At 48.0% G+C, this 144,179-nt stretch overlaps 1 protein-coding gene and 2 long non-coding RNA genes across 4 annotated transcripts; 1 reads left to right on the forward strand and 2 right to left on the reverse strand.

Annotated features, from left to right (window-relative positions):
- Positions 1–34,104: 34,104 nt before the first annotated feature.
- Positions 34,105–39,151, reverse strand: LOC131502480 (uncharacterized). Its single transcript, XR_009257064.1, has 2 exons — positions 34,946–39,151; positions 34,105–34,719 (listed from the first exon to the last, which is right to left on the reverse strand). It is a non-coding gene; the product is annotated as an uncharacterized LOC131502480 (long non-coding RNA).
- A 6,062-nt stretch (positions 39,152–45,213) lies between these two features.
- PRKX (protein kinase cAMP-dependent X-linked catalytic subunit) lies at positions 45,214–120,554 on the reverse strand. Of its 2 annotated transcripts, none has more exons than XM_058714338.1 (9): positions 120,230–120,554; positions 91,179–91,347; positions 76,007–76,270; positions 68,017–68,136; positions 62,189–62,284; positions 59,648–59,705; positions 54,068–54,145; positions 51,435–51,589; positions 45,214–49,640 (listed from the first exon to the last, which is right to left on the reverse strand). In XM_058714338.1, the coding sequence occupies exons 1-8, from the start codon at positions 120,405–120,407 to the stop codon at positions 51,464–51,466; spliced, it is 1,089 nt and encodes a 362-aa protein (XP_058570321.1). In that variant the 5' UTR covers positions 120,408–120,554; the 3' UTR covers positions 45,214–49,640; positions 51,435–51,463. The 2 variants fall into 2 exon arrangements, with proteins under 2 accessions (XP_058570321.1, XP_058570320.1); XM_058714337.1 differs by having other exon boundaries at positions 45,214–49,628; positions 51,429–51,589.
- Positions 62,983–63,384, forward strand: LOC131503022 (uncharacterized). The gene is made up of 2 exons (XR_009257291.1): positions 62,983–63,086; positions 63,192–63,384. It is a non-coding gene; the product is annotated as an uncharacterized LOC131503022 (long non-coding RNA).
- Positions 120,555–144,179: the final 23,625 nt, after the last annotated feature.

Below are 144,179 nucleotides of genomic sequence, written 5' to 3' on the forward strand. Positions count from 1 at the left end.
ACTAGAACCCGTGGGCCCAATATGGCCCATCATCTGTTTTTCCAAATAAAGTTTTATTGGCACAAAGCCACACCCACTCATATATTTTCTATGGTTGCTTTTGTGATACTGTGGCACAGTTGGGTGGGTCCTACGGAAAACATCACCTGCAAAGCTGAAGATAGTTACTACCTCACCAATTACCAAAAAAGGGAGTGGGGTACGGGGTCAACTTGAGCTCTGAAGGACAAAGACTCACTACATAGGATTTCATTGAAGAGAATGATACACTCCCATTTACGGTTTTATAACTGCCCAAACAATACTAAACGGGTTGGCCCGGAGGGAATTAACAGATGGGGTCACATCTCAAACACACACGTGCATGTGGGATAGATGGGGGGGGGGGGTAGCACATGGTCCAGAGAGCCTTAAATTTGCATCAAGACATAGATGGTAAGTCCATCTGCTGAGAAAGAAAATGGCGGGCGAGACGTAGTCCTGAAACCCGTCTGTGGCACTTTGCTACGGCAATCCTACGAAACCGATATAATTCATTAGTAGATTTGTGCATTCACATGATCGTATTGATAGTGCCTTTCAATCCCACCAAAGATCATTAATTATTTTATTAGTTTGGTCACATTCAGAAAATACCCAAGCCACGCATTCCCAGATTTCGGTGGAGAATGAGGTTCTGTGTTCAGTCACTGCTTACATCATTATTCCTTCACCTGAGCCCCTGCAAGAGAATCCGTAATGAGGGAAAGGGCTGGTGCACCCACCAAGGTGTAGATGAACCTTAAGAACATCCAGGGCAGTGAAAGATGCCACCCACCAAAGACCACATGGTGTGTGAGTCAATGTATCCCAATGTCCAAAACAGGTGAATCCATGGGGACAGAAAGCAGATCAGTGGTTGGCTGGGGCCCGCAGGTGGGAAGTACAGAGTGGTGACTACCTAATGGGTTCAGGGTCTCCTTTGGGGGGGATGAGAATATTCTGGAACTAGACAGAATTGGTTGTTGCCCAGCCCAGAAAATAGATAATCCAATTAAAAAAAGGGCAGAAGACACGAACAGACATTTCTCCAAAGAAGACACCCAGGTGGCCAAAAGACACATGAGAAGATGTTCGACATCACTCATCATCAGGGAAATGCAAATCAAAACCAAAATAAGATACCACCTCCCACCTGTCAGACTGGGTAAAATGAAGGACACAAGAAACAACAGATGTTGGTGACGATGTGGAGAAAGGGGAACCCTCTTGCCCTGTTGGTGGGAATGCAGCTGCTCTCTGGAGAACAGTATAGAGGTTCCTCAAATAGTTAAAAATAGAACGACCCAAGATCCAGCAGTCACACTACTATTACCCCCCAAAATACAAAAACACTAATTCAAAGGGATACATGCACCCTTATGTTTATAGCAGCATTATTTACAATCGCCAAGATACGGAAGTGCCCATCTATAGTATGTACACACACACACACACACACACACACACACACACACACACACAATGGATTATTGTCAGCCATAAAAACGAATAAATCTCCCCATTTGTAACAACGTGGATGGAGCTACATGGTACCATAGTAAGTGAAATAAGTCAGTCAAGAAAGACAAATACCATATGATTTCACTTACATGCACGATTTTAGCAACAAAAGAGTAAAGGGGAAAAAAGGAGAGAGAGAGACAGACCAAGAAACAGGTGCTTAACTCTAGAGAACAAACCAATGGATACCAGACAGGAAGTCGATGGGGGATGGGTGAAATAGGTTAGGGGGATGAAGAGAGTATCCTTATTATGATTGGGGGAAAAAGGGGGTTGCTCCCCTACATTCTGAATGCGATAAATGCCGCTGAATTGTTTACTTTAAACGGTTAATTTTATGTGATGTAAATTGTGTCTCAATAAAGTAGCCTCTGTTTATCTATCTATTTGAAAAACTGCAGCTAGATCCTGGATAAACTACCACAACGCTTGAGATCATCGCTTAAATATAACCATTTCCATGTTCTTATACCAAATGTGTAGATAGATGGACAGATAGTGGATGAAAGATGGATGGCTGGATGGATGGACAGGCAGACAGATGGATGGACAGATAGATGATGGACGTATGGATAGACAGAAGATAGATGATTGATAGATAGATAGATAGATAGATACATACATACATACATACATACATACATAGATAATACATAGTTGGATGGATAGATACATGGATATGATGTATGGATGCGTGGATGGATGGATGGATGGATGGATACATAGAAGGATGGATGCATAGATAGAGAGAGGGAGAGAAAGATAGATATGATGGATAGATATAGATAGATAGATAGATAGATAGATGATAGTTGGATGGATAGATACATAGACATGATGAATGGATGCATGCATGCATTGATGAATTGATGGATGGATACATGGATGGATGGATGCATAAATAGAGAGACAGAGGGAGAGAGAGATAGATATGATGGATGGATGGATAGATAGATAGATAGATAGATAGATAGATAATAGATAGATGATAGCTGGATGGATACATAGATAGATATGATGGATGGATGCATGCATGCATTGATGAATTGATGGATGGATACATAGATGGATGGATTCATACATAGACAGAGGGACAGAGAAACAGACAGATATGATGGATGGACGGATGGATGAATGGATGTATGGATGGATGGGTATTGATAGAGACACACAGATAGTGACAGAGATATTCTTGTGAATTTCACTGAAATAAACTTTTGCATACCTTATGTTAAAAAAAATAACAGCACAGTCTTGAAATCTTTCATACTTCCTTTCTCCTCAAAAATATAAATGATAATAAAAGGCAGCATGTGCATTGGTTTGATTCAGTTAGCACAACTGCTAACTGATTGGCCAAGTTCACACGGGAGGACAACTAAAATTCTGGGCCACGGCTCTCGGTCAGTTAGCAGACGGTCTATTGGCACTACGTTTGGATTTTCAACTGCTTCGGTTCCGGAATGTTCTCAGATTGCTACGTGAGAAGAGTTTTGTAAGTGGGAGGCTGGTGCTATTTCCTTTCTGAACATCGTTGTGGTCCTTAACTCAACTCAAAGCAGGGGCAGTGCTTGCTAGCTATAGGGTGTGCATGGACCAAGCAGAAGTCGGAGCTGAATGTTTCCAGCAGCCACATCAGATGGCTCCAGAACCTCCCAAAGGACCATCCCTCCACCAACCATCCCTCAGATGCTTGGGCACTGAGCATAATGGCCCGCGAAGTGTTTTTATTTCAGAGCTAATTCATCTGTGCTCAAACGTCCTGGCTTGAAGAAATGTACACAAATCCAAAGCAAACCAGACTTTAAAGGGAGGCATGTCAGTATTCCTTAAGGAGCCAGCCTTCCCCAGATAAGACACTGACGGGTTATAACTGGTCGGTGAATCATGTTAGCGGCGCATGGACACAATCATCCTAGTCAGTATCCAGACATCTGTACCCTTTCATTAACCCAAAGCAATGAGTGTTGGAGACAAAGACAGGACTGTCTGCTATTTTTCCAATGGCTAGTGGGGTTCCAAAAGCAGAGCACCTACCACACGCCAGCCCTCGTGGCATGAAGGTTGTAATTAGCGTAGATAATCGGGTTAGAGGGGTTTGCAGCTCTGTGACGTGTTTTCTTTTGGAAGATGGGGAAGGTGGGGCTTTGCAGAGACTCGGTGTTGCTGAGTCGTAAGCCACTCACCCTCCGTTGAGAGTTTTATGTCACGAAACTCTAAGTAGGTGTGCGAGCCTGTGAAAATGCTCCGTCCTGGGGAAATCGGGGAGCGTTGCACACATTGCAAGACGGGGTTCTTCGCTTAGATAAAGAAGATTTTCCTGCTTATTTCTTGAGATGCGTTTTGGGCAGAGTCTATCCGAATTGGGCTGTTCATAGAAAGATCGCATTTACAAGTTGGAGAGTGTTGATTAAGTGTCGTTAAATGTGATGCACATCTTGGTGTTCCAGCTCACCTCGCATGGTTGTCCTCCCTGCAACAGTAACTCACAGGCCACTTCATTTTTTAAAAAAAGGTTGACTGGTGTTTTCCTTGGAGCTGGATATTCAACATGGCGGATGAAGAAACTCAGTCTGCGTTAGCAAGATGGAAAATATGAGTTCTTCCTAAAACATGGGTGAACGATCCTTAGCTTATAAAACAGGTCATACTCAATATAAGCAATAATATGTATGTAAGAAGACTCACTTTCCCAAAGAGTTCGTTTTGAAGCAGAATGAGTGAAATCTGCTGGGAAAATAAAAATCACCTCCTAAGTCCCAGGGACAAGACCCTCTAAGTGGTATCCACTGCCCTCTTGTGGAGACTACTTGAACAAAAACATCCCGTTGACCTATTACGAAAAATATCTTTTTGGCCTTTGTGGACGAGTTGTTTCCAGCAGAGATAAGACAAATAAATCTGCAAATGTTTCTCAGTCGATTAAAGATTTGTTTCATCATCCACAAAGCCACAGTCGGCAATATCAGCAAACAGCGTATGTTCTTTGTAAGTTTGCAGTTCAAGTCACTGTAAAGTAAGTTGTTTCTTCCTCTTTCCAAAGATGAGGCAGCCATGAATTTTTTTTTTTTTTTAATGGTCAAATACATCAGTTCAAATCTGTCCGGGCTACTTATCATTAAAGAGTTTTCCAACATCTGCCAGGTTCATTGTATAACATCATCCACCAGCAAGAACAGAGTAACGCCTGATGTTAAACACACAGTTTAACAACCGTTGAAAATATCTTAACAAGCGCAACGTCCTCTGGAGGCAACAGACAGGAGAAGCACGGTTTTCCTTGCCGTATACTGCATGATGACACTTTATTTTTCCATTCCTGGCCCCACAAGCCGGTTTCAGAACTGAAAAAGAATGTGGCAATACTTAATTGTTGAATCCACGGAGCCAGAAAGATCTGAGCTCACTTAGAGAGCCAGGGACTTTCCAAAGTGTTGGGAAGAAGCCGTTGCAGAAGGCACAACTTGGGGAATCGAGGCTCCGGCTGTGTGTTGTCCCTTCTGGTTCCAGGGACTGACAAGGGCAGAGGCCAATGTATCACATTCAGAATGGTCCTCACCGTATTCATATCACGCCATGGTTCTCGACAGGGACGGGATGATTGATTGTACCTCTGGGGGACATTCGGCAATGTCTGGAGATATGTGTGGTCCTCACAACTTGGGGGGCAGGTGTTACTGCAATCTGGTGGGTAGGCACCAGGGATGATGCTCAACACCCTAGAGACTCATCCAGCCCCAGATGTCACTGTTGTTGAGGTCGCTTTTGCTGTCTTAGCCTGAGAGACTCTATCTACCTATCTATCCATCCATCCACCCATCCATCCATCCACCCTTATACCTACCTATCTATCTATCTACCTGTCCCATCATCTATCTACCTACCTACCCTAACATCTACCTATCCATCCATCCACCCATCCAGCCAGCCACCCCTCCATCTGTGGCAGTTATCGCAATCAGGACTTTATCTGCAGAGGACACTTGCTAATGTCCAGAAGCATTTCTCGTTGTCGTATCTTGGGGAACTCCTGGAACGTACAGGGTGGAGACCAAGAACGCTGCTCGACACCTCACAACACACAGAACAGCCCCACCACTGGGGATCATGTAACCGAGTGTCCACAGTGGTGAGGCTGAGAAAGGTTGATGTGAGTAACCGTGACTTAGGCTCCATTGGTGATCCCCACCTGGAAACACCGATTGACAAAGAAGGCAAAGGGGGACTTCATGAAAAAAATGAAAGGCTTGGCAAGATGCCCTAAGAAGGACAGAGAGCCTCTAACTCAGTTCTCTACCGCCTGGATTCTTATTGACTCTCCAAGCCAGACTTCCAAAATTGGAATCCTCATTTTACCAAGATCCACAGTGATTTCTATGCACGTCAACGTCTGACAAGAAGCAGACCACACATTCTTTGCATCGTCTGCAGAGCCGAATCCCCTGGGGGACAAGCACGTGTGGCTGTCAGCCCGGGCGGTGCATCAAAGCCACCTGGGGAGATGTAACAGCTGGGTCTGGGCACCAAGGTTTCTAGAACTTGGGTGACGCCCAGGTTTGAGAAGCATGGTTTTAAGAAGTGTAATGCCCTCTGAGCCCAAACCCCAACCCAAACCAACGAAGTCAGAATCTCTGGGAGTGACTCCCAACATGGGGGGTTTTAGAAAGCCTGGTGGTTCTGATGTGCAGCCAGTGGGTGAGAACTGTGTGGCTGGCTCTCAACTTGACTTTCCTCGTGTCAAATCACCTAGAGGGTCTGATAATCAGAGTTGCTGAGTCCCACCCCAGATTTTCTGATTTTCTGCATTTCTCACAAGGTCCCAGGTAATGTTTATGCTCCTGACTCCTTTCCCATTTTTTCCCCAAAGTTGAAAGTTTCCTTTGAAATAGACATGACTATGGGATACCTGGATGGCTGAGTCAGTGAAGCGTCCGACTTTGGCTTAGGTCATGATCTCGCGGTTGGTGGGTTTGAGCCCCGCGTCGGGCTCTGTGCTGAGAGCTCAGAGCCTGGAGCCTGCTTCGGATTCGGTGTCTCCCTCTCTCTCTGCCCCTCCCCCGCTCACACTCTGTCTCTCTCTGAAAAATAAATAAGCATCAAAAATATAAATAAAATATAAAATAAAATAAAATAAAATAAGACATGACTAGGGGCACCTGGATGGCTCAGTAGGTTTAAATTTTTTTTTTTCAACGTTTTTTTATTTATTTTTGGGACAGAGAGAGACAGAGCATGAACGGGGGAGGGGCAGAGAGAGAGGGAGACACAGAATCGGAAACAGGCTCCAGGCTCCGAGCCATCAGCCCAGAGCCTGACGCGGGGCTCGAACTCACGGACCGCGAGATCGTGACCTGGCTGAAGTCGGACGCTTAACCGACTGCGCCACCCAGGCGCCCCTCAGTAGGTTTAGTGTCTGACTCTTGGCTTTGGTTCAGGTCATGATCTCATGGTCCATGAGTTTGAGCCCCGCATTGGGCTCTGTGCTTTTGGTGTGGAGCCTGCTTGGGAATCTCTCTCTCTCCTCCGCTTTCACTGTTGCTGTCTCTCTCTGTCTCAAAATAAATAAATAAAATGCAAGAAATTTAAACTAGACACGACTATTCTCCAGGGTCTCACTGGGCAGGAACTGACTTTGTAAAATGGAAACTATGGATAATACTTCTTTCTATAGTATTTTAGGAAGTAGGAGATCACTATCTGGCATTGCAAACTTAAATCCCAACAGATATTAAGCCTTCAAAAGATTAAGAATAAAGAAAAATGTGCTTAAAATGGTCAACGTGGAGACGCTCGTGTGCACTTCCTGCCTCGCATCTGTCTGCAACTGAAACCATATTGCTAAGACCAATGGAGTTTTGTAATCCTTGTATAGCGTCTCCTCAAAGAATTTCAACCTAATTGTTTCCACTGAGCCAACGAAGTAAAGCGTATGCAAGAGGAGACAGGGACTGGGGCCGTGAGCAAGCGTGTGGTGAATCCCGCTGCGGGGACTGAGCTCTGAGCCAGGCCACCTGTATCTACAGATTCACCAGCTCACGGGGCACTGAACCTGTGCAGACCCCTCCACATTCTGCCAGCCGGACCCCCTGCAACACCTGGGTCTTCCCCCAACTCGTTTGAAACGAAGAATGGATTTAGAAACCGGACACAAAGAGTGCAAAGCACGAAGTGGGCAAGAAATGAGAGTAAAAGCATTCTGCTCAAGTGTGCCGTGTTGCTCAGAGAAAGGTGAATATTTGGAAGAGCACCATCCCGATTTCACAATCGGTGAGACACAGAAACAACATAAATGAGCGGACCAAGACCAAAACATGTGGGATGTACACACAACGGGTACTAACCAGCCTTAAGAAAGAAAGAAATCTGGAGTGCCTGGGTGGCTCAGTCGGTTGACTTTCGACTCAGGTCATGATCTCACGGTTCGTGACCTCAAACCCACATCGGGCTCTGTGCTGATGGCTCAGAGCCTGGACCCTGCTTCGGATCCTGTGTCTCCCTCTCTCTCTGCCCCTCCCCCACTCATGCTCTGTCTCTCTCTCTCTCCTTCATAAATAAATAAAAACATTAAAAAAATTTTTTTAGAAAAAGAAAGAAGGAAATCTGGGGCACCTGGGTGGCTCAGTCAGTTGAGCGTCTGACTCCGGCTCAGGTCATGATCTCGGGTTCGTGAGTTCAAGCCACGCATCGGGCTCTGTGCTGATGGCTCAGAGCCTGGAGCCTGCTTCGGATTCTGTGTCTCCTTCTCTCTCTGCCTCTCCCCAGCTTGTGCTCTCTCTCACTAATAAAGAAATACACTTAAACAATTATTAAGAAAATAAATTTAAAAATTTTTAAAAATGGAAAAGAAAGAAGGAAATCTTGCCTTACACAAGGCGGGTGAACCTGAACGGTGCGGCATTCCACGAAATAAGCTAGATGCAGAAGGACAAATACCACACGGTTGACTCACAGGGTGTCCAGCGTAGTCCCTTCCTCCAAACAGGAGAAGTGTGGAAGATTCTGTCCCAGAGACCAAGGCAATAGGGACTTGTCCATCAATGGTAAGAATGTTCAATTCTGCAAGATGAGTAAACCCTCGACATCCGCTATACAGCAGGGTGCTTTCAGTCACCATAAACTGGGTGGCTTACCGACAAGAGCAATTTGCTCCTCACATTTTGTGGAGGCTGAACGTCCGGGATCCAGGTATGGGCAGAATGAGTGTCCAGCGAGGACCCTCTTGTGGTTCACACACTCCGTCTTGAATGGCTGTGCCCTCATAGAGCGGGGAGAGAAAACCAAGTTTTTTCAGCCTCTTGTTATGAGGGCACGATTCTAATTCCATGATGTAATGTTCCCCCTCCCCCAAACCCCACCACCTAACACCACCAACCTGGGGTTTAGGTATCAACGTATGAATTTTGAGGGGACGCACACAGTCTGTGGCACCTCCAAAAAGAGAGCACCAACCCTGGAGACCCACGCCAACAGCACTCAGCCACGTGCACGACCCACGGTCTGCCCACATGTTGCCAATTCATCCAGTCGAACCCCGCCTCCTCCATAGAGCACGAAGGAGTACCAACCAGATGGAAGGATTCAATCCTGTCTTCTAAAAACGAGCGTATTTCCTGTTGTCGTTGTGGAACATTGAAAGCCATGGATAAATTGGTGTTTTATTATTCGTGTTTCGTTATTAAAGTGTGCCTTCCCATTAAAAACACAATGAGCCTCAGTGCTGTTTTCGGTGAAACGATCTATGTGTTATTTACAAAAAGTTCTCTGGTGATAGCGATGTTTTTTCCAGTCTGAGGAATAATTGACAAACGTCACCGCGTAAGTCAAAGGCATACAGCCTGACGGTTTGATTGATGATTGACATATTTGGGAAATGATGAGTGCAATAGATTCAGTTAATATCCATATTCTCATGTGGATACAATAAAAAGAAAAAGGAGAATTTCTCATCACAAGGATCTGCAGTCTTTTTTTTGACATTTTTTTATGTTTATTCATTTTTGAAAGACAGAGAGAGACAGAGCACAAGCAGGGGTGGGGCAGAGAGAGAGGGGGACACAGAATCTGAAGCAGGCTCCAGGCTCTGAGCTAAGGATCTGCAGTCTTAAAAGCTTCCCTATATACTATGCATCACTGTTAAGTGTGGTCATCACGTTGTACATCAAGCATGTATTTACCTTATAAATGGAGGTTTCTACCTCTTGACCACCTTCCTCCAGCCCGCCCCCCCCCCAACTTCTCTGTCTCTGGTGACCATAAATCTGATATTTTCTCCTGTGAGTTTTTCAGGGTTTTTTTTAGAGTCCACATATCAGTGACACCATACAGTATGTGTCTTTCTCTGACTTCCATTTAGCAGAATGTCTTCAAGGTCTATCCACATTGTGGCAAATGGTAGGATTTTCTGACGGTTTATGGCTGGATAATATTCCATTGTGGGTATCTCTAGACCACAACCTCTCAACCCATTCATCCATTGATGGACATTTAGGTTGTTTCCTTGTGTTGGCTGTTGTAAGTAATGCTGCTCTCAGCATAGGGGTACACATAACTCTTTGAGTCGGTATTCTTATTTCCTTTACATATAGTCCCAGAAGTGGAATCACTGGCTCCTATGATAATTCTGTTTTTTAATTTTTTTGAAGACCCTCCACACTGTTGTGAGAGTGGCTACACCAGTTTGCATTCCCACCAAAAACACAAAAGGGTTATCCTTTTTTCCACATGGTGATATCAATTTTGATATAAGCTTTTACATCCGGATAAGGTCATCAAAGCATGGAATCTGTCACTTGGGGGAAGTATGGAAGAAAATACTGAATTAAAAAAGTGGCTCTATATTCCTGTGAAAACGTCTTTTAAAGCCAACTGTGTTTGAAGTGAAAAGGACATAAAATATTCAAGTTCTCTGTCCTTCCATGACCCTCCCCAAGTCCGTTCTCCAGAACCACCCCCCCAGAGTAATGTGAAATTAGGATGAGCTCAGAAAATGGTTATTAGACTTTTTTCATTCTTTAAAAAAAAAGAAAATGGTTATTAGACTTTTTATGGGAAGATTAATAGTTTGGCTCTAATGGAGTCTTCTTCTGGAGAAGAGTTGTGTAATCACTTTCTGTGCAAGGAGTTAGGATAGCTGTACAGATTTATAGGACTGTTAAATGATAGATCAATACATAGATACATATATAGATGACAGATAGATAAGTAGTAGATAAATAGATGATATATAGATGGACGGACGGATGGATGGATGGACGGACAGATGGATGGATAAGCGATAGATGACAGATGGGTATTTGATAGATGACAGATAGATGATGGGTGGATGAATGAATGGATTGATGGATGGATAGATGCTGGATAGCAGAGAGGCAGATTCTAGATAAATAGATATATAGATAGTAGATAGATAATACATGGATAGATAATGGATGGATGGATGGATGGATGGATGGATGGATGGATGGATGGGTAGATGATGACAGGTAGACGATAGATAGATAGATAGATGATAGATAGATAGATAGATAGATAGATAGATAGATAGATAGAACATAGGTAGATAGGATAGATAGAGGCATGGATGGATAGATAACTGATGATAGGTAGGTAGACAGATAATACAATTAGAGACAGATGTCTTTTAGCAACATGGAAAAATAGCAAAGTGCATTAGCAAATTTCTCATATGTACCTAATTTTCAAAGAAAATGGACTACCGTGAAACTAACTGTAAAACCAACAGTATGCAAGGCACTTGGGTTGAGTATCTGGTTGAGTATCTGACTCTGACTTCCACTCAGTTCATGATCTCCCGGTTCCTGAGTTTGAGCCCCACATGGGGCTCTATGCTGACAGCACAGAGCCTGCTTGGAATTCTCTCTCACCTTCTCTCTCTGCCCCTCCCCCACTCACACTCCCTCTCTGTCTCCATCTCTCAAAAAAACAAAAAAATAAATAAAAATTAAAAAAACAGGTATGTGTTTCAGTATTATTCTAGATATTTCTGTGAGGATGGATTTTGGATGGAAGTAACATTCAAATCAACAGACCTTGAGTAAAGCAGACTGCCTCCATAACGTGGGTGGGCCTCATCTAATCAGTTGAAGTCCTGGAGAGAAAAAAGCCTGATGTTGCACACACACACCTTGAGTCCCCAGGCTGCCAGGCTACCCCTCAAATTTCGGACTCTCTGAACCTCCACAATCATGTGCGACAATTCTTTACTTATCTGAGTCGAAAGCCTGCCCAGCACCTGAATTCACAGTGATGATGTCAAGCCATTCGGTTTGCATGTTTCCTGAGATTCTCACTTCACATGCACTTCCCCCCATAAGCAAGCCTGACTTGGAGTTCGAGAATCTTCCAGGACTATTTTTTTTAATGTTTATTTATTTTTGAGAGAGAGAGAGAGAGAGAGAGAGAGAGAGCAGGGGAGGGGCAGAGAGGGAGGGAGACAGAGAATCCAAAGCGGGCTCCAGGCTCCAAGCTGTCAGCACAGAGCCTGACGCGAGGCTTGAGCTCATGAGCCGTGAGATCATGAGCTGAGCCAAAGTCAGATGCTCAACCGAGTGAGCCACCCAGGCACCTGCTGGACAAAAGTAAGCAAACCCTTCAGACGCGCTCAGTACCTTCGCCATCGTGCACAGCCCCCTTCTGGGCCCGGTTCCCAGGCATTTTCATCCCCCACAGAGAGTCAACCCTGTGCCCTGCCTGGCCCCTGGCATCCAGCCATCAGCTTCCTGTGGAGTCACACGTGATGGGTGCCTTTGTGTCAGGCTTCTCTTCCCGAGCATCATGTTTCTGACCTTCATCCACGTGCAAGGATAGATCAGAAGTTTGTTCTTTAAAAACAAACAAAAACCAGGTTTATTGAGAAAATGGTACTTCGTGTGCATTGTCTGGATAAGCTGTTGGCCTTGTGGGGGAACTGCCCACGTGTCCATTTCTGGCCCCATCATCCCGTGTGGCTTGATTTCGGGTGCACCTTGAAAGACATCAGTTCAGGCTATTTTTTGTTGTTGTTCATGCGTTCCCTAATTTATCCACACAGTCGCTACTGTTAAGGGGAACCAAGGGCGCCTGGGTGGCTCACTCACTTGAATGTCTGACTGATTTCGGCTCAGGTCACGATCTCACAGTTCATGAGTTTGAGCCCCGCGTCGGGCTCTGTGTTGATAGCACGGAGCCTGCTTGGGATTCTTTCTCTCTGCCCCTGCCCTGTTCACTCTCTCTCAAATGAAAAAAAAAAAAAAAAGTAGAGATCGTAATCTGATTGAATTCCCGAGTACAGAGCATTGTGTTTATTTCCCCAAAACATATCCATCGGTTTGAGTTACTTTGAATAATCCCTAAATGTTTAAGTTCTACACACCCATCCGCTCTCGGCAAAGTTCCCTTTGACCTGCCATGTAATAAATTATACAACTCTTGAAAACTTAGCAGATGGAGGGAAGCAGATCTGAGAAGGCTCTCGACGAAACCTCGTTCTGTGTTCCATCCAGGGCAATGTTGGAAGGAACGCACGGCAAACATCTGTCTTAAAACGTGCTTGCAGCCTTGCGAAGTCAGGGGGGAAGGGGGGGGCAAGAAATTCACGTAATACCTTCCCCAGTGATTATCTGATTGCCAAATGCTTTATCAGAACGTGCAGACGGAGGTTCAGGAACAGGGCAGGTGCCCGGAGTTGGGGTCATTATTAGGGCTCCTCCAGAGGATTTCGTGGAGCACGTTGGCATCCACAGATGGACCGCAGACATACGCCATTCTTCTCACTTTCTTTCCATTCTGGTTTCATTAAGATGATCTTCCTTTGAAGAGAAGTAACCATGTTTCAACGCAACGAGAATTTCCATTTGTTCGGGGCGTCATTCCATGGGAGCTGGAGTTTAGAAGCAAAGGAAACCAGTGACCTCGTGATCTCGATAGTAAAGCTTTTTAAGGATGACGGTGGGTCCGTGCGCAATGGCAAATCTGGGGATTGTCAGAGTCGAGGTAAAACTCTAGTTGCCTTGGACTTTCTTGCTCTTTCTGAGTTGTTGGAAAGCAGACGTGCAGCAGAGTGAGTTCTAACTCGAATGCCGAATGCCGTGTGGCCGCAGCAGAGGTGATGGGCTTTTTTGCTTTTTTTCTCTCTTTGTCTAAAGATAGCCCTAACACATTCCTACAGAGATAAGATAACTTCCTCTTTGTTGATAACACAGCTGACCCAGCCTCCAGACAAGACCAGCATAGACCCACTTCCTTCTGCGGCTTAAGACCATGTCTTTTTGTTTCTTTCTTTCTTCTCTTTTTTTATTATTATATTGTGCTAAGGACTCTTAACATGAAATCTACCCTCCTAATCAATGTTTAAGTGTGTGATGTGTTAGTCTTGACTTGGGGCACGATGCAGGGAGCAAAACTAGACTTCATTTATCTTCAGTCGGTTGAGCGTCCGACTGCGGCTCAGATCATGAGCTCGTGGGCCGTGAGTTCAAGCCCCGTGTCGGACTCTGTGCTGACAGCTCGGAGCCTGGATCCTGCTTCCGTTTCTGTGTCTCCCTCTGTCTTTGCCCTCCCCCCCCCACCTCTGTCTCTCTCTCTCTCTCTCTCTCAAAACTAAATAAACATTAAAAATTTTTTCTTTAAAAAAGTCAGGGGGTTTTGAAATCTCATAGAAAGACCACCGAACGTTGTGTGTGTGCATTTTTTTTAGTTCGTCTCTACTGTGCTTTTCATGTGTGTCAAAAACCTAACAAAAACACAGATTGCATCCTATGTGGCAACCTGGACCCAGCTGTAGTAATTCTGTTAGTCAACCATGCATTCTTCAGATATATATGTAGGGAGAGAAAATATTTCATTCCTCCTATTTTAGAGAGAAGTGGTTTGCAAAGAGGGGTGATGTGGCTCACCCAGGGGACCCTCAGCCATGTCTGGAGACATTTCTGGTAGTTGAAATGGAGCTGTTGGGGGAGGGTGCTCCTGGCACCTGGTGGGTGGAGACCAGGGACGCTGCTCAACATTCCACAGGGCTCAGGAGCCCCCACGTCAGAGTCACCTGGTCCAAAATGTCAACAGCCCCAAGGCTGAGAAATGCTCAAGGAAACAAGATGCATAATTGTTTCGTTGATGTTCTATGTAAAGGAGGTGGAGGAAAACACCAGCTGTAAAAGTTCCTGGACTTTCTAGAGTGGATGTCACGCTCAGAAGGACAGCTCAGATTGGCCTGCAAGCACATCTGAATTCCAAGTAGGAGTTGGATCTCCAAAGAAGACAAAAACACAACCCACAAGAACCAATCTCCAAAAACACGACTGTGAAGAGCTGTGTGCATCCGTATGTGCCCCGTGGCAGTATTGAGAAGAGCCAATCTCCACCGAGTGATGCATGGGTAAAGATGGGGTATGTATACGCTGGAACAGTATTCAGCCATGAGGAAGAATGAAATCTTGCCATTTACAACGACGTGGATGGACCTAGAGAGTTCGATGCTCAGCGAGATAAGCCAGTCAGAGAAAGACAGATACCATATGATTTCACTCACATGTGGAATGTAAGAATCAAAATAAATGGGCAGAGGCAAAAAAAAAAGACACAGAGACAGACAGGCAAACCAAGAAAGAGACTCTCAACTATAAAGAACAAACAGGTGGTTACCAGAGGGGAGGAGAGTACGGGATGGGGGAAATTGGGGATGGGGGCTAAGGAGTGCACCTGTCGTGATGAGCACTGGATGTTGCCGGGAAGTGGCCACTGTATTGAACACCTGAAACTCATATTACACTGTATGATAACTAACTAGAATTTAAAAACAAATAAATGAAAACTGAATAAGCACGTCCTGGAGATCTGATGCAGGTTATAGTGAGTGACAGCGATCGCAGACTTAGATGCTTAGTATCACACCTGCTAAGACACTAGATGGTTCCCGCCACAGACAAGAAATGACAATACGCGATGTGACAGAGGCTCACGCGAGAAGGGCAATCATACCGCAACATGTACATGTATCAAATCGGCATGGTGCACGCCTGAAATGTGAACGACGCTGTCTGTTAATTATATTGCAATTTTTTTTTTTTAAAGGAGTTGGCCGCTGTGTAGGAATGAGAGCTTTCTCTCCCACCTGGAAATTTAGGGAAGTTGAGGCATGTCTCACACCAGGCAGCCCATTCTTTCTCAGAGAAAAGAGGTAACGAGGCACATTGGTGCACGTGAGGGCCCTCCAACTCAGGGGGGTCCCCAGAGTGTTGCAGAAGAGACCTGGCACTTCTCACCAAGACCCCATCTATCTGTCTCACCGGCCACACCCCGAGGTCTGCCATTGATTCCAGCCCATGGGACTGTCTACCATGATCTCTCCTTTGCACTGACTTTGATGGACCTCAGGTCCTCCACCCCCTGGTACCCGACCTTAGGTTGGTTCTCCGATAGCCAGTTCACCAGGGGATCAAGTCCTAGAAATGGTTCACTTTACTGACTCACCAAAAACATGTTGACAGGGGTCCCCAGGGAAGCCAGAGCTGTAGGGTGGGCCGTGTGCCAACGCACCTGTCTGTCTGCCTTTCCTACGGCAGAAGGTGGCTGCTATTTGTTCCAGCTCATTCCCCCACAGCAGCTCAGAGCTGGGGCCCAGACAAATTGGACATTCCTTAGATAGCCGTTAAGAAAAGGAAACTAAAATCACCCAAGCAATCTTCAAAAGACACTTAAACCATCCAATGTAATATGAATTGGCATAAACTTTATCAATGGTAAAAATGGTCAACGAAATACTTGCTGAAATCTTTGAAACCTGTTGAAATCGTCCATCATTTATCTTCTATCTATTCATCCGTCTGTCCACCCATCCATCCATCCTTACCAATATGTCTATCTATCCATCCATTCATCCATCCACCCACAAATCTATCCATGCACCCATTCTGTCTATCTACCCATCCATCCTTTGATTTATGAATCCTGTCTGTCAGTCCATCCATCCATATCTATCTATCTATCTATCTATCTATCTATCTATCTATCTACTTACCTATCTATCCATCCATCCATCATATCTATCCATCCATCATCTTTATCTATTATCTATCTATCTATCTATATCTATTTATCTATCCATCCATCCATCATATCTATCTACCTATCTATCCATCCATCCATCATATCTAACCATCATATCTATCCACCCATCATCTTTCTCTATTATCCATCCATCCATCCATCCATCCATCCATCCATCCATCCATCGTATCTATCTACCTATCTATCTACCTACCTACCTACTTACCTGTCTATCCATCCATCCATCATATCTATCCATCCATCATCTTTATCTATTATCTATCTATCTATCTATCTATCTATCTATCTATCTATATCTATTTATCTATCCATCCATCCATCATATCTATCTATCCATCCATCATATCTATCTATCTATCTATCTATCTATCTATCTATCTATCTATCCATCCATCCATCATATCTATCCATCCATCATCTTTATCTATTATCTATCTATCTATCTATCTACCTATCCATCCATCCATATCTATCTACCTACCTATCTATCCATCCATCCATCATATCTATCTATCCATCCATCCATCATATCTATCCATCCATCATCTTTATCTTATCTATCTATCTATATCTATTTATCTATCCATCCATCCATCATTATCTATCTATCTATCTATCTATCTATCCATCCATCATATCTATCCATCCATCATATCTATCTATCTATCCATCCATCATATCTATCTATCTATCTATCTATCTATCTATCTATCTATCTAACCATCCATCCATCATATCTATCTATCTGTCCATCCATCATTTCTATCCATCCATCATCTTTATTATCTATCTTATCTATGTATGCATCATATCTATCTAACCATCCATCCATCATATCTATCCATCCATCATCTTTATCTATTATCTATCTATCTATCTATCTATCTATCTATATCTATTTATCTATCCATCCATCCATCATATCTATCTATCTATCCATCCATCCATCATATCTATCTATCTATCCATCCATCCATCATATCTATCTATCTATCCATCCATCATATCTATCTATCTATCTATCCATCATATCTATCTTTCTATCCATCCATCCATCCATCATATCTATCTAACCATCCATCCATCATATCTATCTATCTATCTATCTATCTATCCATCCATCATTTCTATCCATCCATCATCTTTATTATCTATCTTATCTATGTATGCATCATATCTATCTATCCATCCATCATCTGTATATCTATTTATCTAATATAAATAATCTCATTCATATTTTATATTATGATCTATTCTATTCTAACCTATTTATTATTTTATTATATATAATAATAGATACATAGATGATAGAAAGGTAGATGGACAGATATTTGTAAATACACAAGTATTCAAAATGAAACACTTTTGGGGGATAAAATGGGTACCTTTGTAAATACAGAAATTGTTCTTCCCGGAATCAGCCGTCAGTGATTGGCCTGATTCCCTTTGTATTGGGTCCTCATACCGAAGTACACGTAGGGGTCACTTGTGCGGACGGCCTGCCTCGTGCACTCTGCCCACTCGTGCATCGCCAGCACTGCAGAGCCCCTGTCCATGCCCTGGGCGGGTCCTAAGGTTCATCATGCACCACGTTTCTCCCCACCCTTGACCTGGTGCCGGAACCAGGACCCAGCTGTCCACTTAACCCAGTAACTGAATGGATGACTCAGTTTCTCTTAACAGAGGTGGCAGAAGGAATTCTAAAAATCTGAGTGCAGATTTTTGACTCCAGAGATCCAAGAAACATTAGGTGGGGGGTTTACAGCTCCAGAAAGCATCTTTAAGAAGACGGTAAGAGGCGCGTTGTTCCTCAAATCTGCTTGGGCGTTAGGTGCAATAAAACTGACATCCTGGAGAGTTACTGCAGCCAGACTTTCTACACCCGTGGTTCCAATGCATCTGGTTCTACTTCAGGGCAAAGGGACTTAAATGGACTTCAACATGATGCAGTGTGGCACACATCTGCGGACACCCGGGCGCCCAGGCAGAGTTTTCTGATACTTGCAGGCGGTGGGGGCGAACAGTTCTGTGTCTCCCGTCCAGCAGCAGCCCCCACACTGACGTGTGTATGAACCTACAGTTCATCTCCCCACTGTGTTCTCCTTAATCTGTTTGCTTCCTCTCTTCTTACTGAAACGGACGCAAGTGAATGTTCCTGAAAAAATCATCACCAGGTTTAAATTCTATCCAACTCCCAAGTACCTCCCTACACCAGCAAGATAAAGGTTAACGTTATCAGTTGACTAGTTAGCTGTTTATGAAAGCTTTTAATGAAGTTAAATATGATAACAGGATCGGTAGGAAAATGAATGCATCACATAAAATTGAATTTTACATACACTGATGAAAAAAAATACAGGGCATTCTGTGTGATGCCAGGGAGTTGAAATCTGATTTTCTCCTAAAAGGAAGGAGGTTGGAGAAATTCTTTCTTCCAAGTTTAGAAACCATTCAAACTTCATGAGTTTGCTGTTTTGATCATAATTTAAATCTCTTCCAGATTTCTACCCTTGGGGGGAAAAATATGGCTTCATGCTTTTAGCACAGAAAGATCAAAATAGTATATTAAATACTCCCAGAAGACTTCTTGTACATATAAAAAATATTCACTGAGTTAATATAAAATAAATCAGAAACAGATAGCCTGATTCTGCCCTAGATTACACAAGCATTTGAGCATTAAGAAGATGAGGGCTAAAAAGTACATCAATGAAAAATATATATCAATTACCCAAAGAGAAACATTTAAAGATCTCAATTACAGTTCAGAGTTGCTACTAACACTCCCGAGTCAAACTGTTCTGTGCAAACAAATAACATCATGTCCTCACACAACGTGGAATCTTCACCATGGGCTTTGTTGGACATTCCAATGTAGGGGTGACCACAGTAAAGACATTGTACTATATACAAGTCAAGTAATCAAAAGCAAAATCCTGTCTAAAACCGGTAACTTGCTTTCACTGGGTCTGACTTCTCCTATTTTAAGAGAATTTCCCTTAGAAACCCAAGCTGACCTTGGCCTGGGGCCATAATATAAGCCAGATAGAACAAATGTGCCCTCCCAGGCAGCTAAACCCAGCTACCACCTGCCCACAGGCTCCCCGTTACATCACGTCACTTCTAGCCAGACAGAACCAACGATGAACATCTTTCTCCGCCATGTTAGAATTCCTTACAAAATAGACATGAAAGCTTCCACATTTCCATGAAATGAGCTGTTTGTTTGCTAAGGACACGTATCAGTTATTTATTGGTGCAAAACAAACAGCCCCAATACTTAGTAGCTAAAAACGACCACCATCTTCTTCGTTCACATTTACGGGGGTCAGCAATTGAGCCTGGGCTCCCCTGGGTGGCCCTTCTGCTGGTCTTATCTAGGATTTGCCAGTGTGGCAGCCGTCGGCTGGCTGGTTAACCGAGAATGGATGGATGACCCCAGCGGGGGCGCACTCCCATGCTTGGCTATTGGTGTTGCTGTTTCCCGGGTTCCTCTCTCGTGGTTGCTCATCTCAAAGAAGCTATCTTGGCTTCTTCACATGAGGTCTCAGGACTCTAGGTTGATGACCAGGACCACCCAGTAGGCATGGGAGTGAACTGGCTTAAGACCACCCAGTCTCATCCAAAGCACCCTGATGATGGTGGCCGTATCAGTGACCCCACACGAGACCAACCAAAGAACTCCCCAGTGGAGACCAGCCGAAGTTGCTCATCATAGAATTAGGAACAAATATACTGGTTGTTATATTGAAGCAACAAACTTAGAGTTGATTTTACCCACAGCAATTAGTAACAGGTACAGAAAAGCGTTGCCTGGGGGAGGCTGTTCCTGTAACAAGAGCTTACACCATCCTGTATTGGCTTTGAAACTGAGTGGTGAACAGAGGTTGGAAAACTAAAAATGAAATGGCTCCTGGAAGCTAGACCAAAAAACGATCACCTGTGGTATGTCGTGAAGAAAGACCAAAACTAGCGTGCAGTAACTTTGATGACAAGGATGTGCCTCATAATCCCAGCTTTGGACAAGGTAGGGCTTTTCAACCACAGCACTCTTGACATTTGGGGTCACAGAATTGTCATGGGCTGTCAGGTGCATCAGAGGGTTTCTAGCACCATGACTGGTTTCTGCCCAGTAGACTAAGTCCAGCGGGAACTGTCCCAGGGGGCCATGAGTGTAGAATATGCTGCCCCTCCGTGAGCAAGCTGGTGTTCTGCGGATTCAGGTAACTGGCCCACCGTCACCAAGAGAGGAAGCTGTCATAATTTCTTAGGGCTGCATAATCACTTACTCTCTTTAAACAGTGAAAGTCAGAAGTCCGACAAAGATCTCACTGTTAAAATCAACGTATGCACAGGGTTGCGTTTATCTCAGAGGCTCCAACATAGGATACATTCCCTTGCTCCTGAAGGCTGTCTCCCCCTCTGTCCATCCTGAAAGCCAGCAAGGGTGGAATGCATCATTGTCACATAGAGTTAGTCTGATCTCTGCTGCCTTGTTCAATGTTTAAAAACCCCTGTGGTCGTGTTGGACCCACCCGGATAATCCAGGATCCCCTCCTGGTGGGAAGGGCCAGCGGATTCACAACAACCTTAACCCCATCTGTAATTTTAATCTGCCTTTTGCCCTATAACCAAAAATATTCATAGGTCCTTGGACTTAGGACATGGACACCTTCACTGGGGAAACCAACATTCCACCTACAACAAAAAAGCAAAGAGAAAGAACACATAGCCCAGGATACAACAAGAAGAGAACAACAGAGTGCTGTGGGGTGGGGGCGGGGGGGGGGGAAGGTTTTATCAGAAAGGCAGGAGTTGCTAAAAAAAAAATAATAATAACTAAATAAATAAATAACCAAGGGAGGCTCCCAGCCCTGCCTGGGAAGTTGTGTGGAAGAAGTCACATTGAAGTGAAGACCGAGCCTCGTGGTTTTTCCATTAAAATTCGGACAGCTCGAATCATGCCAACTCTATTAAATTTGTAATTGTCGTGAGTCTGAAGGCGGGGTGGCTCGCCACAAAGAATTCGGTTTTGCTCAAGACTCACACACACACATATTCTCGCCTAGATGTTAGTGTATTCGTCAGTAAACCTTTTTCTTGACTCTCACGCACATTATACCACAAACAGGGAGGAAAATCCCACAATGAAACCTCACAAAAACCCGCAGGGCTCTTGGAAGAGAAAAAAGAAGGACTATTTTGTATTTTGTCGATATAAACAGGCATTGCTCTACAGGAAGCCAGAGGCGAGGCTGACCAGGAAAGAGTGGGATCTTGCGGCCCCTGTTCACAATATTCCCCGTCTATGCTCATTGTGTGGGGGGAACATGTGTATGTTTAATGGATTAGGTCATCCCTCTCTGTAGCTGAACCCATGTTGCGAGCTATAAACAGCCTCCCCGTAAGCTTCCGTTATACGAAAGTTAATTTCTGCACTGGAAGCAAATTTTAAAAATGGAAGTTCAAGGAGTGGTTGCATCTGGTCACCACGTGTCTCGAAGGATGTTCTTAGATATGGGTTATGTCATTAATGGCTATGCTCGGTGTCACGTGCAGGGCTATGCTGGTACTTGAGCACATGTGGGGTTCACAGTCTACAGGGAAAGAAGCAGGAGGGTGGCTCCAAGCCAGCAGGTGATACGCGGGACCACAATGGCGGCTAAAGAGAGGGTTTCCTGGAAAGAGAACCCAAGAAATGTCTTTAGAGGAGCACCCAGTGATGCCCAGTGTTGAAAAACGGGTTTTATTTGTCCATAAGGACACGGGGAATGAATAGTATGCATAAATTCATGTTGCGAACCAAGGAAAGCATGAGGCACGTGAATGGAAAAGCAAACCACTTAATTTTGGGTGTTCTGGAGGGTAGGTTACTGGAACAATAAATCAATAATGATAATGGGCGTCTGGGTGGCTCAGTCGGTTAAGCGCCCAACTCTTGATCTCGGCTCAGGTCATGATCTCGTGGTTCCTGAGTTCGAGCCCCCTATTGGGCTCTGCACAGACAGTGCGATGTCTGCTTGGGATTCTCTCTCCCCTTGTCTCTCTCTCTCTCTCTCTCTCTCTCTCTCTCTCTCTCTCTCTCCACCCCTCCCCTGCTTGTGCTCTCTCTCTCTCTCTCAAATTAAACAAACATTAAAAATATGTTAAAAACAGTTATAAATATATACTATAGGAAGGGACTCATTTGCAAGACCTTTGTCACTAACACTTCACTCATTTTTTAAAAAATTTTTTTAATGTTTATTTATTTTTGACAGAGAGAGAGAGAGAGAGAGACAGAGCATGAGCGGGGGAGGGGCAGAGAGAGAGCGAGACACAGAATCCGAAGCAGGCTCCAGGCTCCGAGTGTTGGCACAGAGCCCGACGCGGGGCTCGAACTCACAAACCACAAGATCATGACCTGAGCCGAAGTCGGATGCTTAACCGACTGAGCCACCCAGATGTTCCCACCTACCCCGTTTTTAAATATTAATTCTACTCTGGATGTTAACACATAGTAGGCAGGGTTTTGCTTTGTTGTGTTTTGACTGCTACTGGATCATCCCCGCTGCACGAGATACCGTCTGAAGGAAGTATGGGGTGACCATACCGCAGGTCCACATGGAAAGTTGTAGGTAAATCTCATCATTATGACGCTGTGAAGTTCCAAGCATTTTAGGATCCGTGCTCACGTTCTGAGCCAGACTTAGGGAGACGACTCCTCTTGCCAAGATTCTTCTGGGTTCTGTTGCTGGTTCTCCAAAGTTACTCGAATACTCTCGATTCTATTGTTTTAGGGCAAAGCCAACCACAAGGAGCCATGCCAACGGCAGAGAAAGTTGCTCCCATAACCCTCGCAAGAGGCTTGGCCCTATGTTTGTTCACTTGCCTTCCAGTTTTGTGGGGTTTTGAGTCATTGCCTGCTTAGCTGGAGACGGGGCATCGCCTCCCCCGTGACAGACGGGTGCTGCATGTGGTGATTTGTGTGGAAACGGTGGTGCCTGTTTTCCATGGGCTGGGGACGCGTGCTCTCGGCCCGGCTGTGCCCCTGTGGCTCGGATCTCCACTGGCCTTTTATGTAAATTAGCATGTCACGACAACAAGTGCTGGACCAGGGGTGTTTACACAGCACACACCAAAACTGGGCCATAAAGGAAATGCTAATGGAAAGCAATGTCATTTGAAACAAGTTTCCACCTTACAGCTAGAGACAGCCCCATGTAAAGCCTTGTACCTACGTAAGTCGAGCTCATGGGTCCTTCTGGAAACCCACACCCTACCTGTTTGTTCGGGTAGACTGAGCGCGTGACCATCAGCCCCAAAGGCATGCCCCACAGATTAGACGGGCAAAGACCCCCTTACTCTTGGCTTTTTAAAATACCTTTTTGATGTTGAAAATATTTAATAATTCCAAGTCTTCCCCCAGTGCTCCCTGCTTGGAAGAACTGAGAAAACGCACTATCACTGGAAAGTCATCGAGGTCTTGCCTCCGTAGCAAGCGTCATTGATCACGGGCTCATCGGACCCCACTACCGACCGCCTCTTGAACTGCTTTGGGGCATCCGCGTGTCCCAGAGCGCTGGATCCTTCGTGGTGTCTGTGGAAAGAAAATAGCTGCACAGCACACAGAGCAGAGTCGGGGAAATACTTGAAATCGGCATCAGATACGGGGTCTTTCTATCTCTGTATGGCCTTCGTTCTTTCCCGAGACCAGTCTACGGTGAAGTCAGCACGCTGGCCTTTCCTGGACGAACCGCACCTAACATCCGCAGGGCGATGACCACGGTCCAGCGATTTGCGAGACGCAGCTGTTTGTGGTTACGACACCACATTTACACGTCCGTAATCATTTTCCAAGGGATCCTCCCCTGCAAGCGATTTTCTCAAGGTTACAGGCCAGGCTTTATTTTAATGCCCCAGCCCACAGAGGTCACCAAATGAGACCTCCAAATGTACATTTATATTGGATCAATCTGGAGGAAGAAAAAAAGAACACCCTTTCAAAAAAAAAATTATTTTTGGCTCCCCTCTGCCTTTAGCAAACTGTCTCTGCCGAAGAAATTTTCCCCCTTGGTTTTGTTAGCATCAGCAACTTTTACCCAGAAGGATCTCATCAAAACCATGCCGTGTGTTTCTCTCAAGTCCAAGGATAAAGGGGAATATTTTCCTGTTTGTTTTCTCTGTCGTTTATCATTACTGAGGAAAAGTTACCTTTTCTAAGTTGCATTCAGAGACAAATAATCAGGGAAGGCTTACCACACGTCGGACACAGCGTGCAATAAACATAAGGACACAACGTCACGTCACTTATAACATGTATAAGGAGACATTCGCAAGGAAAGATCGACCAACGTCCAGCTCAACTGGAGACGTGACATTGGGTTTGTAAGTCTGCAGATCCTTAAAGGGTTGCATTGAGCAAAATGCAAGAACTTTACCAGAACACTGAACAATGTGTGCTGTTTTGTTCTAATACAGACAAGCGATCCAGCAGAGCCATAAAAGAAGATGCCTCGTATCCAAGAAGACAAGCCTATCCAACAAAAAGAAATCCCAAAAGGAAAACTCAGAGAGAAAAAAAAAACACACAACTTTTCTGGGTTGGCGCAGAAGATGCAGATCAACAGATGAAAAGAAGCCCGCCGAATTCAAAGAAATGAACGGATAGTCTGTTCATCCCGAATCTGAATCCACATGACAAAGATAACCACAATGAAAAGGCGACAGACAAAATATACTTAAAATAATAAAGTAAACAAAATAAAATTATAAAATAATAAGCTCAGATTAATGTACAACTTGTATCAGCAAAATGCACACTGGAATGCCTGCTGGGTCCAGCGGAGTAGGTTGGTGACTGAGCCAGGTTGTGGTATGGGAACACAGGTTAAGACTTTGAGCTGTCTGCTAAGTCACACTGAAGAGGTTCCAAATGGGAGTTTGTGTTCAGATGGAGGTGCCATGTTATAATTTACAATGTATGTTATATTATAATTTATAACATACTAATCATATAATATAAAATAATACAATGAGAATTATAATGCATAACGGTAATGTCTATAATCTAAAATCCGTTAGTAAATTCAAAGTTAAACTCTCCGGAGCCCAAGTATACAGCCTGCAAAGTCCCGTTTCTCCCACATAACGACCGGATTGTAAGCTCCAATCTACCCACCCGTGTCCCCAAATTTCACGGATGCTCACTCCCCACCCCTAACCGCACCCCTCACCTTGCCTTTACTCCTCCATTTTTTGGGTGTCCTACCTTTTCTCTCTCCAGTTGGCTTCTTCCATTTAGATCCCCTCTACCACCTGAGTCCATAAGCCCAGGGTCCTGGAGGAAGGACGGAAGGGAACAGAGATCAACCTGGGATTTGTATCGCGGTGTCTACGTTAGTAAATGCAAAGGGAAGATGCTCAGAGACTCTGCCCAATAAAGGCTCTGCAGAATTGGGGCACTGTCGCCCGGCTACATGAGGTGGCAAGGGTCCTGGAAAGGGGATGGGTGAACAGGGAAAAAGCGTCAATGGGGAGACTGGGAAACCCACAATATGCCAGGCGTTAAGGAGGAAGAGGTAGGGAGAAGTTCCTCTTGTCACACGTGCCTAAGGATGGTTACTGCGAGTCCAATGGTGGGAGTTGAGTTGTCTCCTCATCTCCTTCTGGCACCAAGAAGGGCGATGCCTAGAACACACACAGGTCAGACGCGGGAGGCATGATGAGGAACAAGAGAAACGACGATGTGGAGGCTCTCTCCCCTGCTATTATGAAGCAGAAAGGACGGTGGGGTGGCACCCCGTGGAGGAATCTTGAGAAGACACAACTTGGAGCACATAACCACCACTGCCACCAACCTGCACCTCCAGATATCCTCAGAAATACAGGGAAGAACACCAAGAATGCTGCTGTAATGAGATTACTCAAGTTCCTTTCTTATGAGGGGTTTCCAAGGGAAGGGTGACCTCAAATGTTTAGAGAGCTCGAAGCATCTACAGGAGACTTCCCAAGACCTGTCCGATGGACTCCCTTCTTGGGCTCTTCAACATGATCCCGGGTATTTTGTAAGCTACTCACGACCCTACTTTCCTCTTCCACAACCTCTTCTAGTGTGCCATCTTGCTTTCCCTTCCATAAACCATCTTCAATGGGAGTGGCGGTGGCCCCTCTTCCAGAGGATGGGGGCAAGGCTTAAGAGATGTTTTTTAAATGGCACAACTGGGGATGCTACTCGTGTCTCCTGGGGGAGACCAGACACGCTGCTCAACAGCCTTCAGTGCCCAGGACGTCCTGCCATAAAGAATGATCCAGTCCCCAGTGTTGTGCCAAGATGGGGAAACCCTAAACTATCATGGCGTCTCAACCTCCAACATCTGCTTGGTTTTTCCATGCTTCCTCACTCTTATGTGTTTTCCTGCCAAGGTTCTAGTTATTCATCTGTTTGTTGTTGATATTCTTACTTAGACCTCTGTACCAAGAGGTGAGTCAATCATTGGTCTTACAGCCGCCAGCACCAGAGGCAAGATCTCCCCTTGTGAATGTGTGTCTTCCCCTTTGCCCGTGTCCCCACTCTCAGCCCAGCAATCCACATACTCCACTGCCCGTGCAATCTGTCTAACATCTGCCCTTAACTATGCCTGTGGCTTGTAAAGGACATCGTGCTGCACCGCCTTGCAAGGATGTGTTTTCCATTTATATAAATAGCACAGTGCTATAAATCTCATCCTGTTTCTGAAACACTCAACAGAATGTTTTTAAGACCCCATCATGTTGCCAAATATCCGACTATTCTGTTGTATATCTGCACGTGGCATGCGACTACCACATTTTATGAACTTCACGTGCTCATGGCTACCTAAGCTGCTCTTGATTTCCTAAGCCACGTGGAATATGCTGGACGTGTCACTTACGCACTTGGGTATGAATTCCTCCAGGCTGTCTACCTAACAAGGGATATCGCTGGGTGATGAGCTGTCTACTTTATTTGGCAAAAAATCTAAAGCCTGGCCAGAATGCTCCTCCGAATGGCAACCGCAATATTGATCATCACCATCAGGGCAGGAAAGCTGCCGTTTTCTCACGCTCTGGAGACAACTAGGCATGTTCTTGTTTTATGTAGTGTGTAATCCCAATGCATACGAAACTGCCCCTCACTGCTGCTTTAGTTTGCAATTCCCTGATCATGAATAGTCATTTGGTAACAGGGTTTACTCATTTTTTTCTCTGCATTGCTCGTTCTTGTACTTTGCCTCTTTGTTTCTATAGGGTTTCCAGGTTTTTATCGGATTCATTTGCAAGAGTACTGCCTATATTCTAGATAAGAATTCTTTTTTGGGGGGCATCTAGGTGACTCAGTCATTAAGCATCTGACATCGGTTCAGGTCATGATCTCACAGCTGGTGAGTTCGAGTCCCACGTCGGGTGAGCACAAGCCCTGCTTCAGGAGCTGGGGCCCCACTTCAGGTAAAAACATGAGCCCCGGATGAACCCCCACTTCTCTTTCTCTCTTTCTCTCTCTCCCTCTCTCCACCTCTGTCTCTCTCTCTCTGCCCCTTGTGAGATTCTCTCTCTCTGCCACTGCTCTCTTACTTGCACACTCTCTCTCAAAAAAAAATTACCTTTTTTAATATTTGGATATTGCAAGTAACTGTTTCCATCCTTTCAACCATCAATTAAACTTGACCATGATGCCTTTGATGCAACGCCTTCATTTCAGTGGAGTAAAATTCCTGTTTTTACTTATGATCTTTGCTTCCAGGATCCTGTTCAAGATATCTTTGCTCGCTCCTAGGCCAAAAAGATACTCTTTTTTATTTCCTTTTACTTTATTTGATCATCAAGATGTACGTGTGTAATCCATCTTTGTAGATGCTGAGACAGTGGGGACCCAGTTTTGTCTTCTTTCATATAGTGAACCAGTTTCCCCAATACACGTTTCTTGGGCGCCTGGGTGGCTCAGTCAGTTGAGCGTCCAACTTCAGCTCAGGCCATGATCTCACGGTTTGTGAGTTCGAGCCCCGTGTCCGGCTCTACACTGACAGCTCAGAGCCTGGAGCCTGCTTCCGATTCTGTGACTCCCTGTCTCTGCCCCTCCCTTGCTCATGTTCTCTCTCTCTCAAAAATAAACAAACATTAAAAAAAAATTTTTTTTAAGGGCCATATCGAGAAGGCATTAATTTGGGGGAACTACCCTGTATCCCATTTTTCTTTGGGCTGCCCTCACCCCCAGTGCCTACGTGTTCTTGCAGCTTTGGCATTTAAGAACACCCTATCTGGGGGCGCCTGGGTGGCGCAGTCGGTTAAGCGTCCGACTTCAGCCAGGTCACGATCTTGCGGTCTGTGAGTTCGAGCCCCGCGTCGGGCTCTGGGCTGATGGCTCGGAGCCTGTTTCTGATTCTGTGTCTCCCTCTCTCTCTGACCCTTCCCCGCTCATGCTCTGTCTCTCTCTGTCCCAAAAATAAATTAAAAACGTTGAAAAAAAAATTAAAAAAAAAAAAAAAAAAAGAACACCCTATCTGTGGGACAAATCCTCTCTTTCCATTTTCCCCCATGATGGACCTGGCTTGTCTCAGATGTGTTCTTTTCATGGGTCTTTTACATTACTTTCACAATTGCTCAACAATCAGCCTCCTTTTTGGCATTATATTTAGATTAGACATTAATTTGGGAAACAATGGTCTTCTTCATGACAGCCGTGGGGTCCCCCAAAAGCAGGGCATGAGGCATAAGCCATGTGTAGGTACAACGTTGCGGGATGTGGTCTCAGTAGGCAGACATGAAGAACGGAAGGGGCAAAGCAAAGGACGAAGGGCCAGCACCAGGATGCACTATCGGTTGGCCCATCCCCACGACTGGGTCCTTCTGGGGTGGGACACCGTGCGGAGTGTAACGAGTGTAACAGTTGCTGCTGTGGATGCTATGTTTTCGGCCAAGTCCGAGCATCACCTCCTTTTAAAGCCTTCCTTGCATCCCGCCCCAGCCCACTGGTCCCTTAGGCAATGCTCTGGATATAGCGCAAGCAATCCAACCAAAAAGTAGGGAGTTGGGGGGGGGGGGTTCACTCCTCCAAATCTTCCTCCCACAAACCCCTCACCCCCAATCACCAAGCACCTCTCTACGGACACTGAGGTTGTGTAAATGCGATTCCACTGGACCTCAACTGTTGTGTTCTCATACAGAGAGGAGCCCTTCATACTTGTGTACTGGAGAACCACACACATGAAATACACAACACGTATACTGTTACTAAAATAGCCATTAACTTGTGACTTGTTTAGTTTTTTTTTTTTAAATCATTCTGAGATCATAGCATGTCTACCTCCAATCTTTGTGTTCTCTCTCTTACACTGTTTCCAAAAAAACAGAGAGATGTAATATTATTACCTTCCTCCCGCAACAGAGGTTTTGAGGGTGGCTTGTTTTTTTTAAGCATGGCCTTGGCCACAATGGCATCGTCTACAACCAGAAAAACAATGGACAGTAAACGAAAGGCCAGAGAAGAAGGTAAAATCCACTGAATTAGGGCAGGTGACCCTTCCCACGTCTACACCTCACAAGTCCTCAGTAAGACTCACTGATTGTCTCTTCTCTCTTGTGTATACACCTGTCACCAACACAAAACTCTGTCTCTAGCGCACTAAACCATCTGGTCACCTGTTAGTGTCCCTCTCATCTCCCTTCCTCCTTCCTTCTCTCCTTCCCTCCTTCCTTCCTTCCTTCCTTCCTTCACTCTTTCCTTCCTCCCATCATTCTCTCCTTCCTTCCTACCCTACCTCCTTCCCTCCTTCCTTCCTCTCCTTTCCTTCCTTCCTTCCTCCCTTCCTTCTGTCCTTCCTTCCTTCCATCCTTCTTTCCTTCCTTCCCTCTTTCCTTCCTTCCATCCTTGTCTCCTTCCCTCCTTCCTTCCTCCCTTCCTTCTGTCCTTCCTTCCTTCCATCCTTCTTTCCTTCCTTCCCTCTTTCCTTCCTTCCATCCTTGTCTCCTTCCCTCCTTCCTTCCCACCTTACCTCCTTTCTTCATTTCCTCCTTCCTTCACTCTTTCCTTCGTCCCATCCTTTTCTCCTTCCTTCCCACCCTACCTCCTTCCCTCTTTCTCTCCTTCCTTCCTTCCCTCCTTCCTTCCTTCTCTCCTTCCCTCCTTTTCCCACCATGACACACGTTAATGAGCCTTCCGATAACTCACTTCTGTTCTAGAGTTCATGGCCCAACATGTCAATAAAGTATTATAAGTGATTACTCTAAAAACCCAGGTCTCTGGACCAAAAATAGCATAAATCTAAGGTAATCCAATGGAGGATCTGTACCTTAGATTACTACTGGTCCAAACTTTCCTTTTTGTTCATTAAAACCACTTCTGTGTTTTGGAGCCATGCAATCCAGATGTCTTGTGGTGACCATCGGAAGAGACATTCTCTGGCTTGTCTTTTCCCTTTTCTAGAAATCTCAGGAAAAACCCACTTGTCATGACTGCCCTGTGGATGCACACATTGTTATTTGTTGCAACCAGTTCATGTGCAAAGCACATTTCGCATACACTGAGTTTGTCTCCAGGAAAAACAACTTCATTTAAAGCCAGTACGTCTCTCTCATGTTGGCCACACTTGGGATTCAATAGACTTCTGCCTTCTAGGTCATTGTTTCACCAAAACAAAATGTCACAGCACATGGCAAGCCAGCGAATTTATTAATTCAAAATGCTTTCCTTTGCCTAGGGACATAAAGCCCACCTGTATAAATATGGGATGGCCAGGAACGAACTGTTTACTTATTGTTGTAAAGCCTTAAAGACAGTAGGAAGTGAGTCTCGTGTTTATTTTTTCTACACAAATTAGTACTGAAGTCCCCGGCAACATCAGGATGAGTGTGAGAACCTGAATTGATAGGAATATAATAAAACATTTACTAAATTGCACAGAGTATGTTGTCCGTAGTTACCGCACACAACGTCAGAATCGTTCGTGCTCCCGGTGGACAGCAGGATATGCTTGCAGACAATGCCCCCCCGTCGCAGAAATGCGAGCCCACTTGAATTTATTGTCCGTAACGTGAACAGCTTTGCCAACTCTGGGACAAAAGCCAACCTGAAGAGTTCTACGTTGTTAACAAAAGAACTATCTTGGGTGGAATGACTGACTCTCATTCTCTTATTTGTTAAGATTTGTTTTCTTTAAGTCAATCCTATTTAGACTGCTTTTTGAGTGAAAGCATGTGGAGATCACAGGACGATTTTTCATCGGTCACAAACAATTTGTAACATCGTCCTTTGACGATGGCTGATGGTTTAGCGCATGAGGATACGGGATGCACACTTACCCTTACCACTAACACATCAACCAGTTGCATTTCAACGGGGGGGGGGCAAAAATGAATGATTTGTAAGAATAAGTAAGCACATTGGAAAGAAAAACGAGCTATTTCTACAGAGTAAGTATGCTGCACGGAAATTTGGACATACTTATACTTAAAAGTTCCTTATGTTAAGTCTAAGTAAATAAGTTGTCTTAAATGAGTAACTTTTAAAGGATAAGTATGTCCCATGCAAATGTGGGACATGCTGGTACTTAAAAATTATCCATCATTGGGGCGCCTGGTACTTTAACATTATTCATCATTGGCTCAGTTGGTTAAGCGTCCAACTCCGGCTCAGGTCATGATCTCATGGTCAGTGAGTTCGAGCCCTGCGTCGGGCTCTGTGCTGACAGCACAGCCCATTTCAGATTCTGTGTCTCCCTCTCTCTCTGCCCCTCCCCTGTTCATGCTCTGTCTCTCTGTGTCTCAAAAATAAACGTTAAAAATAAAAATAAAAATAAATAAAATTATTCATCATTTACCCCAAACTCAAGTTTAACCGAGCCTCCTATATTTTATCTGGCAAAGCTACCATTACGATCATAAACTAGTGCTTTTGTTTTTAAGTAGCAGATGTTAGTATAATAATACCATCTTGGTGTAGGAGGAACATTTAAACATGGTCCTTCTGAAGCCACTTTTGCAAATCAGATCTTATGTTGTCTTAAGTCTATGTGACTGTCCACCAGGGGCAATTTGCTCCAGACGTCTCTGCAGGATTAGAAGTCCGCACCAGTCACCAAACGTGTGACCCTCTCATTGTGCAATTTGACGCTCAGCCATGGAAACTGTCTGGGATAAAGCCCACAAAGGCAAAAGGGGCAAAACAAAAGAAAAATCTCCTAAGGCGGCAAATGGTTGTCCTATGTGTTTGTACCTAAGTCAAGCCCTATACTCATGATACCTACTTTTTTAGTTAATTTATTTATTTTCGAGAGAGAGAGAGAGAGAGAGAGCAAGGGAGGGGCAGAGAGGGTGAGGGCGAGAGAGAGAGAGAGAGAGAGAGAGAGAGAGAGAATCCCAAGCAGGTTCCATGCTGTCAGCACAGAGCCTGATGCAAGGTTTGAACTCATAAACTGTGAAGGGCACCTGGCTGGCTCAGTTGGTTGAGCGTCCGACTTTGGTTCAGGTCATGATCTCACGGTTTATGAGTCCGAGCCCCACGTCAGGCTCTGTGCTGACAGTTCCTGGAGCCTGCTTTGGATTGTGTGTCTCCCTCCCTCTCTGCCCCTCCCCTACTCACTCTCTGTCTCTCGCTCTCAAAAATAAATAAGCATTGAAAAAATTTTTTTTAATTTGAACTCATGAACCATGAGATCATGACCTGAGCTGAAATCAGTAGTCGGACGCTTAACCAACTGAGCCACCCAGGGAGACCTGAGACCTCCTTTCTTAACTCATCCCTGCTTTCTGTTCCCTTGCCTTTTCTTTCTCTGTGAGGGAATAAAGGGGGTTCCCCTGGTTCCCAGCACCATCATGGGCCTTGAGACATTACAGAGAGAGTGAACACGAAGAGGTTGCAAGTATGCATTGTTACAAAAAAATACAAAGCAGCGTCTCCTAGAATATTCAAGAATCAATGGTTTTTCCTTGAATCAAGTTCTAGAAAGCTTGCCCTCCTCATGAATGTCCAAAGCCCCTGCTTTTTTGCAGAGTGGGGGCCGGTTACTGGGGAGGGGTAAGTAGGCAAGGAGCCCTCTTGGGGCTCTGGTTATTACAGATGCTCTGGACGCTGGGGGGCTATTCTGGATTGTGGCTAGTCTGGAGTACTTGAGCTAGAGACCCATGCGATCTGGCAAAAACATGGCCGACAACTGTCCCTACCAGAGAGGTTCCTGCAGGATGATGTGAGAGAGAGGAATTTGGAGAGCACCTCGTCCCCACGGAACCTGGCTGGCATGGCCGCCCATTCACAGAGGAGACGTATCTGAGGAACAAACGCGGCCAGAGGTCAGCCTGACCCCAGGCAGGAGAAAATCAGAGCTAGATCAGTCGTTCCCAATGTCCTTCTTGGGTCCAAACAGAAATGGAATTACTTTCAGTGTAGTTCTGCAGTGTGTGTGCATGCGACTCGCTAAGTACATCGTCATTAATGCAAGAAATATGGTTCTTGCCTTCGCTGGAGAGCCGACATTGAACAGACATTATAAATCATTATAGGATCTACTGTTGATGTCGACATTATTTATTTACATCATGTTTTCCTAGCAGCCGGGATGGGGGAGTTCGCTCAACCAACTCCTGGCAAGAGCAAACACTTTCACACTGAGCTACAGAAAACTCGTAAGAGCAGCATCGTCTATGGGGCCACACGCATCCTGTGTTCTTCCCATAATCATGGTGGTGGTCACTGTGCCTGACCTTTGGTCTTGACGAATGAACGGGGAAGAAGAGAATTCCAGTAACGAAGGTGTTGTCCCTCGTGAAAAATGACAAAGCACAGAGGCACCTGGGTGGCTCGGACGGTTAAGCGTCCGACTTCGGCTCAGGTCATGAGCCCAAAGTTCTTCGTGAGTTCAAGCCCCGCGTCTGGCTCTGTGCTGACAGCTCGGAGCCTGGAGCCTGCTTCCGATTCTGGGTCTCCCTCTCTCTCTGCCCCTCCCCTGCTCGTGCTCTGTGTGTGTGTCTCCCTCTCAAAAATAAACATTAAAAAAAAATTGTTTTAAATGACAAATCACAGATGCTCTCATGGACTGTCCTGCATGAGGCTCAGCCCATTCTGTGTGCTGCTAAATGTCCATTTCAAGCTGTGCTAATGGTGTTCCGCACTGTTAAATACTTCAACTGGACTAATAAAAATAGAAATGTTGAGGGGCGCCTGGGTGGCTCAGTCGGTTAAGCATCCGACTTCGCTCAGGTCATGATGTCACGGTCCGTGAGTTCGAGCCCCGCGTCGGGCTCTGTGCTGACAGCTCAGAGCCTGGAGCCTGTTTCAGATTCTGTGTCTCCCTCTCTCTCTGCCCCTCCCCTGTTCATGCTCTGTCTCTCTCTGTCTCAAAAATAAATAAACGTTAAAAAAAAAAAATAGAAATGTTGACACCTCCCTCTTGCTACACAGTGGCCCCATGAAAGCCTCATATTCTCATGTCACGTAACATAAACTCACAGTGGGGTTTTACCTTTCCTTGTCTGTTGTTTTCTACACTTGAACACGGTCCTTACCCTTATTTGGAGGAGGTATACCAGGCATAACACATCGAAGCCAGAACCAGAGTTGATTTTTTCCCCCCGGTCTCTGTTGGATAGCCCAAATACGACAAAAATAACAACCCATCTCTTAACGCGTGAAGACTTGCTGTGGTACTAAAACAGATTTCTTTGAATTTATTGTATTGATTTATTATTTATTTTTCATTTTAAGTAGGCTCCATGCCCAACTTGGGGCTTGAACTCACGACCCTGAGATTCATACACACATGCTGTATTGACTGAGCCAGCCAAGGCTGCCCACACCGAAATATATTTTACAAAGGAAAGGTGCTTTCGACTTTTGGCAACTTCCTGCAATACATTAAAACATCTGCGTTTTTCCGATGCCGCAGGCACCACACTATAACCCCAAAATAGACTCTGAAATGATCTGGTTTGAGGCTTGTACAAAACTAACGAGCAGGCGTTAGATCAGCTAGCCCTATTTAAAAAAAAAAAGACAGAAACCATGAAAACGTACAAAAATAATCACTGTTCTCCCTCTAATGACCCAAAAATTAAAAAGTACGTTGTTCCTGATAACCTGTAGTTACCTAGCTGATGGGGGAAGGGGGATACTGTGCAGTGTATACCGGGAATGCCTCATTATCTAGACTGAACGTTTGCATAACGGTAATTTTCCAATTACTCTGAAAGGGCATCGTTTACCTGTTTCTAAGAACTGTGACGTATGGTCTCCTGAGGATTTGCTTTCTTGTGCGTGCCTGTCATGCCTAACACAAGTCTGTGCCTCTGCTGTGACACGGCCCACCAAGGCTCCCTCTGGAAATGCCCCAGAGAGAAGGGGCCTGTCTGCCCAGGGGGCCGCACTCGCCCACAACACGGTGGCGGTATTTAAACATGAGCTTTGTTGTCGAAACTCAAACTACAGGGCAATGGCGGAGAACCCATTCCAAGTTGTTCTCAACAATCTGCCTCCATTTCCCACCATTGCCACGTGCTTCCTGGCTAGGCTTCCAGAACTTTCTTTTGGATGCGGGTCCCACAAATGCACACTGACAGATGTATATAGTTCCCCCAGGGGGCATCCTTTTTACCCCAGAAGCAGTCACGCGGTACTCTGAATTTGGCAAATCGCTTTTTACATGTCGGTAGGTCTTAGAAATCTTCTCCTGATGCAAGAGATGTTTATCCATTTTGTTTCTCTATCTTTTGTGCTTTTTTTCTCCCTTTCAAGATTTAATTGATGGTTATGTCCGAAGCCACTTTTCTCTTATTTTGGTTAGTTTCTTAGTACTTTGCATTGAGAACACTCAAAACAAAACAAACAGTCTGATAATCCCACTGCAGAGAAATTTTTGTTGCCCTTTGTTTCGGTAAGCGAGGTGCGTCCCCAGCAAGAAAATTCAAGAGTACCGATGTCGTATCTTCTTCGTACGTGTCTCGCAGATGTAAATCATTAAGAAAACGTAACAGAAGGGGCAGAAAACATAAATAAATATCTCACCCACTGAAAAGCAGCATGTAGAAAGTAACATACAAGAAACGGTCAATATGGTTCACTTAAAAAATGCCACAAATCAGGGGCGCCTGGGTGGCTCAGTCGGTTAAGCGTCAGACTGAGCTGGCTCAGGTCATGATCTCACGGTTTGTGAGTTCGAGCCCCGTGTCGGGCTCTGTGCGGACAGCTCAGAGCCTGGAGCCTGCTTCGGATTCTGTGTTTCCCCCTCTCTCTGCACCTCCCCTGCTCTGTCACTCTCTCTCTCTCAAAAATAAACGTTGAAAAAAAGCTTTTAATGAAAATAAATTAAAATCCCAGAAAGTTTTTAAAAAGCCACACATCAAGGTGAAATAGTACTTTTTCCCTACAAAATTGACAAAAAAATTGTTTTAAATCCCACACAGGATCCGTGCTGTCAGCACAGAGCCCGACGCGGGGCTCGAACCCACGGAACCATGAGATCATGACCTGAGCTGAAGTCAGATGCTTCATGGACTGAGCCACCCATGCCCCCCTCAGCATTATTTTCCCCGGGAGAAGTGACTCGGGCAACACCACTGCCCAAGACCTCGTAAACAAATTAATATACCATTAGCATTATAATGCTATAGGTCATAAATTAAGATACTATCATGATTATAACAAATTAATAAACTACTATAATAAATTAATACGTTACCATCGGCTTCTACTTGGACGCAAGAATTACCGTCCACTATAACCTCCTGGCTGTTCACAGCAAGTGGACAATAACATACTTTAGAAATTGTGCTCGTGTATTTTCAAATATTGTAGAAATACGGTGGGCCCACATTGGCTACCGCGCTTCCCAACGTTAACACACACACCGTACTCACAATATAAAGTGGCCGCCGGTGAAACATGAAATTAATGAGAGTTTTATTTGGCATTCATAACCTAAAATAACAGGCAAGACCTTCCCTAGGGGATCAGGGGCTAAGTTCACAAGGTGAATGGATGGTGTAGAGTGATGTATAACGATTTCTTTATAACGTGTGTTCCACATCGTGACTCCACGGGAGAGCACGTCATGCTGGAAAAGAGAAGCTATCTATCGGGTTGAAGACAGACTCACGGAAGCAAACACAGAGTCTCGAGTCAGACTCGGGTATCCCGGGAAGCAGGAATGTCCAACAAGGGGACTCTTGTATACACAGGGAGAAGACAGACTCGGGAAAGACAGAAATGGGGCCAGGCAAATGGGGCCTGTGGCAGGCGTTGCTGTAGGGACGTCCTAAATCAGCAAAGGGGCCAGGGCATCCAGAACCGAGTGAGCAGAGAAGAAACAGAGTCACACATGCCGGATGGCAGAGCACGGGCGGCTTTGCACACATTGTGAGGATGCTGTCTTAGCTCGCGGTGCAACGGGGAGCCACCGCGTGGTGTTGTGCAGACAGAGATGCAGGAGAAGAACGAGCATCACTAATGAGTAAATGGGAGCACAGTGCATCTAGGTTGGCCGCCATCTTGGGTCCAGGGAGACACACAACTGCACTCGAACCCAGGTCTCTGAATCAGCGTCCAGGGTTCCTCCAACCACCCAGCACGTCTCCGTCTGCTTACGATTCCCCACACTGCTCGTTTAAATATTTTGTCTTTGCAGAGGATCAAACGTTGGTGACGTTCAAGAGAAAGTCCAAGATGGAGTCAGAAGTAGGAAATAGGATCCATGAAAAAATGCCTTTGCACGCCCCACAGCAAAATGCACACCCCACACGGGCATCTTCAACAGCTCCTTCCTCCCTTTGTTAGGTTCTTTCTGTCTGTCTCGGCGGGCGGACCTCTGGTTGCGTGAACTGGTTTGGATCCAACTGGAAGACTGCACAAGGCGAGCTCACACTCCTGGTTTGATGCGTTGGTGAGACGCATCCGAGCTTTCCAAGTGTGGTGATTCAGGCTCTTGCTTGGGCACCAGGATCAATCATGTTGTAAGCGTTTAAATGAAGCTGGTCACTGAGGTCCTGTTTTCCTCTTTGCTTTCTTTGTTGGCCACCCTTCAGTGGTCCCTGACATCAAAATACTCGTCAAGACCGTGGTTTCGAACCCGGGGTGATTTTACCTCCAGGGGACATTTGACAACATCTGAGGACATTTTGGGTGGTCACTACTGGAAAGGAGGGGGATGCTACTGGCAAGTGGTGGGTGGAAACTTAGGGACACCGCCCAACACCTTATGGTGTATAGGACGCCCCACCCCAGAGAGTGATCTGGCCCCAAAAGCCCAAGAATGAACCGTGTAGTCAGCGGCCAGTGTTACAAGGGGTGTTGTTGGTAGATCTGGAGGTAAAACTAGGAAAAGGTAAGACTAAAATCAGGAAGCCCTAGGGTTTCTTTATGAGAATACCATAGCCTTGTCTCATTAGCCAAGAATATTTTATAAATAGAGAGTCTGAGTAAAAACAATAGAGAAAGAGCAGTTATACTTTTGTATCGTTTAATACAACTGTAAAGTCGACGTAACCATGACCAAAGTAGACATTGACAGTCATGTGAACTTATGCATGGCTAAGTAGGTTTTATTCCTGTGCTATGTTTAAGACATAGGGTATTGGGGCGCCTGGGTGGCGCAGTCGGTTAAGCGTCCGACTTCAGCCAGGTCACGATCTCACGGTCCGTGAGTTCGAGCCCCGCGTCAGGCTCTGGGCTGATGGCTCGGAGCCTGGAGCCTGTTTCCGATTCTGTGTCTCCCTCTCTCTCTGCCCCTCCCCCGTTCATGCTCTGTCTCTCTCTGTCCCAAAATAAATTAAAAATGTTGAAAAAAAAAATTAAAAAAAAAAAAGACATAGGGTATTTACCATATTAACTAAATATCATGCTATCTACGTATTAGTATACTTCAAAGTGTTCAAAGACGGTAAAATCTTGGATTGCGAGTAACTTGCTCAGTGAGTGTTCCGCAAGACAAGCAAAGATTTCTAATAAATTTTCACCTGATAAACGAGTTATGTCTTACAATACAAGTGGTACCTGATGCGGAATGTCACATGATCAGAACTGAGCCAATGGGTGTTCTCGCTCTCTCTCTCTCCCTGTCACTGCAGGATTGTGGGCGATCGTCAATGCAGTGTCACATTTTTGAGAAATCCTCAAAAGGACGCAAAGGTAAGTGTCCCTGGATAGGTTCCTTGTTAAAGCTGCACATAAAGAAAAACATTCCATTGAGCCAATAGATACCAGTGGCTCCATTAGTGATCGTGAAAGTCGTCCTACACAATAACCCTCCTCTCTCTTGTCTCCCTCACACCAGCCCCGAAGGTGTTCAAAGGAAAGTGCAGGTTAACTTATTGTTTTCATTTTGTATTTTCTTTATTATTTGGTATTACATTACAGTATTGCAATCATTTTTATACGACTATTTTCGGGTTGTGGAACGAATCATCTGAGTTTCCACCATTATGAAGAAATTCGCTTTGATCTACAAGCACTTTGGATTACAAGCATGTTTCTGGAACGAATTACGCTCACAAACCAAGGTTTTACCGCAATTAGTTTTAAATATTCAATATTACAAAGGTGAGGGGGCCAACGCACACCTCAAAAAAACAAAGAGTTTTAAAAGTGGGTTATCCACTTTTAAAAGTGGGTTATCCACAAAATCTGCTACTGTACCAAAACCCTACAATGAGTGTGCTTCATCATTACTTAAAGAATGTTCTCCAAAGTGCAGAAGCAGACTTTCAGAAGACCCATGCACAGAAAACAGGAATAATGAAAATAGATCAAGGAAAGAAAATAAAAGTCTGGGGTTGAGAGAGGGTACATGGTTAAGTATTTGAGGGGCTTCCATTGCTGGCAAGGACAAGCTGGATTCTTTTTTTTTTTTTTTCAATGCTTTTAATGATTATTTATTTTTTTTTTTTTTTTTTTTTTTTTTTTTTTTAAATTTTTTTTTTCAACATTTTTTTTTTTTTTATTTATTTTTGGGACAGAGAGAGACAGAGCATGAACGGGGGAGGGGCAGAGAGAGAGGGAGACACAGAATCGGAAACAGGCTCCAGGCTCCGAGCCATCAGCCCAGAGCCTGACGCGGGGCTCGAACTCACGGACCGCGAGATCGTGACCTGGCTGAAGTCGGACGCTTAACCGACTGCGCCACCCAGGCGCCCCGTAATGATTATTTATTTTTGAGAGAGACAGCATGAGCAGGGGAAGGGGCAAAGACAGAGGGAGACATAGAATCCGAAGCAGGCTCCAGGCTCCGAGCTGTGAGCACAGAGCCCAACATGGGGCTCGAACTCATGAACCGTGAGATCATGACCTGAGCCAAAGTCAGATGCTTAACTGACTGAGCCACCCAGGCGCCCAGCACAAGCTGGATTCTTAAGGCTCAGAAGCCACACCTCTGATCTGAAGTAGTCAAGAGAAATGCCTGGAAATCCCCAGTACCTCTTTTCCTTGGAAAAGAGAACACTCCAGTGTATCGAGAACTCCCAACGCCTGTGCAGATCGTGCACAAGAATTATGAAAGGTTCGTGCAGGGTCCGGCTGCCTCGTCGCCAGCTGCCAACAGCTGACAAAGATATTCCACCTCCATTAGGAAGGGAGGTCCATCCAACTGGATTCCCAAAGCAGACTGTAAAATGTAACGGCAATATCCAATGACCATGGGAATTTTGACCCAAAGTTGTAAAACAGAAACAACCAAAAAGGAAAAAAAAAAAAAGTTGGACCTGTTTTCTGTCAAAGTATAAATTTATAGAGATTGAGAATCAGAGCTGTGGAAAAGAAAATATTACATAATGACGGACCATTAATAACTGCCTTGTAAAATGCTCCTATATCGGCCAGAAGGTGGGTGTGTGCCATGTGGGATAATGGTTTCTTCTCGACCCCAGCTGGCTTTCAATCCTGCCTTCAATCGCCAATACCGAGCTCTGATTTAACACGAAAAAGTAAGGAGAGTCAGTGTTTTTTTTCTAACACGGACCAAGACAGAAGCGTGGGTCATGCATTCAATTCTCTGGGTCCCCACTAATACTAAAAAGGGGCGCCTAGGTGGTTCAGTCCACTGAGCGTCCGAGTTTTGTTTTCGGCTCAGGTCACGATCCCAGGGTCATGGGATTGAGCCCTGAGGTCGGGCTCCATGCTGAATGTAGAGCCTGCTTGGGATTCTGTCTCTTTCCCACAACGCCCCTCTCCCCTATTTGCATTGTCTCTCTCTCTCTTTCTCGCTCTCTCAAAATAAATAATAATTACAACAATAATAAAAATAAATAATAATAAATTTGAAATGAAAGAGTGTTCTATTTACACATTAATAAAGCCACATTTGCTCACCTTTGGTTTCAGGTTTGGGTTCCAGATAGTTCTGCCAAATACGCCACAGTGAGGGTCTGAAAAATCACAGCTTATGGGATCTCCTCTTAAGCCCCAAGGCTGTGTAAGATTATATTCCGTAGCTAAAATTTAAAAAAAGACAAGAAATACCCAGTGTTGGCAAGGATGTGTAGAAAAAGGACCCCTCGTGCACTGTTGGTGGGAATGCAAACTGGTGCATCTGCTCTGGAAAACAGTACGGAGGTTCCTCAGAAAGTTAGAAATAGAACTACGCTATGATCCAGTAGTTCCCCTACTGAGTACTTAACCAAAGAAAACAAAAGCATTAATTCAAGAAAGAAAAGAAAAGCGTGAATTCAAAAAGACACACACGCACACCTACGTTTACAGCAGCATATTTACAACAGCCAAGATACAGAAGCAACCCAAATGTCCATCGATGGATGAATGGATAAAGAAGATGTGGTCTATATATACGATGGAGCATTACTCGGCCATCAAAAAGGATGAAACCTTGCCATTTGAGACATGGATCTAGAAGGTATCACGTTAAGTGAAGTAAGTCAGACTTAGGAGGACAAATACTATGATTTCACTCATACGTGGAATCTGAAAAGCCACACGTATGAATAAACAAGCCACCAAAAAGCAGAAACAGACCCATAAATGCAGAGAACAAAGCAGCAGTATGATGGCCCATGGTGGCTACACATGTGATGAGCACAGTGTCAGGTGTAGAAACTCTGTCACGTGCGGAACTCTGTCCACGGCAAAACGGGTATTTCCAGGGCATTATAACGCCAAGAGCTCAGATCTCGGACCTTTGTTCATTTCCCACTTACTGGACTGATACCACTTTGTAAACCTTGCCCGTTGTGGGGTTCCCCCCTTTTCCCAAGGCGCTGGTTTTAAGCCTCCTGCACACAAATTCTGATTCATTATTAAGACTCGTTCTTTGGCCAGTGGCTTTCCGAGACATTGCCCCCGAGGGGACTGTAAGAGCTGAGTCTGCACCGGGCTGGAAGCCAGACGTGTATAACGAGATACAAAAGCCCGAGTCTTTTCTCTGTGATGTCCTTGAGAATGAAGATCGTTTGGGATGAAACTGAAGGCCGGCAGGTCTCCGCCTCGGCTGGTCTTTGGCTAGGGAAGAGACGGGGAAACGGGGAGTCGCTGTTCGGTGGGTATGAGGTCTGGGTTACGCAAGACGAACATTTTTCGGAGATGTACTGTCCCACACCGTGCACAGACCTAGCAACCCTGTAAAGTGGACTGAACATTTTGTTGACGGTCGATCTCCTATTATGTGTTTTTTACCACCATCGAAAAAAAAAAAGCTTATCTCAGCTTCCAAGTTCACAGGGTTTACAAGACCGTTTCTCGCATGCACTTCTGGAAGGAAACGTGCCTGTTCAAATAATCCCTGGGACCGGCAGACTGAGTGGGGGTTTGAGATGGTAGGTTTCTGTGCAAAACAAAACAAAGCATCAAATGCCAAATTCTCGCATAAACACAGTCACTGTTTTATCCAGCGTCCAGTGTTTTCGGGAGAAGGAACACAGAGAATCTGGTTCTTAGCCTCTTTAATGAACGTCTCGTTAGTTTTATTAGGGAAGCGTCACATGGTTCACTGGAATGAGCAGGAACCAGATGTAGCATAAATCTGAGCTCCGTGACGTATTAACTGCGAGATCTCAAACAAATGACTTAGTCTTTCTCAGGCTCAATTCTGCTACCTTTCAAGTGGACACATATCCTATCGTTCACAGTATTTAAGTCCCAGATGATAATGTGTGCCCGGAAGTGGGATTGCTGGCTATGCTTTAACGTTTAAAGGAGCCTTCCTACTATTTTCCAGAGTGGCTACACCAGTTGGCATTCTGACCCGCAGCGCACAAGGGTTCCAACTTCTCGATGCCCTCACCAACGCTGGTTAGGTCTTGTCTTTTTGATGAGCCATTCTAACAAGGGGATGTGATAACTCACTGTAGTTTCGATCGGCATCTCAAAGAAATGTGTGCACAGCTCTGTTCACTGCTGCACTATTTATTCACAAGAACCAAGATACGGAAACGATGAATGAATGGAAAAAAGAGATGTGACACAGAAGCACCTAAGTTTACCTTAACGTTCTGGGGACAAGGTTATCGGATCCTTCTCACAAAAATGCAAAAGGACGGTAAGAGACTTGCATCAACAGAGTGTGCAGTGACTCTACAGAAATTCTGGAACAGTCCCTGCCCGGAAAATGTGGAACCAGAGCCTACGTTGGCCTGCCTGCCCCTGAAAGACTCCCTCTTCCAAGGGGTCTCCACGAGAGGGGTGCACAAGCTTGGTCACCAGGTAAACAGGCTTCTGTGTGACCCTCAGTTGGTCGTGACATTCTGCTCCCCGGCTGCAAGTGACATCAGTGTTATCAACTATACACGAGTGGGCTTCAGTGATGAAGGCAGGATGTTTTTACCAAGCAGCAAGGGTCAAGCCATGTGAGTAGAGGGAACGTGCAATCAAATAACGTATTTGTTGATAACGATGACGGAGGCACATTCTTAACAAGCGGCAAAGGCAATGTGCACGGTCACTCTCAGGCACCAGGTAAGAATCTGGCAAAGCGTGGCCTGAACAACAGATCCGGCCCCTGAACAGTGCTTTGTTTTAATAAAACTTTATCGGACCACATATTGTCTAGGGAAGCTTTCACGCTCTCTCACAGACACAGTGTGCCCTGTAATGCTGAAAACATTTAGCATCTGGTCCTTTGCAAAAAAAATGATACAATAATACTGTATCGTGTATTTGCAAGTTGCTAAGAAAACAGAATTTAAAAGTTGTCCTCACAAGAAAAATAAGTTTGTAAGTATGTGTGGTGATGGATGTTGGCTACCCGTACTGTGGTGATCATTTCTGCAATATATGTGGGCACCCAATCTTTACGTCGTATACCCGAAACTGAATAGTGTCCTCTGTCAATTATACCTCAATAAAAAAATTAAAAGTTGAATTGAAAAAGAGCCAGGGCTGGCCCCTGAACTAGACGAATATAGAAAAGCTTATTCTGTAAATGGAAAAAGCAGAGCAGAAGCAGACTCCTTGGGGCGCCTGGGTGGCGCAGTCGGTTAAGCGTCCGACTTCAGCCAGGTCGCGATCTCGCGTGATCTCGCGTGATCTCGCGTGATCTCGAGCCCCGCGTCAGGCTCTGGGCTGATGGCTCGGAGCCTGGAGCCTGTTTCCGATTCTGTGTCTCCCTCTCTCTCTGCCCCTCCCCCGTTCATGCTCTGTCTCTCTCTGTCCCCCCCAAAAAAAAAAGTTGGAAAAAAGAAGCAGACTCCTTAAAAGATACAAAGTTTTATTAAACAATCCTGGAATGAAGAGTATTATTACATAAATTAGGCAGCAGTAAAATTTTCCTAGGGTATATATACAAATCACAGTGATTTTCATTGTGCAAGATTTGAAAGGATTAGCGACAGGTTATTTTCTTTCTCCACGTGGGAAGCTGCGATGACCCTCCCCATCCCCACCCAGGAATCCCCGTGCTGGCTCGCCGGGGCGCACCGCACTCGCAAAGGCACTCTGTCTCGTGTCTGCGGCCACCCCACTGGACCGCCACGGGGACCCCGTGATGCGCGGGCGACCCAGCCAGGTGGCCCCGTGAAGCGCAGCGCAAGAGAGAAGGAAGCTACAGTCGTCACCCAGAGCTGAAAAGCCATCTCAGAGCGCAAGGCGCGCTGAGCGTCAGAAGGCCACAGCTCCCATCCGCTAAAGCACCCACGGAACGACACTTTCTCTCCATTACTCTAAACACAGGTGCCGACCACGGAAGGGCCCATGGAAGTGCAACAGAACGGGTTACAACACAGTAATTTATAGGGAACTGTGACACAGGACTTGCCTTCTACTCTGAAGGTCTGTTCCCTGGGATGCGAAAAGCAAACTCCATAGGAACACGCAACGCTTGCTGACAACTCATGTCCTGCCCTCCACCGCCACTGAGACACGCACACACACAGACACGCAAACACACACACCCCAAACTGCCCACACGCATCATTAACACCAGCGGTCGTGTGCTTGTCTTCTTGGTTTTGGTAGGTGGATGTCGCCCCCTGAAGGCGGCATCATGAGAAGGATCTTCTCACCTCCGCGAGAAAATGGGACACACGGCACACAGGACTGGCCCCACGCCGACGAAACCCACACTCGGTGGACGGACCTCCGGGAAAAGAACAACCCAAGCCTCCCATGCCGGGATCCCCGCCGTGGGAGCCATCAGGGGCTTCTGTGAACCTATTTGTTTCCGGATGTAAAATCAACTGGCTGGAAAAACAAAATCCAACCGAGTATTTCTCCCACACTACGATAACCACGTAGGTGGGATGACAATTTTGAAGTCATCATGGGACGGGACTCGGCGTGACGTGCTCCCGGGGCGGGGGCAGCCCTGGGGACCCACAGGGTGGGGCACTGGGGTCTTTCGGTGAGGGCACGGATTCATATTTTCACAGTTAAAGTGGTCCAAAATCCAGAGGCAACTCAGGTCATACGGAGAAAGGGCCAATGCGTCCCACATGACGCGACTGGGGTACTGGGGATTCTGGGGGTGGGAACACCCACGGGAGCCTTTGGGTAGAGCGGAGAGAGTGAAACACAGCAGGGCAGCAGATGCTTACTCACAGGTGGCTGGGCAGGGGTGGGGAGAGCGATGTGAGAGCCTCACGATGGTGTGAGCGGGGCACGCGGCTGACACGCTGAGTTGGGCTCTCTTTCGACGCATCTTGACTCCAGCCTCAGAAACCACGATGTGCCCCTTGCCTCAACAGATCTGTGCACGACACAGAGGGTTCCCACCTGTGTTGTGCAAGAAGGGGCTGGATGTCGTCCAACAAAATGTAGGATATGCGGTTACGGCCAGTTGCAACTTTATCACCTTCTGAGTTTTGAAGATGTGTATCCAGGCGGGCTGGTGCCCATCCCCTTAGTAAAAAAAAAACAAAAAAAACAATAACAAAAAAAACCGACACCCACCCCTACGTACTTCTTTGCGAAACATTCATTTCCTGAGGATGCTTTTTTAACGGTGTTTGTATTTCAGAAAATATTGCCAAGTCATAAAACTGCATAGGACAAAAGGACTGTACAGTTTTGTTTCTGGTGCGAATTTTGCGAACATTTCCATGACGTTTTTTCACGGCTTTTTTTTTTTTTTTTTTTTTTTGCACACGGATATTTGATCAGATCCCTGAAGATTTGAGAGTGCCCCCCACCAAGTAAACTATTTTTCAGTTATATATAGTGACGGTCCTGGGGGTTTGGGACTCATTTTGATTAAGCCAGTGTTTGTATGACATCACCCTGCTTCATTTACAGCCCAGCCACGGGCAGTTAACACATGGCTTGTGCCACTTGGAATATTGAAATGGCAAGAGTGAGCTTAACACCATCTGGTATTCTTGGAATTCCTTTTAATTTTTAATTTGTGTTGCATGGCTGATGGCGGATGACGATGTTTTTAAAGAACCGTGTGATCCAAGCGTTGCAACGTGGGGTTGTTTTTGTGTGTGTGCATATCTGTCCAAAATTAAGGCAATGCGTTCCGTGCTATCTTGATGCAATTTTCATGCCAGATATTAAATCCGGGACGGTGAGCACGAAACCCAAAAATAGGCGTTTGGGTCCATGTATCTCCGCACAATGTTTCATCGTGTTCAAGAAAGGTGTTTCATTTATTTTTATTTTTCTTAAGCACAAAGCTCCAAAATAATAATAATAATAATAATAATAATTTATTTTTATACGTCAGAGAAGGCGAGATCCCTGCTCTCCCTTGTGGGTTTATATCGGAGCATACAAAGTGACTTTGTTGATTCCGTTTTGGAACATTCAATGGTGAAATAGTTTAGAATCCGCTGGATGTGTGGCCCGTTCTGGACCCTCTCCTTTGTCCACATAGGACGGAGATCGCCCAGCACAGACTGAAAGCACCACTCTGCTGGAACACCCTTTGAAAAGAATTGTCGAGTTCGTCATTACAAAGAGTTTATTTTGCTAAATCTTGTACTCACTCTGACCTTCTCATCGGAGGTCCACCTGAAGAGCAGGTCATTTACGGGAAAGGGGGATACGCTGGACGCCTTGAATTTCACGGTCTTTTAAAAGCTTTTTTATGTGTTGTTCACTCTACATTCAAGTACCAACAGCCCCGGCCTCCTGGGCGTGTGACTGGCATCTGGCCGGACCTGACAGACCACTGCATGGCCTCTGACACTTTGCTGCTTCAGAAAAATGCCTGACTTCCCCACAGGGCAGGTCGTTACACCCGTAGATGTAGCTGCAGAAGGGGTTGGAGGGGGCGCCTGGGTGGCTCAGTCAGCTAAGCGTCCCGATTCGGTTCAGGTCATGATCTCACGGTTCGTGAGTTCGAGCCCCGCGTCGGGCTCTGTGCTGACAGCTCAGAGCCTGGAGCCTCCTTCGATTCTGTCTCCCCCTCTCTGCCCCTACCCCGCTCACACTTGATCTCTCAAAAATAAATAAACATTAAAAAAAAATGAGAAGAGTGGTTCCATGCAGAGAAAAGGCTTTTGCAAGCGCAGCACTGGAAAAGTGTCTCCGAAGGTGCAGACCCAGCAGGTGACTCAAGAACACCTGAGCTGCAGAAACCTTGAGAGGCTCCTCAGGCGACCCTCGCCCCACACCCACGTTCTCCAACACACCTCCCAGGGTATGCGCAGCTCCCCTCCTGGCTGCCCGAGGACACGGATGTTTCCAGGCGAGCATGGGAAGAAAGGAAGGGTACAGAGGGGTCTTGGACATCTGTGGAGGTGTCCTCCTGGCGTCGCCCTGGGCTCTGGAACCTACTAGTTAAGTGCACAGACATCCCTGCAGCAGAAGGTCCTGGTTGAGCCCTACGACCAGTCACACGGACAGAGGTGAGGAGCTCTGCGTTTCCAGAGCACTCACAGGCAGGGGGGAACGGGCAATCCCGTGAGGTCCGTACAGCAAAGTTCAGAATCAGGAAGCGGAAACACAGGGCAGAAGGTCATGGATCACGGACAGCACGGACCCCGAGGACGTCTTTGCGCATCCCGTGTCCTGGGAAGAACCACATCTAGCAACACGCTCAGTGTGGACCACTCCACATCTGCCTTTTCGCCGTGTTGCTAGATGTGTCTCTGCCGTTCTGTTTCAAGAGCTAACGTCACCAGGTATGACGCACTAAAGACAAGAGACGCGGACCCACCACACGAAATTTTCTTCACCACCTACGAAATGCACAGAAGACGACACAAAATGCACACACCGTATCCGTTTTAGGTTCTGTCCCCAAGGAAACAGATTCTTGAAAGAGTGACTCGAAAAATAAAAATCACAGGCTGTGCCAAGTATGAACATGGACATCAACGCACGATGTGCACGCCACTCATACAGTCTTTTTACACACGCACACGCACACCATCTGTGGTGACGGCGGAACACGTTGAGTTCAAACTTATAAAGTGAAGTCTGGGAGGAAAACTGAGATATCACAGTAGGTTCATCGCACTAAGAGAGAAGACAAAATCTACAACCAAACAATTTCCCAAAAGTTCCTACTGTGCAGTAGATTTCCAGTTGTTTAAATAAGGCCAGGTCCATGACTTTCGACGGGTCTCCAGGCTCTTTATATACATCCAGATATATAGAAATACGGAAACGTCCTTATCCCGCGTAGACGACCCCTCTTCTGAGCAATCAGTGTCCCCGGCAGGTTCAAAGTCCTGTTTCTCCCAGGAGACAAGATAAAGGATTTGGTAAGTTTGCAAAATAACGGGGTCAATTTCGTAATAACAGCAATAACTCAAAAGGAACTCAACGATACGCACACACAGGAGGAAACTTTTTCAAAGAAATTCTTATTCCAAACATCCACAAGCAGGGATCGTAAGGGGTGTGAGAGGCTTAATAAAACAAAACACAACAAAACTAAGCAGTCTTTTTACAAAAAAATTTTTTACTGTTTATTTATTTTTGAGAGAGAGAGCGTGAGAGAAGGAGGGACAGAGAGAGAGACACACAGAATCCGAAGCAGGCTCCAGGCTCCAAGCTGTCAGCATAGAGCCCGACGCGGGGCTTGAACCCACAAGCAGTGAGATCATGACCTGAGCTAAAGTCAGACGCTGAACCGACTGAGCCCCCCGGGCGCCCCCAAACTAAGCATTCTTTTAAAGGTGGGTCTCAAATGTGGTATGATGGTGTCATGCATATAGATCACATGGATTTCACAAGCAAATCTCGATCCTGTCTCGATGGGCTTCACCATAGAACCTTCCAGTTAGACAGAACACATTTTATTCTGAGGTCAAATAAAAGCTCAAGTGTGAGGTATCTCCCTTCCAGCTGTCCTAACATCGTCTTCCTTGGGCTAAAAAACATGGAGAAGGCACTCGCAAAGATGAACAGTTAAGACATAGAGTTATCAGTCAGCTCTGGAGGGCAGTATTCACCCTGAGCCTGCCTCTCATCTGTGGCAGACCATTTCGTTTCCCGAAGAAATACCTTCCTACACGGAGACTCACCCCTGATCACTGAGCACGGAAAATGCCGGATCTCTGTTCCACCCCGTGTGCAAAATGACGGAGACAGATTAAAACGTTGGGGCACCCGAATGGCTCAGTCGGTCAAGTGTCCGACTGTTGATTTCGGCTCAGGTCACGATCTCAGGGATCAAGCCCCACGTCAGGCTCTACACTGGCAGCTCGCACCCTACCTGGGATTCTCCTGCTCTCTGCCTCTCTGCCTCTGCTTATGTTCTCTCTCTCTCTCTCTCTCTCTCTCTCTCTCTCTCTCTCTCTCTCAGAATAAACTTAAAAAAAAAATATGAAAATCAAAGTCACCACATAGGCATATCGCTGGCAATATGTCGCCTCTCTTCCTTCACATCATTTTTCTTGCCTTGACATGAGAAGCAAAGCCATAAACTCAGACATTCCACAGACACAGAATCAGAGACCTTCGCAGGTTCCAAGACATGACAGACTCAAAACCCATCCTTCTAAATGTCACACTGAGCTTAGCCAATTTCATACGAGGGATAAGCTGGTATGATCACTTTTTGGTGAAAAGGGACCTAAAAAAAAATACCTTTTTGGAAATACGTGATAAGTGTTACGGGGAAGGTGGTGTGGAGCTCAGGGCTTCCAGAAAGTCGAGAACGCAGGGAGTTTTACGAAAGGAGGCATGCGTCTCTATATTCGGGCACACACACACCTTGCAGGGCTCTTACTCAGACGTACGGATTGTGTCCCTCAGGTCTGTCTGGGGAGGAGGGTGTGGGACGCAATACTGTCTCTGGGCCACCTTGAGTGACACCTTGAGTAACCTTCAGTAACATGCCCCGGGGGGCTGGGGGTAGGGGAGTGCTTCTTAAACAAGCTGATGCTTGGAAGGACCAGGTCAAGTTCTGCTCCCCCGCTCGTGTCCCACTGGATGAGGGAAGCCCCCGTCTTGGTCGACGCAACATCCCCTTGATGAGGGGACGTGTCAACCTCACTGGAGTGCAATTACGGAGAAGAAGATATACCTTCCACGTGTGGATTCGCGTCCTCAGAAATTCTTGAAGACTTCCAAATCCTTCGGCGAGACGGGAGGGGCCGCGTTCCAGTCATTGTCGGGATACGCTTCGAAGTTGGAGGTATCGCCCTCGCCACACAGCTTGGGCACGATGGGTGGCTGTGGGGCCCGGGCAAGACACAAAGGTACGGTTAGGAAGGAACACCGCGCACCGGGAAGGGACGTGCGTCGCAGCGTCTACGGCTTTACGTAAAAATGGAGAGGAATTGGAAAAAAAGAATAAAAAGCACAGAGAACCCAAGCCGTCTTTCCTTTGCTTACGAACATGGGAAGTTTCGAATCTGAAACGGTGCCAGTTTGAGGCACGAAGAGAGGAAACACGCTACCCAGCAGTTGCTCCTTGAAGTCTAGAGGGAGAACCACCCAGATCGCTTGTTAAATGCAGATTCCCAGGCCAGCCGCGGTCTCAGGGATTCTGAGGTAGCTGGTCCAGTGGCCAGAGTTTGGGAAAATCCCAGAAAGATGTCAAGCCTCAGTCCTGCGTTGGTAAAATGAGGTGATCGGCATTGGATAAGAGGTCGGCCAAGATTTCCCGTAGAGGGCCACTGAGTAAATATTTTTGGTTTTGCCCGCTGTAGAATTTCTGTTGTGACTGCTCAGCTCTGGCACTCCAGGGTCAGGCAGCCTCAGACAAAATGTGAATGAAGGGATGTGGCCGTGCACTAATAAAACTTTATTTATAAAAATAAGCAAGGGGCAAGGGTGCCTGGGTGCCTCAGTAGGTTAAGTGTCTGACTCTTGATTTCAGCTGAAGTCACGATCTCATGGTTCATGGGTTCAAGCCCCATGCAGGGCTCTGAGCTGACAGGGTGAAGCCTGCTTGGGATTTTCTGTCTCTTTCCCTCTGCCCCTCCCCCATGTGCGCGCACGTGAGCTCTCTTTTTGTCTCTGTCTCTCTATCAAAATATATAATCATGAGAATTTAAAAAAATAAGCAAGGGGCTTAGGAAGAAATAGAGTAAGAGACTAACACTCAGCCATGGCAATGCGTACCTTCTTTTTTTTTTTTTAAATTTTTTTTTTTTTCAACGTTTTTAATTTTTATTTTTGGGACAGAGAGAGACAGAGCATGAACGGGGGAGGGGCAGAGAGAGGGAGACACAGAATCGGAAGCAGGCTCCAGGCTCTGAGCCATCAGCCCAGAGCCCGACGCGGGGCTCGAACTCACGGACCGCGAGATCGTGACCTGGCTGAAGTCGGACGCTTAACCGACTGCGCCACCCAGGCGCCCCCGTACCTTCTAATATCTATTTGGTTTGGGTTTTTTTTTTCTTTTTTTTTTTTTTAGTGTTTATTTTTGAGACAGAGACAACATGAGTGGAGGAGGGGCAGAAAAAGAAGGAGACACAGAATCGGAAGCAGGTTCCAGGCTCCGAGCTGTCAGCACAGAGCCTGACGTGGGGCTCGAAATCGCGAACCACGAGATCATGACCTGAGCGAAGTCGGAACGCCTAACTGACTGAGCCACCCAGGCGCCCCTCTATTTGGTTTTTGAACAACGAAAATATGTTACTTATTGAATTGGGAAAAATCAGTCAGTTAAAACAATAAAATACTTAAAAGTTAAAAGCAGCTCATTGAGACATTGGTGGTCTGGGCTGAATGTTAGCTTTTGGGTTGGGGGGCCAAGCATTAGCATTTTTTTAGGTCTCTCCATCGAGTCCAAGAAGTATAAGGTTGAGAATGTCACTGTTAAGGAGTCGTGTCAAAAGTACATTCAGTTTAGGGAGGCTCCTGGGTGGTTCAGTGGGTAAAGCGTCCGACTCTCGGTTTCGGCTCAGGTCATGATCTCGCAGTTTGTGGGTTCGAACCTCACATCAGGCTCCATGCTGACAGCGTAGAGCCTCCTTGGGACTGTCTCTCTCCCTTGCTCTCTGCCCCTTCCCCAGTCACTCTCTCTGTCTCTCCCTCAAAAATAAATAAATAAACTTAAAAAATTTTTTTCAGAACTACATTCAGTTTAGGGGTGCTTGAGTGGTTCAGTCAGTTAAGCATCTGACTTCGGTTCATGAGTTCATGGGCTGCACAGTTCATGAGTTCAAGGCACTGAAGTCACAGTTCATGATCTCACAGTTCATGAGTTCAAGGGCTGCATCAGGTTTTCTGCTGTCGGCTCAGAGCCTCCTTCAGGTTGTCTGCCCCCCTCCCTCTCTGCCCTTCCCTGTCTTGCTCTCTCCCTCTCTCTCGGAAATAAACAAACATTAAAAACGTAAGTAACTACTTAACTTTATTTATTACTACTATTTATTTTCATTTTATTTAGTTATAATTATATATAGTTTTATATATGCATATAAGTATATATATTCAGTTCAAAGAATGATCTAGAGAATATTCCTCATCTAATCTACCGCCAGAGGTCTCAACAACCCGTTACCTCCAGGTGTCTCTTTATTGCTAAGACCCAACACCGAACTGGGATGTTGTTGGATTAACGATTTGAGATGCTCTGCTCTGTTACACAAATCAAACAAGGTGTCAGCCATAAACAAACGAGTCACAGGGTCACTCTGTGCCCCTTGTTGACGACAAGTAAAAGACGCCAAGCTGAGACCCACCCGCTTACGTATGTTGTACCTTCAGTTTCCTTTGTGGGACCGCCTCCCAATCCACAGTTCGGAACCACCGGTGTCTTTTCACGTCCTCCGCTCCGTTCTTCAGAAGAAACAGGCACCAACAGCAGACAGAATTTTGAAGGACAGGAAAGAAAATATTCCAGAGAAGGTCTACTGTACTCAGGTTAGTGCGTGCGGGCACACACATGCACGCACACACAAAGTTTGCTGTTTTGAGTAACTGTCCCTGGACCATACGCTATGAGGGGGACACCCGTCAATGAAGCCCTTTGTGCTTTGTTCACTGTCCTTCATAGCAGAAACCTCTGGACCACACATGAACGTGTGATGCCAGCTCAGGCTCCCGAAATAAAGAGAGAGACACGGAGTCATTTCTGAATCTGTCAACTGTGTTCATCTTGATGATTTTCTTTGGTATTTAGTATCCTCATCATACAAACATAGGAACCAAGGTTCACTGAAGGATGTAATTGGCTCGGTATTGGGAAGCTATTAAGTCACATGACTAGGCCTCAAACCCACGATGTCCAACTTCAGAGATCTTGAACAGCCACCCACTCAGCAGTACCTTCCAATTAGAGTCTTAGTGTGTTTGTGGACTAGTAATGGTGTGCTAACGCCTGTGTGTTTCTCAAGTGTGATCCGATGGCCACGTTGCAGACACCGACGGCAGCATGGCCTCTGAAAACCCCTCCCAAGTGTCCGGCCTTCGACCCTCCCTTTATTCTCCCTTTTTATGGTCCTCGGAGCAACTTTTTTAATCGATTAAATGTTGGAAACTGCGGAGAGAGAAATACACGAATTCTGTGACATGGGAAGAAGCCAGTGGATCTGAATGTAACATTTCGTTTGTGAAATGTTTTACAGTGTAGAGCTCATATTTTTAACCTTTTCAATTTTTCATCCTCAAACAGCAAAGCTCTCAATTACTGTATCTACAAAAGGAAAGACATGGTGATGTGAATTGTTTCCACTTTTTTCCTAATCGTATTATTTTGACAACCATTCCTCTTTCCCTATTGGGAAAAAAATACTCTCCCTTCCCTTCTAAGTCAAACAGCAAATACCTGTTGAGTGTTACTGTGAGTGATATGGAGAGAAGGCAAGTAAGATTGGAAGTTTACTCTCAAGTAAGTGAAACTCTATTATGGGTGGTAACGGATTATGCTATACAGATAGAGACAGGTAAAGAGGTAGGTAGTTAGATAGGATGGATAGATAGATAGATAGATACGATGATGGATAGATGATATAGATGACAGGTGATGGATAGATAGGTGGTAATAGATATGATGGATGCATACACAGATAATGGATAAATAGATGATGGATGGATGGATGGATGGATGGATGATACATCAATAGATTATTGATTGATAGATGATGGATGGATGGACGCACGGATGGATGGATGGATGGATGGATAGACAGATGGAAGGATAGATGATGGATAGATAAATAGATGACTGATTGATAGACGATGGATGGATGGACGCATGGATGGATGGATGGATGGATAGACAGATGGAAGGATAGATGATGGATAGATAAATAGATGACTGATTGATAGACGATGGATGGATGGACGCATGGATGGATGGATGGATGGACAGATAATAGACTGATAGATAGATAGATATACAGGGTGGATAGATGGATAGGTGGATGCCAAATAGGCAGACAGGGAGACAGGTAGAACACAAGGAAGAAAGAGTGCACATAAAGGGCATTAACAGGAGAAAACCAGCAAGGTGGGCAGTGAACACGGAGAAAGGTGTGTGGAGGGGTGATTAGCCCACCACGGCTGGCACGAGGCCGCACCATGAAGATCAGTGCACCCTAAGCACTGATCTTAGGGTGGATCAGTTCCTCCCACTGGGGAGGAACCAGGAGGCCGGTGAACGCCAAGCTAAGGCCCTTGGGCTCTACACTGGGAACACACGTCCTTCTCCATAGACAAATGAGTGCGTGGATGGAGAAAGCCTACAATGGGCACACTCGCAGCGGGAAGCTACAACCACCACCCCGGAAGGCAGGGACACACCCTGACAAGGACAACAACACCGCGCAGAATGGAGAGACAGTCAGCCTGGCGAAAGCACACACGTCCATCTACACGCAACCTGCACTAGACCGCTTACTACTCGGGAACATATTTTCATTTTGATGAGGCAGTCTCTGTAGCCTCTTCCAGCCAGTGTCCACATGGCGAAACCCCACCCAGACCGTAAGTCCTAGCTTGGATGTCTGTGTGTGCTTTTTCCAGATTCCCTAGGTCGGAACATCCCAGGAGGCCTGGCGTGGTCACTGAGCTCCTCCCGTCACGTTCTACCAATGGGGCATCTGCATCGTCCTTGAAGTCGTGGCCAAGGACCCTGCTCCTGGCTGCGTGTTTGTGGCATTACCACGGCAGTTGTCCACTCGTAAGAAGAGGCTGCTGCGAGGACACGTCCAGACCGCACTCCTGGACGGAGGGGCTCAGATAAAAGCCCGGAGCACCCATGGCCTAGCTATGTGCCTCTTTCTCTGCAAACCCAAACTGCTCCAGGCGGGCCGGCTCACCTCCCCAGGGGCCAAGGTACCTAGAGAAGCGCAGCAGGCCAGCCTCCTCTACCTCTATTTGGATGCGGCGCATCAGGGACACGAGTGACAAATGCATCCTACATTTTAACCGTCACCAGAGCTGTGTTTGATTGGAAGTCAACACACAGAAGCAGGTCCCGAAGACTTTCTGGGACACACAACACGCCGCCCCTACGTTTTTAGCGAGATGTCCACGTGAAAGAATTATCTTTGCTCCTTACAGGAAACAAACACAAATATCATGTCATTATGAGGCATGCCTGAAACCAACACAATGTTATGTCAATTACACCTCACATGGGAGGAGCCTCCTTGAAAACACAAACACAGGCAATATTCCGCCCTCCCCCCGCCTCCAAAATGCATGTGACAGACCAAAGTGATGACATGAAATTATAGGAACTGAAAGGAACAGAGAAAATCCAATTTGTCTCTGTGGGTTTGGGGGTCTTTAGTTGGGTGGGGGAAATCTTCCCCAAATCCCATAATCCTGGGCTAATCCTGACAGGAACATATGACAAATCCCAATAGAGCTGAATTCTACAAAATAACTGGTAAGTCTTCAAACTCTCAAGATCCTCAGAAACACAGAAAGCCTGAGAAGGCGCCACGGTCAAGAAAAACCAAAGGAGGGGTGCCCGGGTGGCTCAGTCGGTTGGGCAACTGACTTCAGCTCCCATCACGATCTCACGGTTCGTGGGTTTGAGCCCCGCGTTGGGCTCTGGCCTGACAGTTCGGAGCCTGGAGCCCGTTTCGGATTCTGTGTCTCCCTCTCTCTCTGCCCCTCCCCCACCAACGCTCTGTTTCTCTCTCTCAAAAATAAATAAACATTAAAAAAAAAAAAAAAAAAGACAGAAAAAAACCAAAGGAGACACGATGACGAAATGCACTATGGGGCACCGATGTGATTCCTGAACACAAAGAAGACATTGGGGGAAACTGAACAACATCGAACAGAGTTGGACTTTAGCCAGTCATGTCAGACATGGCACGCTGGAGTAGGATGTTCGGAATGAGGGAAACTGGGTGTGAGTATTCGGGAGCTCTCTGTACTATCTTTTTAGTTTTTCTCCACATCTAAAACTCTTCTGAAAAAGCAACATTTATTTTTAAAACATCAGGTTGAGGAACAGTAGGGAGAGCTTCTGATCCTGGAGGGTTCCCCTCACTACTACTCCGTGGCTGTGGCATCCGACTACCACGTGCAGTGGCCGGGTTCGTGGTTGTTCAAGTTAGAGTCCTAGGCACTAGCCTCTTATGGATAACACCCCTCACAAGCCCATCACACCATTTCTAATCGGGCAACGTAAAGGAATCACAGGGCAAGCAATTCTAGCAAGGCATGGTCTTGGAGCTTAGCTGTGAATCCATCGGACAATTTTCATACGACTTGTCATAAAACGGCAGTAAGATAGAACGGAGAACTAATCTGTTTCGTGGATGTGTTCCCTGCACCAGTAACATCCCACAAATTAACATTGAAGACCCTCCTTTGAGACGTGGACATAGGAGCCAGTGTCCGTGAATGATGTGAAGGACAAATGAGACCACTGTTATGGGTTGAATTGTGCCCTACACAAAAGGGATACATCGAAGTCCTAGCCCTGGTACCTGTCAGTGTAAGTGTGTGGAAATAGGGTCTTTGCAGATGTAAACAAGTGAAGACGAGGTCGTCAGGGTGGTCCTAAATCCAGTGACAGGTGTCCTTATAAGAGACAGAACAGGAGAGACACAGACACAGAGGAAAAGCCAAGTGAAGGCAGAGGCAGAGATGGGAGGGGCGTGGCCAGAAGCCCAGGGACGCCTGGAGCCCCAGAAGCTGGATGAGGCAGGAAGGACCCTTCCTTGGAGCCTCAGGAGGGCGCCCAGCCCTGCTCTGCCCGGATCTGAGTGGTCCTGCCCCGCCTGGATCTCAAACTTCTGGTCCTTTGTTGCAGCAGGCACAGTGACACAAATACACCCACATACACAGAGCGTCCCGAGAGCTCGCTGGAGACCAAGCCTCACACACGGGTCTGTGTCCTCCAAGATTAGAGCAGACAAGGCCAACGCACTGGCCCAAGTTTAAGCTCTTCCATGGACGTCCAGAACTAGAAATAGCTAAGAAGATGTTCACGGACTCTCTTAGGCACGGAGATCCCATAACACAACCACAACATGCATAGAAGATACCATACCCTTTATGCAACAATCCCTTAAATATATTGCCCTCCACATGAAAAGTGTGTGGAAATCATACACGATGTCCGCCTCAAATGATTAATTCGCACGCAAATGTGCAAACCCATGTTTATCTCGCCATTCACAACAGCCCAAAGGTGCAAACAACCCAAATGTCCATCAACAGGCGAATAGGGAAACACAACAGGGTCCATCCATGATCAGGGTATGACTCAGTCATAAAACGGAATAAAGCACCTGCTACCCCACGGATGGGCCCTGAGAACATGATGCTCAGGGAGAGAAGCCAGACACAAAAGGTCACTGATGGTGTGATTCATTTACAGGAAAGCCCAGAATGGGGGAATCCACAGAGACAAAAGTAGATTAGTGGTTACTCAGGGCAGGAGGGACAGAAGGATAGCGTAACGACAGCAGAAGGGTATGGGGTTTCTTTCTGAGATGAAGGAAATTTCTTTAACATTGACTGTGGTGACGGCTACATAACGCTGTAGAAGTATTAAAAGCTACGGAACTGTCCACTTTCAATCGGTTGGTCATACATTCTGTGACTTGTAGGTCAGTAACGCTATTCGAAAAGCAGAAACAAACCAGCAAAATACCGAGAGCTGCGAGATCACGGTTGAGTCATTTCCTCGTTGGGAGAGAAATGGGATGGGGTGTAGACCCAGTCGGACGGGGCACACCCAGACACCCAGATTTGAAATCTGCCCAATCGTCAAACACCAATACCGTGCCTTTGTTTCCATACATAGGGATGTGTGGTGAGAAGTGACAGGGGCAAAGAGTGGTGATACGTACGGAAACAAACACTGACCTTCATGTTTCCGAGCCGTCTCGTTCTGTCAACGACCAGCAGTTTCTTAATGAGGTCCCTATTGGGGGGAAAGAGACAGAAAGTATACACATCTTGATATGGAACCGGGCAAGCACAGGATGGCCACAGCCACACGGTCGGCATTTGGAGAGAGGATCAACTTTCCTTTGGCCTCAACCTTTTCTAGCCCTTGTTTCTTAACCGATTATCAGTTTCTAAGTAACGTATGCAAAGCTGGGTGGGCTACACAGAGATCACAGGGCTGAGGAAATGTGGATGAAATCATTGTGTAGGCTGCTGGTGAGAATGCAAACTGGTGCAGCCGCTCTGGAAAGCACAATGGAGGTTCCTCAAAAAACTAAAAATAGAACGACCCTACGACCCAGCAATTGCACTACTAGGCATTTATCCAAGGGATACAGGCGTGCTGTTTTAAAGGGACACATGCCCCCAATGTTTATAGCAGCACTATCGACAATAGCCAGAGTATGGAAAAAGCCCAAATGTCCATCGATGGATGAATGGATAAAGAAGATGTGGGGGGCGCCTGGGTGGCTCAGTCGGTTGAGCGTCCGACTTCGGCTCAGGTTGTGATCTCACCGCTCGTGAGTTCGAGCCCCGCGTCGGGCTCTGTGCTGACAGCTTGGAGCCTGAAGCCTGCTTCGGATTCGGTACCTCCCTTTCTCTCTGCCCCAACCCACTCGCATTCTGTCTCTGTCTCTCTCAAAAATAAATAAACATTAAAAAAATTAAAAAAAAAGATGTGTATACGTATACACACACACACACACACACACACTCTGGAGTATTATTCGGCAATCAAAAAGAATGAAATCTTGCCATTTGCCACCACGTGGATGGAACTGGAGGGAATTATGCTAAGCAAAATTAGTCAGAGAAAGACAAGTATCATAAGATTTCATTTACATGTGGAATTTGAGAAACTCAAGAGATGAACATGGGGAAGGGAAGGAAAATTAAGATAAAAAGAGAGAGGGAGGCAAACCATAAGAGACTCTTAAATACAGAGAACAAACTGAGGGCTGCTGGAGGGGAGGTAGGTGGGGGATGGGCTAAATGGATGATGGGCCTTAAGGAGGACACTTACTGGGGCGAGCACTGAGTGTCGTTAAGTGATGAATCGCTAAATTCTATTCCTGAAATCACTATTACGCTATGTTAACTAGCTTGGATTTAAATTATGAAAAAAAATAAAGAAAACATTAAAAACATTAAAAAAAATCGTTGTGCAGAAAATGAGCCTTTTAATATAACATGCAAAACAACAGATATCGAAACCCCCCAGGCCAATCGAAAGACCCACAGCCCAGATTCAAAAACTCCATGACGCAGCTTTCAGTCACTAAGCTTTCCTGATGTGCCTTATGTCCCCGGCTCAGGAGCACATAGCCAGACTCACACCGTGCCACGGGCTCTGTGACCAGCTGGGAAGGCTGAGACCCCAAGACCTGTGGTGATCTATGTAATGGTCCAGGGTCCCAGGGTCCCTGGTTGCACCATGGGACGGAAATTCTATACAATATTTTTCATTTCTTTCGGGAGAAAAGAAACCTTTTTGCGTGCTATATCTGTCTTGGCATCTCAGTGTCTTAGTATTCATGGCACAGGGTGTCCCCCTTCTGGATGGTTATTTTTAAATGGAACCTCCTCTTCTTGCTAGTCTTTTAAAGCCTGCCTGGAGGGGCGCCTGGGAGGCTCAGTTGATTGAGCGTCCGACTTCGGCTCAGGTCACGATCTCACGGTTCATGGGTTCGAGCCCCATGTCGGGCTCTGTGCTGACAGCTCGGAGCCTGGAACCTCCTTCGGATTCCGTGTCTCTCCCTCTCTCTGCCCCTCCCCTGCTCACGCTCTGTCTGTCTCTGTCTCTCAAAAATAAATAAACGTGAAAAATAAATTTAAAAAGAAACCATTCTTGTGTTTTTAAAAACTTAGTTTTCCGCACCCCCCTGCCACAAATTTCATGAAATGCATTCCCAAAGTTACTAACGCTGAACCCACAGAAAAGTTCTTGCAGCAGATGTTCATCAGTCTAAATTTCAGCGTGAAAAAAAGAATTTAGGAAGGAAAATAATTGAAGCAGGAGAAAAAAAGAAACGTTGCTAAAGCCAGCCATGTTTCTGCCAACCGTAAAACTAGCTAAAGGAGGAGGCGGGGGGGGGGTGGGAAGGGAGGGGGTGCGGACAGGGAGGGGGGGACCCTTCTCGTCAAATACCCGAAGGGCTCTCTTAGTAAATGCAATTAACAAATGCCTTCACTGGCTACTTGTAAATGTCATTTCTTTCAAAAGGCATAAAATCCGGCCAAGAGTCGTGAAAAGGGGAAGCATCATTATACGAAAATAATGAGAACGTTTTCCCTTCCAGGGGAAAAGAGAATGACCCAAAGAGTTCTGTCACGACACATTCATAATGCAAGATGCTATCCTGCTGGGCAGATGCCGTGTCTGGGAAATCTGATGTCCTTTCTAAATCAACACGCCCCCACCACCCCCACCATGAGGAGGGAAAACGGTTTACTTACTTTACACTGAAATCCAAATGTCTGGGGAAATCTATTTTGCCCGCGAGAATTTTTTGATAAATGCCAAATGGGTTGTCATCAAAAAATGGAGGAAACCTGTAAGAAAAATAAACATCTATTTTTAGCGGAGAGCAAGCATGGAAAAAATCCTGCTTCCTAACGATTTCCACTCAACACATATGCAGGGCACAATTTGTTGCACATGGACTCCTTTCTTGCACGCTGGGGACACCGGAATCTTGGGACACACGGAGCATGGCTGGTTCCAGGAGGAAAAGAATGCAGCTGAGGAATGGCCAGCGTAGACAAGGCAATGACCATTAGAGCACGTGATCGCCTGTGGGGGTCGGTCTCTGGCATTAAAAATGTCACCCCATCACGGGGTGCCTGGGTGGCTCAGTTGGTTGAGCGTCTGTCTGACTGCGGCTCAGGTCACAAGCTCATGGTTCGTGGGTTCGAGCCCCACGTCGGGCTCTGTGCTGAAAGCTCGGAGCCTGGAGCCTGGTTCGGATTCTGTGTCTCCCTCTCTCTCTGGCCCTCCCCTGCTCACACTCTATCTCTCTGTCTCTCTCTCAAAAATAAACATAAAAAACCTTCTTTAATTTATAAAAAAAGAAAGCAACATATGTATCTTCTCTAATATCTTGAAATAGAAAAAAAATCTGAAACAAGTAAGAAATATAGTTAAAACCGCAAGGAGGAAAAAAAATCCAAGAAAATCCAGAAGTTAATCAAGAAATAAATCCCAGATCCCTACCTACATGCCCCGAGGCACAGGCTGTACTTTGGATATGGGCTCATAGTTCCTTCCCAAGGCTAAGACAAGACCCTCAACTCAAAAGTATAACCGTTAATTGAATTCTTTAGAAGTGGAACTTCTAATTAAGTCAAACAAGCAGTGGAAATAACTTATAAAACACAACTTGCAAATGGTATCCTGATGGAAGATGGCAACTTTCAATACTCGAAATTAATTTCTGACATTAAAAAAAAAAAACAACAGAGAGGTGCCTGGGTGGCTCAGTTGGTTGAGCGTCCAACTTTGGCTCAAGTCATGATCTCGCGGTTCGTGGGTTCGAGCCCCGCGTCAGGCCCTGTGCTGACAGCTCAGAGCCTGGAGCCTGATTCTGATTCTGTGTCTCCCTCTCTCTATCCCTCCCTCACTCATGGTTTCTCTGTCTCTGTCTCTGTCTCTCTCTCTCTCTCTCTGTCAAAAATAAACATTTAAAAAAATAAACAAAAAATTGAAAAAAATAAAAACAAATGACAGAAAACAAAAGGGTACAGTTGTTTTTATTTTTTTCCATTTTTTTCACCTTCTTACCCTGCCAATCTGTGAATAGGAGCTTATTTGGAGACTCTTTGAAAATGTGGGTAAGTGAAGGATCTGAGATGAGCCGATCCTGGTTGAGGATGGCCCTGAATCCAATGGCAGATGTCCTTGTAAGAGACAAAAGAGACACACAGACACAGAGGAGAAGCCGCGTGAAGGGGGAGGCAGAGACGGGAGGGACACGGCCACGAGCCCAGGGACGCCTGGAGCTCCAGAAGCTGGAAGAGGCAGGAAGGACCGTCCCCTGGAGCCTGCTGGATCTCAGCAGCCCTGCCCATGCCTGGATCTCAACCTTCGGGTCTCCAGAACGGAAAAACGATAAATTCCTATCCCAAGCCACCATGGTTTTAGCCATCTGTCTTGCCAGCTACTGATACACAGAATAGACCCATTACCTCTGCACGTATATTACAGAGAAGTGGAAAATGGAAAAAACAAAGAACAGAACAGAACGTACAAAAAAAGGAAATTAATGGGCACGTTGAGGGAGAGGAGGCAGGTGAGAAGGAGACGTGGAAAACGCTGCATAAAGGTGAACGTGTGGCCGTGGGTGATGCAGGCATGAAATCGCGTTTTTTTCTGAAGTGACGTTCCAGATCCATAAACAGAGACTCAGCGTCGTGCAGACAAGCACCGTGTCTCGGAGCGGCCGGTGATTAGGGTTTCGTGACTCCAACTCCTCCGACCACCGTTGCTTCCAGAGTTACGAGCTGCCTCGTAATGAGAACCCGGCCAGACCAGGCTCGGGAGGAAAGGTCTATACGCACGCAGATTCTCAGCCGGTCCTCACCATCCGACTACGCCTATCAAGTTAACAGCTCCCGAGTCAACCTTCCCTCATCTGCCAGATGCTTTGTGTAACCAGGGTTGGGAGAGTCGTCGTCGTCCGTTCTTGGGTGGCGAGCCCATCTGAGGACACCAGGCCGTATGATTTCATCGGGGAAACGCGCTCGTCCGACACCAGGAGAAAATGTGTCATACGTACCTAACGACCGTTACGGACGGCGTGAAACAAAGTGTTCTCAGGAAGCAGGCATTACAGGACCGCGTCACCAGGAAGCTATGTCAGCAGGAGTTTAACAAGCGGAAAAAGAAGATCATCGCTGCATGATGCCTTTTCCAGATCTGACCCAGCCACCTACACCTTCCAGTAGAATGGATCGTCCAGAAAGAGGCACTACATCGTGCCAACGTCACGTTCCCCATCACCCTCTTAGAAAACCACACGGGGGGCGAGCCTGGGGGACATGGGTTCGAGGGAAGAGTTTGTCAAGAAGAAAGAACTTTTCTGCAGAGAAAACAGAAAGGGCAGGTGCGACCCGTTCACCATTCTTTTCGCTGCTTTTCCTCAAAGACCTGGGACTTGCGTAGAAAACGTAAAACGTGCATCCTGTAGAAAAAGGGGCAAAGACAACGAGCTGGGCTGTGCGAGGGGGTGAGGGGCCAAGTGTAGGGTAAGAAAGAGTCTGAGGGGCACTCGGTGAAGCCGGCTGGCCACGATTCTCAATATGGGGTCCCAGGGAACCCTAGGGTTCCTGAAGCGTCTTTGAGGAGTTTTGCGATGGCCTTTTTTTTTCTGACGGCAGAGCTGAATGCGGATACATTTTTGTTTTTGTTTTCCCCATCCAACTCCAGCAATGGTGGCCTCGTTGGTGTGTGTGGGGGACAACTCCAGCTCCTGCCAGGGAAATGTCCCCTGGCCAACACAGGGAGCAGCTGGAGGGGGCAAGGAGGAAATTCAGAACAGGTCCAGGTGAGGGCAGAGTCTTGTACAACTGCAGGAGCCAAAGAATGCCCAGGAGGGATCAGCCAGGCTTGTGGCATAGACAGTCATCACTGTCAAGAAATCCCTCCAGGGGCGCTTGGGGGGCTCAGTGGCTTCAGCGTCCGACTTCGGCTCAGGTCATGATCTCGCGGTCCGTGAGTTCGAGCCCCGCGTCAGGCTCTGGGCTGATGGCTCGGAGCCTGGAGCCTGTTTCCGATTCTGTGTCTCCCTCTCTCTCTGCCCCTCCCATGCTCATGCTCTGTCTCTCAAAATTAAATAAGCAAAATAAATAAATAAATAAATAAATAAATAAATAAATATTTAAAAAAAAAAGAAAAGAAAAGTAAAAGAAATCCCTCCAGAAAACCCAGACTCACTCCAACTGGAGATGTGTAAAACAGAAATACGTTAGTGTAAACGCATAGGTACGTGCACTATTTTCTATTCTACTCCTAATATTATATTAGAAATATATTAGAAATCGATGATATTCCATTAAAAAGAGAAACATTCTATTTTCTAATATTCTAATACAGTGTTTTCTAATATTTGAATGGATTATATATATCCTAATAGTATTTTAATCATCCCAATAATTATTTACATAATTATCCTAATATAGTCATTCGAATATGCCCTATTATAATCTAATTTTATTTAATTCTATTTAATTCCAATAGTTTCCTTATAGTCTAACAATATGTTCCAAAACTGTACTTACTAACAATATTTCCCATTATTATATTCTGTAAGTAGAATGTATCCTAACAGAACATACCTAGTAATACAAAGAAAACCTTGCTCGTAACCTCATCTATTAAAGCCCTGGACACCAAGGTTCATTTATCGTTAAGCAATGGTGACCTCTAGCGGTCAATAATATGAAGGAAGGGATATATGCTGCAGGCCATCTGAGGGGAATCTGATGAATTTGGACGTATAAATATTCACAACCGTTTTATCTTCTTGATGGATGAACCCTGTATGTGATTCATATTAACCTTCTGGTCTGCCTGGCATTTCACGGGCTGGGTGTCTATTAAGAAATTTGTTGGGGCGCCTGGGTGGCGCAGTCGGTTAAGCGTCCGACTTCAGCCAGGTCACGATCTCGCGGTCCGTGAGTTCGAGCCCCGCGTCAGGCTTTGGGCTGATGGCTCGGAGCCTGGAGCCTGTTTCCGATTCTGTGTCTCCCTCTCTCTCTGTCCCTCCCCCGTTCATGCTCTGTCTCTCTCTGTCCCAAAATAAATAAAAAAAAAAAAACAAACAAACAAAAAAAAACGTTGAAAAAAAAAAAAAGAAATTTGTTTCTGTGTGATTTGCTAGAGACATCTGAGCGAAGAGTTAATGGAAAATACAGAAGACCAGATAGATGACAGATAGGTGATGGGTAATGGATGGATGGATGGATGGATGGATGGATGGGTGGATGGATGGACGGAGAGATGGGAGAGAAAGATGGATAGATAGATACATACACAGATGATAGGTAAACAGACAGATGGACAGAAAGATCGGATAGATACATAGACAGGTAGGTAGGTAGATAGATAGGCAGAAAGACAGATAGGTAGGCAGATAGACACGTTGATAGATGATAGATACAGAGATAGATAAATATAGATGGAGAGCTGGATAGATGGATGGATGGATAGACAGACAGACAGGTATATAGAGACAAATGGATTAGATACACAAACAGATAGGATAGATACACAGAATGCATAGACAGACTGGTAGAGAGGTGATCATAGACGACAGACACATGATAGTTAAAACATGATAAATATATAGGTAAACAGTTGCTAAATACTGAGATAATCAATAGACACACAAAGAAATTCAGGCTTTCACAGATTCCACGCTGGCCACACCCTCCGTGCAGAAATACACCCGTTTCCATCATTTTTTTTCAAACCGAAGGGGAAGGTTTCCAGGCAAAAATCTCTGGTCTTGCCCTACAGGGATATCAGGTGTGGAATGGGGTCCAGGTTTGGCCGAGTGTCTGCTGACCTCCCCAGCAGGAAACAAGGAAGCTAAAGACAGAGGACAAAGGACAGGGAGCGAGGCCCGCACATCCAGGAGCCCCCCGCCAGTCTCCTGGCACCTGACACACCAGACGCCCGTCGTCCGCACCATCAGAGAAGAGCTCTTCCTCCATGGGACCAGGAGGAGTCCCCACGTCCACACTTGCTAAGCATGGGATGCTTGCTTTATGCTTCTGGTAAAAGAGCATCCTAAGCCAGACTGGAGTTTTTCACCATGACGATGCCTTGATAACATGTGAAACACCTCTGGCATCCGGACGACGGGACAGGGTGACTTTGCAAACCTCACGCAAAGCGACCATGGGCACGCTCTCTGCTTACTGGCTCGCTGCTCCTTCATAACGTCCTGAACTCCATGCGGATTTATTTACTTTCATCCGAAACGTGCTGTAATTGCTTAGCTCTGTCCACTGCTCCAAAAGGGTCCAAGCGGAAGATTGAATATTATATTCACGGGAGGCAGGAACACTTAGACACAGGGTAGAGGTCCCAACGGCCGGTGCTTGTGGTGGGCGCTTTTGCTCTTACGAAAGCGCACTTACCTGTGGGTCCCCGTGGTCATGGTGGCACCGACTGGGAAACTGGCACAGGTATTTGCCAGCGGAAAGCACGGTTCTAGAAGCAGGAAAGGGAGGTACCCCGTCAGCAAGTGGACTTCCTTTTTCTCCATGGGAGCCCTACTCACCCCGAATGCATCTCAAATATCAGGATGCCAAGCGCCCACCAGTCCACAGCTCTCCCGTGGCCCTTGCTCTGGATGACTTCGGGGGCCAGGTACTCGGGCGTGCCACAGAGCGTCCACGTCCTGGGGACAGAGAACAGCACGCACAGAAGAGTTAGCTAGGGTCGGTGAATGCGTGCGCCTCAGGAGGACCTCGCGTGACAATGGCTTCGGCCATCACAGCCATGTCCCTCCCCATCCCGCAGACACACCGCGCTGGACAGAGATACTGGCATTGTGGACCAGGATTGGTTCCCTTACCAACACTCATCTATCCCAATACAAGCAAAAATACATGCTCGGTTTGACCACCACCCGCCGTTGGCTGTCGCTTCACCATTATTACTCGAAACGCAAAAAAGCCACAGTACTGGTTTTCCTAGGAAATGATACAGAAAACAAATGCAAGAATTCGTTCATAACCTCCTGTCTTGGGGGTCCCATCAAGAGCCCCCAGCAACAAAGTACTTCTGTCCTCGGGGAGGAAGTGCTGTGAACTTTCCACCTGTTCCCAAAAAGATCTGACACGTTTTCAAGGTGTCTGTGGGTTCAAGGTCATTTTAGTCTCCCCAGTGGCTTCTAGAAATCCTGAGGTTAAGGGACCCTGGGATATTTGGGGTTGAAATGGAGCAAGGGGGGGGGGGGGGGCTTTGGGAAGGATTTTCTCCACAGAGGAGGTGAGACTTGCCAAAAATGTAGCTTCTAGCCCCGCGCAGAGGACCGTGGGCTGAAAGTGAGGGAACCGCAGAATGTCATCATCCGAGGCCCCCCGGTCACGGTGCTTTGTTACGGCAGCCGTGGGAAAGGCACGCACTCCCCAAGCCAGCCACTCACACGCAGAACCTTCCTTCTGAAGCACGTGCGGGCTGGACCCGCACGTTCTACGGGACACGGTGTGTCGTCTATGGGAACATAAGCCAACTGATGGCAGGGAACAGAAAACCTCTGAAAACCCAAGTTTGGAGGTCCAGAAGATGGTCATACTGACTCCCACGTGGTCTCGCTGGATGGCTGACAACCCCTCGCCCACTAAGACTCTGACACGTGAGACCCTGAGCCCATCTCCAGAACACCTCTGCCCACCTTGCCAACTTACGGGCTCCCAAAGCTGCCTGAAGCCAGCTGGCAATCGGGCTCTGAGCTCCTAAATGCACAGGTGGCCGCATTATATATACATTAGGTACAGCGTCTCCACTTCCATTTGGAAAGGGGAGTATCTTCCTGGCTCTGTCCTAGCGTAAGGGGCACAGAGGGAATTTCTAAGTGGCCTGGGGTAGGCGGACACCTCTCTAGAGGAAGAGCCTCCGGCTAAAGCGTCTAGTGCTTCTTGGCTGCACAGAGAGGCGTAAATTGCAACAGAGAGCTTCGGACCTCAGTAAGTAGGTAAAGACAGACAGACAGCCCTGGATGTTATGCAGACACCACCGGTGCAGGCTGTGAATTGTCTATGCACCTGGTCTCATGTCTCTCAGCTCACTCGGCTCTTGGAGAGAAGGCAAGGGGACACCCGAGGTTCTCCATTTGCGCACGGCTATCACTTCCACTGCCGTGGGCGCGTTAACGGAAGAAAAACACGACTCTGCAAAGCGCACCTCGAATCGCTCGTCATGGCGCCTGTACGGAGGTGAACGGTCTTCCCCCAAAAGTCCTAAACCCCAGAGCCCGTGAATGTGATCTTATTTGGAAATAGGATCTTGCTGATGGAATCAAGTTAAGACGAGGTCATATTGGATGAAGACAGACCAACTCAGTAACTGGTGTCCTTATAAGGAGGGGGACAGACAGAGACATCTCTTTCTACCGTGTGAGGACACGGTGAGGAGGCAGCCATCAATCCTATCATACTAGGATCTCACTCTCCTGACCTCGTTTAACCTCAAGTACCTCCTAAAAGCAGTATATCCAAACGCAGTCACTTCGGGGGGTTAAAGTTTCAATATATGAATTTTGGAGAGACACAATTCAGTCCACAGTAATGGTGGTGATGGAGATGGTTATGATGGTGATGACAGTGATGATGATGGTGATGATATTGATGATGATGATGATGGTGATGATGACTGTCATAGTGATGATGGTCATGGTGGTGATGGTCATGGCAGTGATGGTCGTGGTGGTGATCTCGGCGATCATGGTGATCATAGTGATGATGATGGTCATGGTGATGATGATGGTCAAGGTGATGATGACGGTCATAGTGATGATGGTCAAGGTGATGATGATGATGGTCAGTGATGATGGTCAAGGTGATGATGACGGTCACAGTGATGATGGTCAAGGTGATGATGGTCAAGGTGATGATGATGGTCAAGGTGATGATGATGATGGTCACAGTGATGATGGTCAAGGTGATGATGATGATGGTCACAGTGATGATGGTCAAGGTGATGACGATGGTCAAGGTGATGATGACGGTCATAGTGATGATGGTCAAGGTGATAATGATGATGGTCACAGTGATGATGGTCAAGGTGATGATGACGGTCATGGTGATGATGACAGTCATAGTGATGATGGTCATGGTAGTGATCTCGGCAATCATGGTGGTCATGATGGTCAAGGTGGTGACGATGGTCACAGTGATGATGGTCAAGGTGATGATGATGGTGGTCATAGTGATGGTGGTCATGGTGGTGATGGTGATGGTGGTGATCTTGGTGATCATGGTGGTCATGATGGTCAAGGTGATGATGATAATGGTGGTGATGGTGATGAAGGTGATGACAATGGATGGTCATAGTGATAATGATGGTGATACTGATGGCAGGGATGATAAAGTCAGAAGCAACATATGTATGCTCAGTGCTTACTATGTGCCTGGAACTGTCCTAAGTATATACTTTCCAATTAGCAGATCCATCCATTCTTACCAACAATCCTAAGGAGTAGGAATAATTTTCACTTCACCGATGAGCAAAGCAATGGATGGCAAATATCCTCAGGGCATTGGGGTGCCTGGGAGGTTCAGTCGGTTGAGCGTGGGACTTCGGCTCAGGTCATGATCTCACAGCTCATGGGTTCAAGCCCTGCATCGGGCTCTGTGCTGACAGCTCGGAGCCTGAAGCCTGCTTCGGATTCTGTGTCTCCCTCTCCCTCTGCCTCTCACCTGCGCGTTCTCTCTCTCTCTCTCTCTCTCTCTCAAAAATAAACAAACATCAAAAAAAAATGTGATAAAGTATTGATGTTATTTTTTTAAATCACTCTCCATTAGAGATAGCATGGTGAGTAATTACTTTAAAATAATGTACCAAACAGTGGCGCCTGGGTGGCTCAGTCAGTTGAGCGTCTGACTCTTGGTTTTGGCTCAGATCAGGATCTCACAGTTCATGAGATCAAGCCCCAAGTCAAGCTCTGTGCTGACAGAGCAGAGCCTGCTTGGGATTCTCTCTCTCCTTCTCTCTACTCCTCCCCCACTTGCTCTGTCTGTCTCAAAATAAATAAACTTGGGGCGCCTGGGTGGCGCAGTCGGTTAAGCGTCCGACTTCAGCCAGGTCACGATCTTGCGGTCTGTGAGTTCGAGCCCCGCGTCAGGCTCTGTGCTGATGGCTCAGAGCCTGGAGCCTGTTTCTGATTCTGTGTCTCCCTCTCTCTCTGACCCTCCCCCGCTCATGCTCTGTCTCTCTCTGTCCCAAAAATAAATAAAAAACGTTGAAAAAAAAAATTTAAAAAAAAAAAAATAAATAAATAAATAAATAAACTTAAAAAAAAGTTTGAAAAAATAAAAAATAAATAATGTAAGAAACAAAAATGTGGGAGAGTAAAAACTCAAATCAGGTTGAGCACTGGGTGCTGTATGGAAACCAATTTGACAAGAAATTTCATAATAAAAAAAATAAATAGATAAAGCCAAAAAGAAAAAGAAACCCTCAAATCAGGTGGCAAAGGTTTGATGCCCACTGAATCTGGGTGACAGGCATACAGGATTCAAGGTCAACAATTCTCTCCCCTCTGGTGGGTGTTTAAGAATGTTAAGGAACTATTGTTAAAGACTGGGAACAATGTTACTTATTACTAGCAAGATGTCAGGCACAAAAATCCAAAGGATGGCACTCAATGAAACATGTGAATTTTAAAAACTACAGAGGCGCCTGGGTAGCTCAGTCGGTTAGGCATCCGACTTCGGCTCAGGTCGTGATCTCGCGGTTCATGAGTTCGAGCTCCGCATCGGGCTCTGTGCTGACACCTCAGAGCCTGGAGCCTGCTTCAGGCTCAGTGTCTCCCTCTCTCTCTGCCCCTCTCTCACTCACTCTCTCTCTCCATGTCTCTCAAAAATAAACACAAAAAAAATTTTTTAAACTACAACAGAATAACTGAAGTAAATGCGTCAGTATTTTCTTTTGATCACTTCAGAAAATGAAAAATAATTCTAGCGTGCCCCTTCATCTGCTAGGAAGGCTACGTGCAGAATAGAAAGTGTGTGATAAATAGTTTCACGCAACAATAAGAAACACCAGTGTAAAAAGAACTCACTCTAAGAAAATAAGAGTTCTGTAAAATTAAGACACAGGAGGGAAAAAATACACCTGCTATTGAGAACCGAGGGAAAGCTTAAAAAATTAAGTCACTACGAAAGAAGCAGGTGGACTACCGAATTACGTGCTCAACCACACTGCACGCGATGTTATTAAAAAGACAGGAGAAACACACTTTTCCACATTATGTGTTCAAAACCATTCTTGCAGGAGCACCTGGGTGGCTCAGTCGGTTAAGCGTCCGACTTCGGCTCAGGCCGTGATCTCGCGGCTCGTGGGTTCTAGCCCCGCATCGGGCTCTGCGCTGACAGCTCGGAGCCTGGAGCCTGCTTCGGATTCTGTGTCTCCCTCTCTCTCTGGGTCTCTTACACTCACACTCTGTCTCTCTCTCTCTCAAAAATAAATAAAAACATTAAAAAAATTTTAATAAAAAACAAAAAACATTACTGCAGATGAGTCTGTGGTTGGTTCCACGTCTTCTGGGCTGATCCCTGTGGACGTTTCCTTCCACCTTTATGCAAAAATCAGGTCTGTTGTCGATTCCTGAACCAGAAGAGAGGACGTGACTATGTGCCCACGGGCACCACGGGTCCAGAGCTGGCCCAGAAGGGAGAGACTTCACCAAGCAAATCAAGAAGAACAATTAGGAAGAAGGGGCGGTGGGGGTGGGGGAGTGTTTTTGCGGTCTACACAGCCCATGCCTGAAAAATGAAGTTGTTTGTAAAAGCAATAGATCGAGATGGTAATGAGGCCTTCTTTCCCCGAACTCAACGTCTTAAGTAAATTAACTGCGTGACGTTATCTACAACACCCCCGTCATCCATTTAGTCTTAAATGGACACGATGGGTTAACTGCAGAAGAACACCGCTCGCCAAACTTAGAAGCAAGCGAATGCGTGAAACATTTTAAGGCGGGATGGTTGGAATCAGACTTCCAAATAAAAGGACTTAAAGAAAACGAAAAGCAGAGAAGGGGGTGTAAGGACTTTCTACGACGTGATGCCAACGGGGGACGGGCCCCAATATTCTAAACCAGCTACGATGTGTTAATAGGGTCTCCGTTCACAGGGGTATGGAAGACCAGTTTGCTTTTATGGGCCTTATTCTTACAAAGGGTATACGGGAAATTCCACAGGGGATAATCAGACGGAAGTTGACCGCATCACAACGTGCAAAACTGCTTCCGACCAAAATCAACGTTCTCATAAATGCAGACGTTTCCATAACATGAGGAATAGAATTATCACCTTAGCCATCCCCATGTCATCAAGAAATGGAAAAATATGGGGAGATTTTTCTTTTCTTTCTTTCTTTTCTTTTTTTTTTTTTAAGATTTTATTTGTAAGTAATCTCTACACCCAACATGGGGTTCAAACTCACAACCCTGAGATCATGACCTGGAATGACTATGGAATTGAAATTTTAATCCACTTTTAATGAATTTAAACTTAAAACTTGTTTAGGGGCGCCTGGGTGGCGCAGTCAGTTAAGCGTCCGACTTCAGCCAGGTCACAATCTCGCGGTCCGTGAGTTCGAGCCCCGCGTCAGGCTCTGGGCTGATGGCTCGGAGCCTGGAGCCTGTTTCCGATTCTGTGTCTCCCTCTCTCTCTGCCCCTCCCCCATTCATGCTCTGTCTCTCTCTGTCCCAAAAATAAATAAAAAACGTTGAAAAAAAAAAAAAACTTGTTTAATGTTTATTCATTTTTGAGAGACAGAGTGCGAGCCGGGGAGGGGGTAGACAGAGAGGGAGACACAGAATCCAAAGCAGGCTCCAGGCTCTGAGCTGTCAGCACAGAGCCCGACGCGGGGCTCGAACTCACGAACTGCGAGATCATGACCTGAGCCGAAGTCAGACGCCCCTACACTTAAATTTAAAACCCAATACTCACTACAGTTGCTGAGAAAGTTTCCAGTATTTTTGGAAAGCCTGGCCATGTGCGTCTATCTTCCCAACTGTAAATTTTATGGGTTAAAGCACAGAGTAAGTGTTTCTGATGAAAATGTAGTACCCTGAGACGCACCAAAAATTCACGTAAACGCGCCCAACTGTTTGCAGGGGTTATGTGTTGGAATAATCATATTTGAGATGCAGTGGGTTAAGTATGCTATCTAATTAAAATTTTACTTTTTAAAACAAGGCTTCTTGGGGCACCTGGGTGACTCAGTATGTGGGGCTTGTCGGGATCTAAAGGTTTGGTTTTGGATAGAATTTTAGATTCTGAGTCCAAAGAGGCAAGTAAGGCGGAAGGATATAGAGACGGGTGTGGAAAATTTTCTTTCACGCTGTGTAGACACTCCCATCACATCGCACATCGGTTTTGTAGGTTTTTTTGTTTCTTTTGTTTTCAGGTTATTTGGATGAAATATTTTTAAATTTTTTTTTTTTTTTTCAACGTTTTTTATTTATTTTTGGGACAGAGAGAGACAGAGCATGAACGGGGGAGGGGCAGAGAGAGAGGGAGACACAGAATCGGAAACAGGCTCCAGGCTCCGAGCCATCAGCCCAGAGCCTGACGCGGGGCTCGAACTCACGGACCGCGAGATCGTGACCTGGCTGAAGTCGGACGCTTAACCGACTGCGCCACCCAGGCGCCCCATGGATGAAATATTTTTGATGAAATATCTGATGAGGTATTTTTGATGAAATGTGCCATGAATGCGCCGGGCTTAAATGCATGGGATTTACGGTACTGTCTGCCCTGAATTGTATCTATAAAGGCTGAATTACTCCTCACGGAGAGAGAATATGGTCTCTGTGATTCGCGGCACTTAAAGACCCGTGGAAATCAACACAGACGGGCGTTACAAGTGCATTAGCCTCACTTAAGCTAAAGGCTGGACGTTTATACGTTGTATATTCTATAATCGTACACACTAGGTCCGAACATATCCTCAGCTAAATGGAGCACGGCAGATCATGGGGCGAAGTGCACCCAAAAAAAGGCATCGTATGCCCAACTGCGTAAGATTTCACCTTATAGAATTATTGTTTGCTCCTGGAACTCAACTCACCCCCATCCAGCATCTGTGCTCTTACTCTCACGGTCGCTCAAAAATCATAAGCATTCAAGAAAATTTTTTTAAAAAAAAGAAATGGCCGGGGTGGGGGGGAGGGAAGAGAGCTCTGTGCACAGTACACATGCACCTGTATAATTGTGATAAAAAGAATCACTAATTCGACATACACCCCCGCACACCTGTCAAGGGCTAGAATCACAAAGGCAAGACAGGACAGGTGTTGTCCAGGATGCGGAGAAAGGGGAACCCTGGTGCACAGGGGAGTATTATTCAGCCCCGAAAAAGCAGGTCCCGCCATTTGCAACCCCACGGATGGACTTGAGGCCGCTATGCAAGGAAGGGAAGCCCGGCACAGAAGACAAAGAGAGCAGGACGTCACTTACACACTCGCGGCCACGGAGCACACAACGCTGGCCTCGCGGCACCGGGCAAGTGGGCTGAAATGGGTGAAAACGGTCACTTACTTGTCTACCAGTTTCTTGGCGAACCCAAAGTCGGTGAGCTTGATGTGGCCATCCCTGTCCAGCAGTATGTTTTCCGGCTTCAAGTCCCTGTAGACGATCTCCTTTGAGTGCAGGTACTCAATGGCGCAGACGATCTCCGCGGAGTAGAACAGCCCGGTGCTGCTGGAGAAGCGGCCTCGCTTCCGCAGGTAGCTGAAAAGCTCGCCGCCGGGCACAAACTCCATGAGCATGTACAGGAAGCGCTCATCGTGGCACGTCCAGAACCTGCGGGACGGCACATGGGAGTCAGAGCTGCGCCAGGGACACACAGACGTTAGGGCACGGGCGTGAACGGACAGTAAGACGCCATATGGACAGGAGCGCGGGGCGGGCTCAGTCGGTTAAGGATCTAGCTCTTCATTTCGGCTCAACTCACGATCTCACGGTTCATGGGTTTGACCCCTGCATCAGGCTCTGCACTGCAGTAAACAGCCTGTTTCAGATTCTTTCTCTCTCTCTCTCTTGCTCTCTGCCCCTTCCCCACTCTCTCTCTGTAAATAAATAAATAAACCTAAAAAAAAAGAAAGATGCCGTATACTTATTGAGATATTCATATAGGGGAACAGATGCTTGAGTATGCGTATGTAGATGTAACCTGCTACCATGTTTTTTGTCTGTTTGTTTTTTGCTGTTTATTTTACTTTTGAGACAGAGAGCGCGCACACAGGGGAGGGACAGAGGCAGAGGGATACACAGAATCCGAAGCGGGTTCTGTGCTAAGCGGAGAGTCCAATGAGGGGCTCGGACTCACAAACTGTGAGATCATGACCCGAGCTGAAGTCAGCCACTTCACCAACTGAGCCCCAAGAGCATGTTGTGATAACAAAGTGTCTCCCAGGCTGAATTCTGTCACCCAAAATTATATGCAGAAGCCCTATGCCCAGGACCTCAAAATGTGATCGTATTAGGGGATAAGGTCCTTAAAGAGGAGATTCAGGTAAAATGAGCTCACCAGGGTGGGCTCTGATCCCACAGGACTGGGGACCCTTGTAACAGGTGACAGGAGAAAGCAGCCTCATGACCAAACGAGAAAAAGTGCAATTATGCACCGAGAACCCCCCCTGCTTGGAGAAGTGGGCTCGGGGCGTCCGCCTCCAGCAGAGGGTCCTGCCTGCTGGGACGGGCCGTGCCAACAAGATAAAGACGAAGCCACACGCGGGGGGACAGCTCGCCAGGACCGGAAAGATGCACTCAAGAGAAAATCATAAAGGAAGAAGCGTGCACAGGGGTCGGGAGAGGAGGTCACGCAGAGAAACACAAACTCGAGGCAGAAGGGAGGAAACCTTCCCCATCCCGGAAAGGGGAAGCCCTGCTGTGCCGAAGGGAAGCATTTAAAACACATGTTTAGGGGCGCCCGGGGGGCTCAGTCGTTTAAGCGTCCGATTTCAGCTCAGGTCACGATCTCGCAGCTCGTGAGTTCCACCCCACGTTGGGCTCTGTGCTGACAGCTCGGAGCCTGGAGCCTGCTTCGGATTGTGTCTCCCCCTCTCTCTGCCCGTCCCCTGCTCATTGTCTGTCTCTGTCAACAATAAACGAACGTTAGAAAAATAAGAAATGAAATCAAAATTAAAACGCATGTTCCTTTTGCCGACCACTGACGGGTACACGTGCTAACAAGCCACGGTCGTATACACAAAAGGCGTCCGTGAAATGCGTGTGCAAACGCACAGCGCCTTCGGGGTGAGGATGCCTTTCGGGACGGCACCTGTTCGCTCGCGGCCTCTGCACGGATGCCGTGTTCTCTCCGAGCCGGTACAGGGAGTGCGGACGTGAGGACATGCAGGAAGTCCCTGTTTCACTTATTGAGAGCCGAGCCCAGGTCTCCTGCTTCCCCTTCTCGCTTCCTGCCGCTGGGAGGGCCCATGATGTGCGGGATTGAGGCGTGAAGGCATATGGGGAGCACGAACGGTGTTGGCAGGGGCGGGGGTCCTGTTCTGCTGCTCTTCAGACTTTCTGGAGAAATCTTTTTGCAGTGACACAGATTGACCAGACGGCCACGTTCTCTCTAGCATTGAAAGTCCAGAGGAGTATTTCCTTGCGGCCACACGCCCTTGACTTCTTTTTTTTCATTTTTTTTTTAAGGATTATTTATTATTGAGAGACAGAGAGACACAGAGCATGAGCAGGGGAGGGGCAGAGAGATGGAGAGACCCAGAATCTGAAACAGGATCCAGGCTCCGAGCTGTCAGCACAGAGCCCGACGCGGGGCTCGAGACCGTGACCCCAGCCGACGTCGGACCCTTAACCGACTGGGCCGCTGACTGACTTCTTGATTAGTACAGCAAGAACATTCCTTCTGGGGAGGCTTCACTACCAAGGCTCGGTGTCACAAATGCATATGGCAGGCACACTCTGCTGTCGTGGGGATCCAACAATGAATCCACCGTTCTGGTGAGCAAATATGGTCTGGGCTCCAGATAGCACCTGGGTGGTACACGTGTAGAATGAAAGCTGTATGTAAGCCCCTGACGTTCTGGATTTCTCTGGAACAGGACGGGTGGTGAATCTGGCTAGAACCCATCGGAAAAAGCATGGTGTTCCGGAGTTTGGGCATGGCGCTCAGCCCTTGAAAAGACCCCGAGTGGCCAAAACTACACAGGTCACGGCACTAGTGTGTTCTACAGCTGTGAATTTGGTTGAAAAGCTGAAAAAATACGCAGAACCCTACCTTCCCACCTCTCAAATGCGTAAGTACGTGCATGCGTGTGCACGCACACGCGCACACAGTCTCTTCATCAATTAGGATGCACCCATTCTGTGGATATATCCTATTGTGGCTCCTACGGATTCACAGCCAGGATCATAATCCACGCAGAGCCTTTCTCAGCTCTAGAGAACAATGCATCGCCATGTTTTCATGCAACCTGATTTCACCCTTCAAAGGCACAGGAGAGAATTCACAATGAGGGAGATTAGAACAGGGCCAAGAGACAGCCAGTAGTAAGGAATGAAAGGGAGCTTTGGGGATTAATCAGCCAAGTGGAAGGTGCATAGATCCAAGGACTGTATGGGTGGAGACCAGGAGATCCAGGCAGAAGGAGTGGGTCAACGAGAGCAGTCTGTCACCTGCGTTCCAGCTGAACTGCAATTTGGGGCACGAGTGGGTTGAGATATAGATGTATCTGGGCAAAGATAGGACTTAGTGTCTACCCTTCTGCTCCCAATTTCAACACGCATCGCTGTTCTTTCCCCCACACCATGAAGCGATTCTGGGACACCAACCCGGCATCCTACAATTCAACTCAATTCCGACACAGTCGACCTGGAGACCACAGAGATCCCACAGGAGAAGGGCGCAGTCCTACAACAATGGCCCAACAGACACCTCAGACACCAATTCCAAATCCGGCTTGTCACCTGTGCTTGTGACTGACCCGCTAGAGACGAGAGGTTCCCAAGACCCCTCCTTGGGTTCCATTAATCTGCTAGAGCGGTTCACAGAGCTCAGGGGAAACACATAACGAGGTAAATCACCGGCTTAAGATAAAGAGACAGAAGCCAGGAATGGCCGAGATGGAAGAGAAGCGGGGGGTCAAGGTGTGGGGAACCGTCTGTGCTCTCTCCAGGTGAGCAGTCTCCTCCAAATCTCCCCAAGTTCACCAACCAACTCGGAAACTCCCAAACCCCGTCTTTCTGGGATTTCATAGAGGCTTCATCCAGTAGGCGAGGTTGATGAAATCATTGGCCTTTGGGGATTAACGCAAACTCCAGCCTCTCTCCCCTCCCGGGAGATGTGGGGTGGGTCTGAGCAGCCCAAGCCTCCAATTACAGGATTAGTTTCCCCGGCAACCAGCCCTCTGCCCTGGGGGGGGGGGGGGAGGTTCTCCAAAAGTCACCTCATTCACATAACAAAAGCCACCTTTGTCACTCTGCTCACTTAGGAAATTCCAAGGGTTTTAGGGCCTCGGTGCCAGGGACAAAGAGCAAACATCTATTTCTTGCCAAAAATCCCAACATCACAGGGACAAATGTCACACACTAATGACTGAGTGGGGCGCAGGACAGTGGTGTGTATGGATATATGGAGACACATCTGTCCCACAAATCTCTCAATAAGATCCAACAAAGCATCAATAACAATCCTACGAAAGTCACTATATATCAAGTGCGCTGTGGAGTACTCCCCAAGGAGTCGAAAAACAAGGCTACAAAAAAAAAAAAAAATCCTGAGGGCCCTGGTGCCCCTGGCTCATCTTTCCTTCAAATCTCCACTACTAAGGCTTTTCTCGTATGGAGAGAATGGGCAACGCCGTGGGGGGTTACTGATAAGAGCCACAATATTCAAAGACACAATGTACGAGTATTTAGTCATCCCTTGGGGCTTGCGGGCAGAGACGAGGGGTCCAGGTGGCCACAAACGACTTAAAATCTGAGCCTAGAGAAGGAGAAACAGGATGAATCACGTCGGCCAATCCGCTTGTTAATTAATACCGGTTCATTGCGGGGCTCCGCCCCTCGCGTAGAGGCTAAAAAACAATGAAAATGCAAGGGCAAAAAGAAGTGGGTTTATCACCAGTGGGATGAGAAAAGGAGGCATTCCTGGGTCGAAAATTCAGTATGTAGGGGCATCTGGGTGGCTCAGTCGGTTGAGTGTCCAATTCTTGACCTCGGCTCAGGTCATGATCTCATGGCTCCTGAATTCAAGCCCCGTGTGGGGCTCTGCCCTGACAGCACAGAGCCTGAGTCGTGTGTGTGTGTGTGTGTGTGTGTGTGTGTGTGTGTGTGTGCGCGCGCGCGCGCGCTTTAAGGACACAAAGATCTGTATCAGACTGTCCGTGTGATTACCTGGCACTGAAGGAGGGTGGGAAGAAGAGACAAAGGAAAGCCCTACGCAAGGGGAGCAGAAAAAGAAAAGAAAACCAACAAGAGAAAATGCTTCAGCTCCTCCACAAACAGGAAGGAGATATAATTCGACACAGAAAATGCAGCAAGCAGTTAAAGCAGGTACACGAACAGATACTCGGCATTAACACGAAGTACGAGAGCCAGAACGTGGAAACAACACAAGTGTCAGTGGATGGATGGATGGATGGATGGATGGATGGATGGATGGGGGATGGATGGATGGTGGATGGATGGATGGATGGATGGATGGATGGATGGATAGGGGATGGATGGATGGTGGATGGATGGTGGACGGATGGATGGGGGATGGATAATGGATGATGGATGGGTGGATGGATGGTGGGTAGACAGATGGATCATGGGTGGGTGGATGGATGGATGGATGATGGATGGATGGGTGGATGGATAGATAGACAGATAGATAGACAAGATATATGGGTAGATGCATGGGTGGGTGGATGGATGGATGGATGGATGGATGGTGGATGGATGGATGGTGGATGGATAATGGATGATGGATGGATGGATGATGGATGGATGATGGATGGGTGCATGGGTGGATGGATGGATGGATGGGTGGATGGATGGATAGATAGATAGATAGACAGACAGACAGACAAGATATATGGGTAGGGCATGGGTCGATGGATGGATAGATAGATAGATAGATAGATAGATAGATAGATAGATATGATGTATGGGTGGATGGATAGATAGATAGATAGATAGATAGATAGATAGATAGATAGATAGATAGATAGACAGACAAGATATATGGGTAGATGCATGGGTGGGTGGGTGGATGGATGGATGGATGGATGGATGGATGGATGGATGGATGTTGGATGGATGGATGGTGGATGGATAATGGATGATGGATGGGTGGATGGATGGTGGGTGGACAGATAGATCATGGGTGGATGGATGGATAATAGTGGGCAGATGGATCATGGGTGGATGGATGGATGGATGGATGAACGGATGGATGATGGATGGATGGATAGATGGATGGATGGATGGATGAACAGGTGGATGGGTGGGTGGACGGATGGATGGATGGATGGATAGAAAATGGGTGGATGGATGGATGGGTGGACAGATGTATAAACACCATGTGGTTCATGCACACAGTAGAACATGACAGTCTTGAAAAAGGATGTTCTGCATCTGCCACAAGGATGGACATTGAGGAATTGATGCTCAGTGACATAAGCCAGACACAGAAGGACAAATCTGCGTGATTCCACGTATTCGGGGTCCCTGAAGGCATCGCATCCATAGAGATGAGAGTAGATGGTAGGACCAGGGGCTGGGGATAAGGAAGGGAGCCAGTGTTTAAGAGGGCAGAGTCTCAGTTTGGGGAGATGGAAGGTTCTGGAGATGCTGGTGGGGATGCTTGCACAACAGCGTGAATGTGCTCGATGCCACTGAGCTGTGCACTGAAAAACAGGTAAAATGGCCAATTTTCGGTTCAGGTGCATTTTAGCACAATGAAGAAATGATCGTTTTGAAATGCATTCCAGAGAACGTGGGAATCTACGAAAAGCAAACGAGCTTGACCCTGACCACAACCCCCAGCAACACCTTCGACCTCTGACACCGACCACCCCGCCGTCTTTCCCTTGCAAAGCATGTGGCCGTCGTAGCCGATTCGAAAGTCGGCCTCCTTCATTTAACAACGGCTGTTGTCCTGTCTCCCGATGCCGAGGTATAAAGCTGGGCTTCTGCCATGAAAACAAGAAAAGCAGACACCATCCCTGGGCGTCACCCTAGCCCTTTGGACTCATGTCTCTGTGCAACCTGAGGCTCTGGAAATTTCCTTCCACTTTCCACCCAGGCTCCATGGCAACCAGCCCTGCCCCGAGGCACCCTTACCTTGCTTCATCCCCCAGCCTAGGGTGTCCTCCAGCTCTGTTCCCCAAGGGTCCCCTACCCGCCCTCGCTGGCTCGGTCTGACGGCACCTTGAAGGGGGCTGAGTGCCTCCTCCGTGCAGAGACAGCTGCGTCCTGTTCGTCGGCAAAGTGGCATCTACAGCATCACCCACCCACCCTGCTCAGTGTGTGCCCACCCCAAATACACCACTCTGCCAGCCGGAGACGGGGTGACCGCCTCCTGGGGTTTCCTGGAAGCCAGTCCCCGGCAAGTGCACAGGGGGCCCACAGCATCCCCTGCAAACGCCCAGGGCTACTGTGATGGTCACGACTGGGAAAGGAGGGGACACTGCCATCAGTGGGTGCAGACCGGGGATGTCGGTCAGCACCCACAGGGCACAGGAAGCCCCAGGTCAGACGGCCATCCGCCCCCGGATGTGAGCAGTGCCCAGGCGGAGAAATCCAGAAGCAGCAACGTCATGGGGACAAAGCCCAAGCCCTGGGACCACTAGGAAGAAGAGGGAGAGACAGGGTGCCTGGGGGGCTCAGTCGGTGAAGCATCCATTGTTGATTTCGGGGCAGGTCGTGATCTCACGGTTCATGAGTTTGAGCCCCACGTCAGGCTCTGTGCTCTACAGCACGAAGCCTGCTTGGGATTCTCTCTCTCCCTTTCGCTCAGCCCCTACTCTGCTCACACTCTCTCTCTCTCTCTCTAAAATAAGCGAACATTTAAAAAGAAGAGGTAAAGACGGACGGAGCCCTCGAGCCGTGCCATGCACTGTTTCCCATTCCAGCAGACAGGACGCAAGCATCAGAAGGAGGCTTCCGGAATAATGTCCCTAACGGGCAGAATCAGCCCCCTGTGACCGTGACCGCCTGCAAGCCTGACTCCGTGCAATGGCAGACAGCACGGCGCACCTGTAGCTGGGCAGAAGGCACCGTCCCAAATATCCCTGCTCGCTGACTGCTCACCGTTGTCCCACGGTTCCCCACGTTGCCCCATGAGGACGCGTAAGCAGATCCGAACCACGTTCGTGAGCACGAGGCGTCCGAGAGAAGGCAGCGAGAGAATGAGCCCTTGTGGCTCAGGCGTGGATAGAACGCAGCCTGAAAGACGCTGGCCAGGGAGGGAACACGGGAGGACCAGCCAAGGGGGGGAACGGAACAGGACAAAACTGACATTTGATTAAGCACGAGCCTCGATATTGCTATGAAGATTCTTTTTTTTTTTTTTTTTTTTGACGTGATTAACATCTAGTGTCAATTGACTTTAGGAGAAGCACATGACTCTCTCTCTCATATGGGTGGGCCTCGTGTAATCAGTCGATGGCCTTAGGAGCCACCAACTCCCCCCCCCCCCCCCCGGCCCAAAAAAAAACATGAGGTTTCCAAGGAAGAGGGAATTTTTGCCTGTGGATTTGACTACCATATAAAAACCCTGCCTGAGTCGCCAGCTTTCAGTCAGACACTTGAGAGAGTCTATCCCTTCAAATCTGCCTCTCTGTTCTGGTCGTCGGGATCGTGCTGTCTCACGTACCCAGGATGCCGCCCCCCACCACCAACTCCGTCCTCGTACTCAACGTCCCTGAGTCTGAACACCTGCCATGGGCCACGCACCTTTCCAGGCACAAAGAGAGTGAGCTCCTACGTCTGAGGGTTGGTGAGCTAGCAGGAGACAGGCGGGCAGGAGAGATGGACAGTGAGGGTCCAGGGAAGGCTCCCTTCCCCGCGTCTGCCTGCGGTGTCTCTCGGGGTTCCTTGGGAGGAGCGTGACCAAGTCTCCCTCCAGAGCCCCTACACGCTGCCCCCTATGGGAGCTACATTAGTTACTGCAGTTGGCATGGACATCTGCTCCCTACATAGCTTTAGGAGGGTCAGACCTTAGCAGCATCACATCCCAGCAAGATGCAGGCTGGCGGGAGGTAGGTACCTTTCCGCCAACTACTTAATAATGCTGAATTCTCTGTGCGATCACATGTGTATAAAGAGAGACTGCTCGGGGGCGCCTGGGTGGCTCAGTCGGTTAAGCATCCGACTTCGGCTCAGGTCACGATCTCGCGGTCCGTGAGTTCGAGCCCCGCGTCAGGCTCTGGGCCGATGGCTCGGAGCCTGGAGCCTGTTTCCGATTCTGTGTCTCCCTCTCTCTCTGCCCCTCCCCCGTTCATGCTCTGTCTCTCTGTCTCAAAAATAAATAAACGTTAAAAAAAAAAAAAATTAAAAAAAAAAAAAAAGAGAGAGAGACTGCTCGGCACCCAAAGGTAACATGCGATTTCCCCCTGAATTTTTAAAAAAAACTTTTTTAAATGTTTATGCATTTTTGAGAGAGACAGAGCGTGAGCGGGGTAGGGACAGAGAAAGGGAGGGAGACACAGGATCCCAAGCGGGCTCTAGGCTCCGAGCTGTCAGCACAGAGCCTGACGTGGGGCTCAAATCCACGAACCAGGAGATGATGACCTGACCCAAGGTTGGATGCTTAACCAACTGAGCCATCCAGGGGCCTCCCTTTTTTTTTAATTTATTTATTTGGAGAGAAACAGAGGCAGTGCAAGTGGGGGAAGGGGGAGACAGAGAGAGAGAGAGAGAGAGAGAGAGAGAGAGAGAGAGAGAGAGAGATTGAATCCCAATGTCCATGCTGCCAATACAGACCCTGATGTGGGACTCAAACTCACGAAGCTGTGAGTTCATGACCTGAGCCGAAACCAGGAGCCAGACGGTCAACTGACTGAGCCCACAGGTACCCCTGTCCTGAATTTCTTATATGGTCACTGACTTCCATCAAGTCAATGTTTTTAAAAAGCCAGCTACTCCTTGGTTTGACTTGATTTCTCAGAATTAATGCCTTCACTGGAATTGTATCTGACGTACAAGTACTGAAGCAGATTGTGGAGATCCCTGGAGGTGGCACACAATAGGCACATGGGAGGCATCCAGTGGGGTCATCCCAGGCCCGGTCTGGCTGGAAGCTTCTTTGCAGAGCAAGCATCTGAGCCAGAAGGAAGGGAGGACCCTGTCCTGGGACGGAGTAGACTTGAGAACCTAGAAGCAAGCACCAGCATTGGCCAGAGAAAGGGGCAGGCAGCTGACAGGAGACAAGTGTCCTGTGGTCCCCGACCTGCTTCAGCTGGTCAACAGGTGTCAGGGAAGAGCTTCTGGCTACGACGTGCCATCATGTCTTAATTCTGGATCCGTTGCACAGCACTTCCGAAAGAGAACTTAGAGACTCCATGTGGGAAGCGAGTTGACCAACCTCAAGTTGATTGACTTCAACCGCAGGATGAGGTACATCCTGAACCAGGGGGGAGGAGGGACACCCGGGGGGCCTCGGGGATTCAGGGCAGGAGTGGACAACTCATGTCCCCTGCAGGTGCATGACCGGGGGGCAGCCCCAGGCCAGCTTGGCCTCACTGGGCATCCCTCACGAGGTGTCTCCCAGAGCAGACATGGCAGCTTCAGCCAGTTGGTGTCACGACGATGTCCCCGAGTCCTGTCTCACCGAGCCGGTCACCACAGGCACGTAGAGCCCTCCTTAATCTGCTGGCACCCACTCTTTGTGCAGGGAAGTCAACCCTCCCCAGATTTCTGTCTTCTTGGACCCTGACCAAGTGGCCTTCCGGTTAACCCATCGCCTTGCGGTGACCCGGGTTCGTAGCAGTCAATCTCCCAAGGGCAGAGGTTCTCCACAGGGGACGCTCAGCAACGTGGAGACGTTTTGGGGTGTCACAATGAGTTCTACTGGCATGTGGAGGGTGGAGAGACCAGGGACGCCGCTCGTGACCCTAGAGCATGCAGGACACCCCACATGAGAGAGTCAACCGGCCCCAAATGTCAGCAGTGCTGAAGCTGAGAAGTCTTCCTTAGCATGGGACATTCTCTATCTACCTCCCTCCCTCCCCACCTATGTCCCTATGATGTATCTCTGTATAATCAATCATTCCATCGATTGATCTACCTATCATCTATCTATCATTCTTAGATCTACCTACCTACCCACATATCTACCTGCCATCTACCTATCTATCACCTACCTATCAAATAGCTATCTATCATCTATCATGTATCTATCTATCATTCTATCGATTGATGTATCTATTATCTATCATTCTTTTTTTTTTCAATGTTTTTTATTTTATTTTTGGGACAGAGAGAGACAGAGCATGAACGGGGGAGGGCCAGAGAGAGAGGGAGACACAGAATCGGAAGCAGGCTCCAGGCTCCGAGCCATCGGCCCAGAGCCTGACGCGGGGCTCGAACTCACGGACCGCGAGATCGTGACCTGGCTGAATCGGACGCTTAACCGACTGCGCCACCCAGGCGCCCCTATCTATCATTCTTTGATCTATCTACCTATCCACCTATCTACCTGCCATCTACCTATCTATCAATCACCTACCTATCAAATTCCTATCTATCATCTATCTACCTATCATCTATCTATCCATCTATCATCTACCTACCTACACACCTATGTATCTATCACCTATCTATCATCTGTTTACCTGTCCATATATTTATCTAGATCATCAATCTTTCTATATCAAATACCTATCTATGTACACATCATTTATCTATCATTTATCCTATATATCCATCCTGTCTGCCTTCCTTCCTCCGTTCCTTCCTTCCTTCCCCCATCCATCCATCCATCAAATCTATGCATCGCTATCTAGTATCTGTCTATAGCTCTATGGCGGTGGTCTGCAATGGAGGACTATTTCACCCCATAGGAGGTTTTCTGTCAATGTCTCGGGACATTTTTGGTTGTCACCACTGGGGACAGGGTACTATAGGGGCAGTGAGAGGAAGGATGACAGGGATACGACACCACACACAACAGCAGCCCCACCACACAGCATGACCTGGTTCCCCAATGTCAACAGTGCCGAGACTGAGGACCCCTGTTCTGGGGTCAAACAACTCTAGAACACCAGCGACTCCTATATGCCCAAAAGGATGAGAAGCAGACACGGGACGCTGGTGTTTGGGCACACCCCCAGCCTTGGTCCCAGGGAAATCTTGACTTTGCACCCCGGACAGAGAGCTACTCAGCTCTTGTAGAATTATCTCCACGGGCTGAGCTGGCCTTCGGAAGGGCTTTATCCCCAAATAGAACGTGTTCTCTAATGTGCATTTAATGAACGCCCTGGCCTCTTCTCAAACATACCGAAGGAGCAGTTCACATACCGAACTTGGACAACGCCACGGGCAAGGCTGCCAAACCACTCGGCTGGAACATCAGACTCCAAACGGTCGCTGTGCAGCCTGATATCTGGAGCCAGCGGTGTTCCACGCGGCCTCCAGACATGCAAGCAAAACCCCCTCCGTGTTTCCGGACAGTATGGGAAGCAGATGTTGGGTGATGCGACACTCATTCACAAGAGAGAGTGCCCAGCTGGAGGGCTTCAATGTGTTCTTCACTAATGGTCTGTCCCAGGAAGATACGTCCTTCATCACGTGGCCCTCGGACACCCTGTGGCTCCCATCCAGACACAGTGTGCCCTCTGTGCTATGCTCTTAAAGACCTACTCTTAGCAACTCACCAAGTAGGTGTTACAGCTGAATGATGTCCCCATAAAATTCACATGTTGAAGCCTTCAGGACTTCAGAATGGGACTGTATTTGGAGATGGGCCTTCAAAGAGGGGATTAAGGTAAAATGAGGTCAGAAGGATGGGTCCTGATCCCACAGGACTAGGGTCCTTAGAACATGAGGACACAGACACGCACAGAGGGACGGCCACGTGAGGACACAGGGATAACATGGCATCTACACACCAAGGAGAGAGGACTCGGGAGGAACCAGCCTAAGCCCAACCCGGATCTCGGTCTCCCAGCCTCAACCCTACCTGGACGTCAGACTCCCAGCCTCCAGGTCCGGGAGGGAATAAACGTCCCTTGATGAAGCCACCCCACCTGTGATAACGTCATGGCAGCCGAAATGCACGCACTTATTCTCTAGAATTCTTGATACGGGTCACCTGCCAATCTGCATCGCTATTACGTGTCCAGGGGATCCATTGCCAATGATCGTTTCTCTAGATCCTGAGCATTCCAGGAGAGCCCACATGCCAACGGGCGTCGTCTTGTGCATCTCAGGACTGTGGGGAAAACCCCAAAACTGACTGAAACCAGTAGAGAGATTTTTAAATGAGGCCCTGCCACCTTTTCCCCAAACCTGTGAGTTTAAGCCCTCCAACACGAATATCTAAATGTTCCTTAAATTCCACGTAGATTTAAAGATGAGGAAAAACTCCCTTCTTCTCAGCCACACCCGACATTGAACTTGACATATAAACAGACTACACCTGGGGGCGCCCGGCTGGCTCAGTGCATAGAGCATTCGACTCTTGATCTCGGGGTTGTGAGTTCAAGCCCCATAATGGGTGTAGAAATTACTTAAAGAATAAAATGTTTAAAGATAAATAAATAAAAATAAAAAGACGACGTTTGACTGTGTGACCTGTCCCTGTGCTGTTCAGAAATCACACTCCATAAAAAGCAAAAGAAGCCTATTTGGATAACCCAGGATCAGCCTGTATTGCACCGAAATCTAGGCTTCTAGAATGTGTGATGGAAACAAGTCAGGGGTGAAAGAAGGAGGCAGAAAGAACTCAAGACAGCTATGTCGTGCGAGCTCCCGTCTTTCCGCGTGCGTGTTCAATTTCCGCAAGTTTGAAGATTCCATCTTAGGAAGTCCCCTGACCTAGATTCTCGAATCGCAAAGCCAGTCCAGACCCCAGAGTATCTAGGCTGCTCCCTGCTGCTCCCCACATCCCCACATGGTCCCTGCATCTCGTGAACCACAAGATTGGTTGGAAACTCCCTACCTTTGGAAGGAAGCCCAAGACACGGGAGAACAGTCCAGGAATAAGATAAAGGAGTGCGGGTCTCCCTAATATTTGTTTAGGGGGTGTCTGGGTGACTCCGTCAGTGAAGCATCGGGCTCTTGATTTCGGCTCAGGTCGTGATCTCGTGGTTCCTGACATCCAGCCCTGCATCAGGCTCTGGACTGTCAGCACAGAGCCTGTTTGGGATGCTCTCTCTTTCTCTCTCCCTTTGTCGCTCTCTGCCCCTCCCTTGCTTGTGTTTTCTCTCTCTCTCTCTCTCAAAAATAAATAAACTTTCTTCCCGGGAATCGCTATTTTCGTTTATGCAAGGGACAGAACTAGAAGCTTCCCTTAATCCCAGAGGAAGATCGACGTGCGTTCGTGTTTCTAACCGCTCTGGCCCCGAGGACCAAACGGGAGGCTCACCGCTGACTGAATGGGCAGCACTGAGTGCCCTGAATCACCGGTGACTTTTGTGACTTGAAACCAGGATACGGTAGTGAGCCCTCTGCATCGGCACAGAATCACCTGCACCTCCAGAAAAGGAAAGTAAAACCAAAAAAAAAAAAAAAAATCAACTGGTTCCATTCACCTCCTCGTTAAACATGCAACATGGCCCTGTTCTGGGTAAGGTGCCACTTTGGGCTTGGAGGATGGGGCCCTGGCGGCCTTGTGCTTGGAGGCGTCCGTCCCTAAGTCGGGATGCACGCGAGATGCTTCGGAGCCGTGGCGAACGGCTCCTGTGTCTGTGTGCAGACAGGTGTATCAGAGAAGGGCAGGAGTTGGTCAGGTGCAGGGGTGTCCAGAGGGGAGATGCACAGGAAGGAGGCACTGCAGGGGAGGGGTGGCCCGAGGGACGCGGGGGAGGGACAGAGTGGACCCCTTCTCCTGCAGGCGGCGCTCTGCGATCGGGCAGCGGACGACAGGGTGTAGGAAAGAGACAGCAAGCAGAAGGGAAAGCCAGAGGTGCATCCACAAGGAGCCTTTTAGGGACACTAAGCCACTGGGGCCATATTCTGGGGACCGCAGGATTCCCTGAGGATCTGCAGGTGCCAATGAAGGTCACCAGAGAGGTCTCTCGGGACGATCTCCGCAGCTGTGAGATGGAGACCGCCTTGGCGGGAAGGAGGCCTTGCAGGGCAAAACCTGCTGCGAGGTCCGTGTCAAAACTCAGGGAAGAGACAGGGGGCCTGGATCAGGCAGGGGCGGGGGGTGGGAATAAGAAGGGGCAAGAGGAAGATGGCAGAAGGGAAGGCGTGGACGCTGGTTGCAAGGTACCCACACCCATGGGTGCCGCACGGAAAGACAGCCACGTCTGGGCATCCCACCTCTGACACCTGGCTGCAGAATGGTCTTACCCTCTGCTAGCAAAGAGCATCAGAGGAGAGAGATGTATTTGTTCAGTGCTGGGCATGCTCAACTAGACGGGTCTGTGGTGCATCTAAATGGAGATACAGAATCGTCCACTAGAAACCCAACGAGTGGCCTGCACGAATGAGGCTGAGCAGGTGACTGAGGGCCAGCTGTGACCTCACCGCCCAGCACCTGGGATCTGAGACAGGGTGGGGACCGGGGCGGTGGGGAGGGACTCACAGCTTGACCAGGAACGGGTGGCTGACTTCCTTCAGCACCGACTTCTCGTTGTGCACGTGTTGTTCCTGCTTCAGCCGGATGACGTCGGGGATGCTCATGACCTTCAGGGCGAAGAAGTGCTTGGCCGTCTTCTCCTTGACCAGCTGTACCCGCCCGAACGTCCCTGTGCCTGGAGGAGGGGGGACAGCGCACAAGGCTGCATCAGGACCTTGAGGAAATTCCAGCAGCTTCAAAGCTCATGACCCGAGGATACAGCAGGAGGGCTGAGAATCTAGGACAAGCTGCCTTCTGGAAGCTTCAAGGGAGGGCACATGTGATGTGCATACAGTCAGTCACCTGCCTCTGAAATGTTCTGTAATTCAGGGGGACAGTGTGGGGTGGGGAGGGGGGGTGGGGAAGCCGGCCATCGTTTCTGTAGATGAGTCATCCCACAGACCGCACGCACACGCACGCACACGGACGGGGACAGACAGAAAGGAAAGTTTCAATATACTAACTACTTTGGATGTAAATTTAAAAAAAAAAATAAATAAAGTTAAATTACAAAGTTAAAAAAAATAATAAAATAAAATGAAATAGAAAAAAAAAAAAGGAAAGTTTCAGTAAAGGCATTTCTTCAATGTGTTTTTTTCCTCTTCAAGACTTTCTGAATAAAGAAAGACAAAGGATCGGGCACGCGACACTCATCAGCTGGGTCTTTATGTTAAAATATGCAGAGGATTGGAATATGGGACAGATACCAATAGGATATGGGAATACATACATATTCAGGTAGGATATAAAGGAATAGAGTCTGAGAGCAGGTTGAAATTTAAAAATCGCAATCCCTACTAATATGCAAGGAAACCCAACCTTTTATACCCTGGCAGGACCTTCCCAACCCAAATGCAACCTCCACCGGCCCTCCCAGACCCTTCTATTCTTAGGGGGGCATGGTGACCACCTTGGAGCCCTCACCCAGGCTGGCAACCACTTAATGCAAATATGAGATCAAAGATCCAAGGGAATTTTATCGACAGCCGGAAAAGATATAAAGATGGGAGAGAAAAACGGAAATCTGTACCTGTGAGCCTCCAGGTACCTGGTGCCCACGGAGCTTATCAATGGCGGCTGTGTTTTCCATCAATGTCTGTCTAGGCAATAATGAGGAGGAAGGGGTCTTCCCGGGGAAGAAGGTCAACAGTTGGGGCTCTCTGGTTGGAATAATGCCAATTAACGTGGTAAGAGGGAGAAAGAAATTCAAGGCAAGCTGAGAAGAAAAGGGACCCCCTCCGCCAACATAACCACACAGCCACAGATTTCCTTTTTTGTCCTACAGAGTTTGGAATCGCACACGGTGACGTGAGAAAGAGAACAAAGTCCCAGTGAGGCAAGACATTTGGTTTTAGCATTTTCTACACATTAGAATTGCCGAGCTGTGAAATGAATCTCCTCGCCTCCCCGGGCGAGGGTTCGTGGGGGTCGGAGAAGGCACAGTGAGTAGGAACCTTGGCCTTTAGATGCAGTTTCCGATCATGAATATTTGACCACGGGAGAAACAGAAAGTGATCAACAAAAGCCAAGAAAAGAAAGTGCTGTGTAAGAAGAAGGAAATGATGAGGGGCTGATCCACTTTCAAAGTAGATTTGCTCATCAGAAGAATTTGGAAGCAAACACAGAACTGTAAAGAGGCCTGTAAAGGCAGGAGCGTGTTGTTGAAATTCTGCACCATCAAGACAAAAGCACGAAGCGTGTGGGGAGGAAGGCTGTACAGAGAGTGAACTGGCAATGTTGACTCGTTTTTAGGACGACGCTGATGTTTCCACTGGGGCAGGTGCAAGGTTTGCCGTTTATGTGATCCGTGAACTGGCACAAACACATTTAATCCTTTTTGGCCTCTGTTGTTCACCTCCCCTACAGGGCAGGTGGCCCTCAGGGGAACATAAAAGGACAGCCACACCACTGGGTAGATGCCCATGATGGAAAGAAGGCTGCATGCCTAGATCTTACACTCTGCTACCGTGCTTTCTACCCATGCTTCTCCACTGCCCCCGAGAAGAACCCGACTCATCCCTGGACTGCATTTACTAGATGATACTTTGGCTTCTCAGCACCTGAGTCGGATCTGCACCTGGACATTGTCAGTGCCTATGCACGTACGTGAAACACACCAGCTATGACCCAGATTTTTCTGTGTCTCTCCCGGCCACTTGCTTATTAAGCTCCCTCTGAGCAGTGCCAGCCGTAAACACACAGAACTCAAAACGGGGGACTTCTGAGTGACAGCCAAAGCCCGTGCCACCCTGTTGGACGCGGGCAGTCCCTGGACGCCATCGGATTCCAGGACCACACAAGTAAACAGTCTTGTTCGAGAGGGACGAAACCAGTACAGTGCAATTGTCTCCTTGACCGGCTTCAATGCACAGAACACACGACCACGTGAGTGGTGTTGGCTGTAACTCATCAAGGTGGTGGGAAGAAATGGGCAAACAGGGCTTTTCCCACTTGGTGCTGGGAAGCTCACCAACATCCACCGCCAGCTCTCAGTGTCTGCCTGTAGGAAACACAAAAGTCCAGGGGCGCCTGGCTGGCTCAGTCCCTTGAGCGTCCAACTTCAGCTCAGGTCATGCATGATCTCCCAGGCTGTGAGTTCGAGCCCCGCGTGGGGCTCTGTGCTGACAGCTCAGAGCCTGGAGCCTGCTTCAGATTCTCTCCCTCTCTCCCCGCTCCTGCTCTGTCTCCCTCTCTCAAAAATAAATAAATAAATGTTAAACAAGAACAAAATTTTTAAAGAAGAAAGTAAAACTTCCAGTTTTTAGCTTTGTTGTACGTAAGGACGGCCTTATGAGTTATAGCCAACACCACTCACGTTGTCGTTGTGCTCTGTGCATTGAAGGCGGTCAACGTAAGAATTGCAGGGTACTAGTTGCTAAGAGAGTAAATCCCAAAAGCTCTCATAACAAGAAAAAGAATTTTGGTTAACTGTATGAGAAGACGCACGTTAACTAGTTAGTGGTAATTATTTCGACATATACGTATTTCTCAAGTCATAATGCTATATACCTTAAACTAATAGAGTGTTGTGAATAACACCTCAATAAAACTGAAAAAACAAAACAAAACAAAACTCTACCCCAACACGGTTTAAATAAAATAACACACACAGGGCACACGACACAGCATCTCAACCAATGTAATAAATGAATTTTCCATCTATGTAAAAAAAGACAGAGACAGAGAGAGCACTTCATCAATGCAAACACTTAAAATGGGTGAATTTTGTTGTAAATTATACCTCAAGAACATTGACCCCCACACCAAAAAATTTGGGCTGAGACAGATTTTTTTTTTTAAGTAAGCTCCATGAAACAGAGATGGAATTTGTTTCCACCCATTATTCTTTGGGGCCCTGGATACAGACATCCGTCAACCCTCAATTGAAAGGTAGAATATATCTCGTGGGGAAAGGATCCCACACAGGGCATGGGAACTGGGAACAAATCTATTGCTATAGGAAGACAGAAGGCTAGAAAGTCCTTTGATAAATGTGGACAAAGTTAGAGAAGCCTGCCCAGACTGAGAAGCAGGAATGAGGAGAAGGTGACAACCCAGGGTGGCATCTCAGGCTTGTGTATGGTACTAACACCTTTGGCCCTAAATAGCTCCAATTCCACAGGGAATGCAACAAGGAATATTTAAAGTACCTCCATATAGGGGCGCCTGGGTAGCTCAGTTGGTTAAGAGGCCGACTTCGGCTCAGGTCATGATCTCGCGGTCCGTGAGTTCTAGCCCCGCGTCGGGCTCTGTGCTGACAGCTCCGAGCCTGGAGCCTGCTTCGGATTCTGTGTCTCCCTCTCTCTGACCCTCCCCAGTTCATGCTCTGTCTCTCCCTGTCTCAAAAATAAATGTTAAGGGGCGCCTGGGTGGCTCAGTCGGTTAAGCGGCTGACTTCGGCTCAGGTCACGATCTCACAGTCCGTGAGTTTGAGCCCCGCGTCAGGCTCTGTGCTGACAGCTCAGAGACTGGAGCCTGCTTCGGATTCTGTGTCTCCCTCTTTCTCTGACCCTCCCTCATTCATGCTCTGTCTCTCTCTGTCTCAAAAATAAATAAACAAAAAAAAAAAATTAAAAAAAAAAAAAAAATAAATAAATAAATAAATAAATAAATGTTAAAAAAAAAGTAAAAAAATAAATAAAAAATAAAGTACCTCCACATATTTGCCAAAAAAAAAAAAAAAAATTGAGGAAGTCCATCCACAATAACGCAAAGAAAGTCCACACAGTTGTTAATGGGATCACAGAGAAGCCAGTTCCTGGTTTTATGGATGTCCTTTGATTATGGAAGATATTATCCCTGGGGGTGAGGGCACATGGGGAGTCTCCTGTCCACTATTTCACAACTTCTGAAGAGTCTTACGTTATGGAGAGTCAAACTATTCCCTGTAAGAAATTTTAGGAAAAATCATCTCTACCTTAAACCCAAGTTGAGTATCCTGTGTGACCATCTTCAAGAAGGCCTATACCCTAAGTGCACAGGTTCAGGATTCGACCGCAGATATTTTGGTAAAAGCGTCTCTTCCTCGAAAGTCATCTGTTCAGTCTGCTTCCTTAGAAGTCCAGTGATTGTCAGAGGTGACTGGGCCAGCTGCTGTGAGTCTTTCCTTCCTGCATAGTTTCCTTTCGGTTACTTTATTTCTTCTAAGTTTTGCTTTACTTGTTTTTTGTTTTGTTCTGCTTTGGTTTTTGACAGCACTGAAAGGAGGCATTTCTTGTAGTTTCCTCTAAAAGACTCTTAACGATGTCCTTGATGCTGACCCTGTAAGTTTTTAAGCCAATGCCACTGACGGGTCCATCATACCTGGTGCCACTAAACTTGACTGACTGCTGGTGATCGCAAAAATGAAGAAAACAGAGGGAAATGAAATTCCGTTCCCAACCGCAACGCACGCTCCTGGAGACAGAACTGTGTTCTCTCCAGCCTCCCTTTACACAAAGTTTCCTCACTAATGGGCACCCCATGGTGTTTTCTGCTACAAACATACAACTAACTACAAACAGGAGGTTTTCTCAGTTCTTAAGGAGTTCATAATCAAACAGACACACAGGAACCACAAAACGCTACAGGTCCGTAAGCACATTCAGACCTGGCACAGAATGTCAAATACCTAAGCCACGACCTCACCGTTTAAACGTTGTGGAAAAGAACAAGGAGAAGGTAATAATAGGTCCCAAGAGGAACTAACAAACCCACAAGCCAGCCCACACAGGTAAGAGTGAAACAGTACCAATTGCAATTGTATAAAAGTATTCACACTCAAACAAATAATTGCATGAAGGCGTTTCCTTTGAAACAAAGACAAAGACAGACATGGACATTGGGTTTGATGTGAATGTGTCTGTATTCGGGCCTCCCACCTCCTCCCCAAAGGTACACCCAAAATATAAAATCCCATTTCATTTATTTACTTTGGATATGAGAATATAGTTTTATTTTGTGCCATGAAATAGACTCTGACTGGGTAACACGGATATGTGTTCCCTGATCCCAAGGCAAGAAGAGTCACAAAAGGAGTTAAAGATGAATAGATGCACAGTAAATGATAGGTAGACAGATCCATGGGTAGATGATAGATAGATGGATAGATGACTGGATAGGTGGGTAAGTGGATGGATGGATAGATAGATAGATAGATAGATAGCATAGATGTATGTATGGATGATAGATAGATAGATAGATAGATAGATAGATAGATAGATAGATAGACAGACAGGATGCATACATGGATGGATGGATGGATGGATGGATGGATGGACAGATGGACAGACAAATGGATGGATAGATTGACAGACAGGATTCATAGATCAATGGATGGATGGATGGATGGATAGATAGGTATGATGGATGGATGGATGGATGGATGGACAGACGGACAAATGGATGGATAGATTGACAGACAGGATTCATAGATCAATGGATGGATGGATGGATGGATGGATGGATGGATGGATGGATAGGTATGATGGATGGATGGAAGGATGGATGGATGGATGGACAGATAGATATAAACAAAGATGATACACAGACGACTGATAGGTAGACACATGAGTGATCTAATAAGACAGATGAGATAGAGGATAGCTAGCACATAAATAAATAGACACAGACACAGACCAATAATAAATAGATTACTGATACATACATTGATAGAGGATAGAGAAGATAAACGAGTAGATAAAACAGATGGATGGACTGGCGGATGGACAGAAAGATAACTAGCTTTGTAGATAAATAGATAGAAAGATGGACAGATAGACACTAATTAACTTTAGACATTTATTTACTTTGTAAGCTTATTTCCCAAATAGAAAATAAAACTTTGTCAAAACCCACCTGGCAATAACCCATAACGTCCAACTTGATTTCCTAACAGCCCACACCACGCTGGGACAGTCCAAACTACTCCAGACAGTTATGGCACACACTGGGTTGGGAGGGAACACGTTCCTTCCTCATCCGTCCACATGGCACATTAAGGTACATGGGATGATACAGGGGGGTATGTACTGAGGAGTAGCAACCAGAAACCTCCTTGGGTGACCCCCACCCCACCATAAGCAGCTACAGGAGGGTCTGGACTATGCTTCACACCCAAGACTGCCTGAGGATCGGACACCCCTGTCCTCAAGGCCCTGTGTCCCCCAGATGCAGCCAGTGTGCAAGACGGGGATGCGGCAGAACATGACACACCCTTAATTCACCCGGCACGCCACGTGGCCTGAAGGAATAAGCAGACTCCTAACGTGAGGCTGGTACACAGTGGGAAGGATCTCGGACTCAGCTGAGTCACTGACATCCTGAGAAATCTGGGGAGGGTCTCTTCCCACCAGGGGACACCACACGAGCCAGTTAGCAGCGTCCTCCTGTACCGGGAAGTGCTGAACTCTATTTGGACCTGTTGAAATCAGCTTGGGGAATGTGTAAAGCAACTGAAAAGCATACAACTGCTAAGGAGGCCAAAAGCATTCAGCCTGTTGGTCATTAAAATATCTGTCCCCGCTTTATAGTGTTGGTGGCTTCTATGTGTTGAAAGGATGTCTGTGAAAAGATACAGGACGCTAAGATGGGGACCAGGGGGTCACGGGAGAGGACAGACCGGGGACAAAAACAGAGATGCATTTCACAGTTTAATTTTCTTAGTTTTTTTTTTTTTATTCTCAAAGTATAGAAACGTTTTATCTACATAATAGCAACATTTGAGTGAAACGGATCAATTACATGAAATTGATGCATTAAGTAATTATTTCAAAATACAGCTGACCCTTGAATAACCCCGGGGGGCTAGAGGTACTGGACCGCCCCCCATGCAGTTGAAAATCCACGTGCAACTTTTGACCCCCCCCAAAACATTAACTACTAATAGCCTAGCGCTGACTGGAAGCCTTCCCAATAACGTATACAGTTGATTCACACACGGTTTGTATGTTCCACGTATGACATACTATATTGTTACAATAAAGTAAGCTAGAGAAAAGAAACCGTGATTAAGAAAATTCTAAGGAAGGGGTGCCTGGGTGGCTCAGTCAGTTAAGCATCCAACTCGGCTCAGGTCATAATCTCATGGTTCGTGGGTTCAAGCCCCACGTCGGGCTCTGTGCTAACAGCTCGGAGCCTGGAGCCTGCTTTGGATACTGTGTCTCCCTCTCTCTCTCTGCCCCTCCCCTGCTCACACTCTGTCTCTCTCTCTGTCTCTCTCTCTCTCTCTCTCTCTCTCAGAAATATATAAATATATTTTTTTTAATTTTTAAAAAGAAAATCCTAAGGAAAATACATTTACAGTACTGTACTCAATTTATTGTAAATATATATACATACATATATATGTGTATATATATGTATGTATATATCACGTATAAGACGCCCCACGCAGTTCAAACTCATGTTATTCGAGAGTCTACTGCAATTACTACATCATAATATATGAACTTATCATCACAAAACCCATTTCCTTTCCTTTTTGCATTGTCCCCCTCTTGGTAATATCAGAAAAGATTATAAGCTACGATGTATGAAATAATAAATGTCTAACGCATGCAATTCTCCTTTCAAAAGGCAATTCTGAAAATTACTGTTGCAGACAAGTACAGTCAGACTTTTGTTCTATGGGGGGAAAAAAGCCCTTAAAAAAATGTCTGCTAATTCTGCGATTTAACTTAAAAACACAGAACTGGACACTCTGAAAGGGTGACTCTTATGGTCTGTGAATTATCTATCTCTCAGCACGCAAAACTTACAGAAACGGTGTGCTTTGGACAATCTCATGAAGGTTCTTTGTTTTAACTTGGAATATTTACTTCAAAGATCAGCTGGAAAAAAAAAAAAAAACTGGACCAATTCAGCTCAGCTCAGTTGTTTTGCGAGATGGCTTGTCTAGACAGCTTTTTATGTTTTTAAACAAGTAACTCCCTCAAAACTTTGCTGAGTCAAGCCACGTTCAATTTCACATCATTCTATTTTAAAAGATAAAAATAGAACAGACATTTTAGAACCACAATTCTCCTATTTACAAATTGTTTACTAAATTATGCTCTCCCCCATCAAAGACACAAAATAGGTAATCACGAATGAAAAAAGAAACACAGGAAGTTCCTGCGCGCCCCCAGCCGGAGCAAATGTCCCACAAGGGAAATGCTTTGAATTCCTGGCTCGGCTTCAGTGCTCCTATAAGCAGGAGATCTGCAGCTTTTAATGTCACTCGGCTGAGTCTGTACCAAGATGAACAAAGGTCGGTCTTCACACGTTCACAATACAAGCTGGCCAGGTTAAAGGCGCAGCCCTAACCTGTATCCAGGACGGGATGGGCGTGTGTCAGAGAAACCCCTCAAATGCCCCCAAATGTACAGCCCTATAGATCATGGTTCCTCAGCCTCAGGACTATCGGCATTTGGGGCTGGGCGACTCTCTGGGCCGGGGCATCCTGTGCTCCATTTGGTGCTGACCAGCGGCTCTGGTCTCCACCCACCAGATGCCAGGAGCAACCCTTATACCCAGGTGTGACAATCAGAAATGTCCCCAGACATTCTCAAGTGTGTGTGTGGAGAAACAGAAAGCACCAATGGTTGAAAACAACCACCACTGATGGACAGATGATAGACAGACACATGATACATGATTACGATGATAGAGGATAGATACATGGATGGATGGATGGATGGATGGATAGATGATAGGTAGGTAGGTAGATAGATAGATAGATAGATAGATATGATGGATAGATAGATGATAGATAGATAGATAGATAGATAGATCAAAATAGGGATGGATGGATAGATACATAAGATGGATAGATAGGACAGATAGGTAGATAGATATAGACAGAATGGATGGATGATGGATAGGATGGATAGATAAATAAATAGATAGGTAGATAGATATAGGGATGGATGGATGGATAGATAGGATGGATGGATGGATGGATGGATGGATAGATCAAAATAGGGATGGATAGATAAATAGACAGATAAGATGGATAGATAGGGTAGATAGGTAGATAGATATAGACAGGATGGATGGATGATGGATAGGATGGATAGATAGATATAAATAGATAGGTAGATAGATATAGGGATGGATGGATGGATAGATAGATAGACAGACAGATATAGATAGGACAGATAGGATGGATGGATAGATGGATAGATAGATAGATAGATAGATAGATAGATAGATAGATAGATATAATGGATGGGTGAATGGATGGATGGATGGATGGATGGATGGATGGATGGATGGATAGATAGGATGGATGGATAGATAGATAGACAGATATAGATAGGACAGATAGATAGGATGGATGGATAGACGGATAGATAGATAGATAGATAGATAGATAGATAGATAGATAGATAGATAGATATAATGGATGGGTGAATGGATGGATGGATGGATGGATGGATGGATGGATGGATAGACAGATAGATAGATAGATATAGATAGGATGGATAGATAGGATGGATGGATAGATAGGATGGATGGATGGATGGATGGATAGACAGATAGATATAGATAGGAGGGATGGATAAATAGATATAGATAAATAGGATGGATAGATAGGATGGATGGATAGATAGATAGATAGATAGATAGATAGAGATAGGACGGATAGATAGGATGGATGGATAGATAGGATGGATGGATGGATGGATGGATGGATGGATAAACAGATAGATATAGATAGGAGGGATGGATAAATAGATATAGATAAATAGGATGGATAGATAGGATGGATGGATAGATAGATAGATAGATAGATAGAGATAGGACGGATAGATAGGATGGATGGATAGATAGATACATACATACATACATAGGCAGACAAATGAGAGAGAGAATCTCTCACGCTAAGCCACAGTTTCCTCCACCTTGGCATCAATGACATCTGGGGAGTCCTGAGTACTGTAGAATGTTGAGAAGCATCCCTTTTTTTGCACCCAGCAGATGCTTGTGCCACACCCCCTCCAAACTCCGCTCGTAACAACCAATAGTGGTCGGACATTGCCAAGTGTCCAGGGGGAACGGCAGTGCCCCTAGTTACGAACCCTTGCCATGCAGCAAGCACTGGAGGTAAGACCTTCTGTGGGGCAGGAACCTTCCCCAACCTGCCGTCCACCACAGAAGGCACAAGCTCACAGGGGCTACTGGGGATCTGACATGTGGCCATTGAGACTAGCTGATGAGACCATGCTACTATTGTATTGCATGTGGCTCGTGGCTACCATATTGGACTGCTTTAAAGTTCCACCGTTCACGGGCGCCTGGGTGGCTCAGTGGGTTAAGCATCTGACTTCAGCTCGGTCATGATGTCGTGGTTCATGAGACCAAGCCCCACGCCAGGCTCTGAGCTATCAGCGCAGATTCTGTGTCTCCCTCCCTCTCTGCCCCTCTGCTGCTCACACTCTGTCTTTCTGTATCAAAAATAAATAACTATTTAAGGATAATAAGTTCTACCATTCAGCTCACCCGTGTTGTGAATACACCCTAGGTCTCTGAACAAAGACAGAGTCAATACAAGGAGGCCAGCTGTTGTGTTTCCACCGCGGTTCGTATTTCACTGCGTGTCAGACGCTCACACGCCCCTGATGCAGGAAGGCACAATATAAAGGCGGTTCCTGCGTTTACTCAGTTTAGTTACAACCAGGCCGGGCGGGCAGGCAGCAAACATTCGTTATAATAGCAATAATAACGTTGATGAGCTTACTGGGATTTCCTGAGCTTGTGGAGGCTCTGTGACTTTGTCAGACAGGTGTGGGAGGAAGAAAAGGATGGAACTTACCTTGGGGTCAGGGGTCAGAAAAGACATTCCCTTTCAAGGAACTCAAGTTTCAAAATGGAAAGAGGAGGGTGGCTCAGGCTGGAGGCTGCTTTGCAGGGGGACAGGGAAGAAGTGAAGGAGGCGAGGGAGGAAGGGAAGGAGGTGAGGGAGGAAGTAAGGGAAGGCAGTGAAGGAGGTGGGGGAGGAAGGGAAAGAGGTGAGGGAGGAAGGGAAGGGGGTGAGGGAGGAAGGGAAGGGGTTGAGGGAGGAAGGGAAGGGGGTGAGGGAGGAAGGGAAGGGGGTGAGGGAGAAAGTGAAGGAAGTGACAGAAAGGGAAGGGGGTGAGGAAGGGAAGGGGGTGAGGGAGGAAGGGAATGGGGTGAGGGAGAAAGTGAAGGAAGTGACAGAAAGGGAAGGGGGTGAGGAAGGGAAGGAGGTGAGGGAGGAAGGGAAGGGGGTGAGGGAGAAAGTGAAGGAAGTGACAGAAAGGGAAGGGGGTGAGGAAGGGAAGGAGGTGAGGGAGGAAGGGAAGGGGGTGAGGGAGAAAGTGAAGGAAGTGACAGAAAGGGAAGGGGGTGAGGAAGGGAAGGGGGTGAGGGAGGAAGGGAAGGGGGTGAGGGAGAAAGTGAAGGAAGTGACAGAAAGGGAAGGGGGTGAGGGAGAAAGTGAAGGAAGTGACAGAAAGGGAAGGGGGTGAGGAAGGGAAGGGGGTGAGGGAGGAAGGGAAGGGGGTGAGGGAGAAAGTGAAGGAAGTGACAGAAAGGGAAGGGGGTGAGGGAGAAAGTGAAGGAAGTGACAGAAAGGGAAGGGGGTGAGGAAGGGAAGGAGGTGAGGGAGGAAGGGAAGGGGGTGAGGGAGAAAGTGAAGGAAGTGACAGAAAGGGAAGGGGGTGAGGAAGGGAAGGAGGTGAGGGAGGAAGGGAAGGGGGTGAGGGAGAAAGTGAAGGAAGTGACAGAAAGGGAAGGGGGTGAGGAAGGGAAGGGGGTGAGGGAGGAAGGGAAGGGGGTGAGGGAGAAAGTGAAGGAAGTGACAGAAAGGGAAGGGGGTGAGGAAGGGAAGGAGGTGAGGGAGGAAGGGAAGGGGGTGAGGGAGGAAGGGAAGGGGGTGAGGGAGGCAGTGAAGGAGGCAGGGGAGGAAGGGAAGGAGCAGATAGAATCAAAGGAAGCCAGTAGGGTGGGCACTTACCCAATATTTGTGTCCTTATAAAGGATAGAAGAGGAGAGACACAGACACAGAGAAGTCACGTGAAGAGGGAGGCAGAGACGGGAAGGACGCGGCCACAAGCTCAGGGATGCCTGGAGCCCCAGAGGCTGGAAGAGGCAGGAAGGACCCTCCCCTGGAGCCTCTGGAGGGAGCACAGCCCTGTCCCACCTGGACCTCAGCAGCTCCGCCCCCCACCCCCGCCCCCCTGCCTGGATCACCGCAACCCTATCCCGCCTGGATCTCAGGCTTCTGGTCTCCACAACCGTGGGAACACAAATTTGTGTGTTCGCAGTGATTTGCTAGGAGAGCCACAGGAAGACACTCCTGGATGTCAGGGAGACAAGGACCCCTCAATGGACGTTGCTTTGGACACACGCTCTCCAGTCCAGTGCTCACTCAAGAGAAAGGTCTAGGTTACAGGTGTGCATTTGGGAGCCCACGGCTCCCACCAACCGAAGTCACAAGCATGGCCAAGATCAGCCTTTGAGCTTTGAGACTTTTCTTCTTTAATCATTTAAATTTTCAGCAATCCTATTTAAAGCTGCTTCTCTTTTACGGTCACATCCTATTTTCGGTCACATCCTATTTTCGCTGATGGGAACAGTATCTTCAACTTCTCTAAAAGAGGGACTCCACGTAAGTCTCATGTGTCAAACGTCTCCCATGTTCCTCGTTTTGTTTTTAATCAAGCTTCTCCTGGGTTCCCTGAATGATCGGCTTCTGCTGGGATCACATGTCTTTTCTTATCTTAATGCCTCGCACAGTGCAACCTGCTGATAAACATCAGGTCTGCGGTCTCCCCCCAACTCCACCGCCCCGTTTAAGAATGAGATGATACCAGAGAGAGTGACTCTGAAAGTTTCCGCAAGGGAGTGCGTGTGGGGAGCGGGGGTGGCTCTCAGAGCGAAAGCATCATCTTGGAGAGCCCAGAAGCCCTGCGTACCCGCCGCGGTCGTGTTTACCCAGATCCTACTCGGCACTGAACATGTGCTATCAAATCGCTAGCTCCTTCTTGGCACCTTGATTATAATCCTTCCAACACTGACCTTTTCTTAGAGCTATTTGCGTTCGTGCGATTCTTGAAATCCTGTGTTTTCGCCTCCCCCAATGACGCGTTACGGTTCCTTGCACGCAGGACGCGCTAACAACCGCTTTCTCTAAGTAACGCCTCTGTGAAGCAAACTCCAAACCTACGATGCGTTGGGGACATCCAGAGCTGGAAGGAAGCAATGCAATCGGGTAGGATCCAGTTGTGAGCACCAGTGACCACGTCGGCTGGTTGGCGGAAGATGTAACCCGCAAATTCAACGTACGTTCTTTGGACACAAGGAGGCGTTTCATGTTCTGAAGAGTCGCCAGATACGCAAATCGCCATGAATCGGTCATTGCATCCGGTGCCCACTCAAGATCCTCTGAGACTGGGTCGTTGGCTTGGAACGGCAGTCGTCAAATGCCCTGATCTCGGGATTCTTCAGCACCCTGGCAACAGATCAAGGACTCTAAACGATGCTTGCGTTGTTGGCCTGTGGGTGTCACTATCTGGAGAGCGTAACCATATCAGCGAGGAAAACAAATATAGAAAACACAAGAGCGAGCTAGTGCATCCCACTGGTGGCCAGAGATGACATCAGCACCCTTCAGGAAGCCTCCGGAAACCACCAGACACTCCCCGGCAAGAGGGAGAGAGAAAAGGTCAAAGGATATTTTCGTGCTATGATGAACAGAGGCGTGACCCCATGCACTTCCCTGAGACGTTCTCAGGGGAGCCCCACGGGTCCCCGGGCCCCACTTGGAAAACTATCTTGGTCTCAACCATGAGCTCCCCATGGCAACCCATCATGCAACCACCAAGGTCCTCCAAGGGGCGTTAAATGGGAGTATTTTGCACACGGCACAATTCCGCGAACACGACGAAGGTGTATGTTCGGTATCAGTTTCTGCTCTGCAAAGGACACAAACGTTTCGTTTGTAAGGTTTTACGATGCGCCCTTGTCACCCTGCGGTAACACGTCCGTGGCGATCGTTAAAGGGCCCCACGCACGAAATCCGGGCATTCAGAAAGTCTCAAGCAAACAGCACACACCCTGACGTATCACAGCCGGATGCAGGATGCCTTCCACGGAGAGTGTTCCCAAGGCTTCCCGCGTCAAAGCACAACCTTTCCTCCGGGACCAAAGGTGCCCCTGGGAGAATGTGATGCAAATACGTCCCCCTCACAACCATCTCTCAGAGACAATATCCCAATTCCCTCAAGAGTTTTGATATGCCCATTCACCTTGTCTTATCGCCTCCCCCCGTCCCGTGACATGCGCCCATCTGTCAAGCAAACGCATCGAACCCGACTGCTCTCTGCACTACGGAGTTATTCATTCCTTCGCCGAATGGCAAATTTTATAAAACTCCTGCTGTATGTTTTCCTACCAGCGTGTGACGTTCAGTACAGTGAATTTGTCTTTTCTGTGCTACCAGTGAAGAAGCCCGGATGCCCAGCCGTGGTATGGGACACCGCTTCGGGAACAAGGACCATCCAAAGGCACAATTTCCAAGCCACCTTTTGGGGTGGAGCAGGGGGCCACCTGTTCTGCTGAGGAAGAACCCCGGGCACCCAGCTTTGGAGCCGGACGCTGCTTCCCCATATAATGTGGCAGCCGGTCTCGGTGGAGCTGCCCTGTTCGCCAAAATCCAAAGAAGGACAGTATGTCCGAGTGCCCGAAGGGATGTCACCCAATCAACCAAACCCCTTCCAGCTGCATATCCTCCACTCAAGACCGTGTGCACACGTCCCGTGCGCTAACGAACGTGAGAAGAAAAACATGCCACAAAATACCTAACCCAACTTAACAAAAAACAGTAGGTTTTCACCTTTAAAGGTAGGGAATCCCCACCTGCTGATACAAGAGGTAAAGAATCCAGACCCCAGGGGCGCCTGGGTGGCGCAGTCGGTTAAGCGTCTGACTTCAGCCAGGTCGCGATCTCGCGGTCCGTGAGTTCGAGCCCCGCGTCGGGCTCTGGGCTGATGGCTCGGAGCCTGGAGCCTGTTTCCGATTCTGTGTCTCCCTCTCTCTGCCCCTCCCCCGTTCATGCTCTGTCTGTCTCTCTCTGTCCCAAAAATAAAAATAAAAAACGTTGAAAAAAAAAAAAAAAAAAAAGAATCCAGACCACAGAGCCACCTGTCAAAGCTTCCCATTGATGGCTTTGCCACGAACATCGCAAGCTCTGAACGGTGTTCTCAAGTTCACACCTAGACTCACTCCAGCCGGATGGCAGTGTTACTCAACCGTTTCCTCTTTTGTTTTTTATTTTAATTTTTTAATGTTTATGTATTTTGGAGAGACAGAGAGAGAGAGAGAGAGAAAGAGAGAGAGTGCAGGAGGGTCAGAGAGAGAGGGAGACACAGAATCCGAAGCAGGCTCCAGGCTCCAAGCTGTCAGCGCAGAGCCCGACGCGGGGCTCGAACTCACGGACCGTGAGATCATGCCCTGAGCCAAAATCAGACACTTAACTGACTGTGAGCCCCCCCCCCAGGCGCCCCTCTACTTTTCCTTGTGAAGGAAGATAAGCCCCCTGGGACTCAGAGCAGCTGTCCTGAGATGCAGCGCATTTGGGGACACGTTTCTGGAGCAGGTGGCCGCTGACTTGTTTTCCTCACACTCCCTTTCGCGGTTGTGCGACGGGGAAGCAGCAAAGGGTGGTTGACTGTGTGGTGGCAGGAAGCCAGGCCTACGCCAGCCCCAGCTGGGAGGGACACCCTGTGCCCCACGAGGACGCACGGCCCCGTTCAAAGAACCAACGGGCCACGAGCTTCCAAAGAAGCAGACTCTGAGCCCCCCACAGGAGGCGGGGTACCAAGGGGCTGCCCGGAAGGTGGTGTGATTCCAGGAAGGGCTGGGCATTTCTGAGCAATCTTCCCAGCAATCTTGCAGCCCAGAATCTTGATCAAAAGAAGACACTTGGGGTGAGCAGAGAGAACATGAACTCAGAACTGCCAGAAAAATGAGAGCCATCAAGGAATCTGGAAGGAAGAAAGAAAACAACAGATAGAAAAGGAAAGACAAGACAAGCAAACCAAAGAAGTAACAAGAAGAAAGTAGAAACCCATGAAATTAAAAACAGGAAGTCGACTGCAGGGGGCGGGGAATCGAAGAAAAAAGAAGCTGGTTCTTGGAAAAGATCAATACAATGGACACATTGGGCTCTGTTCCCAAAATAAAAGACTGAACTGTTTAAGGATATCGACCAAAGGCCGTTGGCAACCGCGTGGAGGGAACTGGAGGGTATTATGCGACGTGAAATTAGTCAGAGAAAGACAAACGTCATATGACTTCACGATAGGAAGACTTTAAGACACAGAACAGATGAACACAAGGGAAGGGAAACCACAATCATATAAAAACAGGGAGGGGGACCAAACATAAGAAACTCTTAAATATAGAGAACAAACAGAGGGCTGCTGGAGGGGTTGTGGGAAGGGGGATGGGCTAAATGGGGAAGGGGCATTAAGGAATCTACTCCTGAAATCAGTGTTGCACTACATGCTAACTAACTTGGATGTAAACCAAAAAAATAAAATTAAAAAAAATAATAAATAAATAAGTAGAATCATAAATTAAAAAAAAAAAAAAAAAAAAGATACCGATCAAAGACAGAAAAGCCTTCATAAGTAAAATCACCTGACAATATAACTCAACTATTCGGGGACTGGGGAGTCATTACTGATTTTAGGTTTTTTTTTTTTTTTAAGTTTATTTATTATTGAGAGACAGAGAGAGACAGAGCATGAGCACGGGAGGTGCAGAGAGAGGAGACACAGAATCCGAAGCAGGCTCCAGGCTCTGAGCTGTCAGAGCAGAGCCCGATGCGGGGGGAGGGGGGCTCAAACCCATGAACCGCGGGAGCATGACCTGAGCCGAAATCAAGTGTCAGATGCTTATCCAACGCCTCCACCCGGGCACCCCATTCATTACCGATTTTATTTTTGTACATACACTTGCTTTTTCTTGAAAGTGTAAGGATAACGGGATCCAGGGCCCAGGAAGGGGAAATTCTGGACACGTTACCATCTTAAGGCCCTTTCGGTTGGGAGTAATCACTCCCAGCTGGATTTTCCGACTCTGCAGAATGATTTCCTTTGAGGTTGTCCCCAAACATAAGCTGGCCCAGAATCCTCCGGCCGACGGCCCAGCTACACGCCCCCCAGCAGGCACGCCCGGGCACACACACAGTCCTGCCTCTGTCCGCCCTCCGCAGTCCCATCCCGGGGGCCCCCGAGCATGACAAAGGCCCTCTTTCTCGGAGCCCCAGCTCTTGCCGGCCACACCCGGCCCCACATGTGCGCGGCCCTTTGTTCCGTGGAGTGGCTCCCGAGATAATGATGCAGCGGGATGAAATCATCCACCAAATTAATCGTCAACCACTTTAAAAGAACTCTCTGGGGGTTGCCCTCCGAACCTCTTTGATGAGCTGCCTCATCAAGAATATATCTAAACGAACCACCTCAAGACAAGGACTGTAATTTCCGCACACGAGAGCCGCGCAAGACAATGGGGCAGCGGGTGCGACGGGCGGGCAGCAACTCGTCCATTTCAGCAGGGATCTTGGGGTACGGTGCCCTTCTTCGGCTACTGGCGGAAAGGCCAGTATGAATTTCCACATGTCCCTGAAGTTCCACGCACTGTGGCACAGAACACGCTGCACCCAAGGTGGATGTCTGTCTCAAGCATGGAACCACCCAGGTGGGAGGCGTCCTGGGACGCCCCAGGTCCAGCCTTGGCAGGCTTCCCGCCCTGAGCGGCATGGGAAGCTCCAAGCAGGTCTTGGGAAGCCCACGGGACACCTGAGCTGGAAGGATCGCCCAGAGGGGTCCTACAGGAAACTCCTACACCCAGACACGGTTGACCCGCGGGGCTGGAGGCAGCCCCCCACCCTGAAGAACGTCTCTGCTTGGCCTCGTCCGGGCAGGAGGAGCAGGGAGGCATCTGCACCCCGGAATGCGCACCACTTACAGCCCTGATACAGCTGCCCTGCTGGGGCGCGTCTCGGAGCTCGAGAGGCTTGAAAGGACAAATCGCTGGCCAACTTCAAATGCATCGAGCGGCTAAGGACCGCGTTGTCTCCTCTTCAAATGGAATCCGAATGCCAACTGGACTTCCATGTAAGTGCGCTAACGCTGAGGCAGAAATGGCCCATGGGGTCCATCCCACCCGGCACAGATGCAGAGACCCCTACCCACAGGAAGCAGGGGAAGAGGCTCCCAGAATTAGCTCCTTACAGCCTTTCCTCGTGTTGGTGGGTTACTGTCTCACGAGCTAACTCGGAGAACAGAGCCTGGCAAGTTAAGCCAAAAGAAGTGCCCGTGTTATCAAATCAGTCAAGCAGCTCTAGACTCCTCGCCAACAATCCTGTCTGTCCTCCTGATCTCGCTCCTCCAGGTGGACACCAGCTCTGCTTCCGGGATGCCATGTGGCGAGCCTTCCGTCCGGTTCAGAGCTGCGTGTCTTGACTGTGCATCCAGGGCCGGACTGAAGCTTCTAGAAGGGAAGGTGGTGTCACCTCCGCTTTGAGCAACGCCACCACCAAGGCTCCCTTGTAACAGGAGAACTGGTTTTGCTTGCCCAGCGCAGGGGACGGGTCCCACAGAGGTGGCAATTAGTCCAGGCAGAGGAGGGCACAGAGGTAAGATGGTCAATTAACTCAATGAATCCCTTGTCTCTCCACACCCCCCCCCGCCCCCGTCTCTCACTCACACACACCCCACTTAGAACTTCATGCATAGCTAATCAGACCTAGCATTTCTCCTCCTAATGGAAGAGTTTTTATTGTTAATGTGGTTTGTCCATTTAGGGAAGTCAGTGCGGCTGGAGAAGGGGGAAGGCCAGGCAGGAGCACAGCCGCCCCACCCCACTCCACTCTCTAAGCGGTGCGACTTAAGCGGGTGCCGGAGACAGAGTAATGCCTTCACCACCAATGTGCTACCTGTCACCCAAATCCCCAGAACGTGTGAATGTTAGTTTACATGGCAGAGGGTAAACTGAGTTTCCCGGTGCTAATTACACACGCTAAGTCGTTGACTCGAAATAGGGAGATGATCCTCGGTGCAGTGGGTGAGTCCTTACAACTGGGAGAGGGAGGCAGGGAAGCAAGGACCGGAGACACAGAACCATGAGACCTGACCCAACTATGCTGCACTAGAAGATGACGAAGGCGTCATGAGCCAAAGAAGGCGGGCAGCATCTAGAAGCTGTAGAAAGCAAGGAACCGGACTCTCCCCTGGAGCCTCCGGAAGGGAACGCAGCCCCGCTCACCCTTGATGTGAACCCAGGGGCACCCGCCTTCAGACTCCTAACCTGCACAGCTGTGGGACTTAAAATATGCGTGTTATTTTAAGCCACTAAGTGTGGAGTAAGTTGTTAGAGCAGTCATGGAAGACTCATGTAGAGACAAGGCTCCCGAGAGTGATCACAATGGGAGAGTAAGCAGAGATGACCTTGCGGTGGGCTTTCTGGGACCCCTCCCCGCACCCCAACTCCCAAACCAGGAGATGGAACAAAGAGGCGGGGCGGGGGTGGTGAAGACTCTTCAGCGGCCTCAAGAGAAGCTTATGCGGAAGATTCAAGATCTACTGAATGGCACAAGCTCCAAATCCAGACAAATACCACCACCATCCGTCCCTGAAATGACGAGCCTGCACCACGCTTGGGAAGCGATGATGAGGATGATGATGGCCACGATGATGATGGCGATGCTTGCCTTGGTGAGGCGTGCCTACTTCCTACCTGATGCCAAAGGACAGCAGACACTCGTGCTCATGGCTGAAGCCCCGCAGCCCTCCTCAAAGGACACAATAAAACACAACACACACCCACCGCACTACGTGAAAAGTGCATCTGGCGAGTGACCGCCTCGACCACGGAGCGTCCCAGCCCTTCACTGACCCCTGCTCGAGGACCATGTGGGCAAAATGTGGGGATGGAGAGCCAGGTCCACAGGCATCAGGAAACTATACCCCATTTAGTGAATACGGAGCTGGGAATACGGTGCTGGGGAGGCATGGTTTCTGTCCCCGTCACTCAGCCCAGGACCCTGAGCGCCAACCCTAACACACTGTTGGTTCATAAGTGCACTGACCACGCTCCAGCAGTGAAAGAAGAAAGGCAGGGCGAAAGCATGGATGAGGCACTACCACAGGCTACAACGTGGATGACCCCTGAAGGCGTTACACTGAGAGAAAGAAGCCAGCCACATGAGGATTAGCCCCGTAGGACTCTACTGATAGGAAGTTCCTGGAACAGGGGTTTCATAGGGACATAAAACGATTAAGAGGTTAGCAGGGTCTCAAGAAGGGAGACACGAGGGCGTGACTTCTTAATGGGTGTGGGGTTTCGCTTGGGGGCGACGGGAGTGTTGGAAGTAGGGGGTGGTGATGGTTACATACTACTGTGAATAATTTAATGCCACTGAGTTGTATGCTTAAAATTGGTTAAATGGTGAATTTTATGTTATATCACTATAATAAAATGGTTTCAAAAAAAAAGAATTAGAGGGGCACCCGGGTGGCTCAGTCAGTTGAGCGTCCAACTTGGCCTCAGGTCATGATCTCACGGTTTGTGAGTTGGAGCCCCACGTCGGGCTCTGTGCTGACGGCTCGGAGCCAGGAGCCTGCTTCCGATTCTGTGTCTCCCTCTCTCTGTGTCTCTCTCTCTCAAAAATAAAAAAAAGGGGCACCTGGGTGGCTCAGTCGGTTGAGCGTCCGACTTCGACCCAGGTCATGATCTCGCGGTCCGTGGGTTTGAGCCCCGCATCGGGCTCTGTGCTGACAACTCGGAGCCTGGAGCCTGTTTCAGATTCTGTGTCTCCCTCTCTCTCTGACCCTACCCCGTTCATACTCTGTCTGTCTCTGTCTCAAAAATAAATAAACGTTAAAAAAAATTAAAAAAAAAAATTTAATGTTTTCCAAAACAAAAAAAAAAAGAATGAGAAAGTTGGGCTGCCCGACCACACTTTCTGGTCGGAAGTCACGGAAGGTGACTTCCCAAGACATGGAGGGACCCAGATTTATGCACCAGGTCCCACAGACATCCCACCAGATGGGGCAGACATTCACCCTTCTCGGTGGAGCGTGAAGGAGATCCACAGAGCGCCCCAGGAAAGCCCCTGGAACGCGCGGCATCCCAGATCCACGAGCGGCACGCAGGGTCCCCGGGAACCAGTAACACCTCTCACCAGCCATCCCTTCCCAAGGACGAAAGAACGCCCACACCCCATGCAGAGTTTTGCTAGACGTGCTATCTGAATGCACAAGGCACCTTGAGGGTTGATGGGTTGTGGTGGCTGTATTTGGAGATGGGGTCTTAAAACAGGGGATTCAGGTAAAAGGAGGTCAGTATCGCGGGCCCTGACCTCGTAGGACAGGTGTCCTCATGAGAAGAGAAGATTAGGACGTAGACACACACAGAGGGAAGGCCATGTAAGGGCACAGAGAGAAGATGGTGTCTACACGCCCAAGAGAGAGGCCTCAAAACAAACCGGTCCCGCCCACACCTGGATCTTGGACTTCCGGGACCTCCGGGACTGTGAAGCAATAAATGTCTGTTGCTGAAGCTGCCCGTCTGCAGTGCTGTTTCTCTAGGCAAACTCAAAGGACAGGGAAAAAAAAAAAAAAAAAAATGTAGTCTATCCATTCCATGAAATATTACTTGATCATAAACAAGAATGAAATACTGAAATATACTACCTATACATATGAAACTCAAAAACATCATGCAAGTGAAAGAAACAAATTAAGAAAGGCCCCATCCTGTATGATTCCATTTACATGAAACGTCCAGAATAGACAAACCCATCAAGACAGAAAGTAGGCGGGTGGTTGCCAAGGGCAGGGTGAGGCAGAGCAAAGAATGATCGCTAAATGCACAGAAGGTGTCCTTCTGGGGCGACGGAACTGTTTAAGAACAAGACAGAAGGGAGGGTTGCATATTGGGAATGTGCCGAATGCTCTCGGGTTTGTTCACTGCAAAATTATCTTATGTCATGTGAATTTCAATTAAAAAGAGTTTCATGAGTGTCGGAAGTGACGAGGACCATGGTGATCATGACAAAGAGGGTACAAAGAGGGAGGATGCAGGCAGGTGTTGAAGGGAAGGTGGGGATGATGGTGTTGGTGATGATGATCGGGTTGGTGGTGGTGGTCGTGAGTCATGGTGAGATGGTCATGATGACGAAAGGGTTGGCGGTGGTGGTCACCATGGCCATGATCATGATGGCCATGATGACGATAGGGTTGGCGGTGGTGGTCACCATGGCCATGATCATGATGGTCATGATGACGAAAGGGTTGGCGGTGGTGGTCACCATGGCCATGATCATGATGGCCATGATGACGAAAGGGTTGGCGGTGGTGGTCACCATGGCCATGATCATGATGGCCATGATGACGAAAGGGTTGGCGGTGGTGGTCACCATGGCCATGATCATGATGGTCATGATGACGAAAGGGTTGGCGGTGGTGGTCACCATGGCCATGATCATGATGGTCATGATGACGAAAGGGTTGGCGGTGGTGGTCACCATGGCCATGATCATGATGGTCATGATGACGAAAGGGTTGGCGGTGGTGGTCACCATGGCCATGATCATGATGGTCATGATGACGAAAGGGTTGGCGGTGGTGGTCACCATGGCCATGATCATGATGGTCATGATGACGAAAGGGTTGGCGGTGGTGGTCACCATGGCCATGATCATGATGGTCATGATGACGATAGGGTTGTTGGTGGTGGTCACCATGGCCATGATGATGATGGTCATGATGACGAAAGGGTTGGCGGTGGTGGTCACCATGGCCATGATCATGATGGTCATGATGACGACAGGGTTGGCGGTGGTGGTCACCATGGCCATGATCATGATGGTCATGATGACGAAAGGGTTGGCGGTGGTGGTCACCATGGCCATGATCATGATGGTCATGATGACGAAAGGGTTGGCGGTGGTGGTCACCATGGCCATGATCATGATGGTCATGATGACGAAAGGGTTGGCGGTGGTGGTCACCATGGCCATGATCATGATGGTCATGATGACGAAAGGGTTGGCGGTGGTGGTCACCATGGCCATGATCATGATGGTCATGATGACGAAAGGGTTGGCGGTGGTGGTCACCATGGCCATGATCATGATGGTCATGATGACGATAGGGTTGTTGGTGGTGGTCACCATGGCCATGATGATGATGGTCATGATGACGAAAGGGTTGGCGGTGGTGGTCACCATGGCCATGATCATGATGGTCATGATGACGACAGGGTTGGCGGTGGTGGTCACCATGGCCATGATCATGATGGTCATGATGACAAGTGACCATGATCATGATGGTCATGATGACGAAAGGGTTGTTGGTGGTGGTCACCATGGCCATGATCATGATGGTCATGATGACGAAAGGGTTGTTGGTGGTGGTCACCATGGCCATGATCATGATGGTCATGATGACGAAAGGGTTGTTGGTGGTGGTCACCATGGCCATGATCATGATGGTCATGATGACGACAGGGTTGGCGGTGGTGGTCACCATGGCCATGATCATGATGGTCATGATGACGACAGGGTTGTTGGTGGTGGTCACCATGGCCATGATGATGATGGTGTTGTTGATGATGGTGGTGGTTAACATGATAGAGGAGGTAGGATGTGGGCAGGTGTCAGGGACAAGCATAGACAGAGGTGATGGTGACGTGAATGGTGACGATGTGGTGATCTTCTCTCAAACACGGATGTATCCACAGCCCACCTTGCGTTGCCTGACGCAGCACCAGCTTTCCCATTATTTAACCCAAAAACCTTGGAGTTGAAGTTACTCATGACTTAGTTCTCTAAGTCACTGTTGCAGACGGAAATGTCTGCGTCCCCTCCCCCCCTGCAAAATTCACGTCTTTGAGACCTAAATCCCAGTGTGACTGTATTTGGAGACGAAGTTTCTAAGGAAGAAACAAACGTGAAATGAGGTCCTAACGGTGAGGTCCTCATCCAACAGAACCCCTTGTAAGTGTCCCTGTAGGAAGAGAAACAGAGGACGCACCCTGTCCCCACCCCGACCCGTTCAGCTTGCACATGAAGCCCACCTGAGGACACGATGAGAAAATGGTCATCTGCGAAACAGGAAGCAAAGTCTCACCAGAAACCCAATCAGCCCGCATCCTGACCGCAGACCTTCAGCGTCCAGAATTGCCAGAGACCAAGGTCTGCGGTTTAAGCCGCCCACTCTGTGGCAATGTCTCCCAGCGGCTCTACTGGGCTAATACGGTCACTTTCACACAGCAAATCGTCTGGGTTCAACCTCCAAGGGGTCCCAGAAGTCGAGCACCCAGTAAGATGTCCCCGATTCTAAACACAACCATCCACCACATCCTCAAGGGTGCATGCTCCCAAGCCACTGCCCCAGACAAGCCCCAACAAGAACCTCTGAACCCACGGGAGACGCGGTCACAGCTCAAGATCCTGCAGCCCCTCCCCCAGTGCTCATACCCGGCCAGCCCTGCTCTGTGCCTTCCGGTCCCGGCTTGCCCGGCCCCACACTGGCCACAGTGACCTCCTGAGAGCTTCTGGAACACGTGCACAGGGCCCCGAGGTGGCCCTGGGGTTCCAGAGCACATTATGGGCCGGCAGCATCGCTGGGGACTTGTGAGGAATGCAGAGTCACAGGCTCCAGCTCAAGGGAGGGGACCCAGGAAAAATCTCCAGGCCGGGGCCAGCATCGGCCCTGCAGGGGACGGTGATGCGGCCCAAGCCTGAAGACCAGCCACGGTGCCCACGGTCTTGTCCGCAAGGGAGCCCCTGCCTCACCTTCCAGGATTCGATCAAACATCTCCTCCTGGGAACGGCGGACCCCATGGTGCCCTCCACGTGCCAGCATGGCCCGCCCCCGCCTCCGCGTGCCGTGGCCCCGATCCCACAGTGCTGCTCTCTCCTCCCGCCAATGGTACCCACCGTGCACCCGTCTCAGCGCAGCGTAAACTCGAGCTGAGTCGTCTATGACCTCCCATGTCCAGTCTGACCTCCCATGTCCAGAGGCAGGGGCTGGGGGAGGGGGATGGAGGGAGTTACGCACTGACGCAGATCAATGTTTGTGTCCCCGCCGTGCCCCCCAGCATCATGGCATTCACATTTGCTGTTGGGCCTTCGGGACGTGTTTACGATTAGGCGAGGTTGTGATGCTGGGGTCCCCCCGGGGCTGCAATGAGCTCCCTTATAGGAGCTCCCTTATAAAGGCGCTGCCCTTATAGGGGGCATTAGAGCGGGATTAGGGCCAAGTTGGGGGAAGCAAGAGCGCGGGAGAAAGTCCTGTTGGTGGGGAAGCAAAATGATTGCCAGGACTTTAGGCAGATCCGCCTACAGTCAGTGATTCTCGGACAAAGGTCTCCTCGATCTTGAGGAAATACAACTTTGTGATTGTGCCACGTGTGAACTAAACAAATAGCAGGTGGTGACCATGAGCCCCCAGGCTGTGTGAAGGGAATTCGCTCTGGCCTCGACTTGGGGGTGTTGGCTACCATAGAAATGCACAGGATGGGGGCGCCTGGGGGGCTCAGTCGGTTAAGCGGCCGACTTCGGCTCAGGTCACGATCTCATGGTCCGGGAGTTCGAGCCCCGCGTCGGGCTCTGGGCTGACGGCTCAGAGCCTGGAGCTGCTTCGGATTCTGTGTCTCCCTCTCTCTCTGCCCCTCCTCTGCTCTCGCTCTCTCTCAAAAATAGCATTAAAATTTTTTTAATAAATAAATAAATAGGGGAATAAACGCACAGGGTAAAACTGAAGAGAAAGGCATCCACCGCAGAATCTGAAAGCCATGCCTGCAGAAACTGGGACGCCTTGCACACAGTCCACGGTCTCTGCGACTGAACCAAAGGCAACATCCTGGTTGGGATCTTGGGCCAAGAAGGAATCAGGACGCACGGAAGCTTTGCCAAGGGTGCACGGGACGGATTTGGGGATTCCCTGTGAGTGTATAATTATTTCAAAACATATAGTATATTTTTTACTTTTTTACTGTTTTGTTTATTTTTGAGCAAGCGAGAGAGACAGAGGGCAAGCGGGACACAGGCAGAGAGGGAGGGAGACCCAGAATCCAAATCAGGCTCCAGGCTCCGAGCTGTCACCACGGAGCCCCGATGCTCGAATTCATGACCCGCGAGATCATGACCTGAGCCGAAGTCAGACCTGCGACGGGGACTCGTCAGTCCTGTCCTGTGGGCGCCCCCGCCCCCCCCCCCCCCCGGAGCACCCAGCTGGCAGGCACAAGTGACGGGTGAAAACACGGCAGGGTCGGGGGGAGGACAAGAGTGAGTCACACACCCAAGGGGAGACGGGCAACGGGAAGTCACACTGTGTGCCGCGACCACGAAGGGAAATGTCCTCTGGGCGGAGCCGGGCTGTGCCCTTCCGTCCCAAATCATCCTGCACAGAAGGTTCTGGGGCGTGGGGACGGTGGTGGACAACAGAGGTGCGGAGGGCTTGGGGGCGTCTGGGGAGCGCTCCCTCCGCGTGTAGGGTGGATTCCCGTCACGGAGCACTGCACTCTCATGAGGAAAAGCGCATACAGGTGGTCTATGGGTGCCCGTGTGGCCTGGGGCCCCGTGAGGTCGCCCGGCTGCTCGTCCCCCTGGGACCCACTGCACCTTACGTCGGGACCTGGAGGGGACACGCACGGGCTGCGGGACGGGACGGCCGGGGATCCCTCCAGGTTCAGGTTCCTCAGTATTGAAGCACAAGGTTAGATACAACACCACAGAAACTGCACACACACCTCCGGCACTCACACCCCCCTGGGTCTCTCACATACACACACTTGGGTCTGTCTGTCTGTCTCTCTCTCTCACACACACACCCCTGGGCCCCTGACCACACTCTGTAACCTAACAGCTGAACACGCGCCCCCAGCTCTCCGTCCACACCCCTGGAGCCCGCAGGAAGTTATCCTTGAGGAAGGAGCCTCGTCCCCAGTAGGAGAGGCCAAGAGGCAGCTGGACGGAAGCAGTCACCCTCCCACAGCCGCCCCTCTCCATCCCCAAAGGCGGCGACCTTCTATTTTTGAGGACAAGACGACCTGCTGGGCACCTATGCCCACGGGGCCCCGCGTGACTGCAGGCGGCAGGAGAGGTCAGGTCCACAGCCCGCCCACGCCCTGCCGCGGGGTCCTGGCCCGGGGCCCGGGGCCCGTCTGACAATACAGCCATGTCTGTGCCCAGAAGCAATACAATGGGTGTTTCTGCGTGCCAAGGCTCGGCGGGTCCCCCAGCAACTTTCCATTGTTCACTCGGATTTCCACATCCCCCCGGGGTCACCGCACTGGCCCGCGTTCTCGGCCCGCCCTGCTGCCCCCTGCAAAACACAGCCCGCTTTTCCACCAGCCGGCTTCCGGGAGGGAGGGAAGGAGATGGGCACAGAGAGACAGACAGATGGAAGGATGAGGGAAACAGCCACAGGCAAGCAAGGAGAGGTAGAGGAGGTGCGTCCCGGGCCGTCCTCCCCAAATCAGGTTTCCTGGAGACCCTTCCTCACAGCCGAGTGCACCGGGCAGCGGGGGACCCCAGAGGGAGAAGAGAAGGTCTGGCTGCGTCTGCCGGGGTGACTGACCCTAGGCCACGACCTCGAGTTCACGGCTTCATGATTCCCCGCCCAGCTTCCTCCTTTCCAAAATAGGCTTAGGGGACCCAGGAAAGTCCCCGAACTCCCCTGTCCCAGGGTGACACGGCCCCTTCCCCACGCGCTTTCTGACAAAGCGCACATCCCCGAACCCTGTGGGCCGGAAAGACGTGCGAAGCAGCCACAGGCCCATGGTGAGTGTCCACAACCTGAACCCGGCACCGCCGTGCGGTCGGGGTTTTCTGACCCCACTCAGGGCTGCCCCATAAGCCAGCGCGTCTGGGGATCCGCGCGCCCAGGGAACTCGCTGGAAATTACGTACAAGTCGAAGGGACGAGACAAAGGGAAATCAGTGTCCGGGAAGGAGCCCCAACTTTCAGGCGCTCAAGGCGTCCGTGTTCCTCGCCGCCCCCCGCCCGCCCCGTGACGGGCGCCCCGGGACACCTGTCCCCGCCAAGCCCCCGGTGAGGTCTACGCGGAAGCATCCTGCCGCTGGACACAGGGACGCTGCCCAGAAAGAGTTGTGCAGGTGCGTGTGGCCGCCGCCTCGGTCGCTCGGGGCCCCTGGCTGGGAGGGCGGGCGACGACCCCACCCCCAACGTGAGGTGACCCCCCCCCCAGGAACTTTCGTGACGTCGGGTGCCACGGACACCTGGGGCGGCCGGGGAGGACGGGAGTCCTACCTAAAGGGGTTTCTGGGGCGCGGGGCTCGGGCGCCCCGCAGGCGGGGAGGCTCGCGGGGGGCTGGAAGGGGACTGGCTCCGGGTCTCGGGGCGCCGACAGGGGCCAGGGGCGCACGGCCGGGACCCCCCGCGCAGACGCGAGCGCCCAGGGCCGGTCAGGGGGACGGCCGGGCGACGGCACACGCGCGCCCTTTGTCTGACGCCAGCGTCCCCCCGGGCCGGGTGCCCCGCGCGCCCTACTCACCCACGGTGGCCAGCGTGTCGAAGTCCTGCAGGCGGTAGGCGGGGGGCTCCGGCGAGGGCGCCTCGGGGCTGGGGCAGAGCGCGGGCGCGCCGTCGGGGGCGTCGGCACGGCTCCCCGGGGCCTCGGGCTCGGTCGCCTTGGCCGCCTTGGCCGCCTGGGCCAGCCCGGGCGCCTCCATGGGGGCGCGCTCCAGTCCGGGGAGCGCGCGGGGCCGGGCTCGGCGGGACGCAGCCTCGGAGGGCGGCGCGGCGGCGGCGGCGGCATCAGCGGCGTCCACCCATGCGCGTCCCCCGCGGCCCGGCGGAGCGGCGGGGACAATGGCGGGGCGCGGGGCGGCGCTCACTGGAGCAGCAGCAGCAGCAGCTCGTGGGAGTAGCCGGCGGCCTCGGAGGGCGGGCCCGGGGGCCCGGGCGGCGGCGGCGGGGGCGGGGGCGGGGGCGGCGCGGCCGAGGCGGGGGGCGCGGCCCGGGCCGGCGGGGGCGACGCGGGGTCCCGGTTCATCCCTCGCCGCCCGAGTCCGCGGCCACCCGCGCGGGCGCAGCGTGCGCGCCGAGGGGGGGGGGGGGGCCGGGCGGAAGCGGCCTGGGCGGGGCCGCGCGCTCTCCCGCCCGCCCGCGCCCGGCCCGGGGACCGGGGCGTCCCCGCCGCCGCCGCCGCCGCCGCCGCCGCCGCCGCCGCGCTCCGCCCCCGCCGCGCCCCGGAGCCGCCCCCGCCAGGCCGGGGCGCGCGGGCGGGCGGCGCTGGGGTGGTGGCCGCGCCCCCTCGCGCGCCCCCGGGGGCTGGGGTCCCCGCCGAGCTCGCCCGGAAGGCTGGCAGGCGGGGCGGGCTGGGCACCGGGAGGGCGTGGCTGGCACTAAAGTAAACTTAAAAGATCCAACAGGAGCCGGGTCTGGCGAATCCTAAGACCCCGCCTGGGTCGGCTTCCTGGTTCCTGGGCGGGGGGAAGCCAAACTGGTACAAGATGCTGGCGGGAGTGGAGGGGAAGGGGTGGGCAGGGGCGGGGCGAGCGCGCAGGACCCCCCCCCCCGCCCCGCCCCGTGAGTTTCCCGCAAGCTTTGCTAACAATCCATGATTATTTCCGAAACAAAAGCAACCAGAGGCAGACTTAAGAGCTAGGACGCCCGAAGGCAGTGCCCCCAACTCTGACGGCTCCCTGTGTTCAGGACACCGGGCACAATGTGGGGAAGGAAGGCAGGGCGCCCCAGGCCATTTGCATTTACCGCTCCGTCTCCCACCCACCCGCCCCCGTTTAAGCGTGTCCGAGATCCCATGTGGGCACACTTCCAGAATAAACGACTAGTGTGTATGTGAACTCGGCGTGTCACGGCGCGTCCTGTTTTGTGTCTGGCCACCCTGTCCGCTCGGGGCGGGCAGGGGCGGCCGGTCCAGAAGGCAAGGCCACGTCTAAGTCAGAAGCGAAGCGTTTCACCGAGACTAGGCCATGCCTGCCGGGCTTGGCCAAGTGGGAGGGGCGACAGGAAACCAGAACCCGGCTCTGGGTGTGGCGTTCTGGCCCCGGGCTGCCAGCTTCGCCCCACCCTTCGTCTACACTTTGTGGGTGGCATTTCCCCCAGGGCATTAGGCAGAGCGCTGGGTCTGGTCGCTTATTGCCAGAGAGGTGGGAAAAAAAAAAAAAAAATGCGCGCCCTGAGCAGGCCGAGGGCACCGGGCTGGAACTAGGAGGGGCTCTGGGCACCAGGTCCTGCCTGGCCCTGCCCTGCGGAGGGGTTGGGGGGGGGGGGGGTTCAGGATGGTCCCCGGGGACTTGCCCCTGCGATGTTGCTAGGGGACTAAGCTTGGTGGTCAAGTCTGGGTCAATCAGGGACATGCTTTTTTCCTTTCCTATTGCACCCAGGCAGCAAGGGTTCCAGAAAAAACTTTCAGGATCATTATAAGGCCAGGTGGCCCAGTTGACGTGACTCAGTCCTCTCCCACCCCTGAGCCTGACCACATACCTACGTCTTCCTATAAATATCCTGGCCAGCTTCGGCAACACCTTGCTGTACAAAAGCAGCTTTCATCCGGGACGATCATAAAAGTTCTTCAGAAACCACAGCATATGACTCGGAAAGACAACAGAAAAAAAACAAAACAAAACCCTGTAAGCTAGGCATTAAGGCGGGACAGCCTTAATGTACTGACAGCCTCAGTACAGCCTCTGGGCTGCGACATGACGTTTGGGTGCAGGGAAGGCACACTGAACTCTGTCATGTGCAAAGAAGGAGGTCCTGGCTCTAGTCCCGTGAACCGTGAGGTTAACGCAGCAACCCGTCCAGGTGTTCAATACTAGAGGAATAAATGTGTAGTTTTCTAAGCCAGCGGGAGTATGTATACGTGTCGTTCTTTTGGAAGAGTTAGGTATATACTTGTACATATGTGTGTGTATACGTATGTGTGATGTGTGTGTGTATGACTGTAGAGACAGTGACTTAAAATTAAAAAGTACAGGGGCGCCTGGGTAGCTCAGTCGGTTAAGCGTCCGACTCTTGGTTTCAGCTCAGGTCGTGATCTCACGGTTTGTGGGTTTGATCCCTGCATCAGGCTCTGCACTGACAGCATAGAACCTGCTTGGGATTCTGTCTCCCCCTCTCTCTCTGTGCCTCCCCTGCTCTCACTGTCTTTCTCTCTCAAAAGATAATACACAAACTTAAAAAAAATTTTTTTTAATTAAAAGGTATATAGTTACCTTTGCAGGCTTTATACTTATTATATTACATACTGTGTATGTTATATTCGGATTTATTCTATAATATGTATTCTAACGTGTTTTATGACATGTATTCTATATATATATTCTAAATGTTTTTGTGTTTTATTTTATATTTGAGAGAGAGGGAGACAGAACATGAACGGGGAAGGGACAGAGAGAGAAGGAGACACAGAATCCAATGCAGGCTCCAGGCCCTGAGCTGTCAGCACAGAACCCCACACGGGGCTCAAACTCATGAACCATAAGAACATGACCTGAGCCGAACTCAGATGCTCAACCGACTGAGCCACCCAGGCGCCCCATCTACTATGTATATTCTAAAAGACATGCTTATGGCCCTTCAAAGACTTTACAACTTATATGTACATACATATACATTATATATATATGTATATATATATAATATTGAGTATTATATATATTCTAACATTCTGTAATATATTCCAATATATTTTATTATGTATATTTTAATATATTTTATTATACATTCTAACATTTCTATTCTAAGAAACATATTCAGGGGCATTGGGGTGCCTCAGTCAATTAACCATCTGACTCTTGATTTCCACTCGGGTCATAATCTCATGGTTCGTGAGTTCAAGCCCTGCATTGGGATCTGTGCTGACATCTTGGAACCGGCTTGAGATTCTGTCTCTCTCTCTCTCTCTGTGTCCCTCTCCCACTCGCTCTGTCTCGAAAATAAATAAGCTTTAAAAAATAAATTGAGGGGCGCCTGGGTGGCTCAGTCGGTTAAGCGGCCGAGTTCGGCTCAGGTCATGATCTCCCAGTCCGTGGGTTCGAGCCCTGCGTCGGACTCTGTGCTGACTGCTCAGAACCTGGAGCCTGTTTCGGATTCTGTGTCTCCCCCTCTCTCTGCCCCTCCCCTGTTCATGCTCTGTCTCTCTCTGTCTCAAAAATAAATAAAAACGTTAAAAAAATTTGTTTTTAAATAAAATAAAATAAAATAAAAAAATAAATTGATTAGTTAAACAAGTAAAAAAAAAACACGTTCAGCTGCCTTCAGACGTTACAAGTTATATATAATGTTAGATATATTATACATTGTATTCTAATATTGTATAATATATATTCTAATATATTTTACTATAAATTCTAATCCATATATTCTAAACAACAAGCATTCAGCTGCCTTTACAGAAATGGCAGTCTATATTCATAAGCATATTTATATATGCAAAAAATACATATATATACTTTTGAGTTAAATACATGTCTGTATAGCGTCTCTCACTCAGGTAAACTCATTATTTTGGAAATATACGGGTGGGTTTCAATACATGGTTGGAAGAAGCCTTCCCAGGACTTCTGGAAAGCAATCCTTTCAACAACGTAGGAATGCTTTGAATGTGGACGCAGCCAGGGATGAAAATATTTCTGTCGCTGGATGCCTGGAAATATGCCCACTTAGGCTTTGCTCTTTGCGGGCAGGCAGAAAATTCTGATGGATGTTTAGCTATGGGATTAGGGTTTCAGATTTCAGCAGCTAGATTTTCCTGTAATTCAGGTGAAGCCCTGTACCAGGTGTCCTGTGTTTACTAAGAATATAACAGGGTCATTTTCCATCAGTACATCTCTCCCCACTTTCTCAGATGAGCTGTGGCAAAGCCATGTATCGGGGTTTGCGAGTTTTCGCTGATCACCGATGACCCTTTGGCCAGCAAGGAGGGTTTCCAGGACTGGCCAGCATTTACTGATCTTAGCTTTGCAATCTTCTGCTTCTGGTTTCTTCCCGGTCACTGGACGGCCCCTGGTGGGTCTGTGTTGGTTTAATGCGTTGGGAATTCATGGGAATTCATGGTTCGTGGGCCATGTTCTCTTACCGTCCCGGGGACTTGGGCCTCTGTGCATGGAGGCGGACCCTTGGTGACTAATCAGAGATGATGAAACTTGCTTTATAATTGTATGTGTGGCCACAGTCATGGAGGCTTGCTCCAGTGTGAGCCCCGCTGAGTCACCGTCTTCCGCAAGCAGCCTGCACAGACACCCCAGGGCTGTATTTCGGTAGCTGGCTCTCGGGGGGTCGGGGGACCCCATGTTACACCCTCACTTGTATCAGAAATGCCGCCCTGGCCCAACATATGTCTTGAAACCAAATGATATGGAAGTGCCCACTCTCGGGGCGCCTGGGTGGCTCAGTGACTTAAGCGTTCAGCTTCAGCTCAGGTCATGATCTCACGGTTCGTGGATTCGAGCCCCATGTCGGGCTCTGTGCCGACAGCTCGGAGCCTGGAGCCTGCTTCGGATTCTGTGTCTCCCTCTCTGTGCCCCTGCCCTCTCTCTCTCAAAAGTGAATAAACATTAAAAAAACAAAAATTTTTTTTTTAAAGATAAATGAAAAACATGGGGCGCCTGGGTGGCGCAGTCGGTTAAGCGTCCGACTTCAGCCAGGTCACGATCTCGCGGTCCGTGAGTTCGAGCCCCACGTCAGGCTCTGGGCTGACGGCTTGGAGCCTGGAGCCTGTTTCCGATTCTGTGTCTCCCTCTCTCTCTGCCCCTCCCCCGTTCATGCTCTGTCTCTCTCTGTCCCAAAAATAAATAAAAAACGTTGAAAAAAAAATTTTTTTAATAAAGATAAATGAAAAACAAAAAAAAGAAAAAAGAAATAAATACCCAGGCTGGTGATGGAAATGAAGCTTTCACCCTGGAGACCTCACAAACCCTTCCCTGGGCAGGAAGGTCGCGAGTTCCAAATGGGCTCACAGCAATTAACTCACTGGGTAGAAACATGAGCAATCCGATAATTGGGCATTTAAGGAAAATCAATGAATCATCAATCACTGAAGTCAAGCCAAACCCTAAGGCACCGTCTCTCCAAAGTAAAGCTTAAAAATCTGAGCAGACAGGCTTATGCTTGCATGGAGCGTGGACTTCTAAAAATAACGCTTCTGAACATGCCTATTTAGTCCGAGGCTTCTAGAAAGTGATTTCAAAGGAAACCGTAGAGGAAGCACAGAGAGGGGGAACGCTGTCTGGGCCGCACCAGCCTGGAATTACACTTTGCTGAGTTCACTCTTCGCCCGAGATGTGCGTGAGAGGTTTCGGTCCTCAGATGCTGGAGACGTTTCTGGAAAAATCTAAGACGTGCTATTGAGCTCACACAGGTGCATAACGCTTGGCAAAATGCAAACCAATGGCCTGCCCTGATCACTTGGGTCACATAGCTCTGCCTGGACACCTTGCTCCCGGGCTAGTCGCCGAAGCTTTGAAGTAACTAAAGAGTCTGACAAAGCAACATGACAAGAACTGTGAACTTGAAAATACCATCGACAAAACCCCCGGGGTCACCGCACTGGCCCGCGTGCCCGGCCCGCCCTGCTGCCCCCTGCAAAACACAGCCCGCTTTTCCACCAGCCATTCTTCGCATTCTGTGTCTCCCTCTCTCTCTGCCCCTCCCCTGCTCATGCTCTGTCTCTCTCTGTCTCAAAACTAAATGGAAACATTTAAAACAAACATTAAAAAAAAATTAAAAAATTAAAAAAAAAAAAAAGACATGACCACCCAAACACGTAAGAAAGTTATGGAAATATAAATGAAATTAAAAACGTATACGCGACGTAAGCCGACCGATACGTGGTCGAAGGGTATTAACGCAGAATTAAGCCCCAACAAGTGCATAGATGAGGGGCATTCAGAGAAGGAGAAAAAGAAAGGGATGGAAGAAATGTATCAAAGAACAAACGTGGCGGCTGATTTTGAAAATCCATCTAATACTAGGAGCATGGGTTACTCCCTGCCCACAAGAAAATTCTCACACACTTTTAGCTGTAATGTCCGTTAGCAGAAGGACGTACTGTGTTAGAAATGACCATACATTTTGGCCCAGTCATGTTATGTCTACAAATTTATGTTTAAAATTAAATTTTGGAGAACGTCGAAAGCTTTGTGATCAAAGATACCCGTGGCTATGGGCTGAATAGCGTCCCCCAAAATTCACACGTGGAAGCCACCTCAGGATGTGGTTCTATTTGGGGTGGGGTCTTTAAAGAGGGGACTGAGGTAAAATGAGGTCAGGTGGGGGGTCCTGATCCCATAAGACTGGGGTCCTTAGAACATTAGGACACAGACATACACTCCTAGAGGGCCTCAGTAGGAACCAGCCTCGGCCCTGCCTGGACCTCATTCTCCCAGCCTCCAGCCCCGCCTGAATCTCAGCCTCCCCCACTGGCCCTGCCTGGATCTCAGACCCCCAGCCTCAGCCATGCCTCGATCTCAGACCCCCAGCCTCAGCCTTGCCTGGATCTCAGACCCCCAGCCTCAGCCCTGCCTGGGTCTCAGACCCCCAGCCTCAGCCCTGCCTGCATCTCAGACCCTCAGCCTCCAGCCCCGCCTGGACCTCAGACTCCCAGCCTCAGTCCTGCCTGGATCTCCAACCCACAGCCTCGATCCTGCCTGGATATCAGACCCCCAGGCTCATCCCCTCCTGGACGTCAGACCCCCCAGCCTCACCCCTGCATGGATCTCAGACTCCCAGGCTCAGCCCTGCCTGGATCTCAGACCCCAAGCTCAGTCCTTCCTGGACGTCAGAGTCCCAGACTCAGGCCCTCCTGGACCTCAGAATTCCAGCCTCGGCCCTGCCTGGACCTCAGACACCCAGCCTCACCCCTGCATGGATCTCAGTCTCTCAGCCTCAGCCCTGCCTGGATCTCAGACTCGCAGTCTCTGCCCTGCTTGGACCTCAGACCCCCAACCTCAGCCATGCCTGGATCTCAGGCCCCCCAGCCCCAGCCCCTCCTGGATCTCAGACCCCCAGGCTCAAACCTGCCTGGATCTCAGACCCCCAGCTTCGGCCCTGCCTGGATCTCAGTCTCTCAGCCTCCGCCCTGCCTGGATCTCAGACTCCCAGCCTCGGCCCTGGCTGGATCTCAACCTTCCAGCCTCCAACGCTACCTGGATCTCAGACTCCCAGTCTCTGCCCTGCTTGGATCTCAGACCCCCCAGCCTCAGCCCCTCCTGGATCTCAGACCCCCAGGCTCAGACCTGCCTGGATCTCAGACCCCCAGCTTCGGCCCTGCCTGGACCTCAGACTCCCAGCCTCAGCCCTGTCTGTATCTCAACCTTCCAGCCTCCAGCCCTACCTGGATCTCAGACTCCCAGCCTCAGCCCTGCCTGGATCTCAGACTCCCAGCCTCCAGGACCCCGAGACAATATGTGTGTTGTGTTAATCCCAGGCTGTGGTGTTCTGTTATGGCAATCTAACACATCCATTATTTAAGGCAGTTTTTTAACGATAGAGAAAAATATCACACCCTTGATAAATAGAAAAAAAAAAGTAATTTTAAGTAATCTAGGTGGTAATCTAAATGCTATCACATACTCCGATCTTCATCATAAAACAAAATGACCTGGAAAAAAAAAAAAAAGGTAGGAAAATGTCAAAAAGGTTGTGTCTGGATTATAATTTCTCTATAATTTTTTTCAATGTTTCCCAAATTTCCTTGTAATGAGGAAGCAGACTAAGAGAAGAAATTGGAGAGGTTTGGAAACCAGTTTTTGCAAAGTGGTAGATGTCCATGTAGTCAGCCTGGGCCTTGGTGAGGAGCTGTGGTTTTACAGTTAATCACCATTTCCAGGAGGGCCATCAGGGCTTATGTGCAAACCGGATGGTTTTACTCAGTCTGCAGGACTTATCAGGGCAAAACTCATAAGGACGAAAACTTGAGAAGTGGGGTGATGGCCGTGCCAGAGGTGTGAGTAAAGAGAAACACGTGTCCCGGGCCTTGGAGGAAAAAGATTTGGTGGTGTAATGCCTCTGGAATGGGCCAGCATCGTCCTCCCAAAGCGTGCATCACAACCCGCAAACAGAGGTTAATGTTTATGAGCAAGAACCCGCGTGAGAGCCAGGATTCTCGGTTTCTGAGAAACGGAGAACTGTCATGACGTGGGCATGAGGTTTTGTCCCGATAAAGCCGGGACTTTAAAAATAGTTTCGTAGGGCACCTGGGTGGCTCAGTCGGTTGAGCGGCCGACTTCGGCTCAGGTCATGATCTCACGGTGGGGAGTTCGAGCCGCGCGTCGGGCTCTGTGCTGACAGCTCAGAGCCTGGAGCCTGTTTCAGATTCTGTGTCTCCCTCTCTCTGACCCTCCCCCGTTCATGCTCTGTCTCTGTCTCAAAAATAAATTAAAAAACATTAAAAAAAATTTAAAAATAGTTTGGTATTGCAGCTGAAAAGATACTGGCATACCCAGTAGACGTTATGCGGACAAGGGCGTGGGGATTTCAAGCCTTCAAACAGGAGGAGCCCTGTATATATAGTATATGTATGTTATATATAGTTTGTATGTAGTATATATACAGTGTATATATATTATATATAGTATGTATATAGTATATATATTCTTCATATACAACTTATATGTATAGTTTATACATAGTATATACATATATAGCTTATACATAGTTATGTATTATATGTATATAGTATATATATATACTTTATATATAATTTATATGTATAGTTTATACATAGTATATACATATATAGTTAAACATAGTTATGTATTATATGTATATAGTATATATATATATACTTTATATATAATTTATATGTATAGTTTATACATAGTATATATAGTTTATACAGTTATGTATTATATGTATATAGTATATATGTATATATACTTTATATATAATTTATATGTATAGTTTATACATAGTATATACATATATAGTTTATACAGTTACATATTATATGTATATAGTATATATATGTACACTTTGTATATAATTTATATGTATAGTTTATACATAGTATATACATATATAGTTTATACAGTTACATATTATATGTATATAGTATATATATACACTTTGTATATAATTTATATGTATAGTTTATACATAGTATATACATATATAGTTTATACATAGTTATATATTATATGTATATTAGATGTATATTATATACATATATGTATGCACAGTAGACAAATAGGTATACATACATAAATCTATACCAACCTAAATATGTATAAAGCCACAAGTACACATCTTTGTACATATTTAGGTTGGTATATATGTATTTACACCTATATTTATAATCATTTGAAGTATACATAATTTAAAAGTATATAAGCTACTTTTACTTATTTTTTTAACTTCCTTTGCCTGTTTTGAGGTGGGGAGGAGTAGAGAGAGAGAGAATCCCAAGCAGGCTCCCCGCTGTCAGTGCAGAGCCCGATGTGGGACTCGAACCCACACATGATGAGAGCGTCTGAGCCAAAACCAAGAGGCGGAGGCTTGACTGACTGAGTCACCCAGGTGCCCCTAAAAGTACAGAAGCCAATTTTGAAGGCAAATGTTAACGTGAAAGGTACCTTTCTGCCCTCAATCCCATACTGTGACTTGGAAGGTGTGGCGGTCCCCAGAGATGCAACCTACACGGGGCACTGTGTATGACTATAAGATGCTGCTCCGTCCGACTGCGTGTGGGGATATGCACCCAGGTGCGTGAAGGTGTCTCGGGGAGATGGGCCACCGCAACAGAGCTTCCAGTACCAAAGTCTGGGGGCGCCTGGGGGCCTCAGTCAGTTGAGCATCTGACTCTTGATCTCGGCTCAGGTGGAGATCTCATGGTTCCTGAGTTCGAGCCCCGCGTTGGGCTCCGTACTGACAGCACAGAGCTCGTTTGGAATTCTCTGTCTCTCCCTCGCTCTCTGCGCTCTCTCGACATAAATAAAATAAATTAAAAAAAAAGATGGCACTCCTGATGTGGGCACTTGGATGAAGCCGAGGTGAGCTGGCCAAGATCCCCATCTCATGGGGTCAGATTCCACTGGCCAGCCGTGGATGGTTAGAGGATGTGACATGGAGGCTGGAAAACCAGAAATAGGAAGGTGGAGAGCCAGGGGGAGGGGAGGGTTTGCAAGTCAGTAATTGCCTGGATGCCCTAGATACATATAATTACATTGACATAAGTGTATGGTAATCATATGTATCATACGGTTTTCTGTGTGTTCAGAGACACGGGAATATGTCCACATAGAGAGGGGGACGTACGTGTGTATCTATCCCAGATGCTGGGATTTGAACAAGGACCTGAAGGAGGGAGGGAGTCCGTGAGCACCTGTCTGGGGAGTGACAGGGACAGTGTGGCCTGACCTTGGAGGGTAGCAGGGACACACAAAAGGTGTGTCCCTAGAAGCAAACAAAAGTACAACATGAGAAGCACCCGGCCGGCTCGGTTGGTGGAGCGTGTGACTCTTGACCTGGGGGTTGTGGGTTCGAGCCCCACTTTTGCTGTAGACATTACTTAAAAAAAAAAAAAATCTTAAAAAAATAAAGAACATAAAGTCTTTAAAAAATGCAGGATGTCCACTTAAATCTGAATGTCAGATAATATATGTATGAAATATGTGCCTATGTGATATTTGGGACATACTCCTGCTAAACGCCAAGACGAGTTTGCATTTCAGGTAAACAGTTAATAATATAACCACTTGAGTGTGAATTGCAAATAAACAACGAACAATTCTTTCATTATAAGGGTGTAAAAGCATATGCGTTTCTGGGGTTCATACATGATTTTTGCAGACAGTGCTGAATGGATCCTGAAAAACAGGGCTTTGCTCTGAGGAGGGTAAATCAGTTCAGAGTGGTGGGAGGGATTACACTCAACCACTTCTGTTCAGTTTGAGTTTCTGAACAGAAGATGTTCTTGTGTAATCGTTTTTTAAATATAGTAATTGAGGGGAGACTGGCCAGCTGAGTCAGTTGAGCATCTGACTCTTAATTTTGGCTCAGGTCACGATCTCAGGGGGTCTACACTGAGCTCGGAACCAGCTTGGGATTCTCTCTCTCGAGCTCTGTCTGCCTCTCCCCTGCTCTCTCTCTCTTTCAAAATAAATAAAATAAAATAAAATAAAATAAAATAAAATAATAAAACAAAATATTAATATAAAATAATAAAATAAAACAAAATAATAGTATAACATAAAATTATAAAATATATAAAATAAAATAATAAAATAAGATGATAAAATATATAAAATAAAATAAAATGATAAAATATATAAAATAAAATAATAGCAAAATAAAATGATAAATATATACAATAAAATAAAATAATAAAATAAAATAATAAAACAAAATAATAGTATAACATAAAATAATAAAATAAAACAATAAATAAACTAAAATAATAATATAAGGAAACGTAAAATAATAAAATAAAATAAAATGATAAAATATATAAAATAAAATAAAATAAAAAATAAAACAAAATATTAATATAATATAATATAATATTAATATAAAATATATATAATTAATATAAAATATTAATTTTAATTTGACCCCGGGCTGGGGTCAAAGATGATGCCCAAGGGTGCTCTTGGGCAAGGGTGCGAAAGACATCAACTCTGTGTGTCCCAGGTGGAACCTGGGGGCCGAGGCCAGGGACCCACGGAGCTCAGCCGCGTGTTGGGATGCAGGGAGGGTTTGTGGTATATGTTAGAGCTGCGGAAACGTTAAGCTTCCTCAGGACTGCAGAAATGAAACTCTGGAGCCCTCCCCGTCCAGGGTCAAGTTCCCACAAGAAACGGGTCTGGGAAGAGGGAGGGGAAGAAGCGCCTTGAACGTATTCCTGAGTCAACAGCACCGTGGGGAGAGTCCCAGTGTCCAAGATGAAGGATGTGGTCCAGCAGCCGAGGGCCGCGGGACTGTGGACATCTGCATTCTCAGCACACAGACCCTGCCGACGGCACACAGCCTGTTTGGGATGAGGTCGCTTCTGGGGGTCACTGTTACCACAAGGGTCCAGACTCAGCCCCCCATCCCGCACCCCCATGGAAGGCTGAGACCCTGACTGCATCTTGGAAGACGTCCCTGTGTCTGAAATAGTGTTCTCTGCAGAAGGGGGCAGAATGTCCTTGGGAGGAAGATACAGAAGGGATTTGCTTTCTTTCCTTTTGAGGTGTCCCTGTGCACCACAGTTAGGCAGTCGGTATGACCCCGGAGAAGTCCAGTTCAGGACAGCCTTAGGCAACAGGGGCATAGTCTCCAATAAATGCAGATAATGCTGGAAGTTTCCAACATGTGCCCTGAAAACATCCCACCCCATCGTTCGCAAGAACAGAGAGAGAGATCCCGCATCAGCCCGTAGCTCACGGCTGCAATCAAACCCAGATATGTGACAACAAAGTCTGTGCCTCATGCGTATATATCTATATATTGGGGCCACCACCACCACCAAGGGCAGGATACATTTACATAACAAACAGCAGCTCATTATACAAACAAGTTCTGGGGCGTGCTGTGTATCTTGTTTGGGATTTTGCCAAGGGCGTTGGAAGAAAGATGATGTAAGCTTTGCAGAGAAGCTTGGGTAAATATGAAGAGAACAGACCTTCGTGGGATAAGGAATTTCCGTGCTGTCACATCCCTGAGGAATACGGACATAAACACACGTTTAGGAATGGATTTATCTGCTGTGTAGGCCGGAGTTCACAAAACTCTGTACTGCAGGGCTTTCGCTATGAAACGGGAAGGGTATCTGTGGGTTTGTCCAGAGACCGTGAAAAGAGACTCCGATTTCCTCAAGACTGAAAACAGTGTTCAGTGCACTGAGTCGCACACTTTGGGGGAAACTGGTCTGTCAATGGACCCAGCCTTCTATGAGAGGACAGGGGGCATTTTAATGCAGACCAGGAAGCCATCTTGACTACGGGGTGGGTATAGATCGGATTTGAAAGTGCTTCTGAGCAGTCTACAATGCCTACGGTGTCAGTGTCGTCATTAAGGAATCCGAAGGCTTCTACATAAATGTGAATCCCCAGTACGGGGTTCACCAATCCTTCGCCAAAACGTCGGCCTTCTGCCATGTTGTTGCAAGGTCAATGGACATGGGCTCTGAATCTTGTGTTTAATAGACCATGTTCTGGGCTGAACGAGGATACCTCCCTAGCCCACCCCGCACACCCCCCCCCCCAAAAAAAAAGATGTGCCTACCTGGAACCTGGTAATAGGACCTTAGTTGGAAAACGGGTCTTTGTAGATGTCAATAGGGATCTTGAAATGAGATCACCCATGGGGGCCAGGGTGAGGCCGTCTCAACGTGGGGGGAAGGACATTAACCCCACTTCTTAACTGGGGAGGGCAGGAGAAGAACGTGTGTCATGGGACATGTCAGGTCCTCCCTGGGAAAGACAGTCAGGGATGCTGTCTTCCACATGCCTCTTTTCCAGGGGACAGTGGCAAGTCATAGTTTGCGTGAAGTACTCAGACTACCTCAAAATGCATTCGATCAGTGAAGACGCGTGAAGTCTGCACGAGTGAAGCCAGAAGAATCTTCCCCTCGTCCACCTTCCAGAACGTCACCTCCTAGACTTGTCAAAGCCACGCGCACTGGGACTTTTGCCACCTACAGCCAACCCCACCCCAAGCACTTCCTGCTGCTGTGTGCAGACAAACCCATCTCTTGATGTGTAAACAAGGTGTGGTTTGAGGTTTTGGGGGTTCGGGATGGGTTTCATTGTTTTTAGGCATTAAAAAACGGTTTTAGGGGCGCCTGGGTGGCTCAGTCGGTTGGGCAGCCGACTCCGGCTCAGGTCATGATCTCGCGGTCCGTGAGTTCGAGCCCCGCGTCGGGCTCTGTGCTGGCAGCTCAGAGCCTGGGGCCTGTTTCAGATTCTGTGTCTCCCTCTCTCTCTGACCCTCCCCCATTCATGCTCTGTCTCTGTCTCAAAAATAAATAAACGTTAAAAAAAAAATTGAAAAAAAAAACGGTTTTAAAGAAAACATTCGTTTATTTAGAAATTCATTAAAAATTGTTTAGGGACGGTCTGTTATTTCTCATGTAGGATAGGGAGTAGATGAGGTTATGTTTCCACGTGTGTTTAATGCATCATGCTGAATTCTTCCTCCCTACTCTTTAGCCCAGGGTCCCTGAACCTTGACACTATTGACATTTGGGAACAGATAAATATTGGCTGCAGGGGGCTGTTTGGTGCATTGTGGGGTGTCGAGCATCTTCCCACCCCCAGTTGTGACAAGCAAATGCCTCCCAACATTTCCAAATGGCCCCTGGAGGGAAAGGATGTCGTCCCTGGTGGAGAACTACTGTCTTAGTACAATGTATAATTTACATCCAACACCGATCATAGACCTAATTTATATGTGTGGGTGTGTATATATAAGTGTTTGGATAGATGATGGATGGATAGATAGATACAGACATACATACGCACATAGATAAGTGATAGATGATGCATTGATGGATGAAAGGATAGATGGATACATAAATATCATAGATAGATAAATGGATGGATAGATAGATAGATAGATAGATAGATAGATAGATAGATAGATATGATGGGTGGGTGGATGGATGGATGGATGGATGGATAGATAGATAGATAGATATGATGGATAGATAGAAAGATAGGTAGATAGATAGATAGATAGATAGATACATACATACATACATACATACATACATATGATGGGTGGGTGGGTAGATGGATGGATGGATAGAGATGATAGATAGATGATAGAGAGATAGATGATAGATAGATAGATAGATAGATAGATAGATAGATATGATGGATAGATAGAAAATTCTAATCCGATTATATATTAGACATATTTTCTTAGGGTCAAATTTACCTTTTTGAATCTGGCTACAATTGCCATTTGAAGAAAACACCTCCTAATGTGGGTTGGTTTCCATTTAATCTTAAATAATAATCTTACAAAGTGAGCAAGTAGCCACATATGTGTCCTGTGACAAAAAAAAAACCCAATGAAGCCATTTTTCCAGTGTATAGTTGACAATGCAGACCGGCCATGAGTTGTGAAACTCTCCTTTGCCTTGTGAATCCATGAAAGAAACTCCATTCCAGGAAGATGAGATTGTTTTTGTACAGAAAATAGGATAGTGAGAAATCCAACACAGAAATAACAGTGGCAAAAAAAAAAAAAAAAAAACCACAAAAATTAAAAACTGTGGCACATTTGTATTAAGTCGTAAAAGCTCTGTAGGCTCAAGGAGTTGTTTTGATTTTAACTTATTTTCGTTTGTAACCATGTGAGTAGCATGATTACAGCGTTGCATATATGGGAATGCCTTGCCTTGGTCTGGTTTCTTAGAGAAGCTGGAGAAACTTATGGGGTTTGTTCCTTGACAGCTTTCTCAAGCTCATAGCAACAATTTCTTAAAACATCAGCAGACTAATGCAGAAACTAAGAACATGTCTTGGAAAGGAATCCCCAAATGCAGCTTTCCTCCGGGAACAGCAGGTGGAAAACCTTGAAAGTGCTCTTTCCAAAGTAACAATTTGCTGCAAATATATGCTGCCTTTGTATGAATGAACACCTTAACATTAAGTGGAAGCAAGATAATGAATACACTTTAGGTGTTTAGACTTTGAGGCTGAGATAGATGATAGATAGATAGATAGATAGATAGATAGATAGATAGATAGATGATGGTTAGAGATATCATGGATGGATGGATGAATGGAGACGAGAGGTGATAGATATGATGGATGGATGGATGGATGGATGGGGATGGATGGATGGATGAATGGAGACGAGAGGTGATAGATATGATGGATGGATGGATGGATGGATGGGTGGATGGATGGATGGGGATGGATGGATGGATGAATGGAGACGAGAGGTGATAGATATGATGGATGGATGGGTGGATGGATGGATGGATGGATGGATGGGGATGGATGGATGGATGAATGGAGACGAGAGGTGATAGATATGATGGATGGATGGATGGATGGGTGGATGGATGGATGGGGATGGATGGATGGATGAATGGAGACGAGAGGTGATAGATATGATGGATGGATGGATGGATGGATGGATGGGGATGGATGGATGGATGAATGGAGACGAGAGGTGATAGATATGATGGATGGATGGATGGATGGATGGATGGATGGATGGGGATGGATGGATGGATGGAGACGAGAGGTGATAGATATGATGGATGGATGGATGGATGGGTGGATGGATGGATGGATGGGGATGGATGGATGGATGGATGAATGGAGACGAGAGGTGATAGATATGATGGATGGATGGATGGATGGATGGATGGGGATGGATGGATGGATGAATGGAGATGAGAGGTGATAGATATGATGGATGGATGGATGGATGGATGGATGGGTGGATGGATGGATGGATGGATGGATGGGGATGGATGGATGAATGGAGACGAGAGGTGATAGATATGATGGATGGATGGATGGATGGATGGATGGATGGATGAATGGAGACGAGAGGTGATAGATATGATGGATGGATGGATGGGAGACAAGAGGTGATAGGTATGATGGATGGATGGATGGATGGATGGATGGATGGATGGATAGATGGATGGAGATGAGAGGTGATAGATATGATGGATGGATGGACGGATGGATGGATGGGTGGATGGATGGATGGATGGATGGGGATGGATGGATGGATGAATGGAGACGAGAGGTGATAGATATGATGGATGGATGGATGGATGGATGGATGGATGGATGGATGAATGGAGACGAGAGGTGATAGATATGATGGATGGATGGATGGATGGATGGATGGATGGATGGATGGGTGGATGGATGCACAGATGGGTGGATGCACAGATGGGTGGATGCACAGATGGGTGGATGGGTAGAGCGACTTCACTGAAAGGCTAGGTCAAGTTCATCCCATGGAATTCTGATCTTGTCTGTAGAATGAGATTCCAGTGGGATCGTGTGTCCAGTGGCCACATCCTGGGCATCATGATGGTTTTGTGCACAGCCTTGACAGTTACTAACAGGATTGCTTGTCCCAACATGATGCAGGTGGAAACATTTATTCATTCTCATTCATCGGCCTTTTATTGACCTGGAAATCCTTGCCACATGTGCACATGCCACAAATTGAAAAAGCAGTCCCAAATTCTATGTGCAAAGCGACATTGCTGCCTACAATAATTTAATATTTTGTTGAAACGTGCTTTTTTTTTAGAGGAAGAAACACAAGGCTTAGTAGTTCTGTGTTCAATAGTGGTTATTATGCCGATGGTTGCAATAAAGCACGTCTACTCATAGAACAATGTGTGATTGGACTCTGCTATTTAAGTGGACTTTAGTTCCGATGGGGGCGACTGAGGCACATGGTGTGTAAGTATGGAATTCGCTGCTACAATTAATACTCATTTGTTGAGTGACGAAGATAGAATTGAGGCATACTGGCATTGTAACCCGGATTTGAGGCTTTATCCTCTCAAAGGGTCTGAGATTGTTGGGACTCCAATATTCATTCAAATGTTCTTAAAACACTCTCTCTTTTTTCGTTAACTTGAAGAAACCTCAACTGCACCGTGGAGACTGTGCTTGAAGTAACGGGGACACCACCAGATAGCACAGGGATGGGCTTCCGGCCAAGCCCCCCAGTTAAGTATTGATTACCTAGAAGCGATTTGAATAATGGCCCTCCCATTAAGGAAAATGAGTGCTTTAAAAAAAAGAACACTAGATTACTGGATGAAGAGGGTCCTTCCCACTCGGATGGATGGATGGGTGGGGATGGATGGATGGGTAAAATGCTAAGAATGATACTCATAGAATAATTTTGGCTTTTGTGAAAATATTCTGCACCTATTGAAACGGTCTGTTTTTCTCGAGAGTGTGTTTGGTGTTGTTTACAAAACTGTCTGGAGCTAATGTTTTATTTCTGGGAATTTCAAAAGCTCATCCAAATTATTTAATAGCCGCGAGACTAGTGAGGGAAAAATTGTGTGATCTCACCAAGTGGCTTGACTGTCTATTTTTGCATAGAGAAATACATTCATGAGCTCTACTCAGACACGCTTCTCCTTATTACGAAAATTCATTTGCAAACCCAAATGCATTTCCGAAAACACAGTTTGGATGTTCGAGTGGAATCAAATGTTTCCAACAAATCGAGCACGGACAAAAAAAAAAAAAAAAAGTCTAAATTGTGCATGCTTAAGCGTCACACATTTCAAGTTTTTTTTTTATAATTTTTTTTTAATGTTTATTTATTTCTGAGGCAGAGAGAGACAGAGCATGAGCGGGGGAGGGTCAGAGAGAGAGGGAGACACAGAATCAGAAGCAGGCTCCAGGCTCTGAGCTGGCAGCACAGAGCCTGACGCGGGGCTCGAACTCACGGACCGCGAGATCATGTCCTGAGCCGAAGTCGGACGCTCGACCGACTGAGCCACCCAGGCGCCCCTCAAGTATTTTTGTATGGTCCTGGTGGAAGGCGCCTTATGACCCCAGTGTTGTCTTTGTTCTGTAGCGAGCGGTAGAGAAAGTTGCACAGACATTTCATCTCTGGACAGGAAGGTCTAAAACACTGCACTTGGCAGAAGGAGGTGAGCACAGCGTGTGAGTCAGTGCTAACCTCAGCGCTGTGAAGATTGGGGGGGGGGGGGTTGCTCTCTGCTGTAGGACATCCTGTGTATCCCAGGGTGCTGAGCAGCGTCTCTGGTCTCCACCCACCATAAGCCAGGAACACGCCCTTCCCCCATAGTTGTGACAACGAAAACACCTGCAGACCTTGCCAGTGTCCCTGGGAGCAAAATGAGCCTCGGTTGTGAATAACTGCTCTGGAGAGGTGAGCACTATGTTCAGAGTATCTGAAAATCATCACCTCTGATCCTAGGTGAGCTACCTGGGTTGTGGGGGGCGGGTTTCCGGTTCTCTGGTTGGGCTCCTGTCTCTCGCCTGTGTCTTCTTGCCGGGGCCGTGGCTACGGGGCAGCTGATATTTGGGGCACGCTTCTGTTAAAGCCCCAAATGGAGCCATTTCAGCCAAGTCACCAAACTGGGGCTCCATACCTGTCCGGATGCCAGTTTCAACCTCCCTTGGAAATGAAGTCTTAACTCGTCCATTGGGAATGCGTTGTCTGATCAAACAGCAAGGGGGGCATCTGTCCCCCTGGGCCCTCTCCGTCCTGCTCCCCTCCAAAGAGAGGTGAGGTGATCCAGGTAATAAAACCCCTGCCCGTCCCCTAGGAGAAGTTGACCTTGTCCGGAACAAGCCTTTCTTTCTATTTGCTAATGACGCCCTCGCCCTACCCTCGTTCCTACAAGAACCTCAGTAAAATCACATTGTGCACCAAGGTCCTGTCCCCGTGCTTTAACAAAATCACATTGTGCACCAAGGTCCTGTCCCCGTGCTTCAATAAAATCACATTTTGCACCGAGGTCCTGTCCCCGTGCTTTAATAAAATCACATTGTGCACCAAGGTCCTGTCCCCGTGCTTCAATAAAATCACATTGTGCACCGAGGTCCTGTCCCCGTGCTTTAATAAAATCACATTGTGCACCAAGGTCCTGTCCCCGTGCTTTAATAAAATCACATTTTGCACCAAAGACATCTTCAAGAATTCCTTCTTGGCCTTTGGCTCTGAACCCCCCAACCATCACCCCAAAACACCATCGTCAACTACACCTGCCACAGGAATCCTTGCCGTTTCCTCCATGTGGGGTGACGGCTTCCCCAGACGACGGGCTCTCGGACACCGGCTGGGGATCTTCAATGCACCTCAGATCTGACCCAGTCTACCTGGAGCTCTAGATGGGACTTTCCCAAGACCCCCTCTGTGGGTTGCATTAATTCTGTAGTGACTCAGGGAAGCTCATTTACCCAGTAGGTCATCTACTGGTTTAATACAAAGGGACAGAGGCTATTAGGGGTAACAGTCAGCTGCTCCATGCAGAGACCCGCAGGCTGAGGTCCAGAACAAAGCAGCTTCTGTCCTCATGGAGCTTGGGGTCTGTCACAGAGACGAGTGGAAGCATTCTGGCTCCCCAACCTGAAAGATTCCGAACCCCGTCCTTCTGGGATTTTTCTGGAGGCTTCATCCAGTGTAGGTAGAATTGATTAACTCATGGGCCTCAGGTAATTGATTCAACCTCCAGCCCCTCCCTCCCACCAGCCGGGACAGAAAGTTCTATCCCTTTAATCCCGGAATTGGTTCCCCTGGCAACCAGCCCCCATCCAAAAGTCACCTTATTCACATAACAAAAGACACCTTCCGATCTTATCACTTAGAAATTCCAAGCGTTTTAGGAGCTCTGTGCCAGAGGAGGGTGGGGGGAGAAATGAAGACCAAAATGTATATATTTCTTTTAAGCTTTTTTAAAGCTTGCTTTCTTTCTTTCTTTCTTTCTTTCCTTCTTTCTTTCTTTCCTTCTTTCTTTTTTCAGTGTTTATTCACTTTTTGAGAGAGAGAGACAGAAACAGTGTGAGTGGGGGAGGGGCAGAGAGAGAGAGGGAGACCAAGAAGTGGAAACAGGCTCCAGGCTCCGAGCCGTCAGCATAGAGCCCGACGCGGGCCTCGAACCTACGAACTGTGAGATCGTGACCTGAGCCAAAGTCGGAGGCTCAACTGACTGAGCCAACTTTAGGCGCCCCTAAAGCTTTCTTTAAAACACAGCTTTAAGGAGCTATATTTCACATTCTGCACAATGCCCCTGCTCAGAGTGCACAACTGGTGGGTGTTTAGTACTTCTACAGATATGAGCAATCATCACTACAGTCCAAAATGGGACATTTTTGGGGCGCCTGGGGGGCTCAGTCGGTTGGGCGGCCGACTTCGGCCAGGTCGTGATCTCGCGTGATCTCGCGTGATCTCGCGTGATCTCGCGTGATCTCGCGTGATCTCGCGTGATCTCGCGTGATCTCGCGTGATCTCGCGTGATCTCGCGTGATCTCGCGTGATCTCGCGTGATCTCGCGCCCCGCGTCAGGCTCTGGGCTGACGGCTCGGAGCCTGGAGCCTGTTTCAGATTCTGTGTCTCCCTCTCTCTCTGACCCTCCCCCGTCCATGCTCTGTCTCTCTCTGTCCCAAAAATAAATAAACCTCAATATGGGACATTTTTATTGCGCGGGAACGATGCTGCACTTCAGCTACGACCTTCCCATCCCCACAAGCCCAAAGCCACCGTTACTCTGTGTTCTGCTTTTCCAGATTCTCCTATTCCAGGCTTTCGTATTAGTAGACACCTATCATGGGGTATTTTTGGAACTTGCTTTTTTTTCGCTGACCGTCGTGGTTTCCAGGTTCATCCGTATTGTAGCAGGTGACAGAACTTTATTCCTTCTTATGGCTGAATGATATTCCGGGGTACGGATGGGGCACGTGTTGCTTATCCATGCGTCCGTTGATGGACCCTAGGGTGGTTTCCACACTTTGGCTATTAGGCATTGTACTGCTATGGACATGCATGGATGAATTTGTGCATGAACCTGTGTTTCCATTTCTGTTGCATAGATTTGGTAGAACACACCGGTTTTGGTAGATTGGGAATCTTGTCTACGATGTTCTCAGAGGGTTTCTATGACCCTTTGTTGCTTGCGGAATTGGAAGAGGTATATGTCAAGAAGTGATGTGGGTAAAATATATCTCTGTGGCAACTGGGGATTGTCGGCTTTGAGCCACAGCTTTTGTAGGGACAGAACCAATGCTGCCCGTCTGGGAGAGGTGGTGTTCTTGGGGGCATTTTAATCAAATGTCTGGTCCCTTTCATTTTTGTGTCGGGCAGTGTATCGGGGGAGGACGAACAAAAAAGCAGGTGTTGAGTTTGTGGACACTGAGATCTGGAAAGAAGGTATAAGACAGGCAGTGCAGGAAGGGCACTCGGGGTCTAGAAGATTAGGCACGCAGAGCTGGACCAGGGCCATGGGTGAACCTGCGCCATCTATGAGGACAAAGTACAAAGAACCGTGTGAAAGGAAATAGGTCGGGGCACCAGCCCCTCAACAGAGCTTGACTCTAAGTCAGGAAGGAGTGTGTTCTTACCTGCTCTTAGGCCTAAGGTGGGGGGTTGGGCATGAGACTTTCTGAGGGAGATGTGCTGGAGAACCTGGTTCCAGGTGTAGGTCCAAGTGTGAGTTCTAGGTGTGGGTTCTAGATGTGGTTCTAGGCGTGGGTCCAGGTGTGGTTTCTAGGGGTGGGTGCAGGGACGTCGGGCAAAGGCATTTGCCAACGCATTTGCTGAGAAATCAACAAGCTGTCCATTTGGGCAAACTTTCAATATCCCTGAGTTTCCATTTCTGCACGTGGGTATCCATCATAGGGCAACTCTGCGTTTCCTTGTGATTATAGCCTAGAACAGATTGGACAAAAAGGCTGCCGTTGGAACGGATGTGGGCTTCTTTCTGTCTGGGATTCTCTTAGACGGAGAAGGGATGCAGGGTCCACTGAGGAAAAAGCCAACGATTGAGGAGGAAACCCCTGTTGATTCGGCCCCGAGCACATTACAGGCATTTTGTTCTTCCGTGGGCTCACCAGCCCTTGAACCAGGGACTGTGGTTCTCACGTGATCGACGAGCAGGGAATCGGATGCCGAGAGCACCCGTCCACCTCAGACCCAGTGGACGGCCTGGGTCACCTCTTTCCGACTTCCAAACAATAGGAAATGAACAGAAACAGGTTCTAACACCGCATCCTGCAAATGAGGCCTTGTTAATCCTCTCCGATTGAAAATTTGGATTTATGTGGCAACGGTGTTTGTTTCTTGTCTATCAAGCAGCCGCTAATTCAACCCAGAGGCCCCAGGTGAGAGGCACATCTGGTCTGTACGTCTCGTTATGTGTCCCTCCTCCTGCAATGACCCGGGTGTCTCCAGGCCTGGATCATTCACCCAACTAATGGCGCTCCACCGGGGGGTGGGAGAGGTGGGTGCTGCTCAGACCTGGGAGCTCACAGCACAGGGCTGGGGTGGCTCAGGCCTTCCAACGTCCCTGCCACAGGCAAACACTGGGGGCTTGTTTAAAATAGCCACACCCCAGGGCCTTCCAATTCCAAAGAAGTAGGGGTGAGGCCCAGGCTGCTGTGTTTAACAAGCTCCCCGGGGCGATTGGAATGTACAAGCTGGAAGAAACGGCCAAAGGAGGCCATCTGCTGCCTTGCTCTGGGTTTCGGTTTGGGGATATTTCCCTGTGGCAGGAGCTTCCGGAAGAGGGTTCGCTCCTGCGTCGCTGACAGCCTGTTTATGTCAACGTCAGGGTTTCTTTATCAAAGGGTATGTTATAAGTGAGTTCATCAGGGCATCCCTTAAAGCAACGGGACTGGTGTCCTTCTAAACAGGGGCCCTGGATACAGGGACGCGCACACACACAGGGCGAGGCCCGTGTAAAGACACAGGAGGAGATGGGGGGGTGGTCTGTGGGGGGAGGCACGTCCAAGCTGAAAATCACCAGGCTTTGTCTGCAAACCAGCAGAAGCTGGGGACAGGCTTGGGACAGATTGTGT

Source organism: Neofelis nebulosa, chromosome X (genome assembly GCF_028018385.1).
Source record: "Neofelis nebulosa isolate mNeoNeb1 chromosome X, mNeoNeb1.pri, whole genome shotgun sequence".
NCBI classification, from domain to species: Eukaryota; Metazoa; Chordata; class Mammalia; order Carnivora; family Felidae; genus Neofelis; species Neofelis nebulosa.

What these genes read in the sequence shown, in the direction of transcription:
- PRKX (XM_058714338.1), bottom strand. Translation starts at nt 120,407, where the DNA reads ATGGAGGCGCCCGGGCTGGCCCAGGCGGCCAAGGCGGCCAAGGCGACC. An exon ending in GCCAAGAAACTGGTAGACAA is followed by an intron (nt 68,137 to 76,006) that starts GTAAGTGACCGT and finishes CTCTGTCCCCAG; the next exon opens with GACGTGGACGCTCTGTGGCA. An exon ending in TCCCACAAAGGAAACTGAAG is followed by an intron (nt 51,590 to 54,067) that starts GTACAACATACG and finishes CGGGCCCCACAG; the next exon opens with CCACCCATCGTGCCCAAGCT.